This window comes from Cucumis sativus, chromosome 4 (genome assembly GCF_000004075.3).
Source record: "Cucumis sativus cultivar 9930 chromosome 4, Cucumber_9930_V3, whole genome shotgun sequence".
NCBI classification, from domain to species: Eukaryota; Viridiplantae; Streptophyta; class Magnoliopsida; order Cucurbitales; family Cucurbitaceae; genus Cucumis; species Cucumis sativus.
Window position 1 is genome coordinate 21,305,380 of NC_026658.2, and position 133,020 is coordinate 21,438,399.

The following is a 133,020-nucleotide window of genomic DNA, read 5'->3' on the forward strand; positions in this document are numbered from 1 at the left end:
TAGGGTCTGTGCAAAGAAAAGAAATTGTTTTCTCGTATGTTGGTAAACAATGGTTTTATATTTAAACTATAATTTCTACTGTCGTCGTTATTGCTTAAACAAATTGTGAAAAAGAATAAATAAGAAATGGGTAAAGTTAGCTTTCGTTGGCATAAACTGGGACTATTAAGTTGGTGAGGCCAGAAGTGGAGGAGGACATTAAAACAGTAAAACGAATTAAACAAAAAAGGGTCCATATTGCAAAATTGCAATCAATGAAGAGTTCAATTTTATTTGTATTTTATCACATTTCTTGGGAAAAGAAACCGTTGTTGAAGTTAAGTTGTTCGTGATAAGGAAAGAGAGACTTCGCGTAGGTAGTTTTGAAATTTAACACGCAAAGTTTTTCTATATTTTGTGTTACACGTGCTGTGTATTTCTTTTTTCCTTGACATATTGATTCTTATTATGTTGAGATTATTCTAAAAAGAGTTCTAAGGCTAAGAACAATTAAAACATTTTTAAACTCACTTTTTATTGTTAGGAACGTTGTTATTATCCTGGGAAGCATGCTACAACCTTACTGTACTATATCACATCTATCTTTATTTTCAACACTCAAACATTGTAAAATAAACCGAGTGTGAAATGTCGTTACACCCATCCTATGTGGAACCTATTTGAAATTGCGTGGACGCTCCCGGAACCCAAGAGCTCACAACTTGCCAGTCTTTGGTTTCTTTATATTTTAGGAAATGTATACAGTTGCTTCATTCTTTCGTTAAACTGTTACATTGCAAGACCCTTTTGAAATATTTAATCCCACGGCTACTATCTTTGTTCATACACTCTAGTTTTCATCAATGTGGTCTCCTGCTTTATAACCCTCGTCGCCTTTTCCATTGAACACGCAGATGTGAAGTAACAGTTTGGTCTGACATTTTAAGTTAGCGATTTTTTAACAACGTAACATTAGTCCAGGCATCAAAGATTTTCATATTCCTGAAGCAACTTCTCCAGTTACATGTTTATCGATCAACGTACAAGGGGAAGCGAACACACCCATCATGATTGTTACATAATGAAGTTCAAGTTCTGTACCATGTCCTCAGATATTTAAATCTATGTTGTTTTCAGTCGTTACATGTGTACTGACCCTCGAGTTTTGCAGCACACGTTTAATCGTATAATCAGTTGCAACGATCAATATATGATTAAATTCGAGTCTGGCATCCTTTCATATTTAAATGTACATCGATCCAATCGCTACAAATGTGGACGATCGAGGGTTTGCAGTTGACGATAAGGCAGAAGTACCAGAACACCTCGTTCTTTTCTGGGAATGGCCGAACATGGCTCCTTAAATATAGGGGACGGAGTTCGACGATAGACCAAAACTAATGATTCATTAATTAGCGTGATGATTTAGTTTGTTCAGGGCCTTTAATGATGTGAATAGCACGATGAAAAGAACGACTTATACAATAATAGATATTGCCTACGTATGGACACAAAAGTGGGAGAGTGCGAGCGAAGGAGCGAACTTATAGTATTTTCTTTTTTTTATATCATTTCATTAGAGTTAACTGAGACGGAATTTAAGCACTTGGAAACAACTGCATGAAAAAGATCCAATGTCAAAATATTTCATTACATAATGCTTGGCTCCTTATCTCCGTAGTTATAGCAAGTTTCTTTGCCAGGGTTTTGCGGGTCTTGCAAGCACATGCTATATTCATGAATGATCCATCTGCATGTGGTGCATTTCCCTGCATCCCTTTTGTCGTCGAAGACATTGAACCAGTAGATTTGGTGTTGTCCAGTCCATGTGAAGCTGCAGAAAAACAGGGTCGTCCCCACGAGGTTGGGTCTGAACTTGAACGAGTAGCCTTGTCCAAGCGGAAGGACATGGACTCCTAGGTCATCGTTCTTGGATTTGCAGTGAACGGTGACAGGTATGCCGTATTCAATTTGGTTGAAGATTACGACTGTAGTTACTGGTTGGATGAAGATCGATCCTTGAATTGCACATAGGTTACATAGAAAGAAAATTAGCAGAGACAGTGCAAGCGTTGGAGATGAGCCCATTTTTAAGGGGTCGTTAGAAACACAAAGGAAGAGACAAGAATATGAAGGCTTTCTACCCTTTATTTTGTATCGGTATGATTGGGACGTGGTGCAAATAGTGGATATATGTATGTAGGGTCTGTGCAAAGAAAAGAAATTGTTTTCTCGTATGTTGGTAAACAATGGTTTATATTTAAACTATAATTTCTACTGTCGTCGTTATTGCTTAAACAAATTGTGAAAAAGAATAAATAAGAAATGGGTAAAGTTAGCTTTCGTTGGCATAAACTGGGACTATTAAGTTGGTGAGGCCAGAAGTGGAGGAGGACATTAAAACAGTAAAACGAATTAAACAAAAAAGGGTCCATATTGCAAAATTGCAATCAATGAAGAGTTCAATTTTATTTGTATTTTATCACATTTCTTGGGAAAAGAAACCGTTGTTGAAGTTAAGTTGTTCGTGATAAGGAAAGAGAGACTTCGCGTAGGTAGTTTTGAAATTTAACACGCAAAGTTTTTCTATATTTTGTGTTACACGTGCTGTGTATTTCTTTTTTCCTTGACATATTGATTCTTATTATGTTGAGATTATTCTAAAAAGAGTTCTAAGGCTAAGAACAATTAAAACATTTTTAAACTCACTTTTTATTGTTAGGAACGTTGTTATTATCCTGGGAAGCATGCTACAAACCTTACTGTACTATATCAACATCTATCTTTATTTTCAACACTCAAACATTGTAAAATAAACCGAGTGTGAAATGTCGTTACACCCATCCTATGTGGAACCTATTTGAAATTGCGTGGACGCTCCCGGAACCCAAGAGCTCACAACGTTGCCAGTCTTTGGTTTCTTATATTTTAGGAAATGTATACAGTTGCTTCATTCTTTCGTTAAACTGTTACAATTGCAAGACCCTTTTGAAATATTTAATCCCACGGCTACTATCTTTGGTTCATACACTCTAGTTTTCATCAATGTGGTCTCCTGCTTTTATAACCCTCGTCGCCTTTTCCATTGAACACGCAGATGTGAAGTAACAGTTTTGGTCTGACATTTTAAGTTAGCGATTTTTTAACAACGTAACATTAGTCCAGGCAGTCAAAGATTTTCATATTCCTGAAGGCAACTTCTCCAGTTACATGTTTATCGATCAACGTACAAGGGAAGCGAACACACCCATCATGATTGTTACATAATGAAGTTCAAGTTCTGTACCATGTCCTCAGATATTTAAATCTATGTTGTTTTCAGTCGTTAACATGTGTACTGACCCTCGAGTTTTGCAGCACACGTTTAATCGTATAATCAGTTGCAACGATCAATATATGATTAAATTCGAGTCTGGCATCCTTTCATATTTAAATGTACATCGATCCAATCGCTACAAATGTGGACGATCGAGGTTTGCAGTTGACGATAAGGCAGAAGTACCAGAAACACCTCGTTCTTTTCTGGGAATGGCCGAACAATGGCTCCTTAAATATAGGGACGGAGTTCGACGATAGACCAAAACTAATGATTCATTAATTAGCGTGATGATTTAGTTTGTTCAGGGCCTTTAATGATGTGAATAGCACGATGAAAAGAACGACTTATACAATATAGATATTGCCTACGTATGGACACAAAAGTGGGAGAGTGCGAGCGAAGGAGCGAACTTATAGTATTTTCTTTTTTATATCATTTCATTAGAGTTAACTGAGACGGAATTTAAGCACTTGGAAACAACTGCATGAAAAAGATCCAATGTCAAAATATTTCATTACATAATGCTTGGCTCCTTATCTCCGTAGTTATAGCAAGTTTCTTTGCCAGGGTTTTGCGGGTCTTGCAAGCACATGCTATATTCATGAATGATCCATCTGCATGTGGTGCATTTCCCTGCATCCCTTTTGTCGTCGAAGACATTGAACCAGTAGATTTGGTGTTGTCCAGTCCATGTGAAGCTGCAGAAAAACAGGGTCGTCCCCACGAGGTTGGGTCTGAACTTGAACGAGTAGCCTTGTCCAAGCGGAAGGACATGGACTCCTAGGTCATCGTTCTTGGATTTGCAGTGAACGGTGACAGGTATGCCGTATTTCAATTTGGTTGAAGATTACGACTGTAGTTACTGGTTGGATGAAGATCGATCCTTGAATTGCACATAGGTTACATAGAAAGAAAATTAGCAGAGACAGTGCAAGCGTTGGAGATGAGCCCATTTTTAAGGGGTCGTTAGAAACACAAAGGAAGACACAAGAATATGAAGGCTTTCTACCCTTTATTTTGTATCGGTATGATTGGGACGTGGTGCAAATAGTGGATATATGTATGTAGGGTCTGTGCAAAGAAAAGAAATTGTTTTCTCGTATGTTGGTAAACAATGGTTTATATTTAAACTATAATTTCTACTGTCGTCGTTATTGCTTAAACAATTGTGAAAAAGAATAAATAAGAAATGGGTAAAGTTAGCTTTCGTTGGCATAAACTGGGATTATTAAGTTGGTGAGGCCAGAAGTGGAGGAGGACATTAAAACAGTAAAACGAATTAAACAAAAAAGGGTCCATATTGCAAAATTGCAATCAATGAAGAGTTCAATTTTATTTGTATTTTATCACATTTCTTGGGAAAAGAAACTGTTGTTGAAGTTAAGTTGTTCGTGATAACGAAAGAGAGATTTTTCGTAGGGTGTTAAGAAATTTAAGATGAGTGTTGTTGGTTTTTAATCGCATCAAGGATGCTCGAGTCGCACCGCATCTGCGAGACAAGTAAGCAGGTCTGTAGAGCGAGGTGTGACATCATTCGCTTTTTTTTAATTTTGTTATATGGGTTGTTAATATTTTTAGTTTTGTTCTATATATGTAAATTAACTTAAATTATATAATATAAATGTCTTAAAAGAAAGAAAAATGGTTAAATAAATGGAGAAGACTCACACCATATTTACTTTTGTCACAAGAGAAATTAAAACTATGGTCTTTTTCCTTAACAATGTGACTTTTTCTTTTTATGGTTAAAATTAAATAGTGGGCCTAAAGCTTGAACTTTCATGGCCAACCCTAAGAATATTGATATGTTTAATCATACATTTTGTGAATTAGTGGTGATCTTTAGCCTTTATTGTCAATCCAACCTCAAATAACTTAATTGATTAATTCTCAACATACATTGATAGTATCTTAAAAATTAGGGATGTAAATGGGTCGGGTTGGAGGAATATTAAAAACTAGGGGAGTAAACGGATTCGGTTCGGGGACATTCCCAACCCAACCCATATTTTTGGTTGTATTTGGTCCTTAATATTAATTAATTTTAATTAATTAATTAATTACTATTTTGATGATAAAAAATCTAAATTTTTTATTGACGGTTTTATTATTTCAATAGGCCATAACGTAGAGCTTGGAACAATAAATTTGACACCTCTTGAATCACCTAAATCGGAGTTTAAACGAAGAAAATTATTGCTCAAAGAAGTTTAACCAAAAAATACCCGAGATGGTGACGTGGTGGCCAAGTGATCAAATTGGAACCAATGAGAGAAAGCCACTTGGAGCAAATAGAAGAGTAACACATGTGGCTATTGCTTTTGCCTTTGCGTGATTAGGGAGTACCAAGGTCAATCACCAAATTACGCTATTTTCTTGGATTAGCTAACTATTACAGGCGATTCATGGAAGGATTCTCCAAAAGAGCAAGCCCACTGACTGAGTCATTGAAAAAAGATAGTCCATGTGGTCGGACCTCTGAGTGCTAGGTGTCACAGACATATTTTTCCAAACTGTGTTTACCTTTGGTTATATGCTCCGATTACCCCCAGTTTATCCCATCTTTACTTTGCATAACTAATTTAGGTGTTTGCTTTCCATTCTAGGTCATAAAGCTTGGGTGTGACGTTTCGCCATTTTCATATGCAAGCCTGCCAGAGAAGAAAATGTTCAAAATGTACTATAGGGGAGGCATACCGGTTGAATCCCCGCCCAAGCATTAGTTGTACTCTTTGCAAGCAACCCTTTTTCCTTTCAATTGACAGTCTTTAATGCTTATTGTAACGTCTATTTCAATGTATTTCTTTCTTTTCCGCGTTTTATAAATAAAATTTCCCTAAAACGCAAAGGAAGGTTACGACATCCATCGACGCTACCCATAACTCTTGGATTTTGATCGGCTAACTTGTTCGTGAGTTAGAACAAGTGCCACACAATCGTCCGTCTCGAGGTTGAAACGCTACGATTGTGACAAGTGGTATCATAGCCAAAGTTGGCCGAGTGACAGTTTGGACAAAAATAAAATGTCGACTACAAAACGAGCGAGCAAGACCCATGAAGAACGATTGGTGGGAATCGAAGAGCAGATGCTCCACCTGATGGAAGTTCCTGATTCCATCAGATTTATGGAAGAACGGCTTGAGGAAGTTTCCGAGAGAGCCGCTGCTGTTGATGCGGTGTCCAGTCGCCTGGACGGATTACCCATACAGGATTTGTTGGCTAGAGTTGACATGTTAGAGTCACAAATCCAGAGAATTGGAAATGTTCCCTACGAGCGTGGGGACAGTTCATCGGGCTTTGTTGCCCGGATGGAGGAGCGAGTTATGGAGCTAGATAACTTCCAGAAGGATATAATAAAAATGATAAATGGCATGTCCGAGGACTTTCGAGCCACCTTGGATGTCGTTAGAAACGAAATCGTAGAGGTGAACACGAAGGTGAACCTTACGATGCGAGCGTTGGCCAATCAAGCTCCAGCTGGAGGAGCAATTACAGTTGGCAAGATAAAGATTCCAGAACCCAAGCCCTTCTGTGGGGCAAGAGATGCAAAGGCATTGGAAAACTTTATCTTCGACATTGAGCAGTACTTCAAAGCCACGAGTACTAATATGGAAGAAGCCAAATTGACACTGGCGACCATGCATCTATCTGAAGATGCCAAGTTGTGGTGGAGATCCCGGTATGTGGACATTCAGGAGGGGCGTTGCACAATAGATACGTGGGATAGTTTAAAGAGAGAACTTCGCTCGCAGTTTTTCCCCGAAAATGTCAACGTTCTGGCTCGACGGAAGCTGCGAGAATTAAAACACACTGGAACTATTCGGGAGTATGTGAGGGAACTCGCGGGGCTGATGTTAGATCTATCTGACATGACCGAAAATGATAAAATCTTCAGCTTTGTTGAAGGGTTGAAGCCGTGGGCAAGGACTAAGTTATATGAACAGAGAGTTCAAAACCTCGCGTTAGCCTATGCAATAGTAGAGCGTTTGTTCGATCTGTCTGATGACACTCAAGAGACGAGGTGTCGTCAAAGCTCTTCACCTGGAAGAGACAGGAACGGCCAACCGAATTCCCCCAAGACTACCGGTGGAAATGGAAGTCCCAATAGAGATCGCAAGCCTTCTCAATCCAATACGGGGGACACCTGGAGAAGACGTGATAATCCAAACACGTCGAATCGTCCTATTAGTTGCTATATATGTAATGGACCACATCGAGCAAGGGAATGTCCAGATAAGGCTGCCTTCTATGCCTTCCAGGCCTCGTTAGCTGCCTTATTGTAACGTCTATTTCAATGTATTTCTTTCTTTCTCGCGTTTTATAAATAAAATTTCCCTAAAACGCAAAGGAAGGTTACGACATACATCGACGTTACCCACAACTCTTGGATTTTGATCGGCTGACTTATTCGTGAGTTAGAATAAATGTCGCACAATCGTCCATCTCGAGGTTGAGACGCTACGATTGTGACACTAGGCAGCCTTCAATGAGTTGAAGTAAGCTATGATCCAGGGGCAGTTCTTGGGATCGTCAATGTGACCCAACCATTAGAAGTCGAGACCGATGCATCTGATTATGCGTTGGGTGTTCTTCTGTAGAATGGACACCCCATCGCATATGAGAGTCAAAAGTTTAATGTTGTAGGAAGGAGATACACGGTATCTAAAAAACAAATGCTTGTTTTGGTACATTGTCTGAGGGCTTGGAGACAATATTTATTGGGGTCTACTTTTGTTGTGAAGACAGACAATAGTGCTACTTGTCACTTCTTTACCCAGCTGAAGTTGACTTCAAAATAAGCAAGGTGGCAAGAATTCCTAGCTGAGTATGATTTTGAGTTGAGCATAAGAAAGAGATGAGCAGTCGGGCAGTCGATGTCCTTAGTTGAAGAAATGAACATGCAACTTTGTGCATGTTAGCTCATCTTCGCGCAAGTCAAATTGATGGCCCAATGTGCGATGTTTTGAGAGAATTTGTGCAGAAAGATTTTGTCGCTCAGAAAGTCATGAGTTTAGCTGCGACATTTAAGACAAGACAGTTTTAGGTTGAAGATGGCCTGTTAGAAATAAGGGGGAAGCGAGACTGTATGTCCCTAGAGGTGGAGACCTGAGGAAGAAATTACTACACGAGCGTCATGACACTCAATGGGTTGGCCACCCAGGATGGAAGAGAACATACGCCTTACTGAATAAGAGCTACTTTTGGCCCAATTTGAGGGACGACGTCATGCAATACACGAAGACGTGTCTCATTTTCCAAATGGATAAAATTAAGAAAGTGAAAGTTACTGGACTTCTCGAACCTCTGTCAGTTCCAACAAGACCATGGGAGAGTATTTCTATGGATTTCATCACTCATCTCCCTAAAGTAGGCGATTATGAGACCAGTTTGGTCATCATCGATTGATTTTTAAAATACGCCTTCATTTTGTACAACGGAATTGATAGTCCAGTTGTTCTTCAAACATATTGTTAAGTTATGGGGTGTCCCTACAGGCATTGTGAGTTACCGAGATGGTAGATTCAGTGGCACTTTTGACAGAACTATTCACTTTCTTGGGGACAAGTCTGGATGTATCCTCAAGCCACCATCCTCAGGTCAAATCGAGCGGTTCAACTGTATGCTTAAAGAATATCTAAGCCATTTTGTCGATGCAAGGCAGAAGAATTGGGTTCAATTGTTGCTTTTAGCCCAATTTTGTTTTAATGCTCAAACGAGCTAGTCAACTTAGAGAAACCAGTTTTAGAATGTTTGTGGTAGGCAGCATCTTGTTGATCACCCCTATGCAACGAAGAATCTCCAGGCCCATAACTTTTCCAGAAAATTGAAACAAAAAACGAACATCGGGCGGGCCTATCTAGAGAAAGGCTCAAAGCGGATAAAGAAATGGGCAAATAAGAAGCGTTGCCCCCTTGAGTTTTGGGTGAAAGATCAGGTTCTCATTAAATTGCGATCGAAACAGATTTGATTTCGAGGACACAAAAACCAACGCCTCGTGAGGAAATACGAGAGACTAGTAGAAGTGCTTAAAAGGGTAGGGAGTACATCTTACAGAGTGACATTGCCCACATGGATGAAAATTCAACCCGTAATTCATGTGAGTAAGTTGAAGCCCTGCCATCAAGATCTGACGACATGCAGCACAATGTCATAGTCCGACCAACCATCGACCTCAGTAAGAAATAGGATAAAGAAGTTGAAGAAATTCTTGCCGAGCGAGTGAGGATGGGCCAAAGACCCACAAGAAGGATCCACGAGTACTTAGTGAAGTGGAAGAACCTTCTAGTGTAAGAAACTAGTTGGAAACGTGTCGAATGTAGAAGTCTGGATGCAAAAGATCAAGGAGTTCAAGCTTCACCAGTCGACAAAGATGTCAATTGTTTAAGTGGGGGAGAATGTAACGAGCATACTTGTCCAAGCCGATGTTTGCCTATGGTCGTATGCGCAAATGCCCTCAATTTATCTTATTTTTATGTCTTGTGTTTAGTTTAGCTAGTTGCTTTCCTTTTCATGTAATAAATCTATAGTGTGACATTTCGACTTTTTCATATGCAAGCCTACCAGAGCTGACAAAGTCCAAAATGTATTATAAGGGAGGCATGGTAGTTGAATCCTGGCCCAAGCCTTGTCGCACTCTTTGTAATCTAAGTTTTTCATTGAAATTGACAATCTTCAATGCTTGTTTAAACAATGATTTGAATGAAATTATTTCTCTCTCACGTTTTCTAAATTTTTTTTTCAAAAAACGTGATGGGAGGTTGAATTGTACCATGAGTTTGTCTGCGATTTTCAGATTTTGATCGGCTGACTTGTTAACTTGGTCGAACAAGTGCCACACAATCACTCATCCCGATGTTAAAAGGTTGCGATTATGACACCGGAAAGGTGTGACACATATACACTTAGCCATATTTTGTATCCATAACAAACAAACCCTATCCTCAACCTTCCTATTTTTTTATCCATAACAACCAAAATAGCTTTAATTGGAAAATCATTTTTGGTTATTACTTTATTGTTCTTCTTTGAATTGGTTAAGATAATATTTACAAACTATAACAAAATTTTGGATTCTATCAGTGATATAATTTACTATAGGTCGTAAATATTTTGTAAAATCTACTATTTTTAAAAATTCCCCTTTAATATATTTGCTAATTACAGTAATAATAATTAAAAGAGTAATTAATTAAGTTAATTTAATAAAATAGAAAAATATTTACTGTCCATATAACAAAAATAGTTTCTTTCACATACGTTGTACGGGAATGTCATGTTATTTTTTAAAATATAAAATTAATAATATAAGTTATAGTAGCATTTGACTAATAATTATATTTTCACATTTACCTACTTTTATTTAGAATTAATATTTCAATTTTAATTATAATTAATGATATTGATGTCTCAAAATTAATTTCTATAAAATAGTAAATACAAACTTTTATGTTTTTTAGTTAGTCTCTTTATTTCAAGTTTAGTTAGATATCAATATGTGATAACATTTAATTTATTTTAAAAATATTATATTCTATCTTTAAATTATAAAATATTTTTAAATTATATTATATTGTGGAAGATTATTGAAAGAAACATGAGTTATAAAGAAGAAAGAAGAAAAATAGATTTAAGTAATATACATAAACATGATAGCAATTACTATTGGATAATTGATGCGAAAAATATCCATACATATAAAGTGTTAGGTTTTTATGAGATTAAATAGTTAATTTATCGTCTTTTACTATTTTAGAATTTTAATGTTTGTAACGAATATTCATAAGTTGTCCATAATTGATACATAATACAAAGGTCATATAATATTTCTAAAGTAAGAATTTGAAAATGTGTAAAATTATTGATTTGAATTTAGTTTCACCATATTTCAGTTTCCTAACTCTTTTGGTTTTGATTTTGTTGTGTCTAAATATTAAATTTTTATCATCTAAAACAATACTAATTTTTAAATTTAAAAACACACTCTAAAAAAAAATGTTAGAAATTTTAATGCGTTGATCTATAAAAGCATAACAAAGAGATATACTAATTTAAGATAAAAGACATAATCAAATGTAACGTCTTATGTCATTTTAATTAATTTCTCGTGGAAAAGTAAAAGGAAGATATAATATAAAAGAATATGAAATAAATTTTTTCATTCTACTCATTTATATAACTAAAAAAATAACAAAAAGAAAAATAGTTCCAATCAAATAGAAAAGTAGATAATATTTACAAAGAAATAAAAGAAAAGAAAGAAAATATTTATACACATCTCTAACACCAAAGAAATAAATCTTGTCTTCTTGCATTTCTCTCCTCCTAATTGCTGATGCAATTTTCTAGATTCACTATTGATTTTTATATTCACATCTTTCATGTTTCATTACACTTCCATCTCCACTTCACAATGATTTGTTGCTTAAGGAAGCAAGAAATATCATACATTTATATTGAATAAATTGGTAGAAAGTATAAGTTAGAGAATTTAAAAGGCTTCTTTTAATTTATTATCATGCCTATAAAAATTATTCTTCCACCATTCATGAAGTTAATTAGGATAATAAATATTTTTGAATCAAATATTGAATGGTTAGAGAAACGAAGAGGAAGAGTTAAAATTCGCCGACTATTCATGCATTGAAGTTGAGTGACAAAATTGTTATAAAATGAATAATAAAAACACTTATAATTGAAAGGGTAAAATGGACTAAAAAAAATTCTCCATATAGAAGCTTTTATACATACTATAAATAAACTCATGATGTCCCTATTGTTTTTTCATAAATTTCAAAATTTTCCTGGTTGGTTTTGGATTTCCTCAGACTTGTATTGAATTACTGCATTCTTTGTATTATTACTTCTCCTTCTTCATATTATCACTTTTCTTGTTCATGATTTCTTCCTCTCCTCTTCCATAATTTTTTCCTTCTTCTTCACTTCTCATCTTCTTTTTTCACTACACAATCGTGTACCAAAATCGAAACAATCAATCGTTTATCTAGATAGATCACTATCACAATTTATCCTAGATAGATAAGTGATAGATCTAAACGATCGTGTACTAAGATCATTTAAATTTGGTACAAGATCGTGTACCAAGATTAGGGGTGTAAGAATAACTCGAATTACTTGACAACTTGGACAACCCACTTAGTTTAAAATGTGGGTTAGGTTGGGTTGAAAATTTTAATTTTTTTCGGATTGGATTGGGTTGGGTCTCAAGTTGAAGGTAGAAAAATTTAAATCAACCCAACCCAACCCAACCCAAATTAATATAATATAAATATATTTATAGATAAATATGTTATTATTATAGGCAATTTTTAAAATAGCAAAATAAATTAAAATATTTACAAGCTATAGAAAAGTTTTAAATTCTATCACTGATAGTCTTCTATCACTATAGCATATCAATGACTATGAGTGATAGAATTTGCTATAGGTTGTAAACATTTTATAAAATCTACTATTTTTTAAAATTTTCCTTATTATAATTATTATTTATTTAATAAAAGTTGAACAATCCTATGAATTCCGAGGGTTTCTTTTTTTGCTTAACTTGATGTGAAACATATTAGATTTATGTTTGATGATTTTCATTTACAGACATTAAAATTTAGAAACGAAAAAAATAATAATAATATCATTCGACAATCCAACTCAATCTATATTTTACAGGTTGGGTTAGAAACTTAATTTGGGTTATTCAGATTGGCAACTCAACCAACCTGAAAATATGGGTTGGATTGAGAATGTCTCCCAACCCAACCTCTTTACACCTCTAACCAAAATCGTTTAGATTTGGTAGAAGTTCATGTACCAATATGTAAACGATCTTTTGGACTATATTATAAGATTGTTTAAATTAGAAGCTTTTTTGTGCGCATATATGGTCAATTAATCACAAAGTATTTTTGTTATATTCATATCGTGGATTTTTGGACTTTTTTTCTTTTTCAAAATTATTTTATATGGTGTATATAATTTTACATCCTTACATAGATAAAAAGATACTCTTTTATATGTATTAAGATTTGGCAGAGTGGTAGAATGGTCTAAACACAAATGTGGTGCCACTTTTGTGAGCAAGAGTATTAGTATAGATTATTGTTGGATTTTATTGTCTAAAACCCATAAATAGTTGATATATAATATCTTTGATTAGATACATATTTTTCATATATATTATTAATTGCTTTTTAAATGCATGAGGAATGAGATAGTGAAAGTGATTGTAAATATGAATGGTAATTTTAATGATACAAGTAATGAGAAATTAAATGAGGGAGAAAATGGAAATTTTAAAGGAAAATTTATGGTCAATAGAATATAGGGTGAAAATATTTATAGCTTATAAAACAATTTAAGAAAAGTCAAAATATTTATGACTCATACGACAATGTAAGAAAAGTCGATTTAGGTTGATTATCTTTTCATAATTCTATATTTGTTCTTAATGGTTTATAACGATTTTTTAATTTTGTTTCTTCCTCTTCTGTCTGATCATCGTCTTTTTTCTCTTGATCTGCAATTTTTTCTCTTGTAGTTATTGTCTTTTTTCTTTTCTTGTAATTTTTCTTTTATTTTTTTTCCAACTCGTTATTTGGTTCAAGATCGTGTATCCAATATACAATTTTTTTTAAAAAAAAATTTCAAATTGTTATTTGGTTGTTTAGATCGTGTAACAAATATAAAAGATCGTAAAAAAAATCAAATATTGGATAGCCAAATCTAAACAAGATCGTAGCCAAATTTAAACCCCAAAGAATCTTTGACAAAATTATTTAGACTTGTCTTCCCAAATTTAAACGATCGTGTACAAAAATAGTCATATTTAAACGATCGTGTACAAAGAATCTTTATAAAAAATCGTTCAAATCTAAACAATTGTGTACAAAAAAAATACTCAAAGTTAAACAATCGTGTACCAAAGAATCTTTTTAAAAATTGTTTAGATTTGGATACTCAAATTTAAATGTACCCAACTATAAATGATCATTTTATAAAAATCTTTAAAAAAAATCGTTGAGATTTGACAACACGCAATTAATTGGTCACTTGCGAGCATAATATATTTGAAACATGATCGTTTAGTAGTTTAGATTTGGCTACATATTTTTTTTATATTTCGTATATGATTTTTAAGATTTCGCTACACAATTGTGTACCCAAATCTAAACAATCGTGTACCAAATAAATCTTCCAACAATTTTTTTTAGATCATGTACAAATATAAAATATTTATGTTTGGTACACGATCTTCTAGATTTTTAGTATACGATCATTTATATTTTGCTATAGATTTTTTGTATTCTTTTGAATTTCGTGCTAAATCTCTCAGTATCTTCTTTATATTATTACTTCTCCTTTTCCATATTTCCATGTATTCTTGTTCAAGATTTCGTCGTTACTCTTCTAGAATTTTTTTCTTCTTTGTCATCTCTCATTTTCAGACACCATTTCCTAGCTTTTTCTTCTTCTCATTATCAATACTATGTCATTTTTTCTTCTTTCACTACAAATCTAAATGATCGTTTACCAAAATCATCTAGATTTGGTATATGATCGTGTACCAAGATCATTTAGATTTCGTAGACAATTGTTTCATTTAAATTTAGTGCAAGATCTTGAACAGAACACAATTGTTTCGTTTAGATTTGTTACAAAATCGTGTAGACTTCCTATACTCCATCTCTCCTTAATATCTATGCTCGCCCCTTTACTACTCCCTACACGCTGCACACACGTACATGTAACACGCATACATATATTGATATATATCAAATTTTAGTTAAAGAAAATGTGTTACATCACTCGTGTCTAAGTTAGTAAAGATATTGAAAATTAGAAAAACAGTAAGAAATTATTAGATAATTCATCAAAACCAGTGACAAGTTACCCAATTCTTAATATATTTTTTTTAAATAGAGGAACGAACGACCATTTTCTCCCTGATTAATTTTCTCATTAATTAGCATTCACATTCATGATCTCTTTCACTGTCTCATTCCTGAAGCATTTAAAAAGCAATTAATAATATATATATATATATATATATATATATATATGTATATATATGTGTGTGAAAAAAATATGTTATTCAACCCAAGATATTGTATAAAAATCAAACAATAATCTACATTAGTACTCTTACTCACAAAAGTGGCTAAGAGATTTATGTTTGACCATTCTACCAGTTTGCCAAATCTTATTAATACATATAAAAAAATATATTTTATTTACGTAATTATTAGGAATTTTTCAAAAATAGAATAAAATATGAAAATATTTACATCGTATAGATTAATTTTTTTAAAAAAAACTCACAACCCCACAACGTAAAATAACAAAAGTACCTTGAGATTAATCGACCACATACGCGTGCGATTTTTTTTTAATTTAAACGATTTTAAATATAGTCTGGTCGTTTAGATATTGGTACACGTGTGTAACAATATATAAATGATATTTGTATATGATCTTTTACCAAATCTAAAAGAACGTGGTACGCGATCTTGTACCAAATTTAAATGATATTGGTACTAAGATCGTTTAGATATTTGTAAACGATAGTTTAGATTTATTATTTATCTATCTGGGATAGATAGTAATCTGCCTATTTCGGATAAACAACTTATCGTTTAGATTTTGGTATGCAGATGTGTAGTAAAAAATGAATAAGAAAAAAAGAGAAGATGAGAGATGAGGAAGAATAAAGAAATTATGGAAGAGAAGATGATGAAATCACGAACAAGAAAAAGAAAAAATATGAATAAAGTGAAGTAATAATATCAAAACAATACTCTTTTCAACAAATTCAAAACCAACAAAGTCAAATTTGAAATTCATGACAAAAACAAAGATGGCATCGTGAATATATTTTGTTATACGAATTAGGTAATTATTTTTTGTATTTTGTTCCAGTAAATTAACTTAATTATTACTCTTTTAATTACTATTACTTTAATTAGCAAAGATATTAAAGTATCATTTAAAAGTTTAAAGAGAAAATTAAATTTTATATTACGTTCTTGGGTGTCTAAAATTTCTGTTTTCTCCGTAATTAATCTTCTCATTACTTGTCTCATTAAATTCTGTCTCCGATTGAATTACCATTGACATATTACGTTCTCATTAAATTCTTTTTATATAAAAGATAATAAATGAACCTAAACTACCTGTGTTTGAACGATTCAATTTAGGCTCCTTTTAGGTCGTATGTTTTATGCTTAATTCTTTCATCTCAATGTCGAGACTCTTCAGAATAATCTTCAATGTTAGGCTTTCTTAATTTGTACAAATCTTCTCAATGAAATGACTTACAATGTCAGTAACAAAATGTTCAACACCACACACCACACAAACTGAATATTTCGTAAGATGACATGCATAATTTTTTTTGCATGACCACCTCCACTTCCGTCTTTCACAAAAATATATAAACCACAAGACCTACAAGCTAAATGTTAGGTCAAGACCAACGTAACAACTAGATCCAACTTCTTATGTTTATTAATAAATATTAGGTTAATTTTTCATAAATATAAAAAGAAAAATTTAGATAAAAGACCTAAATCTACTAGGAAATTTCATAAAAGTCCTAAATTATGATTTATTTTTTATTAGGTTTTTTAAAATTTTTAGGACAATTATAACATCGTAATAATTATTAACTATATACAATTTTTGAAATTAAATTCAAATGATTTTCTTATTTATATTATACTAATTAACTACGTAAATGACAACTTCCTTATTTGACTTATTAGTTAAGGTATAAATTTGTTATGAAAATTAATTAGAAATATTTTATTAATTCAATATAAAATGAAAACTGTTCTAATATGAAATAATTTAATGATTAAAAATAACATTATATCATTATTTGTATGACAAGTGAACATTCTGTGATAAAATTTTCAGCGCCATCGAGGATTTTGTCTTCGTCATAATTCATTTTCGGTCGTTTCTTCCATCAGTTTTGAATATCGTTCTTCATTTTGATTCTTCAGTTTATTTCAAAATTTTGTTTTATATACAACTTTCGGTTAGTTTTCTTCCTCAATTACTTTCTTTTTCTTCAATTTCAATCAATTACTTCATTTTCTTTTTTTTTCAAATTTCGTACTTTACCGAGATTTTACTTACACATAAATATCACTTCATACATACAATATAACATATGTATTATTTCTTCTTTCGTTTCGTAGCATATATTTTTTCCTTCAAAATTTGTTCTTTCTTTTCATGTTTCTTAGCATATATTTCGGTCATATGTTCCTATAATTTTTATTACATGTCTCATTGTTAGTATATACTATGGTATTACCACTGAATAATAAATTTATGTTATGTGATTTGTCACATATATACTACTGCATATATTCAATAATACATGCACATATTCTTTTTCATATTCTGTGATTTTTTCTTAGTACGTATATATACCAATATATACACAAATTACATATTCATTATTTTTTTTATTTCTTACATATATGCTACTGAATAATTCATTTATGTTTTGTGATTTTTTATATATATACCACTGAATATATTCAATAATACATACACAGATTTTTTTTTATGTTTTGTGATTTTTTTTACTAAATTTAACAAGGATTATGTATTCAATCGGTATTTTTTTTTAATTACTACATATATACTACTGCATAATACATATAACTTATGTGATTTGTTACATATATACTACTTCATATATTCAATAACACAAAAATGGTGTTTACTTTAATATACTCAATATACCATAGTGTATTTCGAATACGAAATATAAATTCTTACTAACCTTAAATGAACATTATATACTATAATATACCCATAATCACTATTGTTTCAAACATAACTTATTATTTTAATGATATATATTACATATACTCATCATAACTGAACTTCTCTCAAGCCAAAAGAGGGTGTGACACCACATTGTTCAAGCCCTGGAATTAACCCTTAAGAGAGCAATTTCTCTACTTATTCTATCTATATAAAATGCATGAATTTCTTATTGTGTAGTTGTGTTCCTAGCTCCCTAATCAGACGAATCCCCAAAATGGTAGGCCTACAGAGTTGGCGATATAGGTCACTCTCACCCATGCAAATCAAAGGACTGCCTTCATAGGCAAGAGTTCACAACTCACTCAGGATTTAGATCAAGTCACCTATGGTCATCTTGGTGAAATGTAGTCTCAATTAGTAACGGTGTTAATAAGAGAGACTATTCATTTCATGGTCCGATCTTATACAAACTCTTTGTATAGATTACCCCTGCTCTAATGTCTCAACGTGAATAATTAGGATCAAATCATTTGTAGCACTTTAGAACCATTGTAACAACTACAAAGTAGGTCGTATTCGTAGTGTCACCAGGAAAAGGTATCCATCCTTATCCATCTACTACAGACCATTTCGATTATCATTTAAACATGATCCACTTGTATGTCTCCACATACATGTTTAGATTACAGAAGATAACCTTCGATGTTAGTTTATTGGTTTTGTGGGTTAATGCAACTAAATGTCAAATAAAATAACACACTTTATTGTATTAGATAAATAAAATGTTTGTATAATATATACAATTACAAACTACAAGACCACAGGATTTAGGACATTAATCCCAACAATCTCCCACTTGTCCTAAAGCTAGTGGGGTGTCCAACATAAAAGTTAAAACACTATAATAGTACACAAAACAAGAAACTAGGGCATACAATATGCACCCGGTAAACTCCCACTTGCCCTAGATTAAATGTGGCATGTCACTTAGACCCAGACTCTCTAGGTGACCCTCAAACACCTTAGTCGTGAGGGACTTTGTAAACGAATCACCAACGTTGTGCGTCGAAGCTACATGTGTCACACCCCCTCCCAGACTACCTACTAGCTTAGACCAAAAGACGGCGTGAAGTCGACCGACAACGCTTTTCTCTACCTGTATTTTTCAACTCTGCTGAAATCTTTAATCATGATAGACTTGCTAATCTAGTATATAAACTATTGTACATGCAACATAACACAACGAATCCTAGACTAATCATATACATACATGAAGTGTAGCCCAAAAATAATTGATTTCACGAGTAAACCTGGAGACACCTTAACCAAAACATAACCAACAAAAATTTATACAACCACGGTTCCAAAAGCTTACACAAACTGTAGTGTATCTATATCATACTAAGATATATACATCATAACACAACAGACTCTATGCACAACTCTAACCACGTACTGGCAATTGATATTGGAGCTTCTATCAGGCACCAAAAACTCGATCTCCACCTAAAAGTGGGTAAAACATTTTGGAAGGGTAAGATATAAAGCTCAGTGAGTGACTCGGTTTCAAATAGAATTTTAAAGGTAAGAGTACGTGAAAGCTTACATATATAAATTTGTTTATACAAGTCGTAAACATGGACATATAATAGTAAGAATAGCTTCTTCAAATACTCAGTATATACGTCATTGAAATCAAGTAAGGAATATCAAGTATATCAAAATATTTTAACTAACATGACAAATCTACGTTGTGTAGGGCACACCAAGTACAACAAATGTTTACAAGCTTTACGATGTAGTGGAGCCCGCCCAGCACTTACGACAACAATGTTGTTACGGAGTACACTCAACGTCAACAATGGAATCTAACCTATGTACACGGTACCATATAGCCTCGGGCTCAACACCTCATTCATGTAGTTAAATGGAAACATCAGAAAAATCATACGAAAACATTAAAACATGTCTGCTATCTTTATCTTTCGTAAAGCTCAAGCTTACTTAGATTATTCGTGAAAAACTGTAGCTCTTAAAACAAACTTGGTAACTCATGCTTTGTTTGAAACACAGTGGTTCAAGTACTTTTCAAACATTCGATAATCACGTGCTAGCATAAATTTTCATTAAGAAATCTAGTCTGAAACTCATACTTGAAAATAATCATGGAGTTCAAATGATTTTCAAAGTTTGTAAATAAATATGTAGATCATTCAATCATAATTAATAATTAAGAGAAAGAAAAAAAAAATCAAAACTGGTTTTGGTCACTCACAATCTAAGACTAGTTTTTCGATGTGTAAATCCAACCTATTTTCTATTGGCCTGTCAAACAACCAGAACCGAGTATTAGAAACCTAAATATTATAATCTCAAATGTTATGCTTGACATGGCTCAATAAGGATAATGCTAAAGAAGTCTATCCCTTAAAAAACAATCAACCATAATCGACACATTTCTCATAATTTTCCACATTCATAGCACAAAATTCAAATGATCATAACTCTTCCACTACTTAACCAAAATGAGATTTAATTATGTTAAAATCTTCATTTTGAGGTCCTCTAAAATTTATCTCAAGAAATCTGATTTCTTGTTTATAATCTCAGGTATCTCTCGAAACTGAGCCACTCCAACAATCGCGCGTACCACAACCCCCTTAACTTGGCCCTACAATTTATTTATTTTTAGTCCTTTTTGGTTCACAATTTCTTCATGAAAGTTGTAGTAAATTAAATAATCTTTCCAACCATACCAAATAAAGATCCTAAATCCACTGGTACATCCTAAAATACAAAAAAAACTAGAAATCTCTTGATTCCGCGTGAAAACCACCTGCCCTTTTTTCTTTGTCAAAATTCACCCAATGAGCATCAGAATTTGCTCAAGCCTTCTTCATAAAATTTGTTTGAAAATGAATTATCTTTCAGTAAATTTAAACCTCATCTCTTAATTCTGTTTGTATAGCTCGAAATCAATAAAAAAAAATCAGAGATGTGCTTAGTGAACTATAGAGAAGTTGGTTTTGCAAACTCCTTGTCTTCTTCAACAAACACTTCTTGAACTTCTTTTTCTTCCTTTATCAGCATTCCTTCCTTTGAAGTCACTCTGAAATTTTGTATAGAAATGATGAAGAAATATTTGAAAGAAGATTGGCAGTGGGAGGTTTCTTTTATAGGCAAAGCATCGAATGTACAAATCCTCTTCCCTTTTTCTTTTCTTCTCTTTATTTTATTTAATAAAAACCATTAAATAATATATATATATACTTAATTTCCCTTTTTCTTTGATTCCTTTCACATAAAAAAATAAAATGAAATAGACCAAGAAAATATCGGGTTTACATCACGTCCCCTCGATGTACTATCTCTCGAATCAAATGATACTTGCGTTCAATATGCTTTCCACGCTTGTGGATTTTGGGCTCCCTAGAATTAGCCACAGCCCCACTGTTATCACAGTAAAGTGTAATTAACTTTGACATGTTTGGAACAATTTCCAAATCAGTCAAGGATTTCCTAAGCTATACGCCTCTTTGGCAGCTTCACAAGCTGCAACATACTCTACCTCCATGGTGGAGTTAACAATACATCCTTGTTTGATACTTCTCCAAACTACAACTCTTCCATTAAGAGTGAACACTAAACCTGAAGTAGATTTCCTAGAATCTTTATTAATTTGAAAGTTAGAGTTTGTGTATCGTGTAAGGATCAAATCCTTAGAACCATACACAAACATGTAGTCCCTTGTTCTCCTAAGATACTTGAGGATATGTCTAATTTCCTCAACCTCTTGAGGTGTCTTAGGACATTGTTCCTTAGACAAAGTAACTCCATGCCGGAAAGGTAGTAAGCCTCTCTTGGAGTTTTTCATTGAATATATAACAATTATCTTGTCAATATACAATGCTTGAGACAAAGATAGCGTTTTGTTCTTTCGATCTCTAAAGATCTGAATGCCCAGAACAAATTGTGCCTCTCTCGAATCTTTCATTTGAAATTGGACCGCCAGCCATTATTTGATATCAGTTAGTACACCTATATCATTTCCAATGAATAGGATATCATCTACGTACATAACTAAGTAAGCTATTGAATTATCGATGATTCTCTTGTAGACACAAGGTTCATCAATAATTTGATTAAAGCCATAAGATTTTATTGCGGTATCGAATTTTATTTTCCAAGATCAAGAAGCTTGTTTCAATCCATAAATGGAATGATTAAGCTTGCAAACTTTTTGCTCTTGACATGGAGTTATGAATCCTTCTGGTTGTTGCATATAGATGGTTTCCTCAAGATTGTCATTCAAAAAAGCAGTCTTAATATCGATTTGCCAAATCTCATAGCCATAATATGCAAGAATGGACAAAAGTATTCGAATAGAAACATGGCAACAGGTGAGAAAGTCTCCTCATAGTCAACTCTCTCAACTTGGGTATAACCATTTGCCACTAGTCTAGCTCTAAAAGTTTGCACCTTACCATCTGCACCTCTTTTTCTCTTGTAGATCCATTTGCAACCTATAGGTTTTATCCCTTCAGGTTGATCTACAAGATCCCATACTGAATTGAAGTACATAGACTCCAATTTAAGATTCATAGCTTTGATCAATTCATCTTTATCCACATTCTCCATTGCGTTTTTAAAAGTCAATGGATCCTCAATTTTTCCATCAAATATGACATTTAAGGTTTCAATTAAACTCATATAACGAATAGGCAAGTTTGTAACTCTCCCACTTCGTCGAGGTTCCCTCAACAATTGAGGTTGATGTGTCCTAGTGGATGAACTGACATGAAAAACTCTTGTTAATGCACTAGGCTCTTCAACAACTCTTGTTGAAGGCTGAGTAGTTTCATTAGAAAGTTCATTTAACACTATCTTAGTATGCGGTTTGTGCTACCTTATGTGGTCCTCTTCTAAAAATGTAGCATTTATCGATATAAACACTTTATTATCTTTAGGATTATAGAAGTAACCACCTCTAGTTCTTTTGGGGTAGCCTACAAATAAACATAATTTTGAGCGAGATTTCAATTTCTTAGGATTGGTCTCAAGCACATGTGCTGGACAACCCCATGTTCTGAAATGAAGTAAACTATCTTTACGACCATTCAATAATTTCAAATGTGTTTCAAAAACACTTTTAGATGGAACACAATTCAAAATATAGACTGCAGTTTGCACTGCATAACCCCAAAACGAATTAGGTAAGTGAGAGTAACTTCATCATAGATCGAACCATGTCTAACAAGGTTCAATTTCTCCTTTCTGATATACCATTTTGTTTACGTGTACCGGGTGTTGAGAGTTGGGATACCATATAATTAGAAAGCATGCTTAGCCTTTTAAGTCTTAATAAGAAACCTAATTTCTTAATTATTTTTGCCAATATACTGGTATTTTGAGATTCCCAAATTAAATTGAGGAATGGTTCTATAAAATCTTCTGCTATCATAGGGCTTTTATCTCTTTAAGGTCTTGCTGTGTGCTAACCTCACTGAGGTAGGCCGCGCTTCGTGTGCTAACCTCGCAATGGGGTTTCCATGCGCGTCCTTGCTGCCTACCCAACACGCTCATTGCGTGCCTTGCGCGCGTTGTGCTTCCGCATATGTGCACGCTAACCTCTTAACACAAGGTCATGCATGCAGTCTGAGCGCATGCCTTGCCGCTTGGCTGTGTCCTGGCTTTGTCATGTGTGTGAACTGACCAAAATAAATTCTATGAACAAAACACACACCCATCTCGCCTACACATGCAAGCCTCTCGGCCACTACCCAGAACACTGTTTTATTTCCAGAATCATGACCCAACTTTGAAAAAACATAATATACAATTCATAGCTCTTTTTAAAAAACTTCCTTCTACAAAGTTGCTCTAAATTTTCTTAACTATTTTACTTCAAATTTGTGAAGAAAAATTCTAAGAAACGAGTCATGTAGCCCTTTGGAAGTGCACCTTGATCAAATTCTCCTGAAAAATGACCTCCTCGCCTAATCTTGATCCATTCGCCAACCTTCTTGAATCCAATTTGAATAGTAGCCATCTCTCACAAACTAGACTCAATTTTTAAACTTTCAAGACTATATTGAGTGTTTGCACAAGTGAGTTGTAAGACTCAATGTTGAAACGGCCTATTTATAGAAGTTCTTGCATGAAATTAAGTTGACATTTAATCTTAATTAGACTCGCCTCTTAAGCTTGTGTTTACACCTCAACAACTCATCACCATCTTTCTTGGCCGCAAAAATGCATGTTAATATGATTAAGACAATTGGATTAACCCTAAACCACTTGCTTAAAATATGTCACATACTTGTCTTAATTGCATAGCTAACCTCCTTGGTCATCTTGCATAGCTTTGCCTTGGCCGCCTATCTTCCTCGCGTGCAACCTTCCTTGCCTAGTCAAGTCTTCCCCGCATGGCTAACCCTTGATGGGCAATCTTTCTTGCTTGTCACCTTCCTTCCTCGCCTAACAAGCCAAACGGCAAAAGGAGGTTATCTTGCCTAACTTCAGCCCAACGCTTAACAACTCCAACATATAACACTTAGCAAAATAACCTCTAAAGACAAGTTTCCTTGTCTAGTGACACTCCTTTGGAGGTTCTTTAGTCTTTTTCCTTGTCACCCATGTAACCTCCAAATGCCTAATGTGTCTCTTCTTGACACTTGGCCAAAATTTTCAACTTTTCTCTTTTTCTCAAACCTAAACCTAAATTTCAAGTTTCCAAGTATTTTATTCTCTTTTCTTATAAATTCTATTTCCTCTTGTCCTTGATCAACTTAATAATTTCCAAAGGTTTAAGAAATTTTGGGGTTTCACAACTCCCCTCACTTATGGACTTCAAATACTTGAAAGCCCAAGAGTTGGAAATGAATTTTAATTGGGGAGGTGGGTTTGTAGCTTTATTACCATCTTAAATCACCAATTGACTTAAAAGCTTAAGTGAATAGGTAAAGATAAATTTAAGCTTAAGATAGTATAGAGTAGGTAGCTCAAGGAGCTCATGTGTTCAAATCCTTATAATATTATTTTCTCCCTAATTAAAATTTATTTCTACTTGTTGGACCTTTTAAGTATTTCAAGTCCACAGGTGAGAGGAATGTTGGTGATATATGAAATAGTTTCAAATATAGCAGTTAGATTCAAAATATTAACATGTATAACAACAATTTTAAGAAATCACAAATATAACAAAATCTGTAAAAGTTTGTCAATTATAATTCAATTACTAATAGATCATGTTGCAAATATTGGTCTATAGACTTTATTATATTTGCAATTTTTTAAAATATTGCTATATACTTAATAATTATTTTTAAAATTATTGTCCATCATAATTATCCATAAATAAATTTGTCTTTACCTACTATCTTAAACTTTTGGATGAATGAATTATTTAAGAACTATTAATATAGATTATAAATTGTTGTTATTTTGTTATTATAATCGTTATAATTATAATTATTTAAGTTTTTTGGAGGTGCATATATGTTATGAGATCAGAGAATATGTGTCTTCTTACGACTCCATTAGATAACTATTTAGTTTTTTATTTTTGGTTTTGGTTTTTCAATATTAAGCCTAAAATACTCTTTTCCCCACTTAAGTTCTTGATTTGTTATTTATTTTTTACCATTATTTTTAAAAACCATGCTAAATGTTGAAAACTAAAAAAAAAAAAAAAGAGTAGATTTTAAAAAGGATTTTTTTAAAAAATAATGTGTTTTGTGAAAGTATTTTCAAAAATAGGGTAGTTGGGAAAGAAATTATAAGAATAAGGTTGTTTCCCAAACTATTTTCAAAAATAGGTGTTTTTTTGAAATTGAAGGAAGTCGTGTACGCGGTACACGACTTCCAAATGAAATTGAACGAAGTCGTGTACCCCGTACACGACTTCCTAAATGCACATGTCAGCACATTTGACCACTTCGCTCCACGTATGCACGAGTTTGACCCACGTGGACGGAAGTCGTGGATGGGGTACACGACTTCCTAACAAAATTAGTTTTTGTTTAAATGGCCAAATTTTTGGTAGTTTATGTTTATTATGAACAAATTTAAAAAATAAACCAAAGTTAAACACATCATTAGTGATATCTTATAAGAATTTTGAACGTTTTTTTTAATACTTGGTTCTCTACTTTTAAAAAATATATATTATATATTGATATTATTAAGAATACTTCTACATCTAAATCATATATTAGCAACTTCTAATTTATAATTAATTTAAAAAAGTTCAACTTTTTATTTATACAACTTGAAATATGAAGGAAGAATGGGTTAGAAAGAGGAAAGATGAAAGATGAATGAGAGAAAAAACTAGATGAAGGAAGATGAAATATGAAGGAAGAGGAGAGGAAAGATGAAATATGAAGGAAGAGGAGAGGAAAGATGAAGGAAGAGGAAAGGAAAGACGAAGGAAGAACGAAAAAGACGAAGAGGAAAAGTTTAGAGAGGAAGGAAAAATTGTTTTGGGATGAAGGCAGAATGAGAGAAATTTAGGGTTTTTAAAATAGGTGAAGTCGTGTACCCTGTCCACGACTTCCTGCATGCGCGACACGTGTCCGCTCCCTCTGCACCCTACGTCCACCCGTGAACCCTACGGTTGACTGGACTGTTGACCGTTGACTCATTGTACGGAAGTCGTGTACGGGGTACACGACTTCCACCGTACGCGGCAAAATGTGCCAGCTGTACGGGAGTCGTGTACCGGGTACACGACTCCAGTCAGAAAACGTGGGCCGGGTCCACGACTCCACTCGGATATCGTAAGCCCGGTCCACGACACCAAATCGATTTGTGGAAGTCGTGTACCCCGTACACGACTTCAGTCACCTATTTTTTAAAATACTTTCTCAACTACTCTATTTTTTAAAATACTTTCCCAAAAGACATTATTTTTAAAAAAAATCCTTTTAAAAACATTTGTTCTTTTTTATAGCATTTAGTTGTTTTTATCACTATTTATGGCACCTATCATGAAAACATATTTTGAACCATTGTTTAAACAAATCCAATTTTTGTTTCCAAATAGTCTATACCAAAACCACTTTAAATTTTTTGGAATGTTAAATTGTAAATTTGTTTCTCGATATAATTTAGACTATATGATTTATCATTAGAATTTAATCTTTATAATTTGGTAAAACTCGAGACCTCATGAACAACACAACTTTAGATTATTGATGATGTTTTAAAATCATGTGGACCGAACTCTAATATTTTTTAAAATGATCATATAGGCCAGATTTATAATTTAACTCTTCTGATCAACTTTCCATAAAAAGAGGAAAAAAAGGAAAAAAAAGAAAGATAGAAAGGAATTGACCAAAGGGAAAGTTGAAAAGAAAGAATTTCACACTCTTTAGGTTGGTACATTTGGGTATAAAGTACATGACATGAAAAGGCAACTGTTTTGAGCAATAACCAAAGAAAATTGACCATAATTTTAGCTGTTTGGTTAGCATGAATAATGTGTAGAGGCAAAAAGAGAGCCATTTTTAAAAAGAATCAAAGCAATAAGCTGACTTAAATAAATATATAAATATATGTGTATATATATCACACCTATAAAGAAATTAACAAGCTTTAATTAAGTACACACTCTTTTCAAAAACTTACCTAAACTCCATCTCCTCCTTTCTCCTTTAAAACCTCCCACACACTTTTTCCCTCTTTTTTAACAAAATCAAACCCATTTCTCATCCAAAACCCTTTGTGTTGTTCACTTGCATTTTCCCTTCTCTCTTTTCTTTTTTTTTTTTCTTTTTTTTCCTCTTCTTTCTTCCTCTCTTCCTTTTTTTTTTCTCTCAAGTTATGGAAACTTTGACTCTCAAACCTTTCTCCACCATGCCAAGCATTAAATGCGGTCCGCGGTCTTTGTCCACGTTGTCGAATATCAGCATGCGTGTGGTTGCATGTAGTGGTGCGTTGAAACCTTCAATCTCGACGGAGAGGGTGTCGTCGTCGTCGGTGGTGGTACGGGCAGCGGAGAGCGTGGTTTTGGCCCCGCCCAATGGCAAAAGCGACGAAATTGGTGTGAAGAGTTTGGTTCCTTATGTGGATTTGGATGAGGATGAGGATGGAGGGATTGGTATTGTCAAATTCCTTAGAGGGAAAGTGTTTTTCATTACTGGTGCCACTGGTTTTCTTGCAAAAGGTACCATTTTATTTTTACAAAGTTTGTAAGAGGCGACAGAGGTAGAGATTCACACATCATCTAAAAATATAATAACCACCTTTTATTAAGCTAATTATTATTTTAAACTTTTCAATCCAATACTATTGTTAAGTCTCCAATCCAATTGGGTACAATAAATTGTTTTAAACCCTTTTTACTTTTTGATCATTTTTTTGTTCTCATACTATTTACTATTTTTTTAATAGCAAAAAAATTTATTTATTTACAACAAGGTTCAAATTCATTTTCCGATTAAAATTTTTAAATAATAATTTTAAACCTAACAAAATATCACAAATTATAGGTAATAGATCATAAGTATAATAAGGATATTATAAATTTTTTCAAAGGAAAAGCCTGAATTGATTGAAAATTTTCAGTTCTTATAGAGAAGATACTGAGGACAGCACCAGATGTGGGTAAAATTTATGTTTTGATTAAGGCTAAAGATGAAGAAGCTGCAGCAGACAGGTTGAAAAATGACGTATGTATTTCTATTATAATTACCCAACAAAATTTAATAATGATTTGTTGGTTTTATTTTTCTATTAATTCTATAAATTTAGTGCCTAGTGGGAATTAATCATTAATGAATAAAAGTTTTTATTTTTTGGAATTTTGATGATCATCAGATTATAAATGCACAACTTTTCAAATGTCTAAGACAAATTCATGGGAAATACTACATGTCGTTTATGACGAGCAAGCTGATTCCTGTTGTGGGGAATGTGTGTGAATCAGATGTGGGAATACATGTCGACTTTGCTCATTTGATTGCAAGTGATGTTGATGTGATTGTCAACTCCGCTGCCAATACAACTTTTGATGAAAGGTACCCTACCCTACGCCTTAATACCCTCTTTTTCTTCTCTTTCTTTCATCAACTTTTATTATTCTTTTACACTTCAGTTTCATGGTCGTCGTTAATAACTTATATTTTTAAATTTTGTTCATAACTACTTGTAAAAAAAACCTAAATTACTTTTATGTTACTCCAAACACACTACAAATTATTGTTTATTATCCAATTTTAACGTAGGATAATCATGTTATGAACTTGTAGATACGATGTTGCTATTGACATTAACACAAAGGGACCATCTAACCTCATGGAATTTGCTAAAAAATGCTCAAAACTAAAGTTGTTCTTGCAAATTTCAACAGGTAACTAATTCCACTCATCATTACTCTTAACTAAAAGTTATGTACAAATTTGTATGATTAATTCTCGAGTTTGGGGTTTAATTCCCCTTATCAATAAAAGAAAAAAACTACTACAATTTATTTATATTATAACTATTCTCACTATGGGTTTGCATTGGTGTGTTTTAAAACATAATAGGTATATTAAATGAGTAATTTAATAGTAATATTAATTAAGATCTGAATCATTTATGTCTATTAATTTGCTGGATTAAAACTATACCCTGCAATTAGTGTCAAATTAATTGGTTTAATTGAAGTTATACAATAGTGGTTCAGGGATGGAAATATCTACTTTTAAAACAATAATTAATGTCTTATCAAAATTGATTTTTAATAGTAATATAATTAGTTAATTAATTTGGATATTCTTTACTTATTCATATATTTATATCTTTGCTCTTTCTAAACAAAATACTACTTATTTTAGTTTAACATAATTTTTTTTTTTATAATTAAAAAACCCCACAAAATTAATGATGTAACTCACATAAATTTATACAAAAGAAATGGTTAAATTTTGAGTTATTTTAAGTGGCGACTAATTGTATTTTTGTGAGGGCAGTAATTTTTTCTACTGAAAATTTAAAATATAAAATTGTTTTAAAACATTTAAATATTATGATAAAGTTTTTATTGATATACTTAAAAAAAAAAGTTAGACATATATATATATATATTGAACTAGAAGGTTAGAAGTTTGAACTGTCTAACCCTAAATTAATTTATATGGGTGGTTGATTTGTAATGTGTAAAATGTAGCATATGTGAATGGACAAAGGCAAGGGAGAATAATGGAAAAGCCATTTTGCAAAGAGTTGGATGTTGAGAGTGAAATGAAGTTGGCTTTTGAAGGTAATGGCATGGGCCAAAACATGAAAGAATTGGGCCTTGAAAGGTATGCCTAAGCCTCTTTTTTTTTTTTTTAATAGAAAATTGGAAGGTTATTAATTAATGAGTTCTTAAAGAAAAAAAAATTGTGGGATGATATATATATATATATTTGATATTGTTGCAATAGAGCAAAAAGATATGGATGGCAAGACACATATGTATTTACAAAGGCAATGGGAGAAATGGTAATTGATGAAATGAGAGGAGAAGTACCTGTTGCTATAATAAGGCCAAGTGTCATTGAAAGCACTTTCAAAGACCCATTCCCTGGTTGGATGGAAGGAAATAGGTAATTTTTAATTCCATTTTTATAATTCAATTCATTTTCATATGGATTGTGAACTTGTGAAAAATATTTCTCAATAAATGAAAATTAGTAAATGATAAAAATATGTATATATTGTTCATATACAAAACTTAAGTACTGAAAGAAAAAACATTTGAAGGTTGAGAAAAATATTTTAAATTTGAAAGAAAATAAATCATTATTGTGGTTATAGATAATAAATAATGTAAAGCATTGATTGATGCATGCAGAATGATGGATCCTATAGTTTTGTACTATGGGAAAGGGCAACTCACTGGCTTTTTGGTGGATCCTAATGGTGTCATTGATGTCGTGAGTTCTCTCATTTTTCTTCCTCTTTCTTCTAAACTTTTATAACCTCTCTATACTTTTTAACTTCAAATAAAATTACAAGTTACTCCTATTTAAAATTATAAGCACTATCATATTTACTCGATTGTGCTTGAATTGAGCACACAAACAACATTGAACAAAAATATATTTATGTGCATTCAGAAAAAGAGTTGTAATTAATTTTGAATTGAGAATGAAAGATAAAAAGAAAATTTTTGGTTGTATTGAATATTAGGTGCCAGCAGACATGGTGGTGAATGCAACATTAGCAGCAATGGCAAGGCATGGAAGAGCTCCAAGGCCAAGCATGAACATCTACCATGTCGCCTCCTCTGTCGCCAATCCTTTAGTTTTTAACCGCCTCGCCGACCTCCTCCACCAGCATTACAACTCTTCGCCCTGCCTCGATGTTGACGGTACCCCTATCCGTGTCTCCTCCATGAAGCTCTTTGACTCTGTTGATGACTTCTCCGAACACCTTTGGCGGGATGCTGCCCGACGTTGTGCATCCACACCCGACGGAAAGCTCTCTAAGAAGCTTGAAGCTATTTGCAAAAAGACCGTTGAGCAACTTAAGTACTTGGCTCATATTTACCAGCCTTATACCTTCTTCAATGGAAGGTATGTCTTTTTTGAAGAAAAAAAATACCTAAACCTACTTATTAATTATTTTAATACTTTTGTTTAATTTAAAACATTAATATATCTATGGTTTTGACTAAATCTAATCAAATTCATTATTAATACTAAAAAAAAAAAACACACACTTATACACTCTATTTATACAACTCTTCCCATCAAAAAATATATACTTGGCTACCTGTAGGATAAAACAGTACTAAGCATTTGTTTCAAATTTCTTTAGTAGTAACATTATAAATGGTAAAAACTATTAAATAAATATTTATAAAATATAATAAAGATTTTATAGATATTGATAGATTTCTATTTTATAAAAAAAATTATTTTATCATATTTGAAAATACTTTTTTAATGTTTATTTTATTGTTTTTCTTACATACATTTTAGTTTGTTCTGGGAAATAAAATTTTAGAGACAATAAGAGCTATTAAACTTTTCTTATTTTCAAAAGTTTCTTCCTGATACTAAATTTGTAAAAATGAAAAAAAAATATTGAAATTACATATTCACCCTGATATGTCTTTTAATATATATATATATATTTTAGAGTTTTAGTTGGTAATTTTATTATTTGAAATTTTTGTAGATGTATTCATTACTTATAAATATATCATTTTTAAATTAAGATTGAGTAAGGATGCAGTCCATCATAAATTAATAACAATTTAATCTTTATACTTTTAAATTTGAAAGTACAATTACAAAATTGTTAAAGTTAAAGACACGACTAAAAACGTATAGTTAATGGTTGTTTTGTTTGTAACATTTTACTTCAACTGAGTCAAAGTTATATTGAATTTGCAGGTTTAAAAAGTAGAAAAATTGTAACTAATTTGAAAGTAAATTTAGAACAATGATTTGTGATTAAAAACAGTAGATGAATTGATGCAGATTTGACAACAGCAATGTTCAAGGACTAATGGAAATTATGAGTGAAGAAGAGAAGAGAGAATTTGGATTTGACGTGGAGAACATTGATTGGACGGATTACATTACGAATGTCCATATTCCTGGTTTAAGGAGGCATGTCATGAAGGGCAAAAGAGGAATTAATTAATTAATATGTACCTAAAATATTCCCCAAATTGCCTAAGATATATATATATATAAAAAGAAAAAATCAATAACCTGTAATAAGAACACCGTCTCTTTTGGGTTTTCTCCTTCTTTTTTCATTTAATAAGTAATTCCAAAAAGTTGGGGTCATACCAAGTTTTTTGACCCTTTCACTTTCTTTGTAATTAATGAATGTTCTTTTTATGGAAAAATTTGTTGTTTGATTGTTGAATGAAGATGTTAGTTATTTTGCCTCCACCTATGCGTATTTTAAATTGATTGATATATTGTTTCCTTAAATAAAATGTTATTTTCCTCCTTCAATATAGATAATAATTATCATGTTGTACTCCAATTTACTCTCTATTTTCCTACTCTCTTCCTCCCAGTCCTATTTTTTATTTCCATGTAATGATTCTTCTAAGTTTCATTATACAAAAAGTATATGAATTATTAAGAGAGAAAAATGTTGAATAATTTGAATGGAATTTTAATCAGGAGGATTATATTGAATTTGGATTTTTTGGTTGAGATTTATAGTAAATTTAGTTTTTTTTTTTTCTTTTTGTCTTTTTCACTTTCTTCTAGTGTTACCTTTAGACATTCTTTTTTTTCCCTTTTGTGCTGCTTGTTTTAGTATCCTGAGCTTTTCCCAGATTATTTTTTACAGACCTGTTTAGATTACCTCCTTTTCTGTTTCACTTTCTTCTGCTTTTCCACATCCACAGTTTCAAACTCCAACAAAAATTCAGAATCAAGAGGGAAAAAGAAAAAAGAAAGAAAAACAACCATAAATGGAATCATCAACCAAATTTCAAGTTCACTAATGTATTTTTCTATTATAAAATTTTGTATTCGTTCAAAAGAATCACACAGAAATATTCACTGTTTTTTTATCACAGACCAACAAAAAGAAAATGTTGTGTTCGAATAATCAAGATGATTACGAAAAGAAAAGAAAGAAAAAAAAAAGATGAGATTTAGTGAGTTATTCTTCTAATTCCCTTCTGCACAAAGGACATGAATTGCTGATTTTAAGCCATTTGAGAATGCATGACTTATGATACATGTGCCCGCATGGGATTCTGCTCACTTCCTTTTCCTTTTCGTTTTCATTCTCTCTTTTTCCATACAGTTGTTCATAACAAACACTGCATTGATCATCACCTTCCTTCTCTTCCCCTCCATTCCCATCATATTTCTCCTTCATCACCCTCTCAATCACCGATGTTGACGCCCCTTTCCTTACCGCCGGGGCATCTTCTGCTGGGTCCAGGTCCACCCAGTGCGTGTACACGATATCCACATCGGCTATGATGTGGAAGTTGACATTTATGTTGCTATCGGCGGCCAATAATATTTGACCAGCAAAGGAGGAAATATTGTAGAAGATGGCGTCACAGACGGCGGCGGAGATATCGTAGGAAGAGAGAAAACGAAAGAGGAAGAAGTAGGAGATGAAAGGTGGATCTTCAAGCTCCCACAGAGAGAAAGGGATCAGAGTATCGGAAATTAAAGTGGGGGAAGTTTGTTGAAGGATTTGCTGGGAAGGTGTATGAACCAATTGGCCGAAGTGCCTCAAACGGAGTTGGACGAATTGCAACGGTTGACCGTCGGTGGCAAGACTGCTCTTGCCGTTGCGGCGAATAGAGCATTGGAAGGAGAAAGTGATTGGGAGAGACATAGTGATGGATATGAGTTTGATTAAAGCAGAGAAAAGATTGAAGAAGAATTTGAATTGGCGATGACAACAGCAGAAAAAGATGAGAAGTGAAGTTGTTAAAGGAGTGAGAAATTAGAAGGGGATGGGTCTGATCTGATATATATGGAGAAGGAGAAGCATGAATAAAGTTAACGTTAGGCACTTTGAATTTAGAATAGTTACTTATGACATCGGAAAAACACTTCCAGCGGTTGATGGAAAGATGATCAACGGCTGAGGTTAGTGGACGCCAGGATTTGACCAACGGCTCTTTTTCAGCTTCCTCCGTCGACCACCGCCTCGCTGCCTTCTCATTTTACTTTTGTTTTATTTGATTTGATTCTATTTGATTTTATTTTATTTTATTTTATTTTATTTTCCCTTAGAATAAAAATGTTTATTGTTTCAGCAAAGGTAAATGTCTTTTACTTTTTGAAAATCTACTTAAAATTAGAAGGTAGATTATATAAAAAAAGTGTCTTTGGAATGATCTCACTATATAGTTGAGATTGGACGAGGTGTGAGATGTACGTTCAATGTACAACATACAATATTCAATAGTTGTCTTTAGGAGGGTATTATGGGTATATACATAAAAATATATGACCCATTTTACTTCTTTCCGACTAAAATACGTCTAAAATTAAAAAACATCGGTGCTTATATTAAAAAGCAACAATCTTGAAATTAAAATCATTTTAATTAGGTGAATTTTACCCTTCCGACTTATTCTATCAACTTTCATTTTAGTTATAATTAATTGAAATTTGGAACCAAATCATTAAATAAAATAACGTTAACAATATATTTGTTATTCTTGTTAATGTTATATATTAAAATAATTATTGCATATTTAAAATTTTGAATACACATTTTATATGTTCTCTTAAATACACCACTTACATATTCTTAAATTTAAAGTCTTAAACTTTTGTTTCAGAAAGTTTAATTCATGCAAGAGTTTTATTCTACATTATTGAATGATTACTATTATTATAAGTCGTTGTTTCTTATTTGTTATTTAAAAAATATTTTAAAATTATATTGAGATACAACATTTTAAAAAGTAATAAGAATAATGAATCACACCAACAACTAAAATAGATTTCTTAACCTAAAAAATAAATAATCAAATTGAAATATTATAATCTATTATCTATAGTCTATTCTATTTACTAAGACCATGAAGTTTTTTTAAAAAAATTAAAGCTATTTTATCCACTCAATTTTTAATAAATTACAATTATACTATTACAATATTTACGATATACAACAAAACTAATTAATTTATTTTTTAATAACAATAGTTAATTTATTTTGTCAACTTATAATATAGATAGTAGAGATTTGTTTTATATACCATTGTTATAGATCATTTAGGATGGTTATAAAAAAGAAATAAATAAATAAAGTCATCCACTAAATTATGTTATTATTATTTGAAAATACATTTTTTGGATTATTTTATCCATCTAATTTTTAATCAATTGCTACTAATGGTTACGATATTTACAATATACAATAAAACTAATTAATTTATTTTGTAACTATAATAATTAATTTATTTTGACATCTTTTACTAATACAATTATTTTATATATAATGGTGAGAAATATTTTAATACAGTTCAAGAGATTACACATAAATTCTTCTTTTTTTAAAAAAAGAAAAAAAAAACACAATACGTTATAATATTATTGAGTCTAATTGGGCAAAGTGAACTACAATGTAATTGAAGAAAATTAATAATAATAATAAAATAATCAACTTCTCATTTAATGTACATACGAGTCTAAATAAATTATGTTAAGAATAAAAAATATCTTATAAGAGCAATAATCAATGTAATTATTTTTAAAAAAATATACTTAGATACTCTCAATAAATGCAATACTTGAAATAATATACAATAGTTAACTAAGCATAACCATTTGAGTGCATTCACTCAAATTAAAATTAGTATTCAACAAACTAAAGAAGAGTGGGTATATTATAAGAATGTATAAAATTAATCTTAAGTATTAAATAGTATTTTAACAAAATATTCAAATATTCTTAATTGTACAAATACACACATGAAATGATATTTTTTTTCCTCAATCACATTAATTTGCCTAACACCATTTTAGAGTTGATTAAGCCTAAATTGACGTAACCTCACACATTAAAAATAATAAACCTTTTGGAAATAATTATTTCTTCGTAGAAAAACATTTTGTATTCAAAATAAACAATAAAACAATTAAGAACTTTGTTTTCCATTTAAAAAAAGGAACTAATATTATAAAAAAGAAACTAAATTCAAATGGTAGAATTTTAGGTTTGGGTTCGCATCAACTCCTCCAACAACTCAAAGGTCAGTTGGTAGACTCTGATTTTGCTTTAAAATCAGCCAAAGTATAAGAAAAATCTTATAGCTTAGGTGAGGAACGCTAATTAGTATGGTCTTCCAGCTTCCTCCCTAAAATTCTACTTAAAAAAAATTGATTGTTATAATTTGTTATTATTATAATCGGTGAATTAATTTGAAATTTGTGACTTAAAAATAGGTATCTAATAAAATTTAAGTTTAGGGTAAAACATTTTTTTAATTTGTTTTGAAACCTCAACCAAATGGTTGACTTGACTGTTAACTTTAAACTAATGAAGGGGCAATATCATTATATTGAACTAAAATTTTTGTATTCATTAATATGACTTTTATGAATTTTGATAGTAAGTATTGCTAGAGGGAGAGACGAGCTTGGGTATGGAAGTAGGAAAACACTTCAATCACAAGAAACACTTGAGTGATCACAATCCGATTTAAGAGATATAAAGAAAACGAGGGAGAGTTTCATTCAATCATAGAAACATTTCGAAAGAAAACATATAATCTTCAAACACAATATCAATTTGACATAAAAAGAAAATCGAAACAGGAAATAAAGAAAGGGAAAATCCTCTTCTTCTTTTTTTATCCCGGTGTACCATTATAATACTTTTATGAATATTGTTTTTTAGAAAATGGGAAGAGAAAAAGACGATGAAAATAGAGAGGGCAATGTGTAGAGAAATGACGTGAATTGATTGATTTGTAAGTAAGGTGAGATTGTAATTAATCTTATAGTTAAAAGGAGTGGTTTTTGTATTTTTTTTATTATACGGTGGATTAATTTGAAATTAGTGTTTAAATTGATATAATATCATGTCATACTTCTCTATCAAATATATATTTCAAAGTTTAGGTTTTAACTTTTTTTTTCGTGTAAAATGCACTTTTTGATCATAACATTTGAAGTTCATGTCTATTTCGTTCTCGAAATTTCAAAACAGACACTTGGATCCTCGCATTTGCTAAAAAAATTTAAGTTAACTTTAATTTAACTGAATACTTACTAGACGGTTAAATACTGACGTGAGTATTAATTGTATTTGATGATGTGTAAATTATACTAAATTAGTTAAAAAATAAATTAAAATAAAATCATTAAAATATACGGATAAGTTTAAATTTTTTATCTTTTTTATTTAACTTATTTAATAAAGCAAAAAAAAAAAAAAAAAAAAAAAAAAAAAAAAAAAACTTTGGAAGAATGATACCTCAACTTTGCATTATGTGTAAAGAACACTTTCAAAAGCACCATATGAAACTTAAAAGAAATAAAAACATCATTACCATTCATTTTTTTCTTATTAATTTTTATGGAAACCATCAAAGTTTGGTTTTAAAAAATACCAAAAGTTGATCTTTGTTTGATAAAGAGACATTTGCAAGAAAAAGAAAATACGTAAATCAATATTGTGTAATAAATCTTGGAAAAATTTTGGGGCATTCTCGATCGAGATTACATGAATAATCAATAGAACTCGAGAAAGATTGCACTAAAATGTCATAGGATTAAGGTTTTTCATACATTATGTGTGGTAATCGAAGAAATTGGACTCGAGATGACCCTGCAAAATGCATTTGAAACTTATATGATCTCAGAACTCCTTCAAGCTCGGGGCAAAGTCATAAATGTTGGCTGAGATTCATCATCTGTGCAAACCAAAATTCATGAAAAAGAAGAATCAAAGTAGAGATTCTTCGATCGAGTTCACGAAAAACTATGAAATCAATCGAGATGAACTTAATAATAACTAAATCATACCACTAAAACTAAAAGATTTTAGAGATATAGGCGTGCTTTAAAGCTTTTATTTTAATTTATTTTCCAACTAATTCAATATAATTTATCCATTATGAAATATAAGCATAACATTAAGTTAAATCATGATAATTTAGAAGTATTTAGAGATAAAATGGACATAACCAAAAGTATATTTTATTTATTTATTCAGTTAATCCCTTTGGAAACTTCATATGAAGCGGCAATAACAGCCCAATATTAATCTATTGAACTTTGAACCAAACCATTTTCTTACTCATTTATGAATTCATCAATGGCGTTCCCAAAATTTTGCCTTTTGCCTTTTTATTCAAATCTTTCCCTATCATGGAACAATGCTTTCCGTGTGCTGGCATTAAAATCTACCAGTCAAAATCCCAACGAAGCCTAACCGAAACCCACACCCCACTTCCCTGAACAATGGAAAAAACTGTTCATACCCTCTCCCCATTCTTTCCTTTTCTGAAATCTGATGGACTCATCAATTTTTTTAACGTATCCAAATTTGGCCCACTTCCCTCAGATATATTAAGCACCTGTACATTCTTTTTCAGTCTTTGATTTCTCCATCCCTCTTGTTTCTTCTTCTCCTTTCTTATTCTCTTCGCTTCGACCCCTCTCTTTTTGGAGGGAGGAAGAAGAAAGAGGGGGAAATGGAAAGCGTTGCTGGCTGGCAAACGGTGGCTTTGTTTGGGCTCCTCTCCTGGATTGCTTTGGCCTCCTACATTAACATAACCCACAAGCTCAGATCCTCTCTACAACCTTGGGTGACTCAACATGTCGTCACAGGCGCTCCTCTCATCCTTCGAATCCAGGTTTTGGAATTATTCCAAACCGATTATGTTTAAGTTTTCTGTTTCTGTTCTTGTTTGGATTCTTCGTTTATAAAAGTTTTTTGGGTCTGCAGAAATATCAGAATTCGTTCTTCGATGCCCTTTTTTCTGGGCTGTCTTGCATTGTTTCTGTGCCTTTCTACACCGCTTTTCTTCCGCTGCTATTCTGGGTATGCTTTAGATCTCTCTCTAATTGTTGATCCCCGACAGTTCATTTGTGGGCTAACTTTTCGTCTCAAATTGTAGAGTGGTCATGGAAAATTGGCTCGGCAAATGACTCTTTTAATGGCGTTTTGTGATTACTTGGGGAATTCCATTAAGGTAACTAGCCTTGCCCTTTGTCTTCTCTCTTGAATTCAACCTTCTCATCCGCTTCCATCCAACATGTGGAATTTTTCTGTTGAATTTTCTAGGATGTGATATCAGCTCCTAGACCCAGTTGCCCACCTGTTAGGAGAATAACTGCTACCAAAGACGAGGAGGAAAATGCCATGGAATATGGATTGCCCTCTTCTCACACGCTAAATACAGTTTGTTTATCTGGGTACGTTGTTCCTATTCCTCCATGGTTGATGGTTCATATGCTTGCTATTTCCTTTCTGGTATCATATTTGCTTGGAGGTATTTCTTTTGTCTCTCTTCTCTCAGGGTTAGGTTTATGCTAGGCTGTGACTTTGAGCAAGACTCTTTGTTTATATTGGGTTATGAGACCCGATCCTCTACTCAGATTTTTGACGTGGGTGTTGGTGATGTTGACAGTGACTTGTTGCCTTTTCAGCTTTAGTTGAATTTGTTTCTGAGCTTTTAATTTTGATTGACCTAATGAATGTATAAATGATCTTGTTGAGTATACCGAGTGAATCATCGACTATTGGATTAGCTCATCCTGTGAGGGAGACAAGAAAGATGATTAGCAGAATTATGCCTTCTCTTTCTCTTCAATCGGACATAGTTTGGTTAGCTAGGATGCTCCTCTGAGTCATTAGGGCTTTAAATGTGAGAGTAGTGATATGCATACTGCACGCTTGCAAGTATTGAAATGAATTGCTCCAAGTTTGAAGACTTTTAGAAGGGCATACTTTAAGTTTGAAGACTTTTAGATGTTGAACAAATTATGATCTCAATGTTATCTTTAGAATCAAGTTATCGACAAGCAAAAGACTAACCTTGTTATGAAGTGCAACTTTTCAAATATTCTCAAATGTTGTGGCAAGTAATGGATGTAAAATGACTTATGTACCAAAAGGTCTTGAAAGTCTCAAGTGAATGTGAAATGAGCTTCGATACTTGATCCTTCTCTTGTTGAGAGTTTTAAATGATTGAAAACACATCGATATTGTTTAGGAAAGAGGTTATGATGGATTGAGAAGTTTCAGCAGTGCATTTTTCTTTAATTTATTTTGTCTCACCTTTTATTTGCTTTGTTGTTTTGGGCTTTATCCAGTTTAGATTCATTTAAAGAGATTTAGTAAACTTGCTGTATTTGGCCTATGTAAAAGACAATTACAATTTCAATATTGAGTGTCTGATTAGGTTATGACTGGCTTGTGTCTCACCGAGATATAATTAAAGTTGAATATGAAAGGGCTTATAGGTTCAAGTCTTGTTGTGAAATTGAAATCTAAGGGGAAAGAGAAGGCATGGAGGAATCTCTTCTCCGTGTATATTAGTATAATATTCAAAATGATCTTTCTCCCTTTTGCTCAAGGTAAAATAATTGGTTAGAATTGAAATATTAATACCTTCCAACCGTTACAAGATGTATTTCACAGACCATATTGGACCTCCAACTCAATAGCGAGGTTGAGGAAATTAGTTCCTAGTATCCTTCTTCTCATGTTGTCTATTGAAGTTTCCTATCTGATCTTTTCTATTCTTCTTTAAAAAAGTTCCTTATTAGTAAATGAAAATTCACTTGAAAAAATAGGGTTTATTAAATTTGGAGGTGGTTGTTTTCTTACTACTAATATACTGTTGCCATAAGTTTTCAACTATGTCATACATTGTGATTTTAGGATCTATTGATTCTTTGCAGCCTATATTATTGTTTTGACTCTAGCTATTTTCCATTGGCATGACCTTGCAGATACCTCTTGTATTATATCCTATCCTATACTGAGAATATACATGCCTCCTATGCATTTGCGGGGTTTGCTCTTGTTTGTTTGCTTGTAGGCCTCATTGGCTTGGGTAAGCCTTATTTTCACAAGTAAAATTGTCAGTTTTATACCTTTTATGGTTTCCCTTCCAATCTCAGAATTTTCATTTATATGTCAGGAAGAATATACTTGGGCATGCATAGCCCAATTGACATCATTTGTGGTTTTGTTTTCGGCTTGATGATTCTCTTATTTTGGTCAAATGTTCATGAATATGTGGACAGCTTCATTACCACAGGCCAAAATGGTATATTCACTTCACACATTTATCGCCATTTTTTCTGCTAGTTAAATTAAGGGTTTGTGCAGTATTTGAAGAAATTCTTCTTCTGATAAGTAGTATTTATTATTTTCAATGAATAAGATGCATATTCAATGAAAAGGAAAATAAAAAAGACAAGGAAAATAGGACTCATATTCCCAAACTAGATGATATTTATGAAAGAAGATCCAATTGGAATTGGAAAAGGGTGTTGTACTGCTCAGAAAACTAAAACTCTACAGGATTTTCCAAAGATCACTCCAATGAACAGAATTTTCTATTGTTTGGTTTATTTTCACAATATTTGTCACAAACAAGCCATCACATCTTGCTGGGACATAGTTTTAGCTTTCTACCCCAGCATTCTACAATAAGCACCAAGAGAGAAGCCTCCAAAAAGGTAATTCAGCTTTCATAAGGACTGAAGAAAGAAAAGAAGAAGTTGTCTAGGCTTGCTACATTTGGAATGAGTGCCAACTTAGAAGAGATTCCAAGGTGATGCTGTTGCCTTTGTTCTCAGCGTTGTTCATTTCCTCAAAAGTATAGACCACATAAACACCTTAACTTTTTTCAGAGTTGGAGATGAAGAGGTTGACAGAAAGAACATAATTCATTATCTGATCTTCTAGCAACAGCTATTGAGTTAAAACTTTCCAGTTTCTGAGATGGTTGCTGAAATTTTACTAGGCTGGACATTGAGGAGAGAAGAGAAAGTAAAATCTCAGGAAGAAAGTGTAGGGTTGACTAGAGAGAAGCAGGCAGAAAATCTACAGAAGAGGGGTTGGAAAGATAGAGACTGGGCTGAGAAATTGATAGAAGAGAATGAAAAGAAAAGGAAAAAAAATAAATTAGGATGTCACATTTTTAAAGTAACTACATTATCTTTGCTGTACAGTGACATCTTGACGCTGTATTATTGTTATCTAAAGGCAGATACTAAAAACAAGTAAACTCCTGTGCTAAAATATCCAGTTTGGAGCCATAAGTAGGAGCCATCCCTTTTCAAATTATACTCACGAAATGTGTATTTTACTCGTACCTTCGGATTCACGGAGAGAAACTTGAGATAAAAAAAGGAGAAATTTCTGATCTAATTTTCATTTGGAGTCTATATTAGGTTCAAAATTGACAACTGCTACACTGTTAGGTACTTAACATCTTGGAGAACTACACCTCAAAAGCCAGCTATTGGGGTGGGAGAGCCAAACCACTTTTAAGTACCACATTGGTCATCCCTCAATGTGGGACAAAAGCTTCCCGTAACTACTTTGGTTCCTAACAATACCCCATCCCTAGAAAGCCGGCTCTGATAGCATTGTTTGGTATCATGCCTCCTATGCATTGTTAGGTATCATGCCTACCTAACAATGGTATCAAAGCCGATTTTTGACATTTTGGAGTGGAACTGAGAGGGTTTTGATTGGGAGCGGCTGATAAGTATTGTCAAAGTAGCTGCTGGGACGTTCACTTTTTGGGGATGGGGTATTGTTAGGAACCAAGATAGTTATGTGATACTTTTGTCCCACATTGGTTAGAATGTGATGATCAATATTGTACTTAAATGGCTTGGCTTTCCCACCTCAGCTAGCTTTTGGGATGTGGTTCTCGAAGATACTTAAGTACCTAACAAAAGTTGATAGAACCCGGATATATTGAAATATAACTAGATAACAAAACTACAAGATAAATCAAGTGTTAGAGGCACATGGACCCTCCCAATCTTGAGATACTCTCAAGCCCTAATCCCTAATCCATATTCCAAAATATTGCTTACTTTCTCCATTCCTCTACCCTCTATTTATAACCAACATCCCTAACAAAATCCCTATCTAGCTACTAATATATCCCTAATACCAATTCTATCATACTCATTCTTATAATATTGGTGATATGTCCTCAAGTGACTTTGAAGCAATAGTTATTAGGTTTAATCCAGTATCCCTTTTCCTGTTTCCAATCTTGGGGAATGTTAGGATATTACTGACAGATCACGTTACCTAGTATAATTTGACGAATTTTGCAATCTGAAATGTGGGACTTGCAGTAGGTGTTTCACTACAAAACAGAGTTGGATGGATTTTGATTTTTACATTAAACATGTTTGACATTTACATTTTAATGTCTCTCTAGGTGCATTATCATTAGGGTGATTCCACTGCTAATTTTTACCAATCTATTTGTCGCATGCAATTTCTGGTGCAGTTATTTATTTCTGGGGTGCCCTAAGCATTCTGCTGCTCTTTGCTTATCCTACTCCCGAGTTCCCTACTCCAAGTTTTGAATTCCACACGGCATTTGATGGTGTTGCGTTTGGAATTGTAAGCAACATTTTTATTTCAGAATGTAGTTATTTTTAATATAAAAGATTGATATCTGTTTTAAAGGTGCCATTTTAAAGGATACCGTCAAAAGCCCCTTGTTCTTTTGAAGTTTTCATTCCTCCTAGTTTCATGCTTGTGTTACTTCAAATATATAAGAGATTCTGTCCTGTTAGGTAGCAGGAGTACAGCAAACATACCATCAGTTTCACCATGAAGCCGTTGCTCGTATCTTTACTCCACAACTCCCACTTTTCACGTTTCTTGGTCGGATGCTCGTCGGTTTACCAACCATATTAATGGTAAAGTTTTGTAGCAAAGCTCTAGCTAAATGGATCCTTCCCATTGTTTCAAACACCTTGGGCATGTCCATAAGATCAACCAGCTATATCCCAATGCTAAATTCATCCTCGACTGGTAAGGTGGATGGGTGCAAACAACGTGGTCCTCTGCACAAGCTGTTCTTCTTCTCGAGCCAGGACTCGTTTGACATTGACACGGGTATTAGGTTCGTTCAATATGCAGGCCTTGCTTGGTCTGTGGTTGATCTTGTTCCTTCTCTTTTTGCTTATTTGAACTTGTGATCTTGTTAACTATAATCCAATCAGTTCAAGATTTACCTAACTGAATCCCAAGTTCTGTGTATATTTGTTATTTTGCATAGTCAATGTTTAGAGAAGTCATGTCCTTGTGTCATGGACATTATTTTGTATAATGAGGTGGGTCAATTTTATATGAAGCCAACGAATGTGGCCGTTGGCGACTACTTTCTGAGAAACAGAATCTGGAAATGGGTTGTAGGGTGGAATTGAACAAACAAATGATTTCTTTAAGTAGATGGTTTGAAGTTTGAACTATAGACTCCTTGGTCTATAACATTCATTTATATGTAAATGGAGCTATGTAGATGGGAAAATGATTTTTTATTTTTGGAAATAGTAAGCTTATTAGATTGCATTTAATACTCACTTGCTTTAAATAGCTCCATATTTTCTACTTTTATTCATTTTGATCGCATACTTTTATATGTTTATTTTGATCCTTATGTAATGGAAATTTGTAGGAATGATCAATTTAGCCGACCCAATATGTAAAATGTTCTTTTTCTTAAAAAAAAAATAATGCCAACTTACCTTCCGCTTACGTCATATGTACAATTCCAGATTATGGATTGTGCTCACTCTCGCTATTCCACAATCTTGATCTCTCACTTGTAGTTCGACAACTGATTGTTAGAGTTTGTCTCTCCTTTGAAATTTGGCTCATGATGTGATTGAGACAGAGTGTTACGTGTAAAAGGATGTAAAGCGAGATGGAGTGAGAGTGAGCCACCGAGACAACTTGTGAGAGACAACAAGACAACATGAGAGCAAGACAATGAGACACGTTTGAGAGAGACATTAAGTTAGTGAGACAACAAGACACGTTTGAGGGAGACATTATGATAGTGAGACATTTGGATAGCGAGATGGTTGGAAAGCGAGATAATGAGATGGTTGGATAGTGAGACATTAGGTGTCATGCCCTGTTCGAAGCCCCTTTATGTAACTAAGGAAAGACGTGGCCGCCTAGACATTCTACATGTATCTCTCTGCGAGATGACATGTTGAACACCTAGTGAGCGGATTATATATTGCCTTGTGATATAATTCATGATTACAGACTTATGATCAATAATACAGACATCCAAATACATTTTCAACATTTTATACTGAGTGACACATTTTTACTGACAAATGAATCGGTAGAACATTCACCAGTATTTTTCAAAGAAACAACAAAGGAAACCCTCCCCCCTTAATCAGATATCACTATGCAATCAATCAAGCATCACTTGAACTTTGATAATCTCAAATTTCTCTTCTAATCATTGATAAGAAAAACCTTATCCCATCTTCAAATTTCACTCACCACAGAAGTACACGAACTTGTCAACTTGTCTATGATTTTCTTATTCTTAAAACAGTTTCGTAACTCCCTAACACACTCGAGAGCGAATAAGAAAACAAAGCCAGAAGCCCAACAGAAACAGAAAACTAGGAGCGAATCTTAACAACCAGTCAAAGCCCAAAAAACTCAATCGAGAGAAAATAATTTAAAACCAAACTTAAATAAAATGATTAAATAAAGGAAGTGGAACCACAAACACAACAAGATGCATGGTTAAAGAGGCATATGCGTTAGGATCTCGAACCTCGACGATGGTAAGTGAAGAATTAGGTTCATAGAATGTCCCCATGGTGGGTAGAATTGATCCATTACGCTTATATGTGGGACAGATAATGGGTGAGGTGGAGATACTTGGAAGGGAGTGGAACCATGATGAGTAGAGTTGAGTCCATAATCGCTGGAGAATCGATCACGATGGATTAATTAACCATCCAGCATTAATTAAAGATTGCACATTTCTTTTTAAAGCCAAACAATTTTTAGTTGAGTGTCCTACTCATCCGACATGATAATCACATCGAACATTTGAATTATACCATTTTGGATAAGAAGGTTGTATAAGATTTATTTAGATAGAAGCCTGAGATAAAAGAATTCTATCTTTATTTTATTCAATCTCGGGCATACATTGCCTCAAGATGCCCCATGTTGAAAGAATTTTGCCTTAGTTATTCAATTTCAAGCCTTAATTGCATCCGAATAACCCATAATTAATAAATCACAAAAAAAAAATCGCAAAGATATATATAAAATTTATGAAAAATGATGCAAAAGCTTTTTTAATTTTATTATATGAGGCGTAAATATTTTGAGTTTTATTATATTTACGTAAATTACTCAAATTTAAAACTATTTATCCTTATAATTGAAAGATATAATAAATCTCACAATTTTAAGTTATAATAATAATAATTTTAAAGATAACTAAATAAACCAAGGATTATACAAGTACTTAAAAACTAATGTTATTAAGTATACAAAATTAAGTAACAAGAGAACTCAAAACCATGTTAGAAATAAGAAAACAAAACAAAACAAAATTAGCCAAAATATGAGGCATTTCAAAAATTGAAAAGCTTAGAAACGAAATGTTAAAATCCAAGAAATTAGTTTGGTTACAGAGACGTCCATCCGCAACAATAAAATTCAAACAAAAGATGGCAATAATAACAATAATTCGCTCCACTTGTCCAAAGTGTAGGATCTAAATTTCACAAAATCCCCGGACTGAATGGAAATTAAAATTAAAGCCAGCTTGATCTTGTGGTAGTGAAAAGGCTGTCTAGTCTCCAAAAATTCTCAGCCACATTCCTCGAAAATCAAAACTATGCTTCATACTAAAATTTTCTTAAAAATAAAAATGTAGCAATTCTACTAATTTTAACAGCCTTTTTTCCAAAAAAATAAAAATAAAAAAAGAACAGAAACAAACTTACACCACCTAGTACATGATTAAACAACGCCAGCACTATAATAATTTTCTACAATAGAAAAAGTGTTGTAACAAAATTAAAACTAATTGAGATATTCATATTATGGAGAAATGAGCCGAAGTGGTGAAAGAAAGTTGAGTATCTTTGAATCTCGAGGATGTCTTGATCTTCAAATACAAATCAGAGGGTTTTCTATATAAAAAGTTCTTGTCTCGCTCGCAGGCAAAATCATCACAATGCATGGCACAGCATATGTCACAGGGTTCTCTTTGCCTACAACAACCACACAACCCATTACTGTATACAGGGGAAGGGTTCAACTTAGCTGCTTCATAAGAAGTAATCTGGTGTTCTACGGGTGACGTCGGGTTCTCCTCTTCTGGGTGCTGGCTCAAACTGGTAGAGAGAAACACGCAGAGAATGGAAACAATCATTTAGATACGGACAGTCTAAGTTATGGAAACAATAAAGCAAGGATGAGAATTGTTTGTGGTGCATTCTCAAGTTCATTAGCGAGAGTGAGAAAGAGACCTGGATAAATGTATGACTCTTGCAGTCGTCAACCTCTAAAATTGAAGCCATGTTCCCACAGCGATAACAATAGTTAGGCGCACTAAAAATAGTAACCACCTTTTGTTCCTGCAGTCATTATACCAGAAATCTTTAAATCCATAAAATTATAAGAATAGAATAAGAGATTTGTAGAATGAGAATTTTATTAGACAAACATATTACATGAGCCCAGTTAAATCCATCCATGACAAGTTGATGAGCTCTAGCTATCAACTTTAAATTATTCATGTGATTGAATTGTTCAGATATGTCCTGCAAAGAAGAATTAAGAAACGTCAGGTCAGATAGAAAAGCCCTTTAATTTTTTTCTATTGGCATAACGATGAATGGCCAAGTGTGAAAATAACAAAAGCCTTGATGCACGGTTAGAATTTACCTGGCCAAATGTATACCCAGCACCCCGAGGTGAAATCCCCCAGCCACATCGGTCATCTGGATCAGACCATAATAGGTCACACATTGGGCCTTCATGTGGAACCTCTTGAACACGGTCAAAGTTTCGGATGTTATCAAGGGTTTCAATGGATGGTGACAACCCACCATGGAGGCAAAATATTTCAGACTCAACCTGGACGGAAATATAATACCCAACAGATAAAATAAATTGCATAAATAAGAGGCTGCTTGATAATAACTTTAATCTGTTTTCTGCTGTTGAAAGTTTTGTTAGAGTACTAATTTTCCCCTTTTTTGATAGAGTACAAATATTTTGCTTGTTCTATGATCCATCTACTAAAAGTAGTTTTCAAATTGACTTTTATGTTTTGAAATTTGCCTATAGTGCAGAAATGTTTTTAAAAAAGAAACCTGGCACATCAATTTAATTTCCAGAAAACCAAAAGACTAAGGGGACAATCCAAAAAGAATAAACCCACCAAAAATAAGCCAAAACATAAAATAAATAAATACAAAAAGGGTTCTAGACTTTGAGGATGAGGAACAGACACCAAAATCTAACCTCAGTCCACATCTACCCAAAGATTCTCTATTAGTCTCAAAGCCAAGAGAGCAACACCACCCCCAACATATCAAACAACAACGTTTATCACAACAGACCAAAAGCACATGATGATCTCCAAAATAAGAAAAGGAAAGAAAAGAGCACTATAAATGAACGACGACACCAAATTCTCCACAGCTCATGATCTAGCAGGTTCATTTAAAATTAATTTAGGTTAAAATATCATTTTGATCCTCCATATTTTGAAGTATGTTCAATATTAATCTATACACTTTCTCATTTCCGTACTTTCAATAAATTTTAAATTTAGTCCCTCAGGCAGGAAAAATAAAGTGTAGATATGTAAAAATGCTATAAATAACAAAGTTTTTTAAATCAACAATAAACTAGGATTGGGGACTAAATTTAAGATTTATTGAAAGTACAAGAACTCAAATTAAACAATTGAAAATATAGGGTCTAAAAGTTGAACAAACTTCAAAACATAACCAAAATGGTATTTTAACCACTAATTTATTTCATATCCTGTTCTTCAATCACATAAATATACAATGTAGGAGCCACGAAAGGCACTCAAAAAACAGCAAAAGATATATTGGTTTGAGATGGTAAATTGAGTAATAAAAGCAATAATTTACAAAGACACCCCAAATAGAATAATAAAATAAAAAATCACTAACCAAGGCAGTCAAAGGAAAATAGTCAAAAAGATCTGTAAACGTCTTCCATACATTAGCATTTCCATACCTGCAAGTACAAAACGGATCACACTGAGGTAGATTTTTAAACAATGCCAAAGGTAATCATGAATCATAGAATGCTTAAAAAGTTTATTGACCAATTGCAACAAATTAAAGATTTTACTGCAGATACATCACTATTCTTTTAATATCCATGAGCTATAAAGCACTGAGACTTCTGAAGTGGCCAAGTGTCAGACACATGTCGACTGACACGCTTGGACGCTCCAACACGTGTTCGACATGCCATCTGGATGTCCATTATTTTATTTATATTTATTTACACACTTTCTCCATACTAACACACTTCACCTCTAAAGACTTGAACCACAAAACTCTTTTCCAAAGGTAAATAAATAAATATCCTACTTGATTCTTCTTTCAACTTTATCAACGATGGTGACTTCAACTTCAAACCCACGCCACAACTGCAGATGACTTATGTGACTTCCCTTATTGTTTTTTTTTTCTTCCGTTTTTATCTATCTTTTTTTTTCCATTTCTATTTTCCCTTACTTTTGTTAAAATATGTGCAGAAATTTCACAATATGTCAAATGATGCACACATATATTTAAATAAAATAACAAGTCCCCCACATATTGTGTCCTATTTTTTTAGATAATGATGTGTTGCCATGTCGATGTCTTGCCATATTCGTGTCACGTGCCAGTGCATCTTAGATCGTGAGTATTTGGACCAACTTATATACACTTCGATTATTCTCACACTTCGATTATTCTCACAGGACAAACCACCAATCCTACAAGCCTTGGATGCCAAGAAAATTCATACAATATGAAATTCTAGATATGTGACCACCATGGATTGACTCATTTAATCTAAGTCCTTCATTTATTAAACTCATGGCCCTTAAAGATGTTTCTTAAGCTTTTCCATCTTTTTGAACTTGGTCGCTCATCATATCCAACCTCATTATTTGTATTTCAACTAGAGGTATACAAGAAGTAGCAGCAAATCCAGCTGAAACTGACCAAGGTAATGGCGGTAGGTCGGGGTTAAGTTCAGGGTGGTCAGTTGTCATTTTTTATTTTATATATTGTTAGTGTATTTTTGTTTTTTTTATAATTTGTTGCAGCCCAAAGCCCAGTCCACTAACTCCGCAGTCCACGAAGCCATCCTTCTCTCAATTTTTTTATTTAAAAAAAACCCCGCAAAAGAAAGCCCACAAACATGGGTGGCAACATAAAATGGGCCTCCATTTGTGAGAAATAAGACCTAACAGATAATTAAAAAAAAGGCTTAGTAATGAAAGCCCATAAGGAAAAAATCTTAGAGAGGACCAGACCTCAATCCAAGCAAGATCTCTCTAGGCTTAAAAATTTCTCACTCCAAAAACCCCACAAAAAGGTAACCAGATTCATCAATCTAAGACATTGTAGTTCATGCAATTCACCAATGTTTGCAATTGGTCATTGATTTTGATTTCTTTTCTCCAATGCTGATACCATTCAGCACAAGAATCAAACATCCGTAAATATACTAATCCTACAGTCTCATTGATCATACAAATTATCCCCCAAAACTCAACAGGGGGAAGAGAGACAGACATAGAGACGGTAACAGAGACGAGACAGGGAATAGAAAAACTCACTTCCTTAAACATTCGTCGTAAAAGCCATAAACCTGAGTGATCTGAGAACAAAAAAGAAGAAAGGATGAAATGGTGCAAGTTAATTTGGGCGTTCAGCATTTCAATGAACATGTCTAATATAGATGAGGCAAATACCCAAAAACAAATGCATTGAGGTGTGAAAAGTAGTACAAATACGCACAGCCATTATTCAACCTAGAATGAACTTGAGGAGTAGTCAAATGAAAAAAAAAATTCATGCAGAAAGCACCAATTATTTTTACTCTCCCTCGCTCCACTTCTAATCCCAACATTTTGGACTAAGCATATTTAAAATTACGGTATAGGCATTTGAAATTAAGAAGCAAAATTGTGTGCATCATTTGTTCGAATATATAATGTATCATGAACCCAAATATAGAGTGTAAAATTATACCTGACGGCTCTCATGATTCCCTCGAAGAATGGTAATCCGGTGAGGATAGCGAACCTTTAGAGCCACTAATAACTGGAGTATGGTAGACAACCATATATATTAGCCCGAAAACCATATATATTAGCTCAAATATATCAGCCAGCCAAAACCTACAAGTCTTACATTTACATTATACATGATTTGTCTTAAGAAAAAAACTATTACATAATTTATGATTTGTATGGGATATATGAATGCCTTGACAGAATGATGAATGGGAAAATCTATTAATTGGTATTAAGGGCTTACCGTGACAGTTTCAACAGAATAATATCCCCGGTCCACATAATCTCCCATAAACAGATAATTGGTGTCCGGACACTGTTACAATATTATGTAAGTATAGATTCAAACCTGATCCAGAGGATGCTCAAAAGAAATCAACTCACAGAAATGAACCCACAAGTTCAAGCTTTTTGGCTATCAAGACAATAACAAATATCTTATCCGAACTCCATCTTTCAGAAGGGCAAAAAATAACATTTTAACTTGATATAAAATTTAACGAATATTAAAATAGTATAACTTGTACCTTCCCTCCAATTTGAAAAAGCTCTGCAAGGTCATGAAATTGCCCATGAATATCTCCGCATATTGTTACTGGACTCTTCACAGGCTGAGGAGGAGAAAAAGTATTCCATGCAACATGGATAAAAGAAGGATAAGAAGTTTGATAATAGCAACCACGAAAACAGGCATAATTTTAAACAACAAAACAAAAAACCATATGGTTAACAAATGGAGCCTAAATAACAATGTTATGTGCTACCATTCTGAATTTAAAATAGACAGGAAAGTCCAAAAATGCTAGTTTTTCTACTATCAACTCAACTCCATTCATTTTCTCAGGTGAAAAAGAGTTGTATTAATAATAAAAATAACAGAAAAGAGAGGGCCTAAGTGTCTTCCGACTCTTCCCTAACCAAATGGCCACGATGCTTTGAAGCAAACAAAGTTTGATTCTCAAAAGAAAGAAAAAGTAAAAAAATGAAGAATATATGGCCAAAATATCTTGCCACAAATGAAATTGCCTTCGAACATCTTGAAATTGAAATGATTAAATGATCATACAAAATGAATTTACAATTGAACATCTAGAAAATTGAAATGATGAGAATGAATGATGATGATGATGATAACCAATCACTACAAGAACTCTAGATCAAGTGTTATTCCAAAGAGAAATCATAAACGGATAAAATGAAAAAAGAAAAAAAAAGTTTGAACGCACAATGCCACAATTGTAATACCTGTACATTGCTCTCTTCCATTAGAACCTCTTTGGCTTTGTCACACAATGCCCTAACCTACAGAAACAAAGGAATCATGTTAATTTTACATATCCAAATGCGTCATAGGGTCAAATTCACCAAACTTGCGCACAAGGTACAAAACCACCCTGAAGTCAGTAAGGATAGTGAATTCTGACATCCTATGAGCTATGGCATCCCTTTAGAGCTCCTTTCTTCATCAAATTTGCAGTTACACCCATTTCATTATTCTTGCCTAGGGAAGCCGTTTTCTATAATCTTCTTGTGTTTGAGGATTTCATATCCTCCTCTATAACGTACTATGTAGAGAGTAACAAATAAATTAAATTTGCGTTCCAGGAAGACGAAGAAGATAAAGGAAAGAATGAAAGAAGCGGAATAGGATATCAGGATTCAGGAGTCCGGAGTCCGGAGGGACTCATGAACATGTTACATAGCAGATGACTCGTTTCTAAATAAATACAAATAATGTTGAAAAGGGCATATTACTGATAAATAAAAACTACTGCTTCAAAGATCAAATACATGGAAATCTCCAGACATCCTAGATGAAACCAACTCCATTTTATCATTTCAATAAGATGTCAATCCTAATATAAAAATTTTGGAAGTGGATACAGAAGAAATTTACAGTAACAAGACATACTCACAAGTCACACCATTATGCCTGAATCTACAGCTGAGAACCCAGAAAAGAGTAAACAAAAAAAGAAGATCTCACCCAATTAAACAGATGTCTTATAATTTCCCTTTTTCCATGGACAAGATTCAATAACCATCTTCTACTAAAGGTCCCCGATCACATAGGCAAGGTAAGATCTCCCAATAAATTAGAATTAATAAAAAAAAAAGGTTCAAAACTCAAGGCCTGAATCTTGTCTTTCCCCAATTTGTTTTAGGTCAGATACAAAAATCCCCCAAAATCGAAAACAGAAGAAAAAGATGAATCGGAAAACAGAACCTGTTGCTCGGAAAGCGGCTTGCACTGCATGAGCTGCGAGATCTGCTCGTCCAAGCTACTGTTGGCCTCGGACAACATCGAATCCGTGCCCATAACTGGACCTGATGGAGGAGCCCAAAGTGTGACGGTTCAGAGAGAAGGCCCGGCGGGGGCGTGAGACTCCACTGCGGCGGTGGGCAGTGGACAGAGAGAAGAGAGAAGAAAGAAGAAGAAGAAGAAGAGAGAGAGAGAGAGAGAGAGAGAGAGATGGAGATGCGCGTGAAAGAGAGAGCGTGTAGGGAAATGAAGTTGAATTATAGAAACCGGCAATGGCGATGGATTATTGGATTGAGTGGAGGGAAATAAATTAAAAAAATATTAAATGTTTTTATATTTAAAGGTCATTCATTATAATCTGCTGTGCCAACCTTGATGGGAGCTCACATGCTCCCACCCAATGGGTACACGCCACGTCAGGCGCTTAAAAAAATACAAATATATTTTCCATTTTTTGTGTTTTTTGACAATAACCCTTATTTCATTTTCCACCTTACAATTGGTTCTTTTTTTTTTCTCACATATTAATGGCCCAATAATTGTCTATTCGGTCTTTCATTATAAATATTATAACAACAAAATAGATATCATTACTGCTTAATCCTTAACAAATACATCCCCTACACCCTTACTTCACTTCAGTGTGTAATGTTAAGTATCCTTACTCTCTAAATACTGCCATCACCTAATTGCCATTTCCCTACCTAAAGTCGCATCACACGCACATAGGTAGAATTCGATCATTTTCTTTTCTTTTCTCTTTTTTAATAATTTTTACTTTCCCTCTTTTACTTTTTGTTTTTTATTTATTGTTATATTATATTTGTGTTCTCGTTGTGCTCATCACAAGACGTTATTAGCACAATTTCCGATATTTTTTCGCTAAAGGTTGGTCCTAAATGTATGTCGGTTTTCCCTCTTTGTTATAATTAGTAAGGGGTTATAACTTCACATTATTTAAAATGCCTAAAATTCTAAGAAAAAGTCATCGATGCAATTATGTTAAAGAAGACATTCTCTATCATTCATGTGTTAAATATGCTCATGAATCAGTAACATGAGAGAAATATCTTAAAAGTATTCTAAACTCATTTTGTGCCTTCTCGAGGCTGAATGAAATAACGAGTTATGGTCAATTAGATTAACAACATTTCATGAACTGAATATTGTAAATTTTAATAATGGTAAATGAAAACTCATGAATCTTGACCAATTGGAACAATGTTGTTTTTGGAAGTGAATGTTGTAAAATTTGACTATTGTAATCAAGATTGCGAGACTGCGGTAAAAGAAGAAATAAGTATTATTTTCATGGTAATCATCGAAATTTCAAAAGAACCACACAAAATGATGATTAAAAGTTTCACATGTTAGATGTGATACAAAAGAGACATAGTTTGTACCCATTTAATTTCTTCTAGAAATTACAATCATTACTACAAAATCATATATATTTTAGAAATTTTTTTTAAAATAGAAGAATTGGCAAACTATTTAGAGATAATTGTGAGAAAAACAAAATTTAATACAACAAACTTAAAAATAGCAAGTTTGAAAAATATTAAGAATTGTGGCAAAACCGGTGGTTACATAATTTTTTGGATTTTTTTTTACCGGTTTAAGTAGGATAATAGGTGTTTTCAGATACAATGTATTTGTCAAATAACACATAATTATATTTGCAAACTACTAATTTGGATTAACAAGATTTCCTATCCCCTAAATATATGTCTATAATTCATAACAAATTTTTGAATTTTTAGTATTTAAATCAAATTAATTAACATTTATTTATTTAATTCATGTTTAATCAAGATTTTCCCTACAAAATTGCTAAAAGAATTTCAATCGTTCCTCGTTCATTAGATTTCATAATATTTTGAATTCAAATATTATGAAACATAATCCATAAAACAATGACAATCACTCCTTCATTATTTTCATATGATAATACATAGTACCTATGGTTAATAAAAAAATGGTTACGAGAATTTCAACCATTCCCAAATCATTATATTTCATAATATTTTGATTTCAAATATTACATCATATCCTTAATGGAAAACATAAGTTATGCATTTCGTATTATTTATATTTCAAGTTATTTTTAAAAAAAATTATTAGATAATACATAGTACGTATGGTTAATAATAATTTAAAAACAAAGTTTTATCATCACTACAATCGTACTAATTATGATTATACACTTATTTTGATTGATTTTTATTAAAAAAATAATTTATTGTGTCTTTTGTATCGGATAATTATTTTTCAAATTGTGTTTTTTAATTACATTAATATTCATATTTATTTTAATTAGATGTTTTATTTTGTATGTGACGTTTTATTTCCAATCATCATTATTATGCATGTGTAATCAAGAAATATAATACATGTGTTATATCTCTTTATGTAGGATAATACGTGTTTTACTTGTATTTACATTATACAAATAATGAGACCAAATATCATACCGTATAGTGTATTTGCAAACTTTTGAAAAATATTAACTAATTTAAGATATTTTTGAGATTGACAAGATTTTCTCAATATCTCCTAAATATATGTCTATAATTCATAACAAATTTTTGGATTTTTAATATTCAAATCAAATTAATTAAATTTTATTTATTTGATTCATAAAACTTATGTTTAATAAATATTTTCTCTAAAAAATTGTTAAAAGATTTTCAACGGTTCCTCCTTCCTTAGATTTCATAGTATTTTGAATTCAAATATTGTGAAATCTAATTCCTAAAATAATGGCAATCCACTATTTTCAAAGGATTTATATTTTAAATTGTTTTAAAAAAATTTATTAGATAATACATAATTGTTTTAATTTATATTTCAAATTGTACGCATATTTTGATTGATTTTTATTTAAAAAAATTAATTTATTGTGTCTCTTTTATTAAAGAAGTGTACTTTGCAAACAACATTCAAATTTGGTAAATGTTAACTAAATTTGCTATTTTGTTGCTAGATTTATGATAATGACTATTTTTAAATTTTTTATATTTTAAATAATTTATTAAATAACACGTAATATATATTTGAAATTATTCTAAACTTATTAAACAATTTCAATCGTTAATAAAAGAAGTATTCTAAACTTATTCCATGCCTTCTTGAGGCTGAATGAAATAACGAGTTATGGTCAATTAAAGTAACATCATTTCCTAAACTGAATATTGTAAATTTTAATAATGGTAAATGAAAACTCATGAATCTCGACCGATTGGAACAATACCATTTTTTGAAGTGAATGTTGTAAAATTATACTATTGTAATCAAGATTGCGAGGTTGTGGTAAAAGAAGAAATAAGTATTATTTTCATCGAAATTTCAAAAGAACCACATAAAATGATGATTAAAAGTTTCACATGTTAGATGTGATACAAAAGAGACCTACTTTGTACCCATTTAATTTCTTCTAGAAATTACAATAATTACTACAAAATCAGATACTTTCTAGGGAAATTTTAAAAAACAGAAGAATTGGCAAACTATTTACAACTCATACCAAAATTTTATAGAATTTTTTATAGAAAATAATAGAGATAAGTGTCAATGAGGTTCGAAACCACCACGTGGAGGCCCATTTTCGCGTGTTTTTGACGAAAAATTGGGCAAAATTTTGAAAAGTTGACTTTCAATTACGAAAATGCCACTCAAAATGAAGGGAAAAAATAGGTTAAAGAATTTTTTTTTCTTCTTTGGTATGGAGTGGTAACTACGACAATTTCTCAAACCCCTTGTCAGATGGCACCAAGTGAACTAAAGGAGTTAAAGAATCTGTTGGAAGAGTTAGTAAAAATAGGTTACATACAATCTAGTATCTCACCATGGAGAGCCCTCGTCCTGTTTGCGAGAAATAAAGACGGATCTAGGAGACTGTGTATTGACTATTACCAATTGAACAAAGTGACAATAAAGAATAAGTACCCTTTGTCACGAATAAACGACCTCTTTGATGTGTTGAAAGGAGCTTTAGTATTATATCAAAGATAGACTTGCATTTGGAATACCACTAAGTAAGGATTAAGGAGTCAGATGTGCCTAAAACAACCTTCAAAACGCGTTATGGGCATCATGAGTTCTTGGTAATGCCCTTTCGGATTAACCAACACCCCAACAACTTTTATGGACCTAATAAACAAAGTGTTTCATTACTACCTAGACCAGTTTGTCATTGTCTTCATTGGTGATATTTTGGTTTACTCCCTAAACACGGAAAGTCATGCAAAACATTTAAGAATTGTGTTACAGACCTTGCAAGAAGAAAAGTTATTCGCAAAATTTAGTAAGTGTGAGTTCTGACAGAATTAGGTAGTGTTTCTTGGGCATATTATATCCTTAGAAGGATTGAAGTTGGGTTCACAAAAGGTGGAAGCAATTGAAACTTGGGAACGTCCAAAAACGATTTCTAAAGTAAGAAGTTTTATTGGCCTGACAGGTTACTATAGGCGATTTGTAGAAGGATTCTCACAATTAGCCCTTCCTTTTACAACACTTACCAAGTAAGCGGCGAAATTTGAATGGTCGCATGAGTGCGAAAGAAGTTTCCAAGAATTGAAACGGAGCTTACTCTCCACCAATTCTCGCATTACATAGGCTTGGAAAAGAATACAAAATCTTTTGTGACGCACCAAGGCCTAGGATGCATTTTAATGTAGGAAGGGAAAGTCGCTTACGCATCCCAACAACCGAAAATACATGAGCACAACTACCCAATGCATGACTTGGAGTTGGCGACCATTATACATGCATTAAAGATTTGGAGACATTACTTATTTGGGAAAAGATGTAACATATTCACTAATCACAAAAGCTTAAAATACATCTTTGACTAAAGAGAATTAAACTTGAGACAAAGGTTTTGGATGGAATTAATTAAGGAGTATGATTACACTATCGCTGGAGTTGGTTGTCAGAAGAGTGCCAATAGAGTCTCTAGAGGTGGTGGTTGGAGATTGGTTGACGACAAGCAGTGGAGGTGGTGTACGAAAGGTGATCGACGAACTTCCCAATCCTTGAAACAAATACCGATAGGATTGATAAATAACCAAAAAATCTTGCTAATTTGTTCTATAAATCTTTCATGTACCACAAACATAATCAACACACTTGAATCAAATAAATTCAAATTTAAAACTAATTTTGTTCTTTTTTCTCCAAAACTTAAATCTCTCTCACCCTCTTTCCGACTCTCTACCCTTCATTTACATTCTTTTTTTCAAATTGAAATCTTGAAGCAAATTAGGAGAACAAAATTGAGTATAATAATAATAAAAAAAATAGAACTAACATATTGGTGTTAACATCCATGACAAAGTAAAATGAACTAGAAAAATAAAATAGGTTCAACATATATATAAAATAAACTCTACGAAATTGCAGATAAATATTCTCACAATATATCAGAATACCCAAAAAAATGAGGAATAAAGAATTGAGAGGAAGAGAAGAAAAAGAAGCACTTCAATGGATCATAAATATATCACAAACTTGAGAAACTAAAAAAATTGCATGTGGATGAATTGTATTTAGCATGTGAGTTCAGAAAGTGAAGTAGAATAACAATACACATAAATGGTGATGCTCAAAGTCTTAAAGATAATGACTTTTTAAACTCTCCAATAAAACATCAATTTATCATTTAGTCTTTAATTAAAAATTAAAACCTTAGATTATTAAAAGTGATTATCCTTTTTGGTAACATAGTCATCTAAATATAGAAGTTACCTCATCATTTTGTTAGAGAGTTAATGGAATTGATAAGAACCTTCTACGCCCTTGTACTACCTTCAAGATCAATCACACATTCAAGAGCCAAGAAACTACTGTTAGCATTGAATTATCACATTCAAGAGGAAGTGCACCCAATTGAAGAGATTCAAACAACGACAATTAATCAGAAGATTTATAGTTAAAGGCACTACATGGTGGAACCAATTGAGCTTTGTAATTTTTTTTTTTGCAAAAACGTACCTTGTTTTTTGGAATTTTATTATTGGACCCATATATATTTATTTGACTTTTAGTTCCTTTGAGTTAGGGATAAAATGGACTTTTTATGTACTTTTTAGTGTAGTAGAATGAGTTTTAAATAGGCAATCAAATATAACACATGAGTTTTTTTTTTTATATAATTTGATGTTTAGGGTATTTTCTACATTCGGATAAGTTTGATCACTTTGCTTGTGGAGTGTTTGAATTTGAAGTGAGAAACTAGTTCTCCTTATCTCTCTGTCTTTGATCAAAGGGTAATCCAAATCTAATTAATTCTTTTGGGTTGTTGTCAAATTGATTTGAGAGTTTTAGAATTTAATATTAGGAGTTCACCAGTTGGGTTCTTAATTTTCAAATTTTAAGGTTTTCATATATGGAAGGGAAGTTTGCAAAAAAATAGAATTTTTTTTTATGATAATAGAACTCACGCCACTCACATTTTCAAAATTGCAAAATAACAAATTTAAGAGCAAATTACTGTTAGATTTGCTATATTTGCAATATGCAAAAAAGAGATCTTATGAACGATTTATTATTTTTTTATTCTTTTGTCATCTAATATAATTTCTCTATTACGAATCTTAACAACAATGACGAATCTTAACAACAATGACCAAAATAAGCTTTTTTTTTTTAAAATTTTTAAGTTGAGAGACCAAAATAGAATTTAAATCTTATTTTAACTAACCTAGCTCAAGTCAAGTTGGTGGACTAAACATCACTTAGATTTAAGAATTGAAATTGGGTTGCACTCAATGGTATTTGTATCTAAGGTTGGGATGAATGTTGAATCCCCTAGCCTCTAGTTATTAGAAAAAGAAAGAGAGAGAAAAGATTAAACCAAGAATGTGTCAAGAAGAAGTAAATGAGGATGAGTGAGTTAGACGGGCTAGATAATTTTGTATTATATATACACAGACAAATCCTCCCTTTCTCATGAAACAAAATGGTATAATCACGATCACTTTCCTCGAGGAAAAATCAGAATTTGTGAAGGTGAATTGCGTAATTTGGCGTTAATAAAAATATCTTTACACAAAACATAATCCCAAGGCGAGGAGAGCAATAGCAGCCGCAAACATTATGAATGACAAAACTACCCTTATTGAGTTTTGAAAGCTTACACTACGGCCACTCGTTCTTCTAATCTACACTACCAAACAAAAAACGTTATAACCATGGTCACAATCTCTCTCTCTGTTTCATTGTCATCACCATTCTCACTCTCACTCCACTCTCTACTCTCCCGTTAACCAATTTTCAGTTTCTCTTTTTGATGTCTTTCATGAACACCACACCATGATTGTTTGCAGAGCTTTAAGCTTCACTTTGGGGCCGCCATTGCCGCTAACATCTGGTGTCTGTGCTACACAAACGGAGTATTCTCAAACTTCCTCTTCCTCTCTTCCACTGCGCACCAAATGCGTCTCCCTTTCTGCAGCTGATGGATTTGAGTGGAACCCCACCCAGTACTTCGCCAAGGGCTCTAATTTGAAAAGGCGAAGTGGGGTTTATGGAGGTCGAGAAGATGGTGAAGAAGGTGAGGCAGAGAGGGAGCGAGATGTTCGTTGTGAAGTGGAGGTTGTGTCGTGGAGGGAGCGTCGGATTCGTGCTGATGTTTTTGTTCATTCTGGGATTGAATCGGTTTGGAATGTTCTTACGGATTATGAGCGGCTCGCTGATTTCATACCTAATCTTGTTTCCAGGTACTGTGGCTGATTTCTTTTTTGAAATGCTCGTTCGTTACGTGTTCTTGTTTTCATGTTGTTCCGTGAAATGTATGTGGAAACTGTTACATGTTTCTTAATACTTTTTTCTCCAGGCATTACATGTCTGTAATCTGTTCTTGTTGCAAGTTTTCGTCAGGTGGTTACTTTAGGACATTAATGTTTGGTATTTGTGTCTGTTGTTATTACATGTCTGTAATCTGTTGTTTTTGCATAAATGTGATATTTCTTTGGTTGAGATGACAGTTACCATGATAAAAAGTGCTAAGAACCTGGGTTGATTGCCCAAAACATTCTTTAACAAACCAACATTAATTATTTAGACATCTGCATTAGCCATGCCGGTAGTTCTGTCTGAATCAAGCTCTTATTATGACATGGAGATGCAACTTACAAAGTTTTACTAATGTGTGTGCTCGATTGAATTGGTCGTGCCTGCACTTTAGATACATATCTTGGTTTGTTATATTGCCCTAGCAAACATATCACTTTGGTTGGCATGTCAAGGTCTTGTGAAATAATAACTATTAAGGTTGTTGTCTTTGTCATGTGGATCATTATATTGAGTGAAGGGACAAGTTGAGCTCATCAGTTGTGATATTACAAGATTATTAGAATACCAAAAAACCTTTTTACTGTTACACAATGAATCAAATGTTTGTGTCATGATGACAGTTATTGATGAAACAAGAAAGAAAGAATGTAGGTGTTACTGTAACTCACCTTGAATTATGTACTGCTTTACTACAGAAAACCCAACTGCTGAGTATATATTGCTTCAAAGCCATTTTTCGTGATAGTTTGACTTTGAAAAAGACACATATTTCCTAAAGATCTTGTTCTAGCTGTTGAGATTTTTTACCATGTTTTCTTCATCTCTGTTGTACAAGTGGACTGATCATTATTTTCTGTGATTCTGTCCAGTGGGAGAATTCCTTGTCCACATCCTGGTCGGATATGGTTGGAACAAAGAGGTCTGCAACGAGCATTGTATTGGCATATTGAAGCTAGAGTTGTCTTGGATCTTCAAGAGCTTCTAAATTCGGTGAGAAAACCCTGAGGCCATAATCTGTCTAGAAGATCTGTTTTATCATTTTATTTTCGATGATGCATATAGCTATCTAATTAGCATCAAAGTATCACACATATCTCTTTGCACTACCTTTGTTACTATTGACATCATGCTACCTTTTAATATTAGTGAATTGTTGGTCTTAGGATGGTAGTCGTGAACTCCTTTTCTCCATGGTCGATGGGGACTTTAAAAAATTTGAAGGCAAATGGTCCATAAACGCTGGTACAAGGTAAAATTTTGTCTATTTTGTTCTTTGACACTAACTTTAAAAATATAAGAATACAAAAATACAGTAATTTTTATGTCATTCACAGAAATTAGCATAGAATGGTTAAATTGTCATTCACATACATTAGCATAGAAGGGTTAAATTGTTATTTAGTCTTATAGTCTGCATTTGATTTGAATTTGGTCTCATTGGTTGATTTCATTTTAGTGCTTATTAGTGATTGAAAGTTGCTACTTTTGTAGTTTTTTGGGTGGGCGTTCCCTCTTCCTCGGCTCTTAGGTTGTCTTATTTTATTTTCAATAAAAAGGATTGATTCTCACGAAATAAGGGAAATTTGGTCCCAATGGTTTTTGTAAAGAAACCTCCTTCCGCACCGTAAAATCAAGGAAATTTTTAGGTTGGTGGCTTTTACTCAAATTGGATATCCTCTTCTTTAATTGAGGATTTTGGTTGCACCTAACTTTTGGTAGTTTTAATGCATTTTTCTTTGACCAATAATATTGGTCACTCAATATGATCACAGTTCTCTTCATTTATAGCTAAACTATTTTTTTCATGTTGTTGAATTCTTCTGAAGTAATCATGTCTGGATATTGTTCTTTTTAGTTGCTAATATGCATGGCTATCGCTGCTATTTCCTTTAGGTCATCTCCAACAATGTTGTCGTATGAAGTTAATGTGATACCGAGATTCAATTTTCCTGCCATTCTTCTAGAAAGAATAATTAGATCAGACCTACCAGTGAATCTACGTGCCTTGGCATGTAGAGCCGAAGAGAAATCTGAAGGGGGTCAAAGAGTAGGAAACATTAAAGACTCCAAGGACGTGGTTCTCTCTAATACACTTAATGGTGCTACATGTGTAAAGGATGAAATAGTACAGGAAAATTCTAGAGGGGGTAATTCTAATTCCAATTTAGGATCCGTGCCCCCATTATCTAATGAACTGAATACCAACTGGGGAGTTTTCGGAAAAGTATGCCGACTTGACAAGCGTTGCATGGTCGATGAAGTTCATCTTCGCAGATTTGATGGTTTGTTGGTAAGTGAATCAACCCTTGCATCCTTGACTTATAGGGATAGTATATGAGGTTTAATGTCTCGTTGTGCGTATTTTTTAATTGGACTTTTTGTAATTATCAACTGGGTCTTGTCGTTTTGGATAGGAGTCCTTTCTTGTAGATAGTTTAAGACTCCTTTTTGTGGGATTGTTTTTTGCATGCCCTTGAATCTTCTTTCATATATGATCCTCTCCGTCGAAAGATTTTCTTCTGAATCCCTATTTCTTTATAATGTGGTTCTACTCTACAATGTAATTGTATCTAATATCTACAGATTCTTTTAGATTCATCATCAGAGGAGCCACTAGAATAGTAGAAATAAATAACTCTGACGGTTTTTCAATGAACGTAATCCAATTTTGTATTCATGGCACTTTAATGACCAAAATTTCTTATATTTTGAATATCACTGAAGGAAAATGGAGGTGTCCATCGTTGTGTGGTAGCTAGCATAACAGTGAAGGCTCCAGTTCGTGAAGTCTGGAATGTACTGACTGCTTATGAAAGTCTTCCCGAGTTAGTTATCTTTGCCTCTTTTCTTCAATTTCTACTTTTATCTTTTGTGTTTTTTAAAATCTAATTTTCATTGCCTAGCAATTGAAGGGAGGTGTTTTCTAAACGTTGGTGCATTAATTTTAATCTTTTCAAGAGTTTCTAATAATCTTGTCCGGACTTTGTCAAATCATTAAAACTATTTTTAGCAGAATTCTCAAATAAAATTGCAAAAACATGATTAACTTAGCATTAATTGAACATAACAGCTAGAATCAGGAACAAGAGTCTGATGAATATATAATGTTTCTTCTTCCTCAAACTAGGCATCTGTTCATTGACCTGGATTCTGGGTGTGCTCATTTGGATTATCATTTTCCTTCATTCATCTGCACATAATAATGCTATTTTGAGCTTTCGTATACTTTTTATAGGTGTCCTATCATTTTCTTGGGTATTATTACTTCTAAGTTTTTTTTCTCTTAATTTATTTGAAAATCTTTTTATTAATGAAATTAATTGATTTCAGAGTAGTTCCAAATTTAGCAATCAGCAAGATATTGTCAAGAGAAAGCAACAAAGTTCGCATTCTTCAGGTGAAAGTGGAATTTTAATTGCAATTCTGATGAACCTGCTTTTAGCAGTTCTTTTATCTATCTTTGTGAGTCATGTTGGACTTGACAATATTCATGTTGGATTTGACTAGTAAGTCACGTGTTGGCTTGGTTCTTACAGCCTTTTGTCTACGGAATTTAAATGAAAAAGTTTTTAAAAGAAAAATAACCGAGGAAAGGAATGTCCAACGGGAAGCTAAAAGAGCTGCTATATACAATGAGAAGAAAAATAAGAAAGTCTAGAGCCATAGGTATGTGCATAGCTTGCAGTCCTGTTACTAATTTATGATAATACAAGGATGAGTTAATATTAATAATGGGCCAATGATTAGGTGCAGTCTTGACTGGACACACCTCATGCAGCCCTCACTTATTACACAATAGAAATGTTGCAATCCAAATTTTTTAAAGGAAAAAAGAAAGAAATGAAAGTGTTTACTGTTTGCCATGTTGCAAATTGTAATTGGACAGCTGATGGACTGGACAAATATAGGTGCAGCCTAGGGTGTAAAGTATTTTTCTTAATTAATATACCAGATGAACCAAACTTCAGACTCTCTTGACACTCTACTAGTGCTACTTTAAATACCTGATGTAATGTTACTTGACGTGATTGCTACCCTTCTGCATTTTACATGTGCTATGCATAGATATGAACGCTACAACATGTAGCTTATTGAGGGTAACCAGTAGCTACTAACAGTTTAATTTAGTTAGCTAAAGCAGTTAGTTGGTTAGGAATCAGATAAATAGTGAGACTAAGTCGATTATTTCGTCAAATTGTACTTGATAACTGTCTATTGAAAGTAACGACAAAGAACTAACACAAAGATTTATGTGGAAACCCTAGTACAGGGAGAAAAACTACGGTAGAGAGTTTTCTTGTGCAACAAATGGTATAAGAGGGGAAAGTTAATGGGCAACAAGAGCCTAAATGAAAAAGGAAAAATAATTAGGGTGACATAAATTACAAAACCACCCCTGAGCTTTAACACACAACAAGTTCACTAATTCTAACACTATCCATAGAATGTGCTCTTAAAATATAAAGTCTAAGATTTACATACTTTGACTCTGTACTTTTGGAGAATATAATGATCTTATTTTTTAATCAAACTAAAGATACATAAACACACGTGTATATATAGGCAACTAAGAAACTCTAATCTAGGGAATGTAAATTTACAATAAAGGATTATTATACATAATTATGATATAAACACATTATAACATTCCTCCTCAAGCTGGAGCAAATATGCCAACCATGTCTAGCTTGTTGCACAGGTAGCTTATTCTTGCTTCATTTGCTGCTTTGGTAAGGATATCTCCGTATTGATATCAGCCCTTGTATTTTCTTGCGAATAAAATGACAATCCACTTCAATATGTTTAGTTCTTCGTGAAATACCAGGTTGGATGCAATGTGATGAAATATTAAGTTGGATGCAATGTAAAGAGCAACTTGATTACCACATCATAGTTTAGCTGGCTAAGTAACACTGAATCCGATCTTAGATAAAAGTTAGTGTATCCACATTATTTCGCACACAAATTGTGCCATAACTCTATACTCTAACTCAACACTCGAATGTGAAAAAACTTTGTAACACACCTTATCACTCTCCCTTTGGGCAACAAACCTGGGTGGTTGCTCCATATAAACTTCCTCTGGAAGATCACTATGAAGAAAAACATTCTTAATGTCGAGTTGATGTAAGGCCAATTGTGAGTAGCAACTATGGAAAGAAATAGTCAAATGAAAGTTAACTTGGCATGAGAAAATGTATAAAAAATAATCAATCCCATAGATTTGTCATAACCTTTGGCGACGAGATGAAATTTCAATTGAGCCACTGTTCCATCGGAATTTACCTTTATAACAAACACCCATTTACACCCAATAGCCTTCTTTTCGGTTGGACTCGAAACCAGATCCCAAATACCATTATCATACATAATAGTCATCTCCTCAATCATTGCACCACACCACTTAGGATGAGATAAAGCTTCATGAACAGAGTTAAGGATATAGGCGGAATTAAAAGATGTAATAAAGGAATATGTGGGTAAAGACAACTGGGTATACGAAACAAACAGAGTAATTAGGTAAGTACAACTTACAAGTGCATTTACCTTTCTGAAGGGCAATGGGAAGATCAACACTTGGTCCTAGATCAGATGGCAAAGAAATCACTAGTGGAGGACATGGTTCTAAAGGTTGCTGTGAAGGACGCTTGGAGTAGACTAAAAAAGTAAGTGGGCCAATAAGAAGAGACACAGAGGAAGGTGGAGGAGAGGATGATGTGGAAGAGGTATTCTCATAGATAAAAAGATCGTCATTCTCCCTCTTACTCGGACTTCATAGTGGTTGTCGAAAGGCTAGAGTTTCAAAAAATGTAACATCAGTAGATACCAGATACCTGTTTAGAGTAAGACGATAACAACAATACTCCTTTTGAACACACGGGTAGCCAAAGAATATGAATTTCAAAGACTTTGGATCTTAGTATGATGAGGATGAATATCTCAAGCAAAACGGACATAACTAAAGATCTTAAGGGCTATAGGAAATAAAGATTTGGTAGGAAATAGGACACGATGAGGAATCTTGCCATTGGGGACAGAGGAAAGCATTCGATTAATTAGGAAGCAAGAAGTGGAAACAATCCAAAAGCGCGTCGGAACATGCATCTGTAAGGATAAGGCCTGAGCTGTTTCAAGTAGGTGCTTGTTCTTTCTTTTAGCAACTTTATTTTAGGATGGAGTGTCTGCACAAGAGGAGGATTGATGAATGATGCCATGAGCATGTAAGTAAGAGCCAAGTCACACGAGAGTAATTGTCAACAAAAGTAACAAAAATAACGAAAGCTTGTTTGAGACACAACTGGACGAGGACTCGAAATATCGTAATGAATTAACTCAAAAGGAGCATTGACTTGTTTATGGACTCTAGGACTAGAAATAAGACGATGAAATTTAGCGAACTAACACAAATCACAATTCAAAGATGACAAAGGACGTAATTTTGGATTAAGTTTCTTCAACACAAACAAAGATGGATAAACAATAATGAACTTCAAACGTGGATGTAACTCCAGAGCAAGCTATAACCTTCGGCATTTGTTGGTAAAAAATGTAAAGGCTCTCTGACTCATGTCCTCTACCAATAATCATCTTTGTCATATCATACAATCTTGGAACAAGCAATAACAAAGAAAAAACGAGACAAAACAGTTAAGATCATAAGTAAGCTAGCTAATTGAAATTAAATGAAAGGACAATTGAGGCAAATGTAATACAAAGGATAAAAAAAGAGATGGGGTGAGAGAAATGGTGCTAGATCCAAGAACAGAGGAGGTTGATCCATCTGCCAAGGTGACAGACGGGGATGAGGTGTAGGGGACAAAGGCATAGAAAATAAGTTAGAATTGCCTGTCACATGAGCGACGACACTAGAGTCTAACCCATTTGGTAGATGATGTAAGAAGACATTTCGTATTACTTGTCTCGGCAATGGTGACAATTGAATTCGTTAAGGAAGATGCCCACAAGGATTCTTGGAATACTTGAAATTTAGCAAAGTTGTTGGCCAATATGGTAGCAAACTGCTCACTCATATCATTAGTGGAAGCTATTTGAGCATGTTGAGATTGTTAAGTCTTATACAACAACTCTTGACAATTACATTTTAGATGTTCCAACTTACGACAAGAGTGAGAGACAATCTCTTGAGAATCAGATTTTGGAATATCATAACTAGGCTTCTGAAAATTGTTACTCATTCGTGAATACCCTAAGAGTTATTACTATTCTTACTGATTAAAGCACTGTTAGGTTGAAAAATAGGCGAATCAGATTGGGAATTCTTAATACGAAGAACACGATTGAAGGGCCTCATTTAATGACGAAATCTTTGAATAAAAAAGAATGTGTTTTAGCTCTTCCAAATTCAGGTAACAGTTCGTTCAAAAATATCATAACGGACCATCTTTTCTCATTGAGCATTCAACTTTGACATCAGAGCTAAAAGGTAATAGTAAAGCAAGTTTGGCAGCCTCATAAGGTAGCTTGTAACAGATTCATCCATTTGTTCAGCTCAAAAAAATTGCATATAGACATCAAACATTGATCAACTTGTTCTTTTCCAGACTATAGATAGTCTAAAAACTCTAGGTGCTCTTTCACAGAATCACAATAATCTAACAAAACCACAGCACCACTTTCAATAAAATTCTTAATTTGAAGATAAAGTCGAGCATCATCATGAAGGGAAGCCTTTTCTTATCATCTTCTATCATCGATATCTGTACTAAGTAGAATTGAATTGTGTAATGGCAATCATAGTAGTTAGATCCATTTAACTTGTGTTCAGTTACGTTTGATGCTAGAGAGATTACATTAGATATAACCATATATTTCACTTCTTCCATTACAAGCTAACCAACAACCTGTAGATCACATAAGTGAAAAGAGCAAATAAAAAATGAAATCAAGGATGAACAAAAGAGCAGGACAACTCCAAATCGAAACAGAAACAACAAACCCTAAGCACAAAAGGGTATTTTCGAGTAACTTCACACCCTGAGTAGATTTCAGTGATACGAAATGCACTAACTAGTTGGAAAACACAAACCGAGACAAACCCAACCCACAGAAAATAAAACAGAGGTCCCCCATGTCAGTGCATGGAGACAGAATAATTTCCTTCTGGCGGTGTGTGAACCTCACGCGCAACTGTTTTCGGCAAATGACGAACCCAGACTGAGGTGGACAACGACAGTGCTCCTTCTAATGTGGGTGGTGTAGACACATGGCCTCTCAAACTTGACGACCTAAACTTAAACCCTTACCCTAACCTTGTGTGAAGGAAGCTGAGACGAATAAACAGATGTTTGAAATCCTAAACGGCCCTGATACCATGTACTATGTACTTTTGGAGAATATAACGATCTTATTATTTAATCAGGCTGAACGTACATACATGCATACATATATATACATATACATATACTTATGCATATGCATATACATAGATATATATATAGACAACTAAGAAACACTAATCTAGGGAATGTAAAGATATAATAAAGGACGACTATACATAATTAATTATAATGTAGATACATATTATAGCACTAAGCACTATCATGTTAATTCTAAAATATGCTTTCCTATGTGCAGGAAGGATGCAAGGGTTTACTGTATATGGTTCTGCATGCCCGTGTAGTTTTGGACTTGTGTGAACAGCTTGAGCAAGAGATTAGCTTTGAACAGGTTGAAGGAGACTTCGACTCTCTTAGTGGAAAATGGCATTTTGAGCAGTTAGGAAGTCATCATACCTTGTTGAAATACTCGGTGGAGTCGAGAATGCACAAAGACACCTTTCTTTCGGAGGCTCTAATGGAAGAGGTTCCATTTTACATTCTCTCTCTATCTCTTTTTTTTTTATTATTTTTTTAAAAAAGAAATTATTTCTCTTTTTCTCTCTTTTTTTTTTATGTTTCTTGGCTAATCTAATTTTGCTTCTATTATGTAGATACTAAATCCCATCTTAAATATTTTATACTTTGAAAACAATAGTAGTTTTTCTGGAAATATTATATAAATTTCAGTTGTCCACTTTGTTTATGCAAAACAAAATATGTTTCACTAGTTACTTCCACTGGCGGATTTAGTATAGGCCCTGGGGGCTCAAGCCCCCCTCAACTTTATCGTTTTTATATAATATGTATAAAGAAAACTATTACCAACCCCCTTCCAACCTGAGTTCAAGTCTTACCTGTGTAGTTTATTTTTCCAGATTTTTATTTTTTCCCTAAATTACAACTCGAAGCCTCATGTCAATAAATTTTCTGGATCCGCCATTGGTTACTTCGTTGCAAGCTTTTTTACAAGTTATAATTGCAAATGTGAAATAGTCATCACTTGTAGTTCTTTAACAATCAATCACACATGTCTTCAGGTTGTATATGAAGATCTTCCTTCGAACTTATGTGCAATTCGAGACTCCATTGAGAAAAGGGTTTTGAAAAATTCTTTTGAAGCACTTGATCAAGGTGATTCAGAGGAGAAAAGTGTGTCACGTCGAAACAATCAATCCAATGGTTATACGACAACAGCTGAGGGAGTTTCAGACATCAATGGGAGAGCTTCATTCAGACCAAGGCCCAAAGTTCCAGGATTACAAAGAGATATTGAAGTTCTTAAAGCAGAGGTGCTCAAGTTTATTTCAGAACATGGGCAGGAAGGATTTATGCCAATGAGAAAGCAACTTCGCATGCACGGAAGGGTAGATATTGAAAAGGCAATCACACGTATGGGTGGATTTAGAAGGATTGCATCACTTATGAATCTTTCTCTGGCCTATAAACACCGCAAGCCGAAGGGTTACTGGGATAAATTTGACAATTTGCAGGAAGAGGCATGTTTTAGCTTTGCTTTTTACTTGTTGAAAACCTTTTGCCTTTTAGTTTCTCATTCTTCATGTTGGTTTAAAGTTTTATGTTTAGCATGGAAACTATGGTTTGGGCTTTCTGATTCACATCTAAATTAAAATCTGAAACTTCGTTTACATTGTAGATAATTTTGTTACGAAGTTTTAGATTGAGTTTATTATAATGTTTGAGAGTAGATTGTTTAAGTAAAACGCATCTTTCCAAACAAAAAACTTTAAAGGGTGCTTACAGGTTATTTTAACAAATGAGAATCACTTTTTGCCAAGTAAACATAAGCAATTTTTTTAAAAGTTTTAACTTGTCATACTAAACTCATTCTTATTCTAGCTACTCATCTACCTTTAGAATGATGATGTTTGCTTCATGCTTTATGTGTTGAAAAGACGTCATGAATTATGTTGCCAAATAAACAGATAAATCGGTTCCAAAAGAGCTGGGGAATGGATCCATCATACATGCCCAGTAGGAAGTCCTTCGAACGCGCAGGTACAAAGCCACTGAATATAAACTCTCCTTTTTTTCCTTTTATTTTTTACTTTTTATATTTTAAAATATATGGAGTGGAGGAATCGAACCTCTAACTTCAAGATCAGTACTACAAGCACTACGCTAATTGGAGCTATCTTCATTTTGGCATGCTTAATCTCTTTCTTTCAACATTGAATCATCCTTGAATTTAAGATATTATGTCAGAGGTACATTTTAAACACCTAGTTGGGCATATATACATAAACTTCTTGGATTTCATTCCATGTACTTGTATTGGAAAAATACTTGCTGTTATTTAGGTTTAAGAGTTACTCAGATATAAATAGGTGTACAATGAAACTCTAAACTAGGAACGTTATAGGACTAGTAAGATTAGTAGTAGAATATTAGTATGGGAATTAGGAGGGGATATATTAGTAATTAGATAGCAAAGATGGTTAAGGCTGTTGGTATAAATAGAGTGAGTGGGTTGGGAGGAAGGTCTGAGGAATTTTGTAGTAATTTCCTAATCGGGAGTTTGGGAATTTTGAATATAAACAGAATGCGCTGAGTTATATTGTAGTTTCCCTTTGATGTTACAATCTAATTCTATCCATCTTTTAGTGGTCTCTGTGTACTTGTTATTAAGTATCCTAACCAAACTTACGATAGAGGACAATTATGCCATATCACACGTATAGACTATAATATCATATACATACAAGTGAAGAATCTGATGTAATAGGATTAGTAGACTCAATTTCTGCCGTTACTTCATGAAACATTTCTTTCTTTTATATAATATGTACGTAAGAAGACATTGATCGACAATTTCTTGTCACTGTAGGGAGGTACGACATCGCACGGGCACTCGAGAAATGGGGTGGCCTACATGAAGTTTCTCGTCTTTTATCGCTAAAAGTGAGACATCCTAATAGACAACCAAGCTTTGCCAAAGATAGGAAGAGTGATTATGTAGTTGTGAATGACTTTGATGGTGAAAGTAAAGCTCCATCTAAACCCTATATTTCTCAGGACACAGAAAAATGGCTTACAGGACTAAAATATTTGGATATCAATTGGGTTGAGTAGTGTACATATAAAAAGTTATAAATGTGTATATATATTCAAGGGTATGTGTTTTGATTGGCCTGTTTTTATTAGGGGTAATTGCAAAAATGTCAAATTGATTAGTTAAAATTAGGCTCATATAAAATGTTTTATAATTTTACAAAGATGATAAAATTTAAAGTGAAACCCAATTGAAATGCTCAGATGATCAAAATGTTCCTTATATTTAAAAATGTGAATCATCTTATTGTCTCACTTATTAACGATTGATTGTCATATAATTGCCTATGATGTCAATTTTTGTATTAAGTGATCTTCAATGGTTCTTTGATATTGATTGTAATATGATTGTTAATGATACCAATTGTTATCAAGTTATTCTTTATCTACTATATGATACTATTGTCAATGATGTCTAGAGTTATATAATTGTTGTTTGATTGTTATTTGATATTAATGGTAAAAAGTATCCATTATTATTTGATTGTTGCATTATCAATATCTAATATGGTTTGTAAATTTGATACTATTTGATTATGATAATTATTACTAATACTTGTTTTATGATTGCTTTTTTAAATTGATTATTAGTAATATTTAATGCAGTGTAATTATATTAAATATTTATTACTATTCGATATTGATTGTACATAAATGTGTTATTGTTATCTTATATCGGTTGTAAATGATATTGATTTTCTATCTAAGTGGTGTCTAATTGTTAATTGATAATAATTTTTATTGATACCAATTGTCGTGTGATTATTGTCTAGTTATTTGATGTTGATTTATGTTGATTTTTAATGATACTTATTATTATTTGATTGTATAAGGATTATTAACACATTATTCTGTTATACTTAATGCCAATAATACATATTTCCCATTTCATTCTTTTTGTCATCTTGTCACATGATATTGATTGATATCAAAAGATTATTATACCTCTCTAATTTAATATCTATTAAATACAAGTTAAAGGAGGTACAACTACGTTTAGAATAATAACAATAATAAAACAATAACGAAAAAGTAAATCCACGTTAAAAAAAATAATGTGAGATAAAATATGAATCTCTTCCTTCTCTAAATAGTGATATTGAAAATTTCCTAAATTTTGGTTAGTTGGAGAACATATGGAGAAAAATTACTTAGAAAGACGTGAAAGATTTAGGAAAATTGTACCAAAGAAGCACAAATTAGAAAGTTAATATAGTACAAGGAAAGGATATTTGCAAAAATAGCAATTTTTATCGGTCATATAGTAAATCTTACTAAAATATCAAAATTTCCCTTCAGTTTCCTTCCTCTCACGTTATCAATGATGACTTCTATCAAAGAAATCATGTCTAACATGTTAATATGTTTTTCATGAATTTATCACTAATAACTTAAACTTTGAATTTATCACTAATAACTTAAACTTTGAATTTCTAAATGACATACATGTTTGATAGCATAACTTGAAATCAATAATTTATTTTAACAAAAGTTGCAACTATATCTATTTCATTTATACTATCAATAATAGAGTTCATATGAATAGTATATGATTAGCGATTCAAAGTTATTACCGATAGCAAGCTAATCTGATCTCTTTTCTTTATCCATTTATGCTAAAAACAAACAACCACAATATCACATTATAGTAGCATTACCTTGATATTATTGGTATATAGTAGCCAATTAGAGATATTACTTATAATTAATATGACTGTGCATTAATTACAAACCCTTGAATATGACTGTGCATTCGGGCTGTAACTAGAAAAGGAGGTGGTAGTGGCTCTTCTTGAACATGACTATGCATTCGGGCTGTAACTAGAAAAGGGAAACCACATAGGAAGGGTGGGGCCTCCTCGAACAACAACAAAAAGCTTACTAAAGAAGTTAAAGCACTGCTAGGTAGTTGGGAAAGGGAAGCCCAAGCGGCAAAAGATAGTAATCCTCCGGGCTTCGAGGGTGATCTATGTTAATTATCTCATGGAATGTAAGAGGTCTTAATGCTCGCCCCAAAAGAGCGGTTGTGAAAGAGTTCCGTGTGAAATTCAATCCAGATGTGGTAATTCTCCAAGAAACTAAATTAAGCATTGTCGATCGACAGTTGGTGAAGTCCGTTTGGAGTAGTCGGTTTGTTGGTTGGGCTGCCTTAGAGGCTTATGGTACGTCTGATGGTATTCTTATTTTGTGGAAAGAGGACTCAGTCACGGTGGATGACTCAATTCAAGGGGAGTTCTCTGTTTCTACTCACCGTAAATTTAATGGTTGTTTCTATGGATGGATAACACGTGTTTATGGCCCTTCTTCTTATAGACTTAGAGACCAATTCTGGATGGAGCTTTCTAGCTTATATGGTTTGTGCAACGAAAACTGATGTGTAGGGGGTCATTTCAATGTAGTCAGATGGTTAAATGAGAAGAGCTCTGGCACTCGTCCGACTAGACGTATGCTTCGCTTTAACAGCCTGATTGAGGACTTGGATTTGGTGGATATTCCCTTTCGAAATGGTAGGTTCTCTTGGTCCCGATCAGGGATTAGGCCTGCTGCTTCAAAGCTTGACAGATTCCTTCTATCCAAGCCATGGATGGAGTTCTTTAGAGAAGTAAGTGTAGAAAGACTTCCTCGTACCACATCAGATCACTTTCCGATTCTTTTGAAAATGGGGGCTCATTCATGGGGTCCCACATCTTTTAGATTTGAAAATGCTTGGCTGGATCATCATCTTTTCTTAAAAAATGTTGAGAACTGGTGGGGCAGTTTGGATGTTGATGATTGTCCTATATTCTTCTTCATGGAAAAGCTAAAAGGACTGAAAGCCATCTTAAAGAGTTGGAATAAGGAGACTTTTGGTAACATTTTCTCCCAAAAACAGGTGCTGATTGATAAGATTAACTCTCTTGACTCACTTGAAGAGTCAAGTTGTCTCAACGAGAAAAATGTGAAGGAAAGAGAAAATTGTAGAGGGGCTCTGCTTGATTTGATTGTGAAAGAGCAGAAGTTCTGGATTCAGAAGTCGAAGCTTCATTGGCTTAGAGAGGGGGAGGAGAACTCAAGCTTCTTCCACATATGGGTTTCGGCTCGTAAAAGTAAAAGTATTCTTTCTTCCTTGGTTAGTATCGAAGGGAAGACTCTTGTCACAGAGAAGGAAATTGTGGATGAGATCCTTAGTTGCTTTTCAAATTTATATGGCACAAGGATCTCCTCGCCGTTTATTTGTGACGGTCTTAATTGGAGAGGCCTTAGCTTACAGGATTCGAGTTTACTTGAGGTTCCCTTTACCAAAAAAGAAATTAGAGAAGTTGTATTTGAGATGGGTTGTCTCAAGTCCCCTGGCCCTTATGGCATGACTGGAGAGTTTTATAAAAAGTCATGGAACATTCTGAAGTCCGACCTCGTAAGGGTGTTCCAAGATTTTTTAAAAAATGGAATTATTAATAGAAGATGTAATGAGACTTATATTTGTCTCATCCCCAAAAAGAAAGAGGCAGCTTGTGTCAGTGACTTAAGACCCATTAGCTTAATTACCTCCTTGTATAAAGTTATCTCCAAGGTGCTTCCAACAAGACTTAAAAAAGTTCTTCATTCGATAATTAATGATTCTCAAATGGCTTTTGTGGAAGGAAGGAAAATCCTTGATGCTATTCTAACTGCTTCTGAGGCTGTTGACGAATCGTCTTTAAGAGGCAGAAAAGGCGTTCTTTTAAAGCTCGATTTGGAGAAAGCTTATGATAAGGTGGATTGGTCTTTTCTTGATATGGCCATGAAACTTAAAGGCTTTGGTAAGAGATGTAGGAAGTGGATATGGGGATGCTTGTCGACAACTAATTTTTCCATCATTGTCAACGACAGGCCTAGAGGAAAGATTATTGCTAAAAGGGGCATTCGTCAAGGTGATCCTCTTGCCCCTTTTCTTTTTACGATAGTGGGAGATGCTCTAAGCTGCCTTATTCACTACTGTAATGAGAAAAGGAGTTTAAAAGGCTTTCATTTTGAGAACCTGTCAGAGGATTTAACCCATCTTCAGTATGCAGACGACACTCTTCTTTCTTCTTCCTAGGAGGATGGAAATTTGGAGAACTGGTGGAAGGTGATTAATATCTTTCTTATGGGAGCCGGTCTTTCCCTTAATAGAGCTAAAACCTCCCTGATTGATATTAACCTTAGCAGTGGTGACTTAGCTCCTTTTAGTGAATCTACGGGATGCTCGGTTGATTGTCTTCCCTTTAAATATTTGGGCTTTTCTATTGGAGGGGGTCATAATAGAAAAGAGATGTGGAACACCCTTGAAGAGCGATTCAGATATAAATTCGATAGGTGGAGGAATGTATCCCTCTCTAAAGGGGGTAGACTAACTCTGGTGCAATCAGTTCTCAATAGCCTCCCTTGTTATCTTTTTTCCCTTGCTCAAGCTCCGGTCAATGTTATTAATAGATTGAAACAGATGATCAAGAAGTTTGTTTGGACAGGAGGGTCTACGAATCCAATTGCTCACCTCGTCAAATGGGATTGCACTCCCACCCCGATTTGTTATAGTGGTCTTGGGATTGGCTCGTTTAGGCAAAAGAATATTGCTCTTCTCACTAAATGGTTTGAGAGGTTTAGTAAGGAAGAAACCTCATTATGGAGGTGGTTCATTGTGGCCATCTATGGCCTAGAGGAGAATAGGTGGTCTACCAAAGATCCAAACAGGAGAAAATCTTACAGATTGTGGGCTGGTATTTTAAAGCACAAGGAGATCTTTAATTTTTCTGCTTTTGTTCTGGGAGAAGGAACAAAAATCAGATTTTGGAAGGACAAATGGTCTGTCGCGGAAATACTTACAGAAAAATTCCCTAACTTATTCTCTTTGTCGCTGAATAAGGATGTTTATGTGGCCGAATGTTGATGTATTGTTACTCATTCCTGGAATTTGGGCCTTAGAAGAAATATGCTCGATAACGAGATTGCCAATGCGGCCTCAATTTTAGAAATTCTTCATTCTTGGGCCCCCACTGAAGGGAATAATAGTCTTAAATGAACTCCTAACATTAATGGCAACTTCACTACAAAGTCTACTTTTCTTAACTTAACTAAGAGATCCCCCTCCATTGTTGTTCCTTTGATTCGTCATATTTGGAAGAATAAAATTTCGAAGAAGGTGAAGTTTTTCTTATGGTCGCTTGCTTACAGAAGCCTTAACACCCATGAGAAGCTACAAAAAAAAGTTCAGAACACATTGCTTAGCCACTCGATGTGTTGTCTTTGCTCTAAAGATGAGGAAACTCTGGATCATCTATTTCTACATTGTCTCTTTACAAAAAAAACTTGGAACACTCTGTTTAGTATTTTTGACTTGGAGCTTTGTCTTCCTAGTAAGATTGATAGATAAATGATTGAAGGTCTCAACATTAAAGGTTATAGCCCAAAAGGAAACATCTTATGAAAATGTGCAACTCGATCCCTTTTGTGGTGCATTTGGAAAGAAATGAATAGTATAATTTTTTAAGATAGATATAATTCTTTTGATTCTTTTTGGACTGTGGTACAACACTCAGCTTCTTGGTGGAGTACGAATTACACCAAACACTTTTGTAATTATAGTCTTTCAATGGTTTTCAACAGTTGGAAGACTATCATTTCTTAGTTCCTTAACTTCTTCCGTGGAGGGCCCTCTTGTCCCTCGCCCTTAGGTTGTTCTGTTTTGTTATATGAACATACTTGTTTCTTATCAAAAAATCAAGATAATATAATTTTCTAGAAAATAAACAGAAAGTGAGATCGATTGATGCAGTTGAATTGGTTAACCTTTAGGGTATCCACAAGACTGATTTTCTTAACAAAAATTAAGTCATAATGAAAAAAGAACAAGGATACATCATTGAATAGGAAATGATGGATTAATAAGATGGGAAGCAAAACAACGAAAAGAATAAAATGATAAAATCTAGAAATCTAGAAATCAATAAAGAGGGGCTTCAACAAACTAAAGTGCTCTTTTAGGATGGATTTGATCTTTTAATAGCATGAAAGTAAAATTAGCTTCTAGACATGAAAAAGAGATAAGGTCAAAAGTGAAAATGCTTAAGTAAATGATTAAATTGTTTGAATGAGAATCTTTCGAAACTGCTAACTTCGTTCGTTCAATGAGAGACCAAACCCTGTAAATTTCTAATTCAAACAATTACTTGATTTCTTTAAATTTGTGTTAGGAAAGTCATCAAGTCTGAACTCCCTACATAAAGATGAGAAGATTTCCTATTAACTAGTTAAATAAAATAACTAATTTTCGATGCACGATACTTTTGTACCAACCACTTAGAAGCATTTTCCAAATTTCAAAATGCATGAGGATAAACATATGCCATGTTTCAAATACGTCTAATACTGAATCCAATAATCCATAGAAATTTATGGTTACCAAAAATTGGGGGAAAAAAGTTGAAAAAATAAGATAAGCGAGCAAGTTGAATTTTCTTTAGCCACAAACTGCAAATGGGTTTTCAGGCTTATATCGTACCACTTTAGAATAAATAAAATACATGAAACATTCTCACTTACAATCAAATTGTGAACTGCAAGCTTCTCATATAACTGTCAGAACTGGATATGATACAAAATTGGAATGGGGGAGAACAAGCTCCAACTTCCTCTGATGATTCTCTCTCACTAAGAACTTGAATGAAATTACTCGTACAAAGCTACAAACCTCTCCACTGTCACAGCTAACAAAAATGTGGGAGGTTGTCGAGTTCTTAGTTTATCGACTCTAGCTGGTAGCTTACTTTGAAATTATATCATCCACTCTAGCTGTACTTTATTAGCATACTTCATTAAGCTAACGTATTCTCAACGTACTCCAATGCCTTCTGTTTCACTGATTCAATTCGTTCTTCATCGCCAACAGACTTTTCATATTCCAAATATTTTTTAAATAAGAACTGCAAACCCAGAAGATTGAAAGCTCAGTCAAAACGAAATATGGTTTAAATCTAACATTGGTCTCTTGAAATGGTTTTACAATATTGGGCTTCTAAAATATTCGTTTTACTCATGTCCTTTAAAAGATGACTATTTAAATCACTAGTCTTTTACTCTGTTTTTAAAAATGAATAAAATGATTTCAAACATGTATATATGTACATGTGCTAAAATAGGCGTATATCCCATCACCTTATATTCAAAAAGTTGGAAGCGAAAAGAAACCTTTTGAAAATTCAGATACCAAAATGATTATTTTCAAAAAGAACAAAAAAATTAAAAAAAATCAGAATAAGATAAATACAGTACATAGTAAAGGAGTAAGGCATCGCACGCACCTTCATTTTCTTGGGAGCAAGAGATAAACTAATGGCCCTTTCAAAAAGGGCACGAATCATATCTTTATCACCAAGACGAATTTCCTGAGAAGATTGGTAGATAACAATATGAGAAATTGACCTATCATTTTGAGAATATAAAAACATCATATTCAGTAAAAATAATTTACTTGATCAAGATAGATGCTCCACAGGTCCGTTCTCTTTGGATACTCTCGAAGAATTCCTTCAAACATTGACCGACCTCGATCTGCCACCCCACATTTGAATTCAAGGATAGCTGTTTGTGAGATATACTTAATGTGCTTACGCTTTGGAAGGCAAAGTAGGGCACGGTTCACAATTGATTGAATTTCAACTTGTTTCTTCTTGAACAAACTTTCCATCCGCCTCAACCAAACCTGAAAAGTCGTGGAAAAAACACATAGTGCACTTCATATTTGTCAGCAAATATTACAATATCAGGAAACCCTGGAACATATTTTAACCCAACTCTTTCATTAACAGTAAAGTACCTTGCAGGAATGCTTGAACCTCTTTATCATTTTGTCCAGGAGCTCATCAGCTAAATTATCTTGATTTGTCCTCTCATACATACCTAGCAATGCTAAATGAACCTTCTTGGGATCATTGCACTGCAACGCTCGTTGAAAGATTTTAGTCACAGCATCCTGTAGAAAAAATAAATCAAAATACCAAAGCTTTAGTACGAGGAGACACATCAAGGTAATCAAACAATTGGGTTATCTGTCTAATGTAAAAGCTGTTAATTGTTTCTATTACCTCTTTAGGATTTCCATATTCATTTTCAAGATTGAAGTAAGCCAACCAAACATTGAGCTTTTCATTTTCTTCCCGAATATTGATCGTCCTCAAAGCCCTTCAAAAACAGTCGAGCAAATCAGTACTAATATCTAATAATCTTGTGGACAAAAAACCACCAGAACCATAATAATCCGCAGGTAAAACACTAAAAAAATTGAGTTAGAATGCTTCAACTAATCAATGTCAATTACATGCTAATTAATGTTAATAATTGGCATTTACATCACAAGAAAATTATTACAATTACATACTTATGCTTCAAGTTTATTGTGTTATGAACAGATTATATTTTTACTTATTTTCTTTTCCATGCCATCTCTTCTTTTTTAAATCATTTAATCTTTTTCCATATTTCTTGTGACTCTTTATCTTATCAATTTTCTTGCTTCTTAAGTTATTTGTGCTTGTTAAAAAAAAAGTGACTTATCGTCCTTTTGTGAATGTTCATATACTGTCACTTGTTTAAGGTGTTAAAGAAAACAGAGTTTGCCAAGCAAGTATTGAAGTATTGCGATTTGTATCCTAAAAAATAATATTTCCATATTTCAGCAACTCCCATCTTTCATTTACACCTTTTCGTTCATTCTCATATATTTATATATTTTTCTCTTAACTCCTCATTACTTGTTTGATTCTTAAAAGTTTGCTCCATTACCTAGCCACACTTGTTTTCTACGTTAGAAATTTTTGTGACTTTCCACCTTCTAGCCAAATGGATTGTTCTGGTATGATTCTCATAAGATACTTAAGGCTTGTTGAAGTTTGAGATATTTCTAGTCGTAGGAGTAAACCTATAAATTTAGTGAGATCTCTTCTAGAGAGTAAGGGAGTGCTGGTGAGGTCCATTTTTTTTCTTTACTTCCTTTTACTTTTGCAGGATGGACAATCAAAATGATAGTACGATTAAGAGAGGTACAAGAGGGAGTTATCGGATGATTAGTAGTATAGAAGCATTGACAGATCATTTGGATAGGTTGGAGATTGAAAATCAGGCATGAGAAACAATGCCACCTCCTCTAGCACAACTTGTGGTAATTAACCATAAAGACAACCAAGATGAGGGTGATGGTTCTGATGGTTTAGATGACCAAGTTACAATACTGGGGGAGCCAAGACGTGTGAAACATGGAGTAGTTAGAGGAAGAGGTCGTGGGAGAGCTTATCAAAACGTCCAAAGGAGAGCACAACAAGAAGCATCTCAAATTGATCGTAACATAGATCAAATTTAAATTTTTTCAGGAAAACTGATCCAGAGGAATACATTCAGTGGGAAAAAGAGGTAGAGAATGTGTTTGTTTGCCACCATTTATAGCGACGAGCAAAAGGTTAGATTTTGTGTTGCCAAATTTAAGGATTATGCTCATAACTTGGTGGAACAAATTAATGACCAGAAAGAGAAATCTTGAAGCACCAGTTAATTCATGGTAATGAATTTAAAGGGTGAGGAAGCAGTCTGTTCCAAATCATTTCCAAAGAGACATGGCAGAAAAGCTTCAAGCATTGAGACAAGGCAACAAATCAATGGAAAACTACTACAAAAAGATAACACTTTGATGGATTGACTTTATCTTGATGAGGAAATGGAGACTCTCATTGCACGGCTCTTGCCTCAGCAAGAAGATTGCTGACAAGGTTGATTTGCAGTCGTATTTTGACATCTTGTCATTAAAGTGAAAAAAAAACAATTGAGTACCAACAGAACAAAGTACAATTCTTCCAAACCTTCTTCCTCCTTCAATCATCATGGAAACAGAAGAATAAAAGTGAATTTAGAAGTAAAGATAAGTTAGTGAAATGTCAAGGGTTAGTTCATGTCGCTAGAGATTGTCGAAATAAAAGAACAATGACCATTAAAGATGGTGAGGTAGTAACTGAGGGAGAGAAAAGTGAAAATGAAGAGGGTAAGGAAGAAATTGTTGAAATAGGAGAGGCTAGTGATGGAAGTTTCGAAGAACCAATATTTGGACATGTTTTGGTAATTAGAAGAGCTTTAAGTGCTCAAGTTAAAGAAGATCTAGTTGAGGAGCATGTTGTGTGAATGGAAAGGCATGTTGTGTAATCATTGATGGTGGGAGTTATATGAATGTTGTTAGTACATTATTTGTTAAAAGATTGGGTTTGTCAACAACACCACATCCTAGGATGTCTTACAAACTTCAGTGGCTAAACAATATTGGAGAAGTACGAGTGAATAGACAATGTCTTGTGACTTTTTTTATTGGAAGATACAATGATAGTATCTTATATGATGTTGCACCTATGCACGATGGAGAAATGTTGTTGGTAAGGCTATGGCAGTTTGACAGAAAAGCTATTCATGATGGCTACCTTAACCGCTACAAATTCACCAAAGATTGTAGAAAAAACATTCTTCTTCCTTTGTCCACTAGTGATGCATGATGAGCAGTGCAAGTTAGAGAAAATGAAAGTGCATGTTGAAAAAAATGAGAAAGAAGAAAAAAATACTTTGAGTGGAAAAAGCAAAAGAGAATAATTTTCTTGATGAGAATGCAAAAAGTAAATGTGCAAAAGAAGAAAGTAGAACTTGTTCCTAACTTCAAGATTTCTAACTCTTCACAATCCAATTGATCAAACTAGATTGAAAGTCCTAAACATGCATTCTAACACAAGAATACAAAGAAAAGCACAAAGCTTGAAAGATAACACTTTATGAAAAATTTCATTCAAATTCAAGTTATGTTCAAAATGTGGAAACTATGTTTATACTAATTAAAAATGTTATATGAAAGGACACAACATTTAATTTTATGCCCTTTCAATTACTATAATAAATGAAAATACAGAACATTAGATAAATACATAATACATTAAAGATGTGAATAAATCTGAATTTCTAGATTCATTGACTTTTGGGTGTCCAAATGACTTTTGAAATTCTAAGTGTTGCAACTCTTCAAGTTTATTGAGAAGCTTAGCTTGAAAGTAACTCATTCTATGCTTCAGCTAATCAATTCCAATTAATTGCTTATCAATCTCTTTGTACATATGATGTTATAAAACAAATTCATCAAATGTGTGAGCAAAATAGAAATAACCAAAATGTTGATAGATGATGTAAACTACTCAACGTTGATGAAAGACTACGTGCTTCATTTTTCATACTCTTAACATAAAAATTACAGTTAGTTCGGTAGTACCTCTCAGCTATTGAGCGGGCTTTCTCTACGTCCGCCTTAAAGAAATCCATATACTTAATCCAAACAAAACTACTATTAGGAGAGCTTCGAACCAATTTTTCAAATTCATCAACAGTAGTTGGTGAATTATTCTGCAATAATCTTTCCTCAGCGGCCCTCACTTCCATTTCCCTAAACAAACAGGTTGAAAAATAAGAAACCAGCCCAAGTGATGAAAACATGTTTTACGACTATGAAAAGCATGTTACCTTTCTTCTTTAGCCTTTTTCTTCTCTCGTCTATCATTCTTTTCCTTAGAGTCTGTGCCACTTGTCAGCTCTTTATTTTCAGACTGTAAAGTAACCATGTCAGTTTCATCTATATCATCAAGAGTGACCTCAAGTGAGGGAACCAAAGCTCTTGATTCTGCCAGTCTAAGTGGCTGTTCAGGTTCAATATTGTCGAAGTCATCATCCATATCCTTGAACTTGGTTGAACTGCTATCTGGATCCATTGACAACCTAGTCTCACCAATGAAATTGTCACCATCAGCCGCATCTTCATGCTCTTCTTCCATATTTGTACAAAGTTCACTTCTTTCTCCAATGTAGGACCTCTTCATTCCCAGAGCAATACGATGCCTTTTTTCATCCACCTTGAGGAAAATAAGAACTATTAGAAATCATAAAGCACATTACTTCATGGCAAGAGCAACAAAGATTGGAAGTTTAGGTTATTAAAAGTTGGAAAAACATTTTCGAAAGAAATTAAGACAAATTATGATCATAGGTTAAACATTATAGATAAAGTGTTGCTTATACTAATGCAAGCCCAATGAACAAAAATCTAATACACAAACTCCATTTTTGTGCCAACAAGAATTTAGCTCAACAGCCTCAACTTACTCAAGAAAAAAAACTTCCAACCCAAAATTTCCACTCAGAAAAAAAACTTCAGTTTGGTAAAATGTGGCATCATACTATGATAGGAAGCATTCTTCGACATCATGTACCTTTAATACTTTTGCTTTCACCGTGTCCCCAGCATGGTATCTGAATTCTAAGCTTTCAACAGGATCGTCGGAAACTTCTGATACATGACACAGCCCAACCTATAAAATGAACATAGTTAGGTAATAATTAACCATTAAATAATTCATTATTTGAAATCAACATTCATCAGTGTATACCTAGCTAATAATGTTACAACTGTCAAGTAAGATTTTCATGATATAGATGTTGATGCCATTGAAATTGAAAAAGAAATTGAGACGTAATAACCCAACGGCTTGTGTAAATGAAAACATAAATGATGATTTGCCAATTGCCAATTTCCTTCTGGGAGAAAGAAAAGCACATAGGAAATGATTTGCCAATTGCAAAAACTAGAAATTAATTCTATATTGAAAATTACATAGTTTAAACAACAAAGATGACAGTACCAGCTAAGCAATTATTTAGGGGACGTTTGGGATGCGTAGTGGGTTATTATAGTCTATGTTATAAAACTGTGTTATTATACGGAGTATTGTAGTATAGACTATTATAATATGTGCTTAGGTACAGATTATTATAGTCCAAATTATAGCAATCTGTAAAACAAATATTGGTTATCCTAAATTATGTCTATTTTTTTGCACTATTATTTTTTGGCATAGATATATTTAAGTACATAAAATATTTCTTTTGGAAAATATAGTTCAAATTATACCTTCTACCAATTTATACAAACTGGTTAATTACTGGATGCAAATATTATAAAATTTTATAATATAACCTCTTTTATAAAAATTGATATGTGATTCTATTAAATCTTGTTAATTACATTGTTCATTTAATAAATTTAATCTTATCTATATATATGATATTCAGAACTTTACTAGGTTTTGAAAGAAAATTTCATAAATTTTTGTCACTTTAACTAATTTGAAAAAGATCATGTTTTTTTTTAATATCATAATATCTTAACTTCAAATTTAAATAAACTAGTATTTTAATCTTGAGTTAAATTATAATTTTTTTACCAAATCATATTTGAGGAATAAGAAAATCATAATGTTTTGAATTTTCATTTTTACATTTGCCTAAAAGATAATTCTAGGTCTTTGAGCCAGTTAAGTTGACCAACAAAAGAAAATGACAAATGTTATTAAACTAAATTAGGGATTTCTAAATATATACAAGAAGCATGTATGTATATACTAACAAGCATTATTAATACAACAAGAGCATGTATATAAAGCTTAATTAATATATATACAACACTGTATATACTAACAAGCATTATTCCCTAAAATGGACCCATAAATCTTAAACCAAAAAGGGAAAAGAGAATTTTAAAAAGATAATCTCATAACAATAATAATTTAGGAAAAACCTCAACAAGAGAAAAAAAGAATGAGAAATTGTACTTTAAAAAATATTATTATAATTAAACTATGAGCCTATTTGGAACAACTTAGAAAAAGGTTTTTCAAAAATTTATTTTTATTTGAACACCTTAGATAAAAACTTCTTAAAATAAATACACAAATGGGTTTTAAAACTTTTTTTAAAAGGTTGCTGGAAGTTCTCTGGTGGAGTCACCGGAGGTGGTGTCAGAGATTGACTGATGACAATCACCAGAGGTAGTGTCCAAATGTTGATCAATGAACTTCCCAACCTTGAAACAAATACCCCTTAGGGTTGAAGAATAATAAGAGCATGTGGGTTATTTTACATCCTAATCCTAATCTCCAACTAAAACTTAACATGGCCCCGAGTGGACTGTTATAGCCCACTCCACTTCCCTCTACTCCTAGTCCCAAACATGCCAATGTATAGTCAAATTGAAAAAGTAAGTAGATCCTCACCACATCCGTATTATCAATGCTGATGAATAGACCAAATGACTCCACCCGCTTAATCCGTCCAGATATTATATCTCCAGCAGAAAAACTTCTTAAATCATTATTACTTCCTCTCAATGCACCAGTTTCAGTCACAGACTTCAGGGTGACTTCAACTCTCTTTGACAAGGGCTCGACGGATAATATCCTGTATCATGGTTTCTTATTTTTCTCTCAAAGACTAAAACCATAAGAACGTGTAACAATAGCAGAAACTTGTTTTACCTTCCACGAACAAGTTTCCCAGTGGGGAACTCTTTTTCAGGATTATCAATATATCCATCCGATAGATTAGATAGGAGAATTTTTGCCTCCAAGCCCCGTGACAGCATAATGAAGCATCCTTTGGGCGATATATTTTTCACATAACCCTATCAAATCATGCACAGAACAGGAAGCTTAGGCAATATTCCACAAGTATAAAGGAAATTACTGTGTCTGAAAACTTATTCAGGATCCAATATGTATTTTAAGAAATCATTTTCTCTATATCATAGTATCATCTTTCAGCAAAGGCTTCCATATTTATATGCTTTATAAACACCCAAAAACCAAAAAGAAAATAAGTACAAAAAGGACTTGAACAGCTAAGCCAAGTATTTTTAATATAATCAAAATCAATTGAAGGAAATATAGATGACACAGTAACAACAGCTAAAGCGAGAAGGGGGAGGAAAAAAGAAAAAAAAACGCACATAGACAAAATGGCCAAACCTCCAGCCCAAGACTCCAAATAATAGTAATATTTAAACTATAAATAACAATCAATATTTTGAATGTAGTAGTTCGCCACTACCTTGATTGGTGTAAATTTTGTAATTATTTCTCTTTTATAAGTAATCTTGTAATCAATTATTGAGAATGGCTACACCCCGTACCTTGTACGAGGAAAAACAATATTAGAAAAAAGAACCCACTATAAACCTAATCAAATGCCACCTCAGAACTCAGAAACAAAAGAGGCTCCCCTACAAATTCTAAACAAAAGAGGGCCCCCTACAAATTCTAAAGAAAAATAAATGAGAGGTAGGAAATGAATAGTTAAATTTGAGAGGATAAAGTTACTGATGTATTACAATACATGCAACTACGGTTTTCTTAGATGGAAGAAAGACCTATTAAAAATAAGGAAAGAGAACAACAGGAACCCAAATATATTGAAAGATAAAACAATAACTAAATTACAAAATAAAGCAAGTATTTGGATCTTCCCTTTCTTGGAAATTCTCTCCAGCCCTAAATTATTCACAATAACATCGTTTATCTTCCTCACTACCGTTCCCTCTATTTAGAACCAAAGTCATAACAAACTCTCTAACTAATTACTAACATACCCTTAATACCTACTAATATCCCCTTTTACAAATAAATATTACTAAGTAGTAGAAATTCAAACACTATTAATCCTCGAATACAATTACAGAATACACTTCTCAGTGAGCATCTAAATCCTAAAATTTACACCTTCACTCGGATGTTAAAATTGAATACCAACTACACTACATCCTTCTCTTTAGATCATGTTCATCAATTAGACATAAATGTCTTTCTTAATAGTCAACAAGAAAAATAAATTTACATGGATGTTCTAGATATGGATAGGGATACAACTAAATCTCCTACCAAAGTATGTGAACTTTGTAAATCTATATCTTGCTAAAATAGTTTTGTGAGGCTTGGTTTGAAAAAACACAGGAGTTGTAAGAAACACTGTTGGTCAAACAATTTCTGGAAGAAAAATGGTTGTCGCTGTCCATATAAATGACACTATCCTTGCAAGAAACAATGATATTGTCACAAGACTAAAAAAAACTCTTTATCATATGATATCATGGCCTTATGCACAGAAACATGAACTCTTCTCCTCATACTCTGGAAAAAACTCCTCTCCTTCATATTGATATGGCCTCCTTTTAAAAGGGAAAAGTGGGCACTCTAAACATGAACCTACATAGCATTCTTTGAGCAGTATGGCTTGAGCGAAACTATTAGAAAAGAATGCTAAACCTAGCCTATAATATTTAATCGGTAAAGTTCAAAAATTAATTGTTTTAGTATTTACCATAATTGCGTTGTAAACATTCACCCTCATTTTCTCCTATTTTGGCCGATAAAAAATTAACTCTAATTATTATCATTGAGTCCCTCAAAATTTTAGCAATAACCCTGAACACAAGTGAAACCCAATCTACTCCATCTAAAAATCACCTTGACTCAATACTCTCTATTACTTCAATAAACTGTGACAACATGTTAATCCATGTATTCAATGTAATCATCTATCAATTAAATAATTGAACATAAAATAACCATGAGGATAATACTAATTAGAACAATTTTAAAAGTTCGAACCAACTGCAGATTTAAGCTCAAAACCAAAATTGTATCAATACAATAACTGAATATCACTTGCTAAACCCTAAATCCTAAATCTACAACATAATAAACATTACACATTCTGAAAGAAAGTCTAATACAACTCCAGAAGAAGAAAGATAAAACCTACAGCACATGGGGGTATAATGTTTAATCCCATCTTCAATAAAATATAGGGCAAATATATTCCCAATTCAAAAAACAACCCAACTAAAAAACAAATACAGGTGTATGAAATATAAGAAGAAGCCAACTTCATGTTGAAAGTTGAGCATAATTATAATAAACTATACCTGGACCTCCATATGAGCATGAATATCTTCTATCTTCACTCGTCCAGAAGCAATGTTTCTGGGCAAAAAAGGTTTAAGTGATATGGAGTAAGGGAAAAAGAATGTTAATTGCTGACTAATAAGATCAGTTCAAGTTTAATAGCATAAAACAAACTAAATCTTGTATGGTTTTAAAGCAACTAAATAGATGTATAAAAATAGTACGAAAAAGATAGCTTGCCACATACATGAATAGAAATTATCAGAGTAAAAAAGAAAACATTCTGTGACCATATTCGTGGAATAAATATGTCTTTACATAAACAGGAGAGCTTTGGATTCAATTGATATTCCAACCCAACAGCCCAAGTGTCAAAAAATAAACCGTGGCACCAAGGTATTTAGGGTAACAAACTACCTCAATATAGTAAGAAATCCAAAAGAATATCATGTTCCATGCCCTCTAATGATGGTATTAAATATGAATCCATGTAATAAACAAAATGGAAAACATCTAATCAAAAAACAAAATGGAAAACATAACAAAATAGCACATATACCAATATAAATTCAACAGTTTATTTTGCATGCTTCGATTTTTGTTTTACAACTACCCAAGTATTTCAGACGATGAAACATCCCAAGACAATAAATGCCACGATCAATGACAGTGATGGATGACCCTAAAAATGATGACCGATCAACCAAATAAATAACACATAGGTAGGTATTAAATTATTGATTCAAAAATGTTTGAGCTTTCTTGAATACATAAATACATACATGTACATATGTGTGAGTGTATACATATATATATATCCAAGTTACACCCATTTCCTCCATTTCATCATGATGCAATAAGATGGAAGCCAAACGAGAAAACAATTGAAGAAGCTGTCCAATATAATTTTGTTTTCAACACAAAAGAAATACCATGAAATTGATAAAAAAGAGTTAAAGCATCAGATCAAATTAAACAAATAGACACAAATCATCAGATTTGTTTATCAAAAATATAATTCAGAAGATATCCAATATAATTTTGTTGTCAACACAAAAGAAATCCACAATACTAAACCAGGACTTACTCATGGTTGCTGCATTCAATATTTTTCTGACAGAGGATGCCAGCTGAAGACCGCAGTGACAAATCGATGTGTGTTGTACCTTTGACTGCATGGGTAATTTCTATAACCTTGCACTTGACAAATTGTCCTTCTTTATATCCAGATAATGGATCAGGCACCAAACAATCTGTAAGTTCTGTATAATGAACCCTGCCAAACAAATGGGGACCGATTTGCACGAGCAGTCCACCAACGCCCGGAAGTATTTTTGATATTCTTCCCCCAACAATATCTCCTTCATTTAAATGACATATAACTTTCTTACAAACATCAGTTGGCAAATTACTAATCTTCGAGTTTTCTTCATCACTTTTTCCAGATGAGATGGCAGATAAATGATGCAAAACCAACCGTAAGATTTTTTTCTCGCCAATAATGTTAGATATGTATCCAGAAACAGCCTTTCCAACATAGAAGTGCTTGGAGAACTCTTGAAGCTCACTAGGCTCTGAAGAACTGTCAAGAATAAATAGCTGGGCACTCACTCGCCGAGTAACAGCTAACCATGCCCAGTCACCATTTACGTTGCTTACATATGCAGTCACACGTTGTCCAATTGAAAACCCCAAATCTTCATTTACAATCTCACCTCCCACGGCACTGAAATCTGGTTTTAGACCACACATTAGAAACTACACTGACAATTTTACTCAAGTATACTAGTTATATGATAGTAACTAAACCAATTGGAAGGCCTTTCTACACTGACAATATATAACCATTCATCAACAAAAATTGACATAAACAAAAAAAAAAAAACAAAAAAAAAACAAAACAAAACAATAAAAACAAAAAAAAAACACAAAATCATAACCATAAAAGAACCTAAGCTTAACCACAAAATCAAATCCCTCCCCTTTGTGAAATTCATAGCCTAAACAACCAATTGGAAGGCCTTTCTATAATCCAGGCCTTGGGTGGTGTAAATGTTTTTATTCCTCGTTCACAAACGATAGAACAAACACTCAATATTTCTTTTTGTAATCCAGGTATTGAGTGTTCACCCTTTTTAATATGAAATATCTGTTTCTTAACAATTAAAAATAAACAAAGCAATAAAATGCCCATGTATCTAAAGAAATATCTAACACAATCAGCAGTTCCAGTGAACAAAAATAACATCATACACACAAGAAATGCACCAACTATTTGAACTTAGGGTTCTATTTGATGAAATTGAAAATTTATGGTTGAAATCGACTCCATGCCTTAAAGTAAAGTTCAAAAAAATAAATCAATTCCAAAAGATTTTTATCAAAGAAATATTTTAGAGATTTATTTGCTTTACCTTTAAGAACTTCAGGTTTTACAGACAACTCCCATAGATAGCCCTTCCCTTTACTAGCTGAATGGTTAGCCTCTGCAACAATCCTTGCAACTACAGTTTGCCCAACTCTGAAGTTACTAAAGGGAGCTTCTGAAGCTTCATCAGGCGTATTGCTAACCTGTGCACAAAACTGGTCAAGCTTGTTGAACATGATAATCGAACTGGTTGGAAGATAAATTTGTAGATTTACCTCTGTCACATGAATTCGTCCACGTAATCCAACTCCAAATTTCAATCTCATTTCAAGGGGTTGAACATCAATGATCTGGAAGCCATTGCATCAAATAAGAATTCTATATACAATTTCCACGGTAGCAACAAATGTGAAACAAAAAATGTGATCTCAATGCAAGCTTTCCTAATAAGAGAAATGAGAATGAGGTCCTAAAGTCCTAAGAGAACTGACAATAAGTACTACAAGCTCAACCAAACATAAAGACTCAAGGAAAAACACCTACCTCAGCATGAACCAGAGATCCCACTTCACATGAAGAGTTCTTCCTAGACCGTTTTGAACCAGGTGTAACAATGGCCTCACTTATTGACTTCAGAAGCAGTAGGAGCCTCCCAAAAGTTGAAGGACATGGAAGAGCCACAACCGTGGCAACGACACTGCATTAATTTCATGCATAAACTACTTGTAAAATTAGAAAGATACAAGTCCAAGGGTAAAGAAAGCCAAAAAAATAAATCTGAAAGTAAACAAGCCAAGCAAAATAGTAAAACCCGAATTCCAGGAAAAGCACCAGGTTACCTAGTATACACCTTGTCATGCAAATAATGAATATTTTAACTAGCCCCGTAATAGCCCCAATAACTAGACCATAGTAAAACTTGAGTGCCAAGAAAAAGAAACCAGTGTCCCACGGACTCCTAACACCCGAAACAAGAAGGAAAATATGACAAAAAACGTCTGCAGTTTCAAGGAAGGATGAAAATGAAAAGCAGAAAACAGGGAGCCATCTGTTTGTTCTTTTGTTTGGCAAGGATAGGTAAGATGCTGTTTTCACCTTTGACCAACGGTAAAGTGCTTCTGATGAAGCCTTTGGGTATTGTAATCATACGTAGATGCATAACCAATAGCATGACCAAACTCTGGCAGTGAAAGAACCTATAATGAAGTAAAATAGAAATCAGAAAAGGACTGAAATGTGAAACAACACAAAAATATAATCTCCTACAGTTTTTTTCACAAAAAAATAAAAGAACAAAAAGAAGAAGAAAAGAAGACTAAATAATAACGTCAAAAACATACCAGATAGTTCTCCTTCACAGCTTCCACTACAGTATGCACAGTTTGATTCATCTCCAAGTCCTTAGGTGCCTCTGCCTTTCGTTTCTGTTACCAAGGCGTGTTTAGATTATCTCACTTATCAGAAGCACTATAGAAACGGCATACATACATAGAGAGAGAGAGAACTGAATATTAGACTTCACCTTCCTATTAGTTTGTCGGCTAGAACTTCCACCCCATTTATCAACTAATTCAGGTTTTAAGGATAAATCAACAAGCCGTTCAGTTTTAGAGACATCAAGAACGGCAGCCTGAATGGTGGAACCTGTTTCCACTATGGACCCACTCACTGCATAGATTATATAACAAAGGTTACAAGCAGTTTTCTATTGAAATAAGTCGGTCAATAAAAATAGGTTAAAATATCATTTGATCCTTGTCCTTTAGAGTTTGTTCAGAGTTTGTTCGATCTCAGTCCACGTACTTTAAAATGTTCAAATTAGTCCCTGGACTTTCAATAATCTTAAATCTAGTCTCTTCTACTAGTTTATTGTAGTTTCTTTCATCTGATTTTGTATTAGAATTTTCACCATGAAATTTAAAATGTACACATTGTTTCTTTGCATAAAATTTATTATCATTATTTAATCAATTTCAATAAATATTAATGTTGAGGGACTAAATTTAAGATTTACTAAAAATACAAGGACTAAAATTGGACATTTGGAAGTACCAAGACTAAAATTGAACACATTTCAAAGTACATGAACCAAAATGGTATTTTAACCATAAAAATAATACAATAGAACTTACATCCATGGAGTGCAATAAAACCAAAAACATCATGGTATTTTTCAAAGCTAATAGTAACTCCAATATCCTTGACCTCCTGAACTTCTCCCTCAACCACGCTTCCAATTGCAAATTCTTCTGCCCAGTTTGATTCATCTAATGATTGAAGCTTTGCAATCTGTACAGAATCATGTCAATTCAAAGCATTCAAAAGTATAATCAAATTTGCTGATATGCATAGTAAAATTAGAGAATATGTGGTTTGGAAGGCCTTGAAAGATCAACTTCATGTGACTCGTTCACTTTTTTTCTTTTTCTTTTTTGAAAGATAACCCAGCTTTCATCAAGAAAGAAGGAAAGAACACAAGAAAAAGACCGAGGAGCCAAGTTTCCATAGGGGGATCCAATCAAAAAAGAAAAAATAATAAAACCTACCAAGTAATTACAAAAATATTTAACCACCAAGAAATATGAAACCTAACAAGGGACCAAACATCCAGCAAAGTCCTCTCTACCCTCTAAACAGTAATAACTCACTCAAAGACCCTACAAAACCACATGCCCACCCACAATGACAAAAAACACAAAACAGACAAACAGACAAACAGAACTTTCCCGTAAAATAGTAAATAAAGAAGGAATTTCTCAATCATGGAACCGCAATCCCTCAGCCATGGAAGGTGAAAACCGCCTCAAAGAGACAACTCAAAAATCATGTAATTTGTTTGCTGTTTAAGACAAGTAAGAAAGGAAGCAGGGAACCTCTTTTATTTAAAAAAAAAAAAGAGAGAGAGAAACCCAATCAAATATTAAGCTTAAAAAGAATCTACAAGATCTTTACACCAAAAATAAAACAAAAATATTATAATTATAGAGAAAAATTGAATCCTTCAAAATCAATATGAAGAAACAATATCATTTTTTAAGAAAACCATGAAAATATTGATAAAAATTAAAGAATATCAAAGAAATTAAAAGTTAGCAAGACATATGTGCATATCCACCCCTTCTAACCTATTAATAATCAGTTCTAATTTTTTACTTTTCTTGGAATATTTCACGGCATCAACATTTGACGGATATTTATATTGACACTACCAAAAGTTTGACCCTTCAACTTTTCAATCGATATTGACATTTTACTCCTCTTATAATAGATGATAGTAACTTTTCAACATATCCCCCACCCACCAAATTTGTACCTTCTCTTCTGTAGAAAAGAATTCCTGAATAAAGGAAGCATCGGTTGAAAAGCAAGTAGACTGCTTCAAAGAAAGTGTGATTCTACCTGTTTCACCACTAACCTGAATTATCAAAATACAATTACATATCAGTTCAGAACCAAATATCCTACTGTAAAACTGTGCATACTCTTCTTAAAAACAGGTCACTGACATCAACTACATTACTGCGAACAGATTGTCCAATGTAATATGTTTCACGTAGATACAATTTTTGGTCTTGCATAGCCTGAAGCATAAGAATGCATAGATGAGATTTGGAATTAATACAATTCTAATAATACACAAAAAGTTCTTCTCAAGAAACCTGTTACCTTATTTCGTGGAGAAAAGCCAGTTAAACGTCCTAGGAAGCGAACAAAACAACCTGCTTCTATTATATTACAAATGAATCCCTGGAAGAGAAGTCAGATTGATGGAATGAATTGAGGTCCAGAGCAAGAGAAATCATATTGACACACATTGATGTTTGACCTATACTTGCCTATAACAGCCACTTACATGGATAATAGAATATGGATTTACATGGCTCGAATCAGATGGAAGCATATGAGCCAATTTGATTAGAGATTGTTTTGCAGATAGGATTAAACTTTCACCTTCAATAGCTGAAAATAGTGGGAGAAAAATTACCAAAGCATAACATCAAAATCATGAATGAATTTACAAAATGAAGTAGTACCATTGAAAGAAAAGTTAGGGTAAAGCAGAAAGAAAACAAAAAAAAAAGGTACAGTCCAAACAATAATTCAAAAAGTTCCAGATACTCATAAAATCATAGGCAGCAACAAGTGTTGTCCACCTTTTCATAAAATAAAGCAAAACAGAACAAACTTAATGGAGCATTTCAAATTCTCCAATAATTTTACTGAGTCATCCAAGTCCTATTTCAGCAAATGCACGTTCAGCAACAACCCAGATCTTGTTTCTTAAAATTGTTTTCATATTCTGTGATCCAAAGAGTGCAAATTCTGAAAACTAACATTTTTATATTTTCATTATTTCCAGAATTTGAATTTACATTTTAAAATGCAGAATTATATTAAATACATATAAAAACATTTAGAAATACAAATGTCATGTTATAAACTCAATTCATTTTTTAATACAATATGTATTATGTAATGTATTATAAATTATATAATATTACAAAAAAAATTATGTAAATATTTTAGGTTAAATTATAAATTTGGTCCCTATTGTTTAAAAAGATAGAATTTGGTCCATGTGGTTTATAATTGGAATTTAGTCCCTTTGGTTTGACAAAATCATAGAAAATCGTCATGTTCGTAGAGACTATTTAGGAAGGTTTTTCAAACCATAAGGACTATATACGAGGTCTTATTCGATAAAGACTAAATTCTTACTTTCTCCAAACCATAGGGACTAAATTTGCAATTTAACCATTTTTTTAAATATAAACTATACTCATAAATAAATTAATGATAGCTTGTTGTCAACTAAATCTTAGTTCATAAGTAACACTAATTTTATGGTTTATAATTTTTTTTGTAAAGGATACAAACTTCTTTATTACTAATAAACTCTAAGTACAAGAGAGTAATACATTAATAGAGAAGCATAGAAATGGGGGAGAGAGAGGATCAATAGGTGCACACGAACATCTCAATTAGGTTGACACTCCATAGCACCCTCATCATATCCAAGATACAAAGTACAAGAACAATACTAAGGTCATGAAAAGACCAAAGTACCATGACATTTGTATTTCTAAATGTTTTTATGTGTTCTGTTTTAACTAGTTGACTTATGCCTAGATTGGCACTTGAAACTTTTGTTTGGATAGCATTTTCACGTCCGATCACAAAGTAAAACACCACCTCACATTTCCAATCACAAAAAACAATAATAATAATAATAATAAATTAAAATAAAACGAATATATTTTTCAAACTAATCCTACTCCAATCACCAACTACTAAAAATGTCACTTTTCCATGAGGCCACTGGTTAACTAACTTCAACAAATATTTACAACTTAAAACCTAAGGAACTAGAAATGTCTCCATTGAAAGTTCAAGGACCAAATAGGCACCTAAAAACCCCTACTTCAAACCTCAAAATAGAAACATATTTTGCCCGTAATCATAATAATTATTGAAATGAACCACATAATAGTAATTATAGTTAGAAATTCAAATTTTTAAATTCAATAGAGGGTTGTATAGTTTTGATTCTAGAGTTTCTAATTCTATAATTTATATATCTGCCGATATCAATATTTAAAAACTTGCCTATCTGTAACTACCCCATACCAAATACATTACCATAGGTCCATAACTAACCAACTACTAACAAATTACAAATAACCTAGTGATATCTTTCAATACTTCCCTAGTAATATTCTTAAGAGAAGATATTGAATTTTTCAAAATAAGAACCTTTAAACTTCAAATTTTGAAAAATAATGTGAAATAATAAAATTACCTAGTACAAGGAGTTGATCAAATTGATATCCAGGCTTCAACACAGACTTGATCGAAGAAGCGTGTGCTGCAAGTAAGCGTCGTTAATTAGAAAAATAAAAGTAAAGATAATATATATATATATATATATGATATATATATATATATCCACAAGAAAGAGAAAATACACATTCATGCATGTTAAAGGTAAATATATACCCTGATGATCTGACAGATGTTCTGTTGATATTCTTCCCCTTGAGTAATCGGTTCTATTTATATACAATGTTACATGGGTCTCAGTTATTTCATCAACCACACCCGTTACAATACAACCCAACTCAACCTTTGTGTCTTCAGAAACCCTGTAATTGAGTTCTCCAATGATAATGACACTGATCAGAACTTATATTGCATGTAGTTACCAATTCTTCATTTCTTATTTCTAAAAAAGAAAAATGAAATCATAAGAAACGTTAATTTTTTCTTTCTCAAAAGAGCCAACGACTGGTGTCAATCTATTTTCCATTTCCCATTTCATAGTTATTCCCATTCACAAATCAGGATTCATTTTTCATCCCTTTCTAAAGTATACACAACTTTCATTACGAAAATGGAAAGAGAGTAATGCTGGAAATACAAAATAGTAACCAAACAAAACAGAGGAAATAAATAACCTCAGCACCCAGTAAGGACCTTGCCTATCTAGGATGGGTAACCTACTTCTGTTTTCTCACAAGAAACCAAAACTTCATAGAAATGAGCATTCCAATTGACACCGTAAACAGTACATAATCACAAGAATTAACAAAAGAATTACTCATTCATTTACCCTACTTGGCTACTTCTAGAGTTTCAGAGGCTTTTTTTTTTTTTTTTTTTGAAAAGGAGACAGCCTCTTTATTAATATTAATAATATAATATATATTAATATAATTTCAGAGGCATATTTATAATGATAGTTCCAAGCGTAGAAATGAAATGATCACATTTATCTGAGTATGAGGTAAATAGAATCAAACCTTGCAGGCTTCATTACAAAACTAAGGCTAATTCGCTTGGAGGAGTGAGTAGAGCTTGTTATTCTACATTTGATGACTTGCCCAATATGATATGTTGAACTTGGATCAGAACCCGGTTCTATTCCAAGCTCAAATCTGAATAATAACAGGAAAATTAGTTTTACAGTAACAACCAAATAATAATTAACTTCCACAAATAGAACAGCCAAACTGTATACATGAATTTGCTACACAAGAATGTAGCAAAATCAATAGCATTAGCAACCGTCATTCCTGACTATAAATTCATGCAATTTCATTGAAAATGAAGTTAATAATAAAAATAAAATTAAAATTAAAAAGGAGAAGATACAGACCAAACCAAACCAAATACAAAAACAACAATAACCATATACCTAGGGATTTTGAGTCAGTTGAGATAAAGAATAGGATTGACATATAATTTCTGCTTAAAACTTGGAACAAAGAAGACAGTAGAGTAAAGGTCAAAATAGCCACATCTGAAATCAAAATATTCATTTCTTTTTTCTAGAACAATTTTTATTTGAGAAAAAATCAAGGAATAAACAAAACAGAGGAAATAAATAACCTCAGCACCCAGTAAGGTTCCCTCTCCACCCCTAAAAAAAACCCTTCTATTTCTCTCACCCAAAGATGGCCCACAACAACGTGCACACACCAACCTTCCATAAAAACCCCAATCTCCCTCTAGTTGGGGATGGAAGAACTCCTCAATCTAAACATTAGTCCTTGACCAGGTAGCTCGTACTCAAATACACCAAAGAAAAGTTGTGGGCTTGAAATATTTGAAATGTCCGACAAGTGGAAATCAACTTTAGTTGGGGAGGAAACAACAATGCAGGGGCTTGAACACATGACCTCCTTGAACGACCTGCTCTCTTACCGGCTTAAATTACCAATTTACTCAAAAGCTTAAACTAGTGGTTGAAGGCAAATTTAATCATATATCACTAAACGTTTCAAACCAATTGCATGAAGACAATGTGCAATTCCAGAACAAGTGATCCAAGTATTTCCCCACTCTAGACAAAGAATATAGCAAAAGCCCCGACACCAAGGACATCTTCCTTAAAAGCCTATCTGAGATATTTAACTCAAGTAAAAGACTTCACCTTCGACTTTGGGACTTTCATCTTCCAACTAGTCGATTCTCTAAAGGAAGAGGGATCTAATGAGTATCGAGAAAAAGATTACAAAAAATCCATCATAGGGGTTACAACTGACAACAAAAATCATTTCTCCCTTGTATAACCACAACATCCTCCAATAAACAAAAGAGGCCACAACCTCGTCTAAAATTTAAATATTAATACACATACACCTCCATTTAACTAAATATTATTACTGCATAATATATTTTTAAGATGGATAACTGCTTATTTACTTGTACACAGCCAAAACAAGTACCCTTTCTCTTAGGTCTAAACTCAAACTCTCTCATCAAAGATAAGAGTTGAGACATGTGGCATTTTCATATCAAACAATAGATGATACAAGCCAAATAAGAGAGAGAGACAGACGGAGAGACAGAGTTATTGTGACTACTCATATAGGGAAAATGATATAAACAAAAGGAAACATAATGCAAAGGGATCTATCCCCCACTCTGGTGGAGAATAAGAATCTTTTATATATAGAAAACAACAAAAAGATATATCAAAACGGAGCCAAAAGGAGAAACAGCCAACATGTGGGGGACCCCTCGCCAAAACACTAATACAGTAGACTAAGAATCGTGGAGAGTTCTTGAAGTTGAAGTATTATTCAAGTTGCTGGAAAATGATAACAATGCCACCTTTAAATAGGCCTAAAAGGGAAAGGCTTGTTCACACCTGACTAACCTAATCCTAACCTCTTTTTTTTTTCAAATCCGTGAGTGTCCAAGTCACTATTGAGACTATGTCTCCTTTTTTACTACTAGGTCAAACCATATAGTTAACATAACCCTAATCTCTTTAGATAAACCCCAAAAGGAAGAGCATTTCCTAAAACAAAATTAGGAATTGAAGTATTAGTAAACGGAAAAATAATAAAATATCAATACAAATTAAAAGAAATACAATCAGCCTAAATATTTAGGAATTACCCGAAAGGCCCCTACATGACACCCACTTATCCTCTAAAAAATAAGCTTCCTTCCCATCACTCACACATAATTAATCAGGTAAGAAAGAAAGAGAGCTCAATGGGCATACCTATGCACCAAGTTTTGTGAATGCTTTTAATCCCACCAGACACCACTCAAAAGGAGGACTCATACTTGATCACAATGATCCTGTACCAAAGGGTTTTAGGCTCTAGGAGAAACGCCAAAGCCATTTAACCAACACGATTTTGTTATGAGCCCTTAAATTCTCTACGTCTAACCCCACAAGGTCTACAGTCTTCCCTATCACATCCCAACTCAAAATGTGTGAAAATGATGTGACAGTGCTTGGTACTACAATATGCAAATTTTTTTATAAGAAAATTGTGGTGAATGAAATAATCCAAAGAGGACATTATGGAGATACAATATGCAAATCTTGAAAACAGGAAAATTATACTTAGGTCAAACACATAAAGATGGTAAGTTCAAAAGCTATATGGATGCAGTATCCAACTTGCCTAGGAGCAAAACCTTGAACCCCATTGTAAAACCTGACAAAGCAACCATGTTTTTCAATCTTCGTTATCCAGCCATGGGTCACTAACCCTGCAGTAGCATCAGCATATGAACTAAGAACCTCCAATTTTGATTTTACCTGTAAATTGGCATGTATCAGAATAACCAAGTAGATACTAGTTATGAGAATCTTGAAGGAAAAAGCAGGGTTTTAATGTACGTGCAAGGAAGCAAAGCTCATGATACTCTTCAATTGCTACAACTACAACTATCAAAATAAGAAGTTTACATATTGTTCTTTATCATATTTCTATTGGATGGAAAATTTAAACTAAGAATTTTTTTGTAGAATCAACAACTTTCATTGAGAAAGAATTAAACAGAAAATAGACAGTATGGATTACAATGCATGGTGGCCAAAACATGGAGAAAAAGTGTGGGAAGAGAGAAGCCCCTTTAACATGTAAAATAATAAAACCTACACACTGGAGCCCCCTAAGAATACTAAAAGCAATCCTTGTTCAATATTGAAGGATGAGATAAAAAATCAGGGCATTTAATGACTGAAAAGTAACTAGTTGTTTAGTACTAAAACGGTAAAGGAGTAAATCAGAAGCTAATTGATAAACTATAAGCTGTAATTGATTAATAACGAGAAACTGTTAGACCCCAATTATACGCACGTACCACAGAAGGGGCAAAAGTGGAAAGTTGGGGAATGTAGGCACAGAAAGAGTGGTTACGCGAAGTGGGGTCCCTCCATAGAGGATTTATGAGGAGTTTTGGGAATCATTTGGAAGTGTGAAGAATTTGGGAGCTTCTTGAAGTTTTGGGAGAAGGCGCTCTCAAATCAGCCCTTATCTTGTCACTTGTTCTTTGTTCTTTTTTCTTCTTTTAATTGTGTTGTTCGGGGTTTGTCCTTGAGACCATGTAGTATCCTTTTGAATTGTACCTAGTGAATATCAGTTCGGCGAGTGTATATCCATGTTCTTGTCTTGTTGGGTGTTGTTTTCTGAGTGCACTGACAATGATACCTAACAAATTGGTATCAGAGACATTCTTCATCCTGGGGCGAAAGATGACATTGAAAGAAACAGAAGATAAGGTGGAAGCCCATGATCAGGATATTGCAAGTCTGAAGGATATGGTTGTTTCTGAAGTTACCTTGGGCAGATATAAGGATGGAGCACTGGTAAACAGAGGATCCCAGAGGAAGGGGAAGTATACCGAAGCTGAGGATGGTGAACCGTCTTAAGTGATATGGGGGAAGATAGGAGTAAGTATAAGCAACTTGAGATAACCATTTTCAAGGGAGATCATCCAGATTTGAGGCCATAAAGGGCGGAACATTATTTCGATATTCGCGAGTTAACAAAAGAGAAGAAACTCAAGGTGGATGTTTTAGTATTGTATCTTTGTTTGGTTTTTATATTTTTACTCAAGATATGATGATTGGCACTATGGGGTGTCAACCTAGTTGAGATGTCCGGGTGTGCCTCTTGATCCCTCAAGGACTCCCTTGATTAAAACTTCTTTATACTCTGTTTGTATAACTCTCTTGTACCTTGAGTTCATATTAATAAAGAAGTTTTGTCTCCGTTTCAAAAAAAGAAACTCCTGCCAGACTAATAAATAACAAAAAGAACAACTATATTATCTCATTCAAGGACCCATAAAGATTAGATAAGAGGAACATACGAGTGTCTTCTTGTGTGTAACAGTTATTCTCTTGGACTTGCAACCAAGCACACGGAAAATTAATTCAGCTCCAACCTGCATATTGGCATGGGAACAAAATCTGAGTTTCAAAACCAGGAAGCATTTCATGGAATCATAGGACAACAACATCCAGATAGCTTCCTATGTAATACAGAACAGTCTGCCACATTGACTATCAGAGAAAATAACCCACGTTAACACCCTCAATTCTGAAATTTCCATGAGCTATCCTTTTAAAAATAAAAAATTACTGCTATTTGCACCAATTGGATGTCTCCTTGTTATCTCCTTCGGCTTGGGACTTCACTGTAAATTCAAACAATCTCCAAAGCCATTTCTAGCCCTATATAAATATATAACTGAATAACAGATCCGCAGATGATTCCATTTACCCTATACTGATCTTGAAAAGTTATTTTCTCTCTCTCTTTGCCATAGGTAACAAAATTGATTTTATGGAATGGAACAGTGCAAAATAATGACCTTGAACTTTTTTCGAGGTTTAGCAATTTCGAACTCAGACATGTGACTAAGAGGACACAGAGCTTTAAGACCGCCAGGAAATTGCACAATAGCACCAAAATCATCAACAACTATAACTTTAGCACGTATCAACGTCCCGGGCTTCACATCTGAGTAGGAAAACACTGGACCCTCAAAGGCACTGGCCTGTCAACATTTAGAACAAGTTCTATTATTAAATGAACTCATATCAAACAGGAGCATCAATTTGTAATTCAACCAACAGTGAACTAAGCAAAGAAAAAAAAGGAATGAAAGAGGAAGAAATAATAAAATGCCTTAGGGCCTGTTTAGTAAGCAATCTGAAAATAAAATTTTGAAAAAAGGGATTCAAAGAAAACAGAATTGTATTACGTATTTTCATTACATGTTTTTAGATATTTGTTTGGTAGCTGAATTAAATTTCAGCTTAAACAATTCTTCAAAATGTGTTTGAAAATATATGTATAAACGGTAAAACTAATTAAAGTTACTCAATAGTCAATAATAAGTTGAATATAAACTATGACTAATTAATTTATGAACTTATTTTATGTTCAAAATAATTGAGTTTATAACATAAAATAGTATATTTGTTATTATTTTTAATATAATTCTGCACAATTCAAAATTTGGATACATAAAAGAAAGTTGTTTTCAAAATTTGCACGGGTTGGACCACAAAATCTGGAAATCTGACAGCCTAGTGATTAATGAATATCATGTTAGTGATGCTTCATTTTTCATAAAGTTATCAGGGAACACAACCTTCAAAGTGCCAATTGCAAGTCCTTCCAAATGTCTAAAGCCAAGTATACGAACACGAACACGACTCCCCTCTTTAAACTTCTTTCCAATCTTTTTCACAACCTCTTCAGCCATATCCGATACCTGCGATCAACATAAATTATATACTGATTAACTAGAAGGCAATAATAGTTATACACAATAAAACCAACTAAAGAAACTCACACTAACAAATGTTGGAGTTGACTCCGGAGAAGAAGGTACTTCAAGAAGCAAGCCGAAACCTCTATCAACCCTAACAACTTTTGCAGAATCATAGATATCACCAATTCTCACGTGCTACATTGAAAATGAGAAAAAATGAACTCACAAATTTCAGTAGTAAGTAACAAACAGTAAATTTATATGGTCTAAATAATGCACCTATAAGTATAAGGACATATATAAAGAAATATGGAAACGTTTTGCATGGTTCAAGTTATCAACCACCCAATCTTATACACCCAGCGCAAAGTGCACAAGGAGAGTAAAGAATCTTTCGAGACATTGATACCATATGTTTGAATCATGTTAATGATTTTAACAATACTACAGTTACATTATTTATGGCCAAATCAACAGTGAAGGAACAAAATCATAATAAATTGAACTCTGTGAACTCCTCGCAACTGCCAAAACTAACAGCCATATAAACTTGTTGACTAACTCAATTAATCTCCATAGTGTCTATCTGCAAGTTTCTACAATCTGCACGACTCTGAGATAAACCACTTTTATTGAGAAAACATAAGCCAAATATCCTAGTTTTTATAGTTTCTACTATATAATAGGATTTCTATCAAATTAAATCACCAATTGACTCAAAAGTTAAGCTAATAGGTGAAGGAAAATTTAATATTATATCATTTAACCCTCCCTTCACTTGTGGGCTTGAAATATGTAGAGAGCTCAACAAGTGAAAATCAATATTAGAGGGATTTAAACACGGGATCACCTTAACTACTTATTTTGGTACCATGTTAAATCATCAATTAACCCAAAAGCTTAAGCTAATAGGTAAAAGTAAATTTAATATTATACCATCTAATACTTCTTTCTTTTTTTTTGTGAGAAACAAAGAAATAAATATAGAAACAAAACAATATGAATAGAAGGCCTCTAATCCATGTTGATCAACATGCAACAAAGATATACAACAGAAAATTCTTTCGTAGAATGGACACAATTATGTACATAGATATTAAAATATATTAGAATGCTTAGACACTAGTCCATTGAAAATGTTGAGTTTTTATTCTAGAAAATTAAAAGATAAAGAAATTGCGAAGTGAATGAAAAGAGGGATACAAAAGGGAAGTTACAACAACATTTCACCTAACTTGAACATCAAAAGAACAACAATGACAGAAGTTACAAGAGAGTATAACATCAAGAATAAGGGGAAATTTGACAAATAATACATTGAATATGAATTTTTTTATGAGAATACACAACATACATCATGTTTGTTGGATCTTTAAATTCCCTAGATAATAATATCCTAGATTTTAATATGTAAAAACTTGTGAAACAAACAAATATATTAAATGTACGTCTAAAAACTCATGGCAAAACTCTATAAACAAATAGACCCTTAGAAATAAACACCCAATAAGAGGAGGCATTAAGCATAACCAAAATTTTGACATCAGTCAACTTCTAGCTCTCACCAATTCACTTATTGATTTTCCAGACATGTTTATAATAACTTACTGGAGGTGCAGCCTTGTTACGAACAAGATGTGGAATCAATGTCAACCCCACAGCTCTAGTTGAAGGATCAATAAATAATATCCGAGCATTCATCTATACATGAAAAATATATATGTATATACACATTAATATACGAAAAAAATTCAAGAAATAAAACTCAAAGGAAGAACCCTTTTTTAAACAGAAACACAGTTTCATAAATGTAATGGAGGAAATAACTAGTTTCAGCTCGGGAAATAACTAATTAAAGCATACCATCACTTAGAAATGTGCTTCAAACAGCAGCACATAAGAAAAACCATTAATTAAGTGGCAGAGGCAACAATTTAATCATCAAAGAAAGTATACATTGTGGAGAAAACATATTGAACGAACCAAAAGGGGAAAAAATCCTTCTAAGATATTTATGAAGCCTGTGGCGTGTTAGGAGAGAAATGATCATTCTTGGAGAGATTTTTAACATCTTTTTTCATCCAAAATCCCCCTGATTACCAATTATAGTAACAAAATTATACGAAACGTCAAGACTAATGCTCATAGTTAACATCAGGTCAATCAGCCTGACACCAAGACACTGCAACAGGACGTTTTGTATTATTATATTGATCGGATTATATTTTAGAAAGCTGACTCATATAGTTTGACCGCCATCCTGACCATTAGCTTCAGTCAGTAGACTAACTGTTTTATTTTAACCACCTAACCTACAGTAAGCTATCCAAGAACATAATACTATCCAAAATAGTCTTTTTTAGAATCTTTGAAGTGGAGGTTTGTCTTCCTAGTAAGATTGATAGTTGGATGTTGGAAGGGCTCAAAATTAGAGGCTTTAGTCCGAAAGGTCACATCTTGTGGAGTTGTGCTACACGTTGCCTTTTGTGGTGTATTTGGAAAGAAAGAAATAGTAGAATTTTTTAAGATAACTATAATTCTTTTTATTCTTTTTGAACTGTGTTGCAACACACAGCTTCTTGGTGGAGTACGAATTATACCAAAACACATTTGTAACGATAGCCTTTCTATGATTTTCAACAATTGGAAGGCCCTTATTATTTAGTTTCTCTTGGGGAGGGCCCTCTAGTCCCTTACCCTTAGGTTGTTTATCTTTTGTTCTCTGAATATATATATATCTGTTTCTTATCAAAAAAAATACTATCCAAAACCATTCACTAGTTCCCTCCTATTGCTTGAAAACTGGGCTGGCACTTGACAAACAAATGAATTTTTGGTCAGAAGCACCGTGCAATATTTTTCATCCCAATTAGACTTTATAATTTTTATGGAGTTTGAACCAGTAGAAACATGGATGACTCATGACTTGCATACTTTAAAAATTGGTTTCTAGAGAAAATAGATATCCTGTAGTGCCTTCTAATTGTTGTACTGAATCTACAACAACAAATTAGACAAAATCCAAGATATGACACGAATTGGCATCAAGGTAAAGATTAGTGCAATATACCTTCATGTTCTGGTTGTAAAAATCTTTCCAATTTGAAGAATGAAAACTATTTTGCAAGTGAAACATATCAACCTGAAAAAAGAAAAGCAAATGACAACAAAAAAGCATGTCAAACAAAGCAATAAATGGGAACATGCAAAAGAAAAAATTATTAGTCTTTTTTAAGTTCACAATTATAGAATGGGGATTTAACATCCGACTTTAGAAAGACATGGGTGCCTTTACCAATAAACTATACTCGAGTTACCAAATAATGGTTGAATTAGGATCCTAGATGTTTTTCTTTTATTGAAAAGGACACGAGTCTCACTATTATTAATATAAATAAAGAGACAAAGCGATACATGAAAGTTATACAAAGAGCAATAGGGAGAAAGGAGGATCAGCAGGTACATGAAAGTTAGACAAAAAGCAACTAGGTTGACACCCTCTTAACACCCTCATCACATCCAAGGATCCTAAATGTTTTTCGTTCCTTTTCTTGCGTAAGATATCGAGATTTCAAATAGATAAAAGAAGGAATATAAAAGGGCACACAAAAAATAGGCCCCAACAAAAAAGAGTACGATCCTAACTACAGAAAATGACTCCAATCTCAAAGAACAAATCAAGCTCATGGTTAGAAAAAAAGTCTAGTAGCCTTCCTGCCCACAATAAGGCATTGAACCTAGCCACCCCCCAAATTTTTATTTTTTATTTTTTTTTAAAGGAGACCATATTACAAAAGCTCATAGACAAGAGAATTATACAATGAGCATGTAACCATAGATCAGGAGGTGCACCTCGGCATCTCAACTAGGTTCACACTCCCATAGCACCCTCATCATATCCAACCAAGCTAAAACCCATAACAAAGGAGTAATGCCCAAAGGCAAAACAAACACAAAAGAAGTACAAAGAAATACAAATACAAGACTAAAACCGACTAAACATCCTAAATAAAAGGTGACCAAAAACTCACACTGAGACAAACTCGAGATCATTGGAGAAAGAACACCACAAGGAGGCTGAAAAGTGGTGACTCCACTGGGGACTTATGCTAAGAAGCTTGCACTGAAAATATCTCTAGAATCTTCCCAAGCATAATTATAACAATAATACAAAACAGTTGAGAAAAAGCAACAGGAGTTGTAAGGAGTCACCAGCGGCAGAGCAACTGAAGAGGATAAACAGTGACCAAAAACCAAATTCTAATCATAGATCCACAACTTTTATTCAGAGGAAGGAAATAACTCAAAAAAATTCCAACTTGAGTCAACGGCCACTATCCTTGATCAATTATAACCCTTTCTTTCCAGTGTTACCAAAGCCCCAAAGAAATTTGAAATTCACTCACTTCTTTAACCTTCAAACTTACTTGAGACAAAAGATCCAGGAAGCTACTTTCTAACAAACAGCTAAACATCTTCTTTTGCAAGTCATAATGACGGCTAGAAATCGTCTTGCCAAACTTAATTACCTCCAAAAGACCAAGGCTCCACAATGAACTTTGATAAAGAAATAAGTTTCAGTCAAATACACCGTTTCTTGATGATCATATAGACCATATTCAAATGTGATCCAGAAATCTTTTTAAAATGGTTGATAAGCAACAAAAGAGCAATACACTATCACATCCAAGAATAAAACTTTACTTCTTGATACTTGTAGCAAAACCAAAACCAGGGTGAACTTCTTTAATTGCTTCCTAACTACCATTTTTTTTTTTATAAAACTCCTAGCTTCCTTTAATTCCAAAAGGACTTTCAATGCACTATCACATCCAAGACTAATTACAATGCTGGAGAAAAAGTTTAAAGAACTCAAATGAAACATTTGCCACAAGCTTCAATGATTTCATGCAAGTGCTTTTGGATTTCTTCACTAAATTTCTGGAGAGAGGGTTGTTCTTTTTCTAAACCTTCCTCCACAAACAAACCATGGACAACGCTGATTATGTTCTCCAAAATCTCAAGGCTGCTAATCCTCTTCCTCTGCATTAAACACTTCTAATTCCTCACTACTTACACTTGGAACTCATTCAAAATCTGATTCAAGAGCTTCTTGAGCATCAAGACTGCCAGCTTCTTCTGGATTAGCAATCCCATATTGGACCTTGCTTGGAATTCGCTCGCACTCTTGATGAGAGTTCAATGTCCTCGCCTGTTAATACAACCAGTAGCTTGGATTAGAGAGCTGGAAACTTCCAAAAGATCTGGATTTACTTCATTGAACGAAGACTTGAAAGATTGATGAGATTGATGAACCTAGGAATGCTTCTCTTGAGCCTTGGATGAACAAACTGCAAAAGACTCGGAATTGAGAAGAGTCGTCCAAACATTGTTGAAGGAAGTCTTTTTCCTTATAAAATGCTTCAAGAAAAACTTTGAGGGACGAGAGTTCTTTTTAGTTTTATTAACACGAGCAGACAAGGGAGTAGATCATTTTTCTTTGATGACTAACTTGCTTGATACAGTAATTGGAGAAGAAGCAAAGGTGTCAACTTTTGATGAATCAAGAGGAAAGAGACCGTTGGAGATTGGATATAGAGACTCTGACTTGGTGATGTTATTATCAATAGGAAAGATACAGCTATTTTTCTTTTTTTATTATTTTTAGAGTTTGGTGACCTTTGTTCTCCTTTTTTATCTTTTCACATGCAATATTTTCAAAAATAGGAGATGTTGGAGGCTACCTGGGACCCACTAAATTAATATCACAGCTGTCTTCTAACCTTTTTCTCTCTTCTTTAATAGCATCTCTTCATTTTCTGGCTGTTTCAATGCATTAATATCATTGGCCTTTGTGGTGATTAATGACTTGTTGACACTCTTGTTCCTAGAAACAACATTATTATTATCTTTAATGCTGCAAATATGTCACTGCTGGATTCCTTCAAGTGACTTTTCAAACGGAATACAATTAAAAGATGTCTCCTTTGGCGCGAAAACTAAGTCTCTCCTGATTGGTGATTCTAATTTTGAACGTCTTTTGAAATTCTCTGACTTCCGTTTGTTTTCTGCCATCTGATTACTAACGGAACTGCCAATAGCCGGAGCTTGAGAGGAGACTTCCCAGAATCTGACGCTGCTTTGCATTTTGGTGAGTTGATATCGACCTCTGATGAAGATGATTGAACAGCCTTTCAGACAACTTATAAGGGTTCCTTTGCGTGCTTGGGATGGAGTTCACAGGAAGAAGAAATTCAAACTTGGAGCTAAATGAAACTTCCTCAAAACCTTCATCCTTCATAACTTGATTTATTCTGACAATATCTAACAATATCTAATGGATTTGAAAAATCATGAGTAAATAAATTACCTTGTACTTTGCTGGGTGGATTAAAAATAGAAATATCCCCAAAATTCAAAAAAATGTTTCCTCTTCTTTCATCAAAAATCTCAATGGTTGTCGAATTGAAACCACACATTCTCCTTCACTTGAATATTGGCTTCTGATACATTAATGAAGTTGATAGTTTCAACTGCAATATTTTCTAATCCTCCAAAATGAGCTCCAATCACTTCAAAAGTTTTATTACACCAATAATCAAGAGGTAAATTTTTATTGTAATCCACCATCCATAGCCTTTCGAATATATTGGTCTTACATGGATGAGACTGTTCCACTTTTCAAACTTAAAATGAAAGGCACCAAAATATTGTTCATTCGCCTGGACTTTCAATGAACTCCTTCAAACCACGTTCCAATTCAATTAGAGTATTGTGTGCAAATAAAGGGTTGATGATAACTTTGAATCGAAAAAGAGTTCTGATGCTTCATTAATTTTTACCGAACCATCAAATTCGAAAAGTTTTGAAACAACCCAAAGATTATCAAAATCTGCTTTGAAGACTATCAAATTCTTAATCACCCAATATTTGCTTGAGCTATGTGATGCAGTATCGGAGAAGGAGATCTTGGATGTCTCATTCGATTCTGCTTTCTCCGTATAGCTTCCATTCATACTTTTAATTGGCTGCTTCAACAATGGTGTTGAGCTTGGTTTGGGAGGAGAACCAGATTTTGTATTCATGGATGTCCTTGAAGTCTTCCAACATTTTTCCAAAGATTTTCCACCCCTGTTTATCTTCACCAATGGGGATATGAATAAAAGATCTCCCTCCTGTACTACGCCATGCAGTGCATCTCAGAATCCACCCACTTTTGGTTCTGAATTTGGAACTTTCAACCCTTCCACACTCAACTTTTTCTTTCTTATAGAAAGACTCTTCTTCAGATTTCTTATTCAAATCTTTCACCATTTCAATTAACCATCTAAGCTGAAAGATTGATAAAGTCATAGTAATTTCAGCTTCAACATCTTCAATGTGAAAAGCTTCATCTTCATGCCAGATGCAGAAAAAAAAATTGTCGATTTTGCAGCTTTTTACTTCCATCTTTGTGAGTTAAGAATGGTTGCTAGGGAGATGCCAAAGTACTCGGCAACGTCTAGCAGTGTCTACCAGAGAGGCTAATCGGCAATGAAGTTGAAGGGAAGGAGGAGAAGGAGAGAAAGGGAGAGAGAGAGAACTTCCCTAGCCACCCCCAAATTTCATCACCCAATATGTCGATCCCTCTAAAAACTGTATCGTTATTTCTCTCTAAAGGAAGAATCAAAAGAACCTCCTACAACAGGATCCTAAAAGTATCGATATGTTTAAACATGGTAAAAGGTAGATGAATAAGAACTCACAGTTCCATTAAAATAAGTGAGAAAGGATAGCAAGATCCCATTTTCAAGGGTTGATTGTACTCGTGCGCTAACCATCATGCCAGGGATGAGAAGGTCAATTGAAATACCTTTTAGATCCTTCGCCTGTAACATTTATGAATTAAAATCATAAAAATGATGAGCCATAACATTTGATGGAAGGGGAACTCCCCTAGAAAAAGAATACCAGAAAAAAAAAAAAGGAATCATGAAGGACACACGGATATTTTCTTTGAAAATTGAAAACTAAGGACACATGGATATTACCACACTGCTGGACACAATATCTTGATCAGAACTAAAATAAACCACTTTACGAGTTTTATCAATGCTTCTAACAACACATTGAAGAAGTTGTCCAACATGCACTTCATTCTCAGATTGATCTGCAAAATCCAAAACAATGGATTAGAAGCAAAATACAATGACAATTTGTAAAAAGTACCTGTGCTGACTGCAGATAATAGTTAAAAATACATATGAAAAATGCAATACTGAAACTTAAAATATAAAACATAATAGTTATACCTATGTGATAATTTATTGTGAAACTTTCACTATTCACTTTAAAGCTATTACACTTACAATTTTTATCTCAAACTTCTTTTTCTTAAATAGTGGTCAAGATCTGAAACAGAAAGGTAATGCTCTCTCCTCTCTTCTCTTCCTTCCTCGCCCCTCTCCAATTAGTCATTTTCAACGTCTCAACCAAACACTTTCCATCATTTAGTTCATTCTGCTCCTATTCTTAGTTCAAATGGAATTTAGCAGTTGTATTCATAATACAGATTTTTGTAATTGGCATGAAGATAATGGTTTTTTCTTCAATGATACGCCTCATAAGCAGAAGATTTTCCATTTTTATCGTCTTTACAACTTGCTGAGGAGCCTTCTACAGAGGATTATTTTGGCAAAGCTTACATTTTTTTGTTTCAAGGCAAGGTGGATCAGCAGAGTACTCAAACTCAGGAGATGAGTAATTTTGCTATTTCTCTTCACAAAATTTCATCCAAGTTCTCTTCTAACTGAAGTTGGGGGAAATCTCTTCGTTCTCTCCTCAAACAAACTTTGTTATTTGAAGCTAGTGTGATCTTTTGGGACCTTCATTCCGTTGTTGTAATAGTCAGCTAAATCACTTGGATTATCGTCTTGCAATTAAGAATTCTCTGGCTAATGCATTTTAGACGTTATGGATGGGTTGGCTTTCTAATGAGTTCCAAACTCATAAAATGGAAATCAGTCCTTAAATCTTGGTTTGATTAAAGAATAATGGAGAAGGCTGAAAAAGATTTTTTTATCTAAGCTGGAAGTTTTTCATGCCAAAGCTAAAGCTGACACATTATCTTCCCTTGAGCTTGATATCAGTATTGCAAATAGAGAGATTTTGAATCTGTGTACTTCAAAAGAAAGCAACCTGATTAAAAATGTAGGCTTGACTTGTCAAAATCTCCAGATGAAAATGCCAGCTATTTTCTTAGTTTCCAAAAACCTAAAGGATTTAGAAAAGGATGAGCTTGATGACTGAATTGTTTTCCAGCAATGGTGATGTTATCCACGTACCTTTGCTAGTCTTTTTATTTCTTGGATAGGATTTAGCCCTTTTTTGCTGGCTTCCTTGCTTATATTATAACCACTTCTACCTCGTTAACTGGAGAACCCATTTTCTCACACCGGGTACATATTTGTTTCTTTACCACAAAAATTATTATCGTCTTATCATTCACACTCTAGAGAACCTAGAAGATGGCTATGTAATAGGAGCTCACCACACTGTAGATGGTTGGAATCATGAAAGTATGGGATAGAGTTATTAACTTATGTTAGCACCCAAATACGTAATTAAGTATTTTCCATAAAACTATAGGGAGATCAGTATTACTATAATAATGAACAAATCACTTTTGAGGCATCATCTTACCAACAAAATGACTCTTTTTCTTCAAAAAAAAAAAAAATTCACACACACACGCACACAAGGACTTCTTACCAGATTGCTTGGTCTTTGGCAAAAACCCAGTGAAGGAAGTCAAACCAAAATGAAGGATGTAGCCATGATCTTCAATGCTTTTCACATATGATGTCAGAACCTGAAAGAGGGTTCATTTATATGTACCAATAACAAAATCATATTCACGAAAGGATTAAAACCAGAAATTAAATGATTCAATATCATTAATGGATATCATAGAATAGAAAACGAAAAGGATGAGATCTATCCGATATCAATGAACATAATTCCGTTTAGACCATAAGTGATATCTGAAGTACTAAAATACATAACACACGGCATGTAACCAATTGTCATGCTAAAAATTAGAAAATATAAATTCTGCAAAAGCGAGTAAAAGGATCAAAAAATTTACATACCATTCCTTCTTGAAGAAGGTCCAATGTGAAATCTTTGTACAACATAGACAAACGTAACGAAAGCCAGATCTTTCTCTTCCCCGATTCTTTCTTGTCATCATCCACTTTTAACACAACACATGGAACCAGTTGCCCAACATGGAACATGACAGGAAGTAAATCATGCTCTGTATCCTAGTTAGAAAAAGTTTGAATGGCTGAGTATCCAGTCCAACACCATAACATACAATAACATTTTAATGCAATACAACTCTTCAACAAATGTGTGCAAATCCTACCTCAACTTCTTTTTCCAAAATTGGATCAAAAGCTTCAGCAGCCGATACTAATCCACGTAAGCCCCCTGGTAGACTAATAACAAGATCCTTCTTATTAACTTCAGCAACAACTCCCCAAAATTTCATTCTTGGATTTATATTCTGAAAATAAATAATCAAGAATGAACATTAAACATACACCAATGGAGATCAAAATTACTGCTTCGCTGATTGCTCTCATTCATTCGTTCTAAGACTGGCAATATAAGAAAAGAATTTCAAAGTATTATTGAGGTTAACAAACATTCTCCTCTTTGAAGTTTGAACATAAAGAGATAATATCAACTACAAAATGCATATAGACAAAAGTTATTAAAAACTATAAGTTAGTGGTTCTATAATTAAAGGAAAAAACAAATAAGGATAAAAGCAATAATAAACCAAAGTTATCAGCTCACAAATTATAACTTATGATAATCTATGATGTATAAAGACTTCAGTTAACTGAACTGTTACAGGCCATACCTTTAAAGTTATCTTATTTGCATATTTAGGAAGGTTTCCCACCACACCATTGTTCAACAAGGATTCCAAATCATCCCCATTTGACGGATGCTTTCTTCTCTTCTTTCCCCTTTTTGTTGTCATCTTCAGATCATCATTCTGAAACTCCTTATCTCCTTCGGCACGTACTTTTTCCCCTTTGTTTTGGCTCATATAACCTCCTCCCCCTGTAAATGGAAGTAACTTTGTGAGAAACATTTTTACATAAGAAACTTAGTGAAAGACATTAGAAAAGTACTAAACATAAAACCCGTTAAATTTAAGGGCCTAAATATCATTGTGAACAAGTCGCATACTTTGTACTCGTTGGATTTCCTTCAAATTGCATTCGTGGTTGAACATAACCAAATGGACAATTCATATTCATTTTAGTTAACTTCCAAACTCACCATGCTTCCAATAGAACCCCAAAGGCATGACAATGGACATTTCGTATTCACACAAAACAACTTTCTAAAAGACCAAACAAAAGGACAGAGTCGAAGCCCACCTCTAGGAAAATCGGGAACGTCATCTTCAATCTGCAGCGATACAGTTTCGGGTTTCGCTGTTTCACTCGTTTTCTTCTTCGAATTGAATGGCTTTTTGGAATGCTTGTTGAACTTTGAGCCATCCTGTGATTTTCTTGAAGGCGGTGCCATCTGCACAACACAAGAAGAAAGAGGCGGTCGTAGTCAACCGAGAGAAGCGACGGCGTGGCCGACGACACTTTGCCGCTGAAAAGAAGGAGGAGACGGCGTGAAGAAGAAGAGAAGGTGGAGGCAAGGAAGTGAGAGAGCAATCGAAAAATGAAAGGGTTTAGGGGAGGTTTCCTCTTACTTTGTCTTTTTCTTTCTTTCTTTTTTCCTTTACAAACTTATGCTAAGTTTTTTTATTCAAAAATAACAATAAACAAATAAATACTTGCCTAATTCAATTTTAAATTTGGGACATATACTCAAATTATATACAATGTCCCTAAATTTTGTGATTTGTTTCAAACAATTTTCGATGAAAATTATTAGAAGTTTTTGACAACCGACACGTAGTTAAGTTGAGTGGATAAAAAATTCGAACTATCGTTTAAGTACGTCAATAATTTAAGAGATTTACGATATTATTCGTGTTATTCAAATTTCTCTCATAACTTTTTATGTCAACCCTTCTAATTACTCTCTACTACAATAATTAAAAATTCAGTTAAACTCCTCGAAAATAACTCTAACCAAACATTTTTTGTAGTGTTGGGTAGAAAATATTATAGACTTCCAAAAGTCTAATTTTCTTTCCTTTTCTCCCCTCATTTTGAATATCCTTCTATTCCTTGTGTTTATTATATGTTTGACATCTTTTTACCTAAAAATGAGAAAATAAAAAGATGTTTTAGAATAATAGTAAAACACATTATTGTTTGACTCTTTGGTGAGAGATTTTGATTTTGGAATTTATGTTTTAACTTTGAAATTTTAGTTTTCGTTTTGATGGTTGATAAAATTGGTATCAGTATAAAAAAAACGAGAGTAAATGACTTATCCGTATGGAAAGAAATACATTGTTAAACTTTAAAAAAAAAAAAAATTTGTAATGAGCTACTAAAGTTTTTATTAATAAATTTATAGTTATTGTTTTTTCTTTTTTTTATTTTCAAGGGTATTTTTAACTTTTGAGACTTTTTTTTCCTTTTTTTTTTTCTAGAAAAAGTCTTAGATGGTTTCCTTTTAAAATTAAGATTAAATGTTATTTAGGACTGAAGTTAGTTCATATATTTGCATTTGAGGCAGAGAATAATATAGAAAATTTGGTTTTTTTATAGACTAGTATTAAACATGTGTCATGCATGTAAAATACAATTTTATTAGTATCATTTTAAAGTACGAACATAAATGCATTCCCAAAGAAGTTTCTTAATTAGATTATCTTTTCGTTTTAGAAAGATCAAAGTTATTAAATATCGAACAAATGTTATACATTAATCTTTTAGCAATTTAATTTTTAATTGCTTGTTCATAAATATAAAGGGTCTTCAATCATACAAGTGTTATATAATTTGCATTTCTTAATTTTATATATTATACATTGTGGTTGATAAGAGCCGTATTAGATTTAAAATGATATAATATGATAAACATAAAACAAATGAATGATTAACGCAAAATTTATATGTAACTAAATCAAATAAATATCGTTCTTATTTACACCTATAAAAAACCACACAAAAAATATAATAGAAATTCGAAGAGTTGTAAGTGGAATATAACAATAAAGAAAGTTTAATTTAATAGTAATATATAATAGAAGTACAAAAAGGAAAAGGAAAAGCAAATATAATCTCTAAAAAATTTCAAATTTACACGTGATTTAACATTTTGATCTTCATTCATGTCCATCAGAAAGAAATTTAAAGATTCCAATGATTTTAGTAATTTGACTTGCTTCAAAGTTGACATTTCCATGAATTTTGGTGAAAAAGAATAACTTTGCCAACTTTTTTTGCCTGCATATAGTTGATTCTTTATTCTTCGATTCTTCACTCACCAACTAATATGTTTGATAGCAAACTTTTTATCTTTAGTTATTAAGTTGATGGACACATATACTCGATTAAGCTATACTCAGTCCCACCTTTTGTTTGTTCGTTTCAACCCTTCCATATCTTTAAAATCAAACTATCAACAACATTTTTTAACATCAAACTTGTCATGACTTATTGTTGTGAGCACGAAAGAGAACTTGTATGTATATAGAGTGAGAAATACAAATGTAATTAATGAAAAAATAAACTATAGAGAAACCAAACGGTTTAGAAATAAATGATGAGTGTTCACACAAGATTTCGAATAAATGTAATTCGTGGAATTGAACTTTGTATATTGATGAATATTGTGAATACAATCTTTAGTATTTACTCATTTGATGTTTTCTCTTGAATACAAGTTAAAACTTAGAAATTCTTGATATTCAATCTTGAGGATGTTATAGTTGCAAGTCGATTTGAACTTCAATCTTCTGAAATTCAAGGAAAGTTTAGTCTTCAATCTTTCAGAAGTTGTTGATCTCGATGATACGAACTTACACGTCTTGACAGCTTGTAGAAGTTTTAATTGTTTCAGTACTCCATAGCTTCAATTCTTCCTTCAACCAAAGACCCCTTTTAAAATGAATGACAGTGATCTCTATTTATAGAGAAATTTCATGGGCTTCAGGTGACTTGGGCTCATTTGCTTGTTGGGCTTGGATTTGAGCTCATTTGCGAGTTGAGTTTGGACTTGGGCTCATATGCTTATTGAACTTGGGCTTGAGCCCATTTGTTTGTTGGATCAGAATTGAATTGGGTTGAGTAAACTTAATTATCCAAACTCAAACAAAAATATAATCATCACCATATTTACTCGATGATGTGACGTAATTTAATTGGTCAAATTTTCTTATTCAACTAAACTAAATGATATAAAAAAGTTTTCCCTAGACTTAAAACTATTTCAAATAATGAAATCCTTTTACTTTCTTTTAACATAAAATTTCACCATTTTTCCAAAAAAAAGAAATCCTTCCAACTTCTACATGGCAAAAAAAACAACACGTTGCAACATTTAATATTGGAATTAATTTCTTTCTTCTCAATGTAAGACTCTTCCATTGTCTTTTAAAAAAAACCCTTTAAACTTATCCACGTCAGAAGAAATAAGCCAAACCTACTCATTATTTTTAAATTGAAATGAATTGAAATAGGCAAAAAGATAAAAACCACATTAATATTTAATACTCAATTATTTAAACATAGAAACCACAATTAAATGAATACAAACTTACAATAAAACCAAAGGAAAATTTGAAAACAATACTAAATGCAAATGCATAAGGGAGAGAAAAAGTTTCTCCACTTCTAAGCTTTTATATATAATAATTGGTAACACGTGCTATACACACGTTAATTTTCACATAAATAGAATAAAACTATATTTATTTACTTATGATTTTTTAAAATAATTTTTGAACTTTATTTCTAAAATGATTTTTTTCTCAAGACTTGTTATATGCATGTATAAATAGAATGAACTCAAAGATATAAAGAATTTGATAGTATGACTATGAAACAATCCATTCAATCAAGCTTTAGACTGATAAGTATAACTTTTTTCATGTATCAATTACATATCGAATGTTTAAAATAGCAAAAATAATTTTGGGATAAATTCGATGACTGTTTAAGAAAAACAACATTTAAAATTTAAAATTTGAATAATACGCTCTAGAAGAAAAATCTGTTTTTCACTTAAATCAAGATCATTTTAACACATTAAGATGACCAAACCAATAGATAAAAAGAAAATAATCAGCTAACAAAAAATAAATTTTCTTATTATTCAATTTCCATAAGGCCTAAACAACAATATTTTTTTCCCTCCTCGCTCATCCAAATTTTCTCTCTCTCTATTTATAATGTTAGACAAAAACAAAAGTGACTTCGAAATAGGAATCTCTCTTCAAGCTTGCAAGCAGCACCAAAATGATGACATAAACTCAGAAGACAGTCCCTCACCCTCAAATTGTGTGTAACCTCAGTAACTACCATAAAACAAAGAGTTTTTGTAGTCTTGGCTCACAAATCTTCATTTGAATTTGTTGGAAGACTAATTTCTTCACACACAACCTTTTGTTGTGACTTGAACATGAAAAAATTAAAAAGAATGGAATATTGATACCTAAAAATTTGTAAAGGGAAAGAATTTGAAATGTTGAAATAATTACAACATAGTTAATATGAACTAAGGGAATGTGAATAGGTGGAAGATAAAGGGATGTGAATAGGTGGAAGATAGAGAGATGCCAATGGTTTTAGAAAATTGTTAATAATATAATTAATTGGAAAGAAAAAGTTAAAATTATCAATATATATATGTATTATTAATAATTAATTTTAAATTAAAAAATAAATAAAAAGTAAATTACAATAAAACCAAAGTAAGAAAAAACAAATCTACTAAGAAAAAGGGTAAAATTGGAAACAAAAAGTTTATCTTCATCCATACTTTTATATATATTGTAGACTAGTTGGTAACACATACTATGCACGTTAATTTTTCACATAAATAGTATGAAGTTATATTTACTTAATCATGATTTTTGGAAATACATTTTTCAGCTTCATTTTTAAAGAGGTCTCTTACTCAAGACTTGTTATATGCGTGTAGAAATCGAATGAACTAAAAGATATAATGAATTTGACAGTATGGTTATGAAACAATCAATTTAATCAAACTTTAGATTGATGAGTAGAGTTTTTTTTTTTATATGTATCAATTACATATCAAATATTTAAATGAATTGAAATTTTGGACATCGACATTGACTTGATTATTATTTGGACATTTGTGTTAATTCTAATATATTTTTTGTATTTCTATCATATTTCGGAAGTATAATTATTTAACAAATTTTCCAATAATTATAATTTAGTTATTATTTTGAAATGAATAATTAAATTAAATTTAAAATATATTATTGAAATAATACAAATAGAGAAGACAATTTTTTTTTCATTTGATCCCTCAATTATAAGATCCATAATATACTATTGTGGTGATTACATTCTACATTTTACATGATCAAAAGCATACTTAATTACAAAGCAATAATTAGAAATTGAAAAACTTAGTTCTTTGGCATTCTCGTGCTACTTTGTTGTTTTTTTAAAATGAAGCTTCTGACTGTTCTCTCTTCAGTCTTCCACTTTTACATTCATCATTATTGAATTCTCATCATCTTTTTTATTGGGTTGATTTTCTGTTCCTAGGCATCGCAAAAATATGACGAACGTTCGTGAACTTTTGTAGCTTTGGCTTACAAATCTTCATTTGAATTTGTTGGAAGACTAATTTATTCCTACCCTAACTTTTTGTTATGACTTTGAACATAAAAAGAAAATAAAAAGAATGAGATATTTATACCTAAATATTTGAAAAGGGAAAGAATTTAAAAGGTTGAAATAAATATAAAATAATTAATATGAGATGAGAGAATGTGAATAAGTGGGAGATAGAGGAATCTCAATCATTTTGAAGAAATGTTTATGATATAATTAAGTGTTTGAGAAAAAGTTAATATTATTAGTACCTAATTATCTATTGATAACTAATTTCAAATTAAAACATAAATAAAAACCAAATTAGAAAACAAACAAATTTAATAACACAAAATTCAAACAAAATGTTTACCTTCCTAATAATATAAAATTGAAACAAAAAGTTTATCTTCATCTATGCGTAAACAAAAAGTTTATCTTCATCCATGCTTTTATATGCGCAGTATAGATAAATAATATGTTTTACAGTAATTGTGTTTGTTTGCTTTTTTATTCAATAATTGTACGTATTTTATCAAATTGTATATGGCATACCTTTTGCAGTTTTGAGAAACGAGATTTAGGTCTAATTATAGATCATATGCATTTTAATGTTTTTTAATATTAAACAATAATTTTACGAATTAGTTACCTTAGGCACAATTAATACTGGCATTTGAACAAAAACAATTTTAGATTTACATTATAAGTGAAATATCCTAAAAATATATGTAATTGGACTATAGTGCCCAATTAGTGTTCACGTGACATAGTTAGCACAGTATATGTGCGTGTGATATAGGTTAACTCAAGTCCACTTACATTAAATAAAATATGTATGAAAAAACACTCGTCCACTTACAATAAAATAAAATGTATGAAAAAACAACGTGAACATACATTCAAATCCATTATATGATAGATATGTGTGATGACTTCGTTTTGCCTCTTTCTTTTCTTTTTTTTTTTTGTCATGATACAAGCTTGCATAATTTAGATGAGCTTAAGAAAAAATGTTCTTTTTAATTCGTTTCTATCTGAAAACGTTTTATAAAAACTGCTTAAAATAAGCACACTCACATGTTTAGCAATTATTTCTCAAAGATGTTTTATATACAAGTTTGTTTAGACTGTTACGGACTAAAATTGTTTTTAGTAGTGACCAATTAGTGTATCTTATGGCTATAAAATATTGTGAACAAATCATTTAAAATAAATGGTTGTTTAAGTTTGTGGAGGAGATTGTCGACAAAGTTTTCTGAAATTAACTGCCAAACATGGTGGCTAGGAGTGGCAATAGGGACATTGATGGTGATTAGAGTTGAGTGCACCACGAAGTTGGTCACCGTGGATATTGTAACGTACGTCCCAAGTTTAGAATGAGATATGAATGAATTGATATCTTATCTAAAAAAGAGGAAACGTAATGTCACATCCCCACCCAGACCATCTACTCTTGGCCTAAGAAGTGATGTGAAGATGGCAAATCTCGCCTCTAACTACTTGACGACACTTGCCAACCCTAACTAAACTAAACAAACTAACCATATAAGCAACTTGACAGATTCAGAACCTAATAAGTGATCCAAAACTACTTACAAAAGTATTTTATAGATTAAACAGTTCACTAATACAAAACCTTGTTTAAAGGTTAAGACCACATAATATTAATTACAGACTAACTCTATGAAACAAAAATAGGAACAACCTAACTGACATGCTTAACACTTGCATCTATAGACAAACTTACAAGACATAGTTTCAACCTGAACTACTCACTACTAGGTGTACAAAAGTCTAATGACAACATCGGCACGACAAATTGGCGACGCCAAGTCAAGCTTGGGGATCACGATCTCTTCCTATAAAATGGAAATATTTGAAATGTGTGAGCTAAATAGCCCAGTGAATGACGACTTTGTAAAACATGCTTTTGAGATAGTTATGCTCAAAGTCAAGCTTTTAACATACATAACACATTACATAAATAACATAAAAGCTTCTAAAACATTTCAACTTTGCAAATCTTTCTTCTCTATAAATAATTTGTTGTTTCATAAAACGATTCTTTGTTAATTGTATATTTTGAAACTTGGTCACTTTAGCTTGATAACTCAATGCTATCTTGTCTGATAGACTTGGTCAAGATATTATCATGCATGAAGTCGGTCAAAATAGCAATGTAAAATTGATACTATCATGTCTCTAGTCGCGGTCAAGATAGCAAAGTAAAATCAATATTATCCTGTCTGAACTCGATGATAAGTTGCTAAGTGGTCAATAATCATACCTTTGATACTATATGCACATTGACTATAGATAACTCGGTGTAAAGAATGAACATGGTTCTATTCATACTTATAACTTCAATAGCTCAAATCATTTAGCAAAACTATTCTTGAAACATAGCTTTCTATCTCATGCCTGACATAAATACACCCTTATTTATAAATATGTTTTCAGTATTTCTTCTCATCAATCAAGCTCAAAATAGGCTAAAAATCATGCTTTCATAGGTTCATACTTTTAAAACAGTTATTTTCAAATTATACTGAAATTCATGCTTGTAAGTCTCATCACAAATCAGTAAAGCTCAAACGTTTATCTCAAAACATACTTGAAACATCAATTAGTAAAACATGTCTTAAAGCACTTAGAAATTCATTTTGTCACTCACAAAAGGTAGCTAGATCATTGGCTTGTAAATTTGTCAAATTTCTTCTCCTCTTGAAATAATGTCATTTAAACTTAAATTAACCTATTGGCCTTATGAAAGATCCAACTTTTACTTAAAAATGGCAAAAACACCAAAACAGTGACATGACATTGTTAGCCACAATGCATGGGAACATGTACCACACACATGTGCACAGGGCATCAGAATGCCTAAGTGCGTGCTTGCGTACCACACACACATGTCGTGTGCACCTGGTCGTGTGACGCCACGTTGTGCGTCCCTTTGTATAGGGTATTTCGCCTCATGCCCTGATGCTCAACCATCTCTAAACTTACTCAAAAACTATGAAAATTCCAAAAAACCACTTTCAACTTCCAAAACCTATAACTTTTAATCTAGCCATCAAATTGGAAAAGCTTCTTCTTCAAATTTGCTTAGAATTATCTTAAATTTCTTACCGAAAAAATTCAGCTTCAAATTCGAAGGAAAACAATATGTAGCTTCCAAAAAATCCACATTATTCGGATTCCTCTTAAATTTGACCTTTCTATCTCTTCTAAACTCAAATTCAAACCTCCTCGTCTTGTTTTTGCCTGACAGCCCTACCTTGAAAACTTGACTTAATTTGGGATCTCTTGTAAGTGGTTTGAAGCAAAACGCACAAGTGGTTGGTGCAAAATTCCTTTAAATACTTGCTACTACATGGTTTGATGATAACAAATCTAAATTTTATTGTTTTTATTAATTAAACATTAAGAATCTGAAGTTACAGTTGGGACAGTTGAGAATGTGTATAAACATCTGTTATTATAATCTCTTTTATTAGAATAATGAGCTCCAAACACATAAGAAGAGGATCAAAGTGCGTAACTTATGTTATAAATACATAAGTATTTAGAAATACATCTTACATAAGCATTATGTCTCTTTCACACGATTGTCATGTCTAAACGCGGGATGGAGAACCCAATCCAAGAGAACATCTCGCACAAAGGCTACGCGATGGAAACTCATTTGGTGATTAACATCCCTAGACGAGGAACCATGTCATGACACAAGGAAGGTTCACTAAAAGACAAGAATGGTAGTTGGAGTTGATGTGACTTCGTAAGGTTGCAATCGACGCTGACAATCTCAGAATAATAACTGTAAGTGAGAGCTTAGAGTCTGAGTGATGGAGAACCCAATCCCCATTCCCCCTAACTTGTAACAGCTGTCATTCTCTTTTTACTTTCCACTTTTGCATTTCTCTATAATATATGTGTTCATATTGTACAATGGCCTAAAACCTATATTCTTTGATATATTGCATTATTATACAATTTCAATTCATCATGTCTTCACTCTCCTTCAATCAATGTGTTATTTATAATTTAGATGTGTGATAAGTTCTTGATAAGAAGGTTTGCTTATAAGTCTTATCGCGTTAGTTGAGCTAATCTCACTACCTGGCCAACGTAAGTCGCCAACTACCCGAGAGAGAAAGTAGTAAGGACCTAACGAACACATGCAAGGAAGAGTTTCGTCTTCCTTCATGAGATCATTTTTAGCATTTGTATCCCAAAAAAAGAACAAGTGTGGACAGTGAGTACCAAGAGATTGTCGTCCTTAATCGCGAAGTTCTATATGCCTTATAGGTAGATTCCTCTAGATGTAACTCGTCTAATCACATTTAGTCATGTAGACCTTGAAAGGTGACCATGTGTGGCATTCTATGACTCCAAGAGGAGCACACCTTAATCAGAAGTATGCTTTAGCAAGTCATATCGCATCAAGGTTATCGAACTACTTGATCGCACGATAATGCATAAACATTCTTTCCTTCATTTCTCTGATACAAGTTAGTTCGTATTGTCATTCAGCTATCTTATTCGATATTTATACCGCCTAAATGATAAGTAATTCCTAAAACTAATGTTTTGAATTAATTTCCTGTGTTCGACCCTGGATCATTGAGATAAACATATTGTTTCACTTGCACTTGGGCAAGTAGTAGAAAAACTTGTGTTTAACGAGGATTTAAAACTCTCAACAAAGTTTTTGACGTCGTTGCTAGGAAATTGAATTTTCAAGTATTAGAGCAGAGTTTTACTTTGATTTTAGACAAAACATTTGATCTTGGTAATTGCATGTTCAACCAAAGATTGTGTGTAGAGGTTTAAGGTACCAGAGTAATTTGTGATTGCTTGAACCAACCTTAGGATTAGTGTATCTTTTGGTGAATAGCCAAGAGAAATCTCAATGAATGCAGTTAGTCACAAATGAAGATGAAAGCCTCTATGAAGACGTCAAAAAAAGTGTCCCCACGTAAGGTTAATGAGATTCATATTTCACCTAGTGATGTGAAGGGGACCAAGAAAGATCGTTTGAACAGTGCGATGAATGATTAGGAGCAGAGACTTATTGCAATGAACAATCAAGATATAGAGAGTCATGATGCAAGTGATCTATGAAGTTTAGAAATGATGCAGTCAGAAAAGCTACGTGGAGCAGAAGCAATGATACCACAGTTCTTCCTCGCCAAAAGAACTTGAACGCAAGAATGCATTTGTAACATATAATTCTTCCATCTTTACTGCAAACTGCATCCCTACATTTTTGTATATACTTGTCCTATGTAATTATTCTTATACTAGTAAATTAGTTTTGTATTCGAGTTTTGTATATCCTTTAGTCTTAAATTTGGGGATCGTGCACTAGGACGCAAAGTTATAGGTCGATAGGATAAGACAAATGAGATGAAGCTAGTCTATGAGAAGGATTAAGTCAAAATACATTAGGTATTCTGACCTTCCCGTACAACGTAGATCAGTTTAGGTTTTATTGTGAAGTGTTAGTGTTTTTAGGGAGTATGAAATATCTCATCACTCTTTAAAGTTATTAAACTTTCAAGAAGAAATGAGTGCGTCGTACCTCAAGCCTCGAGCCATCTGTCAGGATTTTTCACGTCACATTTAATACGACAAGACCTTAACTGTAGGGTAACCAAATCTTTAACCCTAGTTAAGACTACCTATTCAACTCTTTCAGACAAAACCCTTATTGCTTACTCGTGACCTTAGTAAGTCCTACAACGTGTTTTGACTCGACAACACAAGCGAGGGTAGCTTTATAAGAACCATCTCTATAGAGACCCCTCTTTACTGCTGTGTTTTTAAAATGATATGTTAAGTGTCCTCAATTACTTTGTGTTATAGTCATACTTTATGTAATTTATATTTATTTGTACTTATGTTTTTTTTATAATAAACGACACAACTTTTGATACAATTCTTTGGCGTTTAATCTTTCTTGTTGCAAGTTTGGCTCCCCACTTTATAGTATTCTAATTTTTCTATGTGTTTCAATGATACTTAAATTAAATAAATTAGGTGGATTAAAGTTTCATTTGTTATTTAAGCGTTTAACTTGTTAAGAACCTTACTTAGGAAAGATTTCTAGAGTTTATTAGGCGAGCAAGCTTTACCTCAAACCTCATTTATAAAAGTTTTCTATGAATGATCTTACTATTCATTCTTAGCAATGAGCACATTGCTAACCTCTAAATTTGGGGGTGTGCGAGCTCCGTGCTAAAGCTGAAACTTTTAGAAAATCGTCTTAAGGCGTTAAAAAACAAGGCATTTTAACAAAAGTTGAGTTAAAGCCAAAAAGGTGAAAAAAATTATATTCTTTCAATCAATTAAAATAACAACATCTATGTCGCCTCCTCTCGCAAAAATAAATAAGCAAAGCTTTAAAAGTAAAAATTCAGAGAGTGAGTAATAAGAGGTGATAAGAGTTAAAGTTGAGGAGAGAAACAAACTTATAGAGTGCCTATGATTTTCCACTCTACGCCAAGCCATAAGTAAATATAATAAAAAGTATACTTTTGCCAAATAAAAGGATTAATTTTTTTTTGGAAAATTTAGCCATTGTAATTCTGAAAATAAGATTTACTATGGAAAATGAACATGGGTATTTTGAGTATCAAGCTTGTCGCATTCTGAACTTAGAAATGTTTTCCTAGCAAGAAGTACATGGTAAGAGTCATTCCTAAACAACGAACAAAAATTGCTCGCGTTTTGAGAAGTTTAGAAACACAAAAAGGAAGGTGGATCTTTAAGGAGGAATGATGTTTGGGGACATGCATAATACAGACTGATGCTTGAGGACAAACATTATTCTAAATTGGGGGAGGGAGTGTGATAACGTGTATAAATACCCGTTATTATAACCTCCTTTATTAAAATAATGAGGTCGAAACACATAAGAAGAGGATTAAAGTGAGTAACTTATATTGTAAATACATCTTACATAAGCATTATGCCTGTTTTATACGATTGTCATGTCTAAACGCATAATGAGTAGAAAGGAAGAAACTAGTGAATCGAAGGGGACATCTCGCACAAAAGCTGTGCGATGAAAACTCATTTGGCGATTAACATCTTCAAGTAAGGAACCATGTCATCACGAAAGGAAGGCTCACTAAAAGACAAGAATGGTAGTTGGAGTTGATGTGACTTCGTAAGGTTGCAATCGGCGCTGACAATCTCAGAAGAATAACAGTTTCCCGCTAAAAGTTGTGCATAAAAAGACTTCATCCCCACCAAGCAAAGCAGGCCTGTATGGGCCAGAAAAAAGGTTTGAATGGACCATAAAAGAGAGTCTATATGAACTAAAAGTGTAAAGAGTTTTCTTATTCTTATTCTCTGGTTATGCTGTAAGTGAGAGCTTAGAGTCTGAGTGGTGGAGAACCCAATCCCCATTCCCCTAACTTGTAACACGTGTCATTTTCTTTTTACTTTCCACTTTTGCATTTCTCTATATTATATGTGTTCATATTGTACAATTACCTAACACTTACACTCTTTGATATATTGCATTATTATACACTTTCAATCCATCATGTCTTCACTCTCCTTCAATCAATGTGTTATTTGTAATTTATACGTGTGATAAGTTCTTGATAAGAAGTTTTGCTTATAAATCTTATCACGTTAATTGAGCTATTCTCACCACCTAGCCAATGAAAGTTGCCAACTACCCAAGATGAAAAGTAGCAAGGACGTAACTAACGCATGCAAGGAAGAGTTTCATCTTCCTTCACGAGATCATTTCCAGCATTTGTATCTCTGAAGGAGAACAAGTGTGGACAATGAGCACCGAGAGGTTGTTGTTCTTAATCGCAAAGTTCTATATGTCTTATAGGTAGATTTCTCTAGGTGTAACTCGTCTAATCACACTTAGTCATGTGAACCCTGAAGGACTAAGTTACCTAGGTCATCATAATGAAATAGAAACCTAACTAGTTAACGAAGTTATATCTAGTGGTTACTATTTCATGGTCAAGTCTCAAGCAAACTCATTGGAGAAGATACCCTCACTCACATGTCACCTATAGTTTCTGATCTGTAGATCCTTTAGGTCTCATTCCTAGCTCGTAAAAAGTAATGAGATTTATTTATATTAGTTGTAATTTGAAATGTTCAAATTTATTTTAGAAATCAGTATTATGTATAGTAATTATATATAAAGTTTATATTTTGAATCAAACTTTGTTATATAAATTTAATTTTAGATATGATTCAAAATTAATTTATGAGTTCAAGTATTAATTTAATGTGAATTGAATTCATATTAAAATCATTGGTTGTAAGAGAAATTTATATTTGAATATGATTCAAATATTAAGTTAAATATAATATATTTAATTTAGTAATCAATTAATTGGAGAATTAGTTAATAGTTTAGTTTAGTTTAATTTAATTAAATTAATTTAAAACTATAAGATATTGGAGAGATATTCATTAAACATGTTTAAAAATTATAGTTTATTTTATGAAAGATGACATCAAAGGATTATGTATTAGAATTTGTACTCACTACATTGAATCAATACAAATACAAAGTTTAAATTCACAAATTAAAAATCTCGGAAAATCTCGTGTGATTAGATAGCATTCAAAGATTAGCATTCAATCTTATTTTAAGAGACGATTCTTCACAACACCTTTAGGCTAGAGATGTCTATTTGACCCGCAGGGACCTTCCCTGAATGAGGCAGAAAATATCCGAATACACGAAAAATGGGGGGTGGGGGGTGGAGATTATCTTTTCCCATTGACATTTCGAGATCAAAAATGAAAAATACATTCCCGACCCTGCCCTGAAAGATAAAAAGTGTATATATTTATGTGTATGTATATATATTTATATATGTATAAACAAATATATATGTGTATATATATATATATATATATAAATAAATAATTTTTTAGCAAACAAAAAAGTGGAGAATATTTTTCCACGGGAAACTCGATCAACACAAAATCCTCACAAGGAATCCCCATCCCATTTTCCGTGTGAAAAAATTTGTGGAGATGAAAAATGGGATAGGAGACGAGAACGGGGAGTGGCATCCGTACCTTTAGCACCATAGAAGCTAAACTGTTTGAAGGAAACTATATTAAATTTATTATAATAAAGTTAAATGTTTTCATCATTTACTTATAATCATGTACTTCCCTATACAAAAATAGTATTATTTTCAAATTTCTTTTAATGTTCTTTTATGTAAATGAACATTTTGTTACATGTAATTTGAATAGGCCAAGGAAATAGTCTCTTATTAAACTTTTAAAGTTTGTAAGGAAGGCAAAGTAAGAAGACCACCCAAATTAAAACTAACCAATGACCAAAATGTCCTTACAATTAAAAAAGTTTTAAAAAAGGTAGAACTGCATTTGACTATTATATAATTGTTATCAGATTATCATTTGATTACCACTAATTATCAATGATGTCAATTGCTATTTGATTATCATTTGATTACCACTAATTATCAATGATGTCAATTGCTATTTGATTGTTGTCTGTTTAATGTCTGATTGATATTTGATTGTTGTCTAATTACCACTATTTCGTTTTTCAATTTTAGTTAGCTTTGTGAAAGAGTCATTTGATTATATTCTAATTGTCATCTAATTGTTTTTTCTTTTTAGAGATTTTTAACATTCTTTATTAACAATTTGACAATGAATGGAAACACATGTCATTTATTTTTGTGTATTGGAACGAGTATTTAAATAAAAATTATAAAGAACTTAATATCTAATGAACAACTGCATAAATAAAAATATATCAACAATATAATAATCACATCAATCATAAATTTTATATCAATAAAATAACAACCACTTTCTAATAAAATAAAAATGACAAAGTAATGAAAATCATAAATACCTATATATTTTTTAATTCCAATAATTTTAAAGCAATCAGATGGTAATCAAATAACGATCATAAACTAATTTAAGTTTGATCCTTAATCTCCAACTAAAATATGAAATAAAAAAACTCAAGTCATACCCACACCAAAGAATCTATACTCAATCTCTTCAAAACCTAGCAAAATCACCTCAATGGAATTGAACACGTACTTGCAAAATAATATTAGTGATCCAAATCATCCGAAAAAGATAATACATGAAATGTGAATATAATAATTTTTCAAAAAAATAAAATAAAAACTAGGCAAGAAAATAATAACTTATGGATAGATTAAATCGTTAGAATGGATTGAAATTTGATTACTACTATCCGATTTTCATTTAATTTCGACTGTTTTTTATTACAATCTGATACACTAATCATCGATGGGACTAATTGTGATGGGACTAATTGTTATCTAATTAATGTCTAATCTATACTTGATAATATATTGTATTATTTAATCTAATATGATTTTCATAATAATTATAAAATTATTGATGATACTGACTAAAACAACAATGATATTTTAAACTATTCGAAAGTGTCCAAGAACCAGATACCCAACCAAAAACTATCTCACTTTCAATAAAACAAAAAATATTACTTTAGTTGTAAGTCAGAAACAAAAATGCAAAAATTAGCCACAATGTTATTTAAGCAATTTAATGTCAAAAAAAAAAAAAGGTAATTTATTTGTTTTAGTTTAAAAAAACAAACAAACAAAAAAAAAAATATATATCCAAAAAATAAATAGCACATAAACTGCCATTGAGATATTTTTTCCAATAAAAAAAACTACAAAGAGGAAAGACAAGGAAAATTGAGAAGTTAAATTCGGAACTGTGAAAACATATTAAAGTGATTTAGATCTTTATTATCATATTTGCAGTATTGAGAAAATGGGTGAGATGAACTATAATATCTATATCTAAATTGCTACATGTTGCAAATCCCCATTTCAATAATATGTGCATTTGAATATATCCTTAGTTAGTCCTTAGTTTGTGAGTTTCTAAGAAATCTAAAGAACACTGTATTCATATAATTATTAAGTTTACGGATAAAATTGTTTAAATGAATGAAGTGTCTACATGAATTAGAAAACTCAACTGTATTTTAAATTTTATGCTCTCCTCTCTCCCTCTCATCTTCTCTTTCTTGCTATATCTCCCCCTTCCCCTCCCTCTTCATCCTTAATTCTTTTAATCCACGTTTGTCATGGTTGGGTACTCGCAGCTCACCTTCAAGTAGGCTGTCACCGCCACCTCCATCATCAAGC

At 32.9% G+C, this 133,020-nt stretch overlaps 6 protein-coding genes across 8 annotated transcripts; 3 read left to right on the forward strand and 3 right to left on the reverse strand.

Annotated features, from left to right (window-relative positions):
* The first annotated feature begins 27,687 nt into the window (after positions 1 to 27,687).
* On the forward strand, positions 27,688 to 32,979 carry LOC101212401 (fatty acyl-CoA reductase 2). Of its 2 annotated transcripts, none has more exons than XM_004144652.3 (9): positions 27,688 to 28,265; positions 28,667 to 28,770; positions 28,919 to 29,118; positions 29,350 to 29,450; positions 30,252 to 30,387; positions 30,511 to 30,672; positions 30,921 to 31,002; positions 31,259 to 31,644; positions 32,557 to 32,979. In XM_004144652.3, the coding sequence occupies exons 1-9, from the start codon at positions 27,923 to 27,925 to the stop codon at positions 32,720 to 32,722; spliced, it is 1,680 nt and encodes a 559-aa protein (XP_004144700.1). In that variant the 5' UTR covers positions 27,688 to 27,922; the 3' UTR covers positions 32,723 to 32,979. The 2 variants fall into 2 exon arrangements, with proteins under 2 accessions (XP_004144700.1, XP_031739692.1); XM_031883832.1 differs by having other exon boundaries at positions 28,676 to 28,770.
* A 561-nt stretch (positions 32,980 to 33,540) lies between these two features.
* Positions 33,541 to 34,970, reverse strand: LOC116403462 (E3 ubiquitin-protein ligase At1g63170-like). Its single transcript, XM_031884640.1, has one exon. It carries the CDS (start codon positions 34,403 to 34,405, stop codon positions 33,710 to 33,712), a length of 696 nt encoding a protein of 231 aa, XP_031740500.1. The 5' UTR covers positions 34,406 to 34,970; the 3' UTR covers positions 33,541 to 33,709.
* Positions 34,971 to 38,942: 3,972 nt separating this feature from the next.
* LOC101204722 (lipid phosphate phosphatase delta) lies at positions 38,943 to 45,108 on the forward strand. Of its 2 annotated transcripts, XM_004144624.3 has the most exons (8): positions 38,947 to 39,389; positions 39,482 to 39,577; positions 39,654 to 39,728; positions 39,821 to 39,951; positions 41,494 to 41,597; positions 41,685 to 41,813; positions 44,031 to 44,146; positions 44,323 to 45,108. In XM_004144624.3, the coding sequence occupies exons 1-8, from the start codon at positions 39,228 to 39,230 to the stop codon at positions 44,728 to 44,730; spliced, it is 1,221 nt and encodes a 406-aa protein (XP_004144672.1). In that variant the 5' UTR covers positions 38,947 to 39,227; the 3' UTR covers positions 44,731 to 45,108. The 2 variants fall into 2 exon arrangements, with proteins under 2 accessions (XP_031740185.1, XP_004144672.1); XM_031884325.1 differs by lacking the exon at positions 41,685 to 41,813 and having other exon boundaries at positions 38,943 to 39,389.
* Positions 45,109 to 47,222: 2,114 nt separating this feature from the next.
* LOC101204474 (serine/threonine-protein phosphatase PP2A-4 catalytic subunit) lies at positions 47,223 to 54,421 on the reverse strand. Its single transcript, XM_004144623.3, has 11 exons — positions 54,103 to 54,421; positions 53,121 to 53,177; positions 52,403 to 52,486; positions 52,120 to 52,191; positions 51,832 to 51,903; positions 51,417 to 51,457; positions 49,744 to 49,810; positions 48,479 to 48,670; positions 48,265 to 48,354; positions 48,061 to 48,168; positions 47,223 to 47,925 (listed from the first exon to the last, which is right to left on the reverse strand). Exons 1-11 carry the CDS (start codon positions 54,193 to 54,195, stop codon positions 47,860 to 47,862), a joined length of 942 nt encoding a protein of 313 aa, XP_004144671.1. The 5' UTR covers positions 54,196 to 54,421; the 3' UTR covers positions 47,223 to 47,859.
* A 6,900-nt stretch (positions 54,422 to 61,321) lies between these two features.
* Positions 61,322 to 73,546, forward strand: LOC101212159. The gene is made up of 10 exons (XM_011656095.2): positions 61,322 to 61,859; positions 62,805 to 62,925; positions 63,099 to 63,184; positions 63,829 to 64,225; positions 64,660 to 64,760; positions 65,266 to 65,332; positions 70,531 to 70,758; positions 71,312 to 71,770; positions 72,218 to 72,290; positions 73,120 to 73,546. Exons 1-10 carry the CDS (start codon positions 61,453 to 61,455, stop codon positions 73,362 to 73,364), a joined length of 2,184 nt encoding a protein of 727 aa, XP_011654397.2. The 5' UTR covers positions 61,322 to 61,452; the 3' UTR covers positions 73,365 to 73,546.
* Positions 73,547 to 79,746: 6,200 nt separating this feature from the next.
* On the reverse strand, positions 79,747 to 116,807 carry LOC101211680 (rRNA biogenesis protein RRP5). Its single transcript, XM_011655620.2, has 40 exons — positions 116,483 to 116,807; positions 115,954 to 116,159; positions 115,450 to 115,590; positions 115,172 to 115,345; positions 114,792 to 114,891; positions 113,072 to 113,190; positions 112,787 to 112,909; positions 108,112 to 108,183; positions 106,650 to 106,742; positions 105,123 to 105,236; positions 104,919 to 105,041; positions 104,133 to 104,318; positions 103,629 to 103,703; positions 101,933 to 102,069; positions 99,305 to 99,439; positions 98,502 to 98,647; positions 98,305 to 98,370; positions 96,358 to 96,464; positions 96,171 to 96,251; positions 96,011 to 96,085; positions 95,818 to 95,919; positions 94,637 to 94,793; positions 94,027 to 94,172; positions 93,845 to 93,928; positions 93,600 to 93,700; positions 93,048 to 93,201; positions 92,780 to 92,854; positions 92,551 to 92,707; positions 91,224 to 91,869; positions 90,157 to 90,214; positions 87,713 to 87,858; positions 87,452 to 87,635; positions 85,613 to 85,711; positions 84,870 to 85,255; positions 84,622 to 84,792; positions 81,422 to 81,518; positions 81,154 to 81,309; positions 80,809 to 81,039; positions 80,639 to 80,722; positions 79,747 to 80,260 (listed from the first exon to the last, which is right to left on the reverse strand). Exons 1-40 carry the CDS (start codon positions 116,631 to 116,633, stop codon positions 80,153 to 80,155), a joined length of 5,766 nt encoding a protein of 1,921 aa, XP_011653922.2. The 5' UTR covers positions 116,634 to 116,807; the 3' UTR covers positions 79,747 to 80,152.
* Between the last annotated feature and the right edge of the window lie 16,213 nt (positions 116,808 to 133,020).

Coding starts and splice junctions, on each gene's coding strand:
- LOC101212401 (XM_004144652.3), top strand. CDS start 27,923: ATGGAAACTTTGACTCTCAAACCTTTCTCCACCATGCCAAGCATTAAA. Junction 29,119..29,349: donor AATACAACTTTTGATGAAAG/GTACCCTACCCT, acceptor ATGAACTTGTAG/ATACGATGTTGCTATTGACA. Junction 30,673..30,920: donor GGTTGGATGGAAGGAAATAG/GTAATTTTTAAT, acceptor TGATGCATGCAG/AATGATGGATCCTATAGTTT.
- LOC116403462 (XM_031884640.1), bottom strand. CDS start 34,405: ATGTCTCTCCCAATCACTTTCTCCTTCCAATGCTCTATTCGCCGCAAC.
- LOC101204722 (XM_004144624.3), top strand. CDS start 39,228: ATGGAAAGCGTTGCTGGCTGGCAAACGGTGGCTTTGTTTGGGCTCCTC. Junction 41,814..44,030: donor CATTACCACAGGCCAAAATG/GTATATTCACTT, acceptor TTTCTGGTGCAG/TTATTTATTTCTGGGGTGCC. Junction 44,147..44,322: donor ATGGTGTTGCGTTTGGAATT/GTAAGCAACATT, acceptor CTGTCCTGTTAG/GTAGCAGGAGTACAGCAAAC.
- LOC101204474 (XM_004144623.3), bottom strand. CDS start 54,195: ATGGGCACGGATTCGATGTTGTCCGAGGCCAACAGTAGCTTGGACGAG. Junction 51,458..51,831: donor GGAATCATGAGAGCCGTCAG/GTATAATTTTAC, acceptor TTTTGTTCTCAG/ATCACTCAGGTTTATGGCTT. Junction 48,169..48,264: donor ATGGATTTAACTGGGCTCAT/GTAATATGTTTG, acceptor TAATGACTGCAG/GAACAAAAGGTGGTTACTAT.
- LOC101212159 (XM_011656095.2), top strand. CDS start 61,453: ATGATTGTTTGCAGAGCTTTAAGCTTCACTTTGGGGCCGCCATTGCCG. Junction 71,771..72,217: donor TTGACAATTTGCAGGAAGAG/GCATGTTTTAGC, acceptor CCAAATAAACAG/ATAAATCGGTTCCAAAAGAG. Junction 72,291..73,119: donor GAAGTCCTTCGAACGCGCAG/GTACAAAGCCAC, acceptor TTGTCACTGTAG/GGAGGTACGACATCGCACGG.
- LOC101211680 (XM_011655620.2), bottom strand. CDS start 116,633: ATGGCACCGCCTTCAAGAAAATCACAGGATGGCTCAAAGTTCAACAAG. Junction 108,184..112,786: donor TCACTTATTTTAATGGAACT/GTGAGTTCTTAT, acceptor TTCTTTTTTCAG/GTTGATATGTTTCACTTGCA. Junction 93,929..94,026: donor GCCGACAAACTAATAGGAAG/GTGAAGTCTAAT, acceptor CCTTGGTAACAG/AAACGAAAGGCAGAGGCACC.